The sequence below is a fragment of the Pezoporus occidentalis genome, unplaced genomic scaffold (assembly GCF_034315485.1).
Source record: "Pezoporus occidentalis ecotype Australia unplaced genomic scaffold, CSIRO_AGI_Poc_V1 ctg61, whole genome shotgun sequence".
In the NCBI taxonomy this organism is placed as follows: domain Eukaryota; kingdom Metazoa; phylum Chordata; class Aves; order Psittaciformes; family Psittacidae; genus Pezoporus; species Pezoporus occidentalis.
In genome coordinates, this window is record NW_026915955.1 from 518,769 (window position 1) to 654,562 (window position 135,794).

The following is a 135,794-nucleotide window of genomic DNA, read 5'->3' on the forward strand; positions in this document are numbered from 1 at the left end:
TAAAACCTCTTCTCTTGGTCTTACACAGTTGCATGCATAAATTAGCATTTGTTGATGCCAGTGTCAGGGTTAAGCATAAGGTTTCCTGGATATGTTACAGTATAAGGAAAAAACATGAACGGCTGTCTGCCTTTCTCCTTTCTGTGGAGAGAAAAAAGAAAAGGGGAAAAAAAAAGATCATTTCATGCCAGCAGATGGCTACAACTTATTACTGTGCAAATGTACAGCCTGGGAAGTGGAATGAGAAATTAATTAGCATTCACCAGGAATCTATAACAGAGACTGATACATGCTTATGCCATTTTATTCCATGTCATGTTAATAGAGTACTAGATAACTGACAAAATGCATTAAATCAACCATAGCTTTTGCAAGCAGTAGCAGTTTTCTCTCACGCAGAGATTTTTATTTCCCTACAGACACTGTGGCAGAGGAGGTAGCTGTGCACACACATGCACCTCTCACCATTACTTATTTACTTACCTTTCTATTCATTTCTCTGTGGATTATTCTCACCAATGGTTACATTACGCCTTAGCCCACTAAGTGTCTGATGGAACCATAGCTCAGCTGTGTTTAGCCAGCTGCCTGTCTCCCTGGCCTTTGGCTGCACAGAGAAGCCCTCTTCCTCTAAGGAGGCAGTCCGTGCTACAGGAGGGGTCAGGGTTCACCTTGCTGTGAGGAAATCTCACTGGGAAAACCAATGCAAAATGTCTGCCAGACCTTTAATGAATAACTTTAAAAGTCTTAGGGTACTGGCAACAGTGACACAGACACTTTTAATGTGGAGTTTTCTACAGCTCTGTGAAAACCTAGGCTTTTTTTCAAGTATGTCTAATACAGGCTTTGAGATACTGCAAAATCCTCAGCCATCCTGAAATGCAGCTGAGGCATCGTGGCTCAAGTCACTTTTATGGCACACAAGAAGGCACAAATAAGCTAACACACTGTAAAAAGCACTCTGATTTGGAAGATGCCTCAATGAAACACAGCTACACAAATGCATGCATTTAGCCACCAAACAGAATGCGGCTGAGGCATTAGTGCCACCCAGTGTAGCCTGTTCACAGGGGTTAAAAACTACCCATGGTGCTGGGCAGCCTTCCTTGTTATCCATGCCGTGGCTGTCTCAGCCAGCTGTCATTGTCACTGCAGCATCTCAGCCCCATGCAGGATTAGCCAGGGATGGGCTCAGGCTGCCCAAGGTGGGGCGCAGGAGACCCACAGGTATATCCAGTTGAGCTTCTTGAACTAGCAGGGCACAGCTGTAAATCTTGCCCCTATGGCCTGCTCTCTGCCCTCTTTTACTGCTGGGAAGTGAGAAAAGATACATTGCCCCACAGTTTTATGGTGACTCACAACTGTCTGATGTATGGTAGGGTGGCAACACTCAGATAGCAGCGATGTTGCAAAGTCGTATCAAGAAATATTAGCGAGCCAAGAGGCAATAAATGGCATAATTCATTTGAAATCAGGTCAGCTAAAAGAATCAGCTTACTTTTCACAATCTGATCACTTCTACGGACTTTACATGGCGATTTCATGATCAGCTGCAAATTGGGACACCAGATGAACATTGAATCTGTTCTGTTTTCTAAAAGCACATCTTGTTGCTTTGATTGTTGCTAGGTGAAAAATGACCTTCAGTGAGCAAACGCTAATACAGCAAACTGCCATCGTAGCTGGGGCCACGGGTTACAGGTAAGACAGACAGCACTGTGCTACACAACTATTCCCAGTGCCTTACTGGGATGTCAAAGCACCAGGTTTTTCCACCACTCACTTATCTACACTGTCTATATGTTACATTGATTTCCTCTTTACTAATCGAGGAGAAGAGCACTCTGGGAGGCAGCTGAGGCGTCCAAGAGGTGAGATGGAAATAGAATGGGTTTGTTTTGCAGCATTTATTTAAAAAGAAAAAGGTACCCCTTTTGGTTAATACACTACTCTTGAAATATCATGCAGAGAACATTCATCATATGGATTCTAAATATCTATGATATTCTAACAAAAACTGGATTCAGTGGTGGGGAGGAACCATGTAGGACTGGGTTATGCCATGTACAGGTGAAATAATCCTGGGGCTGGGGCTGGTGAAGGGCAGCTGTTTTCAGAGCAGTCATTGGGAACTATTTATGTTAGGGAACCATTTATATTAGGGATAGGCTGGAGAGTATGGAACTCTGTCTGGGGACAGGTGAGCAGTCCACAGAGAGTTTGTGGGTCAGGGTTAAAGGGAGAACAGCTATGGGAGACATTACTGTGGGGATCTGCTACAGACCGCCTGATCAAGGAGAACCTGCAGATGAAGCACTCCATAGACAGATAGGAAAAGCCTCACGCTCGCAGGCCCTTGTTCTCATGGGTGACTTCAACCACCCTGACATCTGTTGGAAGGACGGTACGGCCTGGCACAAGCAATCCAGGAGGTTCCTCGGTTATGTGGAAGACAACTTCCTTCTGCAAGTAACAGAGGAGCTGACAAGGAGAGGTGCCATGCTTGACCTCGTGCTCACCAACAGGGAAGGGCTCGTTGGAAATGTGATGCTCAAGGGCAGCCTTGGATGCAGCGATCATGAAATGCTCAAATTTGAGATCCTCAGGACAGTGAGAAGAGCGTGCAGCAAGCTCACTGCCCTGGACTGCAAGAGAGCAGACTTTGGCTTCTTCAGGAAGCTGGTTCGGAAGGTTCCATAGGATACAGCCCTAAAGGGCAGGGGGGCCCAAGGCTGTTGGTTGATATTGAAGGATCACCTGCTACAAGCTCAGGAGTTGCATCCCAACCAGAAGGAAGTGCAGCAGGAGGGCCAGGAGACCTCCTTGGATGGATAAGGAGCTCCTGAGGAAAATTCAACTGAAAAAAGAGGTTTATAATAAGTGGAAGCAAGGACAGGTGGCATGGGAAGAGTACAGGGATGTTGTCCGGGAAGCTAGGGACCAGGTTAGGAAAGCTAAGGCTCAGTTAGAATTAAACTTAGCTAGAGGTATTAAAGATAACAGGAAGGGATCCTACAGGTACATTGCAAATAAAAAACAGACTAGGGAGAACGTAGGCCCCCTCAGGAAGCTCTTGGGAGAACTGGCTACACAGGATTTGGAGAAGGCTGAGGTTCTGACTGATTTCTTTGCCTCAGTCTTCACTGGCAAATGCTCTGACCAAACCACCCAGGTCTTGGAAGGCAGATGCAGGGACTGTGAGAATGAAGACCTTGCACCCACTGTAGGAGAGGAACTGGTTCGAGACCATCTTAAAAATCTGAACGTGCACAAGTCCATGGGTCCTGATGAAATCCATCCACGGGTCCTGAAGGAGCTGGCAAATGAAGTTGCGAAGCCGCTGGCCATCATATTTGAGAAATCATGGAAGTCAGGTGAAGTTCCCAATGACTGGAAAAAGGGAAATATAACCCCCATTTTCAAGAAGGGGAAAATGGATGACCTGAGGAATTACAGACCAGTCAGTCTCACCTCTGTGCCTGGCAAAATCTTAGAGCAGATTCTCCTGGAAGGCATGCTAAGGCACATGAAAATCAACAAGGTGCTTGGTGACAGCCAGCATGGCTTCACTAAGGGGAAATCCTGCCTGATCAATTTGGTGGCCTTCTATGATGGGGCTACTGAACTGATAGACAGGGGTAGAGCAGCTGATGTCATCTACCTGGACTTGTGTAAAGCGTTCAACACTGTCCCACACGACATCCTTGTCTCTAAATTGGAGAGACATCAATTTGATGGATGGACCACTCGGTGGATAAAGAAATGGCTGGATGGCTGCATGCAAAGAGTCGTGGTCAATGGCTCAATGTCCAGCTGGAGACCAGTAACGAGTGCTGTCCCTCAGGGATCAGTGTTGGGACCGGTCTTGCTCAACATCTTCATCACTGACATGGACAGTGGGATTGAGTGCGCCCTCAGCAAGTTTGCCGATGACACCAAGCTGTGTGGTTCGGTTGATACGCTGGAGGGAAGGAATGCCATCCAGAGGGACCTTGACACACTTGTGAGGTGGGCTGATGCCAACCTCATGAAGTTTAACCATGCCAAGTGCAAGGTCCTGCACCTGGGTCGGAGCAATCCCAGGCACAGCTACAGGTTGGGCAAAGAAGAGATTCAGAGCAGCCCTGCGGAGAAGGACTTGGGGGTGTTGGTTGATGAAGAAATGAACATGAGCCGGCTTCAGTGTGTGCTTGCAGCCCAGAAAGCCAACCGTATCCTGGGCTGCATCAAAAGGAGCGTGACCAGCAGGTCAAAGGAGGTGATCCTGCCCCTCTACTCTGCTCTTGTGAGACCTCACCTGGAGTATTGTGTGCAGTTCTGGTGTCCTCAACATAAAAAGGTCATGGAACTGTTGGAACAAGTCCAGAGGAGGGCCACAAGGATGATCAGGGGACTGGAGCACCTCCTGTATGAAGACAGGCTGAGGAAGTTGGGGCTGTTCAGCCTGGAGAAGAGAAGGCTGCGTGGAGACCTCATAGCAGCCTTCCAGTATCTGAAGGGGGCCTATAGGGATGCTGGGGAGGGACTCTTCATTAGGAACTGTAGTGATAGGGCAAGTGGTAACGCGGTAAAACTTAAACAGGGGAAGTTTAGATTGGATATAAGGAAGAAGTTCTTTAGTGTAAGGGTGGTGAGGCACTGGAATGGGTTGCCCAGGGAGGTTGCGAATTCTTCATCCCTGGTGGTGTTCAAGGCCAGGTTGGACAGAGCCTTGGGTGAGATGGTTTAGTGTGTGGTGTCCCTGGCCATGGCAGGGGGGGTTGGAACTTGATGATCTTCAGGTCCTTTCCAACCCTAACTATTCTACGATTCTATGATTCTAAAACTAGTCTGATTATGTAGAGGTGAACTGTGAGCAACTCAACAAGAAACCGTGCATGCACACTAAAATGGGTATTAGAAATAAACCTACTTCCAAAATTTTTAGGAGAATTGCTTAATGGAAAATAAAAATATTTATTAACTTAATAAAACACCCAACATACTTAACAAATTTGCATTTAAGAGAAATAAAAGTAAGACCTCTTAGAGAAACATTTACTTACTCTCTGTAGCATCATATCTTCCAGCCAAGGAGAAAAATTAGTTTGAATAAAATTCCCTATTGGTTACATAGGAAAGGCAGTACCTAGAAATGATTTTTTCCCACAAGCAGCAGAAGTAGCAAACCTCATTTTCTCTGAGTTTGTACCCTTTGCTACTATACACCTTGTCACTGCAATAACTATACTGTTGGACCCATGATCCTGTGATACTGTCAGGATTTTATTTCACGTATGATAATTTTTCATAAATCTTAAGCATAATATTAATGAGGGAGACTAAAAACCCGTTATTTTCGTGCCAAGGCTCAAATGGTCTGGCGTAGTTATAGGTAAGAAAAATAAATAGAGGGCAGGAAGAATGCAAAGATTGTTCAAAAAGAGAATTGGAATATAAATAAGCTACTTAGCATGGTTTATGCAAAATAGCTGTTACTTTGTTAATGAGATTACAAGTTTGTTTGATAAAGGCAACAACAGCTTCAATACACTTAGATGTCCTAAGGCATTTGAATTAGTAGCGTGCACTGTGCTCATTAAAAAGTAATCACTCTTCTCTGTCAATAAAGCACACAAGTAACAAATTAGGAATTGCTGCAGGGATCTTAAAAATCACATCCACAGGGGAGTAGCTGCAGTGCTTCTGGTGTGGTGATACTTGAGCATTTGCAACAGAGCCATTTCCCTTTGCTGCCTCACTTTGGGGAAGGGGCTCTTTCCTAAACAGCTGCTCATCACCACCTCTGTACAACTTACATGCTATGCCAGCATCTCCCTGTGGGTGCCCACACATAAACTCAATCAGAAAACATATCCAGTTTAAAAGTAATCTAGTTATACCTTACCCTGAAAGCCCAGACACAGTTTATGAGGCTTTTCAACCAAGGCCATGTTGGATGGGGCTTTGAGCAGCCTGGTCTAGTGGGGAAGGTGTCCCTGGCCATGGCAGAAAGGTTGCAACTGGATGATCTTTAAGGTCCCTTCCAACCCAAATCATTCTATGATTCTATCTATGATCAGTAACTTGAACCACTTTACCATGTGAATACACAAGAGCTTGAACTAAAAAAGCAACAAGTAGAAAAAAAGCAAAGCAGGAGAGGGGAAAAAAACCCAACAGCTAAACAAAACCAAAAAAAAACCCACCAAAAAAAAACCAAACCCAAATAGTGTAGAAATTGATATAAAATCAGCATTCCTAAAAAGTGCAGGTGATCAAAGGCTTTATGCTAATTACTAAGGACTGAACACAGCATGTAGGCTGTGTGATCTGCATCATTTGTGAGAGGCTGAGTTTATTACAAGAAAAAGCATTCCAACATTTCCAAAGCAAGGCTTGCATCTAGAAACAAGATTAAGAGGCCATCCCTAGAGATTGTCCTGGGAAACCACAAGCCTAAAGAGGACTGAGACCCAGAGCAGGTGTGCAATGCAGCAATTGCCTCTGAATGACCCAGAAATCATGCCTAATCAGCCCTTCACGATGAGTGAACAGCAGAGCAGAAAGTGGGAATAAAGACATGGTTTTACTTTTAGGAGTGTCACAGGTGACACTGTTACGAGACTGCAGGCTTTGGTATGCCCATGTTTCAAAAGATAATGTTTAAAAATTAGAGAATACACAGAAAACCTTCAAGGATGTTTTAAAGATGGGTGAAAAATGAAATCTTACTGTAAGGAATTAAAAGACTGGTGTGTTAGTTTAATAGCAAAGAGATTCAGAAATGACACTGCATGACATCAGTACTTTCACAGGGGGAAAAAAATACCGGGTCCCCAAAGTCTCCTTGACCCACTGAGGAAGGAAAGGACAAGCAGAACAAGTGGCTAGAAGCAGAAACATGGCAAGCTGTAAACCAGACACAAGTTGGTTCACATCATGAACAGCCATGGAAAGGGACAGGTGATTCTCCATCTCCTTATGTTTTCAAACCAAGGTTAAATGCTTTGGGGGAAAACAAGACTTAATCAATATACTGGATTCTACAAAGGCATGGAAGGAAATTAAATTGCTTGTAATAATAAAGATACCAAACTACCTAATCTAATAACGTTTATCAAATTTAGGTTCAAACAGGAGAATAAAGGATGTTGGTGTTCTAGCAGAACATCCAGAAGAAAGATGAGATCTAAATGTTCATTTAGCATTTATATTTAATAACATTAAAACACTTTTTGGGAAGCTTTTTAGCCTGATAGCACAGGAAACTAAAGCCCTTTTTCCATTCAAAATGTACCTCCTGAGCAGCGGGCCCAGCTTACTGCCACCTCTCCAGGGCCAGGGGACTCTTGTGGGAATATCCAGCCAATTTCAGTGCTGGCACAGGGAAAAACAGGAGCCTGTGCCCAATCCACTCTCTGTGCTGGAAAGCTCTGTCCAGACCAACTGCCTCCCCTTTCCACCATAATTACATAAATACTGAGGTTTTATAACTGTTTCAGTCTCACAGAAACCTTTTAGTGTTTTCCCTGAGAAAGAGCAACCTTGGCACTGCCAGTTCAGCTGCCATGCACACTGGCAATTTGCCTTTACATGCATCTTGGTTATTGCTCAGAAGGCTCTCAAATATCTGCAAGAATGAGGGCTCTATTGTTTATGGTGGCTGAGTCTTCACAGGCAGATCTTACTCCTTCCCCTCAGCTCCAGTATTTCTTTGCCTTTTTATATCCCTTACTAAAGTAATCTAGAAATTTTAAGAGAAAGTTTTCATTTGGCAACTGTGATTGAATCAAAACATTCAACAAGAATGTGTTGCTTAACACACACACACACACACACACACACACACACACAAAGCTGAGCAGTTAAAAAGCAATTCCTTCTAACAAGGTAGGCGTGATGTGCACCATTTCTAATGCTAGCTGGCAGGTTTTGGAAACAGAACTCATTTAAAGTTTGAATGAATTCATGTGTGTTCATATTTTATGTAAATAATCAAAATGATAAAGCTGAAATAAGAGTTTTAGTGGCTCTAAAATTAATGTTCCTTAGATTCCATTTCATAGGAAATGAAGTTTCTGATTCAAGCCAAAAAGAAAACTTTGAAATTTCCCATGAGCCTGAAAGTGAACTTTTGGCAGGTCTGCCCTGTACTGCAGCAATAAGCAATCATGACATACTCACAGAGCTCATGAATCCATCTATTTTCCCAAATACACCCAAGGTTCACACATCATCCAAGAAAACATATGTTCCTGTGTTACTAACCCATGCCTGGCCCACATTTTCCAGTTTTCCTTTGACTGTGGTAGATGTTTCCACACCACAAGACCAGGTCTTGCTGGAATGTAGAAGCCCAGCTCTGCCCAAGGCTGCTGCTCCCCATGCGGCAGCAGAGCTCCTGTCGGCTTCACACACTGGCTGCCATCCCAACCAACTCAGGTAGAAAATGAGCTGCCTTCATGGTAAAAATATGCTTAACTTTCTTCACCTGCATTTGCCCTGCTTCAATACAGAAACTTGCTTTACATGTCTGTTGCACTGAACAGCCATGAGGTTTGCCCCTCACTGTGATCGGAGCAGACACCTGCCATTTCACAAGGAGGTTGTACAAACGTGGAGGGTTGAGAATTTTCTTACTCTTCCCAGGCAGAATCTAACCACTTCCAAGCTGCCTGCTCTGTGTCCATCAGCTGTCTGGCTCCATGACAGTCAGTTGTGACAAGCAAGGCAGATACGCACTTCATTGTCTCCCCTGACTTACATTTGACAGAAAGAACTAATATCTCAGGTGCACAAGGAAAACCAATTAAAAAATCCAAGTGACTGTTTTGCCTTTGTATGCGGGCATTTAGCCGCCATTAATATCACCGTGAGCCATGCACATGTATCAAAGAGAAATACCGCCCCCCCCCCCACACTCATTTCTTAATGCTAGAGCACTTGGAATTCAGTCACAACCTTCACTCTCAGACTGGGCTCTCTTATGGCTCAAGATATCTTTTTGAGAGCATCAGTTAGGAAGGAATTTTAAAAGGGATCCAGAAGAGGGTTCATCAAAATATTGCAACAGTTCTGCAGACCGGAATACTGACATTCATGATAGCCTAAAAAAAAAAACTCAATCAACTTTTCATGTGAAAAAAAAAAAAAAAGAAGTTAAAGGAATTTATTGATCACAGCTGACACGTATCTATGCAAGGAAGGAATTATCTGGCAACAGATGGCCCTATAATAATAATACCCTGACAACTTGGCTTTTAGTCCATGCTTTTCATGAGTAAATCATAAAGCACTTTATGAATGAGGTCAAACACCTAGTCAGAAAACGCAGAATAAGATGTAATGGTTAGAAGCCAAAGCCAAAGAAATATAAAGCAAGAAGTAAGTCACACTGCATTTGTCCTTTTATCAGTCACAACAGTGGATGATTAACAAATCCAGGAATTTCCCTGCAAACACAATATTCTACATTGCTTGTAGTGCTAAAGGAAGGATCTCAACTACGTTAGCAGTCAAAAAGAAAATTATAAAATTAAGAAAATTATTAGCTGAGGTTGTTTACCTCAGGTGAAGGAAATGAGGTGAACACAGAAATACCTTTTCCCACAAAAAATCTACAAATCTACTGCATTTCCCATTGGCTCCAGCCTGCCTACATACCCAGTTGTCCATGTTCTAACAGTGGTGAAGCCACAAACCCCACAATGCTTAATGTCACCTGGTGCCTTCATTAGGCATCAGATTTGATAAGCCAGAGACTGAATGTTCAGGTAGACTAACCTGATGTCCAACAACCTGAAGCACATCTCTGCTGGAATTCAAGCACAAAGGCAGGTCAAACAGCGAGATTCTGCATTGCTTCCAAGTGAAGTCAATGCAACCTGGGCACAACAGCACTTCCAAGACATCAGGTCTACATATTTTTACAAACCTGAAGGTGTAGGGAAGGGCTATAAAATGACTAATCATCTTTTAAACCCACCGGTGTATCTAGACACAGTTCTGCCATAGGCTGGTGACCAGATGGGAAAAACAGAATATACTGTACATCCCAAATCCAGTTACTTCAGTGTTTAAAAGTTTCCTGAACTCTTTGGCACACCTCAAACACACACAGACAGTCACATATTTTCCACTTTGCAAAGAAAGAAACCTTCCTGAGTTTCACTGTTCTGCAGATGCTCTTTGGAAAAATACTGTTGGTACAGCATCCACTCCATCATTTGATGGCCTCAATGGTCAGGTCTGAAAACCCTCCAGAGCAGAGAAACCTGTGTGGTGTTCATAACAAGGTCTTCACCCTGAGTGAGCATTTGAGATCTACTGTAAAATTAATAATACTTTTAGAAAGAGAGGGCTTATTGTTCAGTATGGCCTGTGCAAAGTTAGCAGATGACAGAACCCGTATTGCCCAAAAGGCAGCAGCCTTGCATATTGAGCTCTTCCCAGAAGAATCCCAAAGGTTTCAAAGACCCACATTACTACAACATGCACTTTTAAACGTTGTGGTTGAGCAATTTTGCAAGCAAACTCCGGTCCCACTGGGAATCACAGGCTTATACAAACAAGCCAAAGTCCAAAAAGAGATAATGGATTGAGCAAAGGGCAGAACGTGGATGCAGGGAGGAAAGGAAGAAAGCAGGATAAATAAGCTCCACACTTGAAGATCTGAAGGATCTTGCTCACTTCATCTGTTGCAGAGGAAAATGCACACGAGTTACTTACTTTCGGTGTTTGTGAAAGAGCTGCCTGGCTATATTCTCCTTGCTGGGGTCTTTATGCCCATGGCTTTACTCCTGCTGCTAATTGCCTTCTTCAGGCTCAAACTAACAGAAGGTGAGTCAGGACTTGGGGCACTGAATGGGTAGGCAGAGAGAACTTCTCAATTCAACAGGCTGTTAGGCTTGTACCATTAACTAAACTGAAGTATGATATTTTACAAAGTTGTACTGCATTTTAGATCATTTCCTCTTTGAAAAATGTTACAGGAATTTGCTCACAACTTGGACTGGAATCTCACTCAAAACTCTGTAGATTTAGGTACCATACTGTAAAAGATTTTACTATACTACACTATAGAAAAGACAACCAAAATGGAGAAAAATAATGGGGTAGTTAAAGTACAGGTAATTTTCCCCTGTGCTTTCACCATGCAAGTGTTCAGTGAGACAGGCAAGAGAAGCTACACCCTGTAAGTAGATGGTTATTGAGTACATATCTTTGTTCTCTCAAAGGTATGCATTTGCTTTTACTTTGTACCTGAATCCATGTTTGCCATGTTGCCTCTTCTATTTTAAAATCAGCTTCTACTCACTTCAAACTTATATCTTCAGAGAAAAAACACAACAAGAAACACCCCCCACCCAAGTAAATGCAGCTTGAGTGTAACACACCCGGGTACTGCAAACCAAGGCTGCTCGCAAAAAAGACACTGGGCTACCACCACAGCAGGAAGGGAGTTTCTTTTAGATGAAAACCCCTGTACATCAGACCATCCAGTTTTAATGGGACAACCCTCACGCCTTCCAGCTTTGGGTCCCAGCTGCAGCAGCAGATTCACACATGCTCCGCTCTTCTTTTAGGCTTCCAGCTGCCAAGGCCAGACCCAGTGCACATTCAGATCAAAGTCCTCATCCTTTCTTTCCTTCAGCTCTTCCAAAACATGCTGTTGCAGGCACTAGGCTAAGCTTGCTCCTCAAACTGGCTGCCTTTTGAACTTTTTCTCCATAGGGAGCACTAGGGAAGCTAAGATGACATCCTAGTTTTCTTCTGTGAACTTCATATGCTTCCTGGTACAGCTTAGCGAGAACCCTGCCCACGACAGTGGTCCACAATGCATGCACTGTAGGTTTCAGCTCTAGCAGCTCACCTGTGATCTCAAAAGCAGAGCCTTGTCTAGAGCAGGCAGGACAATCCTGGCCACAGAGCTCTGCAGACAAACCCTGAGCTGGCCCTAGGTGCATCAGCCCCACAGGAGAAGGCTAAGTGTACCCATCAGCACAAGGCTAGGGAAGAATCCTTATCTAGATGCCAGATCAAGCACTGCGATTTGCACATTCATTAAGTTTGTTCTATCCTGCAGCTTCTGAAATCCTAAAAATTGGGCAATTTAACACAGTACTAAAAGTAAAAAGGTCACATCTTGAAACACTGAATTAACTTATTTTGTGTAAGACCTCCAGGCATTTAGACCCTACCCTTTTACAAAGAGGAGGGAAAGGTGTTTGTTTGCATACAGGCATACACCACAAGTTACCTTCAGGCTGCTAAAACTCAAACATTTCCTGTTCAAGATGTGTTTTCAGATGCTGAATTGATCAGCTGGGGAAGTCTGTTCTGTATGCCTAACCCAGCTCTGGCTTTAGTTATGTATTGTCCTTACAGCGAGGTGCTGACAGTTTTTTTCCACACTAATAACAACCAAAAAGTAGTGTGGTGACAAGAACATCAAGCAATTCAGTATCTATGAGGGAATAGGAAGGCTAAATGTTGAGAGCTCTTTCATTAAAATGGCTGAAATGGAAACTAATTCAACTATTGCATTAGACTTTGGATAAAAGCGCAGATTCTCCCTTGCAGGAATTAAACATCTGTGTCTGTCTGCTATGGATATTAGTTATTACAAAATAATACTCAGACACTCATTCATCCCTGGTGATGCTCTTGCTTTTCTGTTCCAGCTGGGATCAAGCAAGACAGGAAAAGCAGGTGGGTTCCAGATCCCATCAGTCCAGGTATTTTGCTGAGGCTCAGACTATACTTTCATTAAGCCAAAAGAGCCCAACTGAAAAGACAAACATTCACATTCATGCTGTGCAAACAACTGTTGAAGCAAACTGGCCTGTCTCCTTTTCGCAGAGCCCACATCCTCCATAGCTGCACTTTCTGCAGGTCTGTAAATAATCAGCAGAACCAGGTGTTAAATCCTGCTTCTCTTCAAGCCCAGAATTTTTAGCTTTGCACTTGGAGCGAGTTTAAGCAAGAATTTCCTAAACTTTCTTAAAGCAATAAAGGCTTTAAGAGAGAAAGGTGAATGAAGTAGTTGACAGACTAATTCGACAAAGGAATATTGCTTCTGTGCTTCTCACCTGTCTGAATGCTTGAAGGGAATTACATCTGGCTGTTCAGCACCTCAGGGAAGGAGATTCTCAGCTTGCAGATCTCAGGTGTTCTGGCTGGGATTCTCAAAAGGATGCAGGATGAATTCATGTCTATTTAATAGTTTGAGCACCACAGTCCCAATTCTACCTCCAAGCCCTTCTTTTGCTTAACCTATAGGCAGAGTCCAACCTATCATGTAGTCCTCCAGCCAACTCACACAGCCCATCCCCAGCAGCATTCCCAATACAGGCAAAAAGAGCCAGCTTCACCTTAAGACTATCAGGTGAACAAATGCCTTATCACAGAGAAACCTGAGAACAGACTCCTATAAATACGAACGCTTCCTCTCTTTGACAAAACCTCAGAAATTCAGCAGGCTTTAGGTGCCTATTTCCTTAGATCTCAAAAAGAAACAAAGAAAAAAAATAATCAAATTTGCATTACTAAGAGCAAAGTTCATTTTCCTCTGTGCAGCAAGAGAGAGGCTTCATGTAAATAAACTCCACCTTAGCATCAAAACAGCACACAATTCTCCAAGCTAATGCATCCTGAAAAAGCGTTTTATGCTAACTGGATTTTTCTTATTATTTTCTTCATTTCGACTTTTTGACATCCCACTCCCCAAGCTCTCATGACAATCTCTAATGACACTGTCCCGTTGTGAAGATTCCAGGTTACAGGGGTAGTTAATTTTTCTGTTCTGTCTGTACCACAGGCAGCATCAGGAGGACCAGGACAGTTTGAGGCTCTCATGGCACTGCCCCAGTAAAGCAGAATGTGAATTGCCAGTACAAGCTAACTGCTCTCCTTGGTGTTGCTTAGAGGAGGGAAACGAGAATAGTGTATTTCTGCTGATGTCAATCTTCACTGGCCATAGAAGCACAGTCCTAGTCTCAAACTCAGACTTCCTTCTAGAATGGGCAAACTGTACAAACGTGCTACTTAGGTACCTTCCATTTCGTAACATTAGCTTCTACTAATATACACCAGCTCCTCTTCTTTATAAAAATTCACCATAGGAAATTAGCCTATCCTCACGGAATTTTGTGTTGTTGGTTTATTTTTCAGTGGATGAGGAACCGGCCATGGCAGAAGACCCCATAAATGTCCTCCTGAATTACCAGGGCCAGCGGCAGAAACCCAGGAGATCTGGACAAAACCAGAACAAATAGAAGAACCGAAGGACATTTCAGGGAGTCTCACATCTCAGGAAACAAACTTAAATCCAGTATGCAGCTCTGAAGGTTTAAAAATAACTAGCTGTAGATAAATACCATGGAGGAAAACAAATCAGTAAGGAAAAATAAAAAAAAAAAAAAAAAAAAATCAGTGCTGTGCTGTACAAATGAAACAGCTGCTGCCGTACAAAAAGTCTTGTTACAGGTTTTGCTTTCTCACATGAGGCCAAGCAAAGTACTTTATGGACCTCATCAGGCATCAGAGACCCCCTACAACATTCTGTATCAGTTAGGATCTGGGGAAAGCACCTTGCTTGCTAGCCCCTCCCTAGCCTACTAAGAAAGCTGTATAACAAGCTCCTGAGAGAGCTGAGCTGGCACATACAAGGAAGGCAGTCTTATTACACTGAAGATGCAGAAATAGCAAGTTCATTACAAGAACTGATGTCCAGGGAATTGAGAAGGGTAATGAAGGGGAGCTCACTTTTCATTAGTTTGAACACTTTGGGGAAGATCATAAGTTTTTGTAAAGTATGCAAAATATAATAGTGACGGGAAACAAAAGGACTTCTCTCTGCTGAATGCCCATGCCAGTTTTTGAAACCATGAAAAGATGCAGTCAGTATTCTGTAAACCAGCTAGTTATTATTCTAGTTTAAGGACAAATGGATGATTTTTAAAATAAACACCCTCATGGAGTTTTCTTTTTTTGCATTTCATATCTCACACGAAAAAAATCTGCCTCTCCCCCCTTTGCTGTAGATGTATAATTTTTAGTGCACCCTAGATTAGCTGTGGCTAATGGCCCACAAAAACATAACTCAGACTGTTTGAAAGCACTATTGCCTTTTAGTTTCTGTTTCTGATTCTCAAGTTTAACCCAAACTGATGAAGAATGAGAAGTGACTCTTCTGTCCATGACACTCAATATCCCTATCTGCTAGCAACTGCTGTCTGCAATTACCTTCCATTACAGCTGTTTGTCATTACCCACCCTGCAAAAACAAGTGGATAATGCCTTGCCTGAGATTATGTGTGGTTTTGCACAATTTTGGTTCTCACAGACTCAAGAACTCCTTTGAATTATTTGATTAAAAACACTAATGAGACCATGACCACAGATTTAAGAAACACTGTAATTTATCAAAGTCTGCAAGAAGAAAACAGGAGTCAAACAGCATGTACATTTACTACCCGTACCCGTCCTCTATCACATTCTATCTTATTTTCTAAAATATTTAAGTCATCACACTGGTTTACATCTGTGCAAGTAATACATTGCATTGAACAGGCGAAGATCCAACTCTTACTTGAAAAAAGGTACCTGTACATTTGTATAAAAGAGATAAAAGTTAGGATGTTTAAATGCAAGTACCTCTGATTAGATCCAGTAGTCTCTTTTTAGGTCCCCAAAAGAATTACCTGTTTGAAAGTGCAAAGTGCTTTGTGGTTCCATTTGAAATCAACAGAAGGTGCTGCGTGGAAAAAGCCTTTATTCAGAAGTCACAGCATTAACTTGAACATGAAAAGTTATAAACACAAGACAGATGTATGGAACTTGACTTCAAACGAAGCAACCCTGTAAGACAACCACAGCCAAACCTGGAAGAGCAAAGATCGTAAAAACAAGTTTATCTCAGTCAGCTGGCAAAGGAATCTCCAGTTCAGTGGCAGCGCTACTCACCTCCAGCTGGCAATTCACTTGGATGCACATTAAGAGGTTCTCCATGTGTTTCAGGATGCTCCACCTGTGATTATGCCAGAAGTCTTTACCCAATATTTTGCAATCAAAAGAATAAAGACACTTTTCTTCTCATTTTACTTTTCATATATACTTGTTCTTCCCACTAAGAGAAAACCATGCAGTCCTTTGGTTCTTAAACTTCACACCAATAATTTCACTTGACTAGCAACAAACACGATCTGTTTCAGACAGCAAAATGAAAAAAGCATTCCAAAGGCAGCTCTCAAATAGAAAAATCACAGTAGCTCCCTATCACTCAGCTGCTGAGTGGATGTTACATGCCTAGCTACTCAGGATATCAGGGAGCACCTCCTTCCTGAGCTCCTCTCTTACCCAGACTTTTACATTGCCTGGCAGGCCTAATACAACACAGCTCAAAGCAGCACACACTTTCTTTACACCTAGTACATCCAGACACAAATGTAAAGAGCAGAGGCCTGTTCTCCTGTTTCCACAGTTTCTTCAGCATCAATTTTCCTTCCCGTTCAGCTGTGATTTTGAAGATCAAATAGACCACAGATAGTAGAGAGCCAAAAGCTAAAACTAGGTATAACATGGTCTAAGGAGAGAGACCTGAAAGCGTGATTCTAGTGATCCACCTCTGCTTACAGCTGTCTCAGCTAGAAAACCCATGGTACAGAATCGATGAGTCTGACCTGCTGGCTTCCTGCCATGTCTGTGCTCTGTACCTCTCCAGAGGTATGTTATTTCATCATTTGCTATTTAAGAGTCCAACATATTCCTCAGAAGGAACATGTCCCCAGAAGGAACATGTTCCTCAGCTACTATAGGTCCTTGCAACACAGACATACTGCCAAATGATTTAATATCCTGTGCTGCGGAACAATTCATGTTTTCCTATATAATCCTTAGATAACAAATTTTTGTTTTAAGTAGACCCACAACTTTTAAAAGGAGTGAATTCTTCAGCCACAGCAGAGAAACTACTGCTTACCTGAGTACATAAACTTGAATGATATTGGTATCTTTAAATAAAACCTTTCAAAATGCTGTAATATATCATTTCCTCTGGTTTTATTAATTCCAGTCTACACAACCCTTTGCAGGTAATTTGAGATAGCTACTGTAAAGAACTGACATTTTACATTTAAGGAAGATGCTGCCAACAGAAAGATCAGTGATCTTGGACACCGATCAGGAAATATGAAAGGAAACGTTAAAGGAAATGTAACACCCCCACCCATCCCACCCTCCTATCCCACACACCCATTTGCCAAGCAAATACTGACCTGGACCACATGTAAAGATATAGAATTGAAGTTTAGCAAGCCTTATCACAACATAAAATTGATTTTGTTGATCAAAATGACTGCTAATAGAGAAATATAACATGTTGAAAAGTGATACCACTCTTCAATAGCACTTTACTGTAAAATAGTGGTATGGATACTGATTACTGTATAGATACGATGGATGCCTTTGATACAACTGCTTCCAGAGCAGTAATCGCTAACATGTAGAAGGATCTAACATTCAAGACTCAGTAACATGTCAGGAAAGCCCTCAGGCCTTGCTGTTTTCAGTTCCATTACTGAACAGTGTCAAGAAATATCTCACTTTTTACACTACTGGCATAAAAATTCATCATGGTACCTTAAATAATTTCTTCAAAAAAGAAAAATATATTTAAGTAACACCATAGAATTAAGTCTTTGTCTAGATAAATTATAAAAGCATTCTCTAAATCTATATGAAAACAGTGATTGTAAGAAAATAATCTGCCTTCAATTTTTGTTATCACTGAGAAGACCTCTGTCTTCTTGTCACTAGCAATAATGTAAAAATTTGATTCCACTCCACCTATAACATGTAAGCATGTTTGAAACCTTATTGTCTATCTGTGATTGCTTCCTCTCCAGTTCCCAGAACAGAATTTAAAGTCTCAACACTCAAGTAGGAAATGTACAGAAGAAGGTGCTAAGAACAATAAAGAATTGTGGAATAGCTTCTGGCTGGGGAATGCCTGAAGAGAATGAGTGCTAGGTATCTGCAGTTGTGCTACCAAATGAAGCCACCAGGGGCAGGTTCAAGAGAAATGAAAGGTGGTGGTTTGTTTTTTTTTTAATTAAGGCATATGGAATGGTGAAAATGCCTGATAGAGGATTTTTTTAAAAGCAATTACCCCAAAATCCAGAGAGGCAGGTAAGTATGAAAGACTGATAGACCAGTAAGTCCTTGACAGTTGCCGAAAGCTGGAAGAATATTTGGGAAAGCAGTACTTGCCAGTACAGTACTTAATTTTTACACATACCCCTGGGCAACTACCAATAAGAATTCCTATCTCTACCCTCAGAGATAGGAATCCGGGAGTGTTAAGACATTTAGCCTAGCCCAGTACAGCCATTCATATAATCTTTGTCTCCAAAACCTCTTGTATTATTTGCTACATGCCAAACAGAGTAACTTTAAGCTACAAGTATGAGCATCATTTGTAATGCTTGTAATTTGTACTAGTATCACTAATCCAAGTATCTTTTTTCAAGTGTAGTATACAAACCCCAAACAACTAAGCAGCCTAAAAAAATCAAAATGGTTTCCAGCCTTCCAGAGGTGTAGTCAGGTCAACAGTACAGGATAGCAGCTGTTCCAAATAGTCTACTTCAATGTCAAATACGCTTAAAAGCCGAGAAGCTCCCACTGCATCCAGGCCAAAAGTAGTTAGTTGTCATTCTGATCACTATCACATCTCAAACTATGACCTGTGTCAAAGTATTTCATTTATTTTATTCCATCTGTTTGATTTAAAATAAAAGTTGCCATTCAGCTTGAGTTGTCAAATAAAAGAATACTTTGAGACACTTTGTATTGCAGTTGCTCAGTGCTTTGAACAATAAAGCTTTTTTTTTTTCTACCAGTCTGTCACCAAAGTTGCTTACTTGTTCCTTATGAAATCTTAATCTAGAAAACAATCTGTAGAGCGATTCCAACATTAGGTCATCATGATTAAAAAGAAGATTAAGTATATCTGTGTAGGACCTACATGACTCACTATTCTAAGTATTTAAGCAGAATTACTGGAATATTCTCTCATTAAATTGGCCTGTAATTGTATTTGAAATTACCTATGTATTATAAAGTCAGCTTGTGAAATGCCTTGAAAACAATTTCAATTGTTGCCTATTGCAGTTTGCTATAGATATATAAAAAAAAATTAATGATGAAAACTCACAATAGCATAATGTTCCACAGCAATTGAATAACTACATACAACCAGAATCTATAAAACTGGACTATTTTTAGGTTAGATCACACTTGGGGCTTATGTCTTTCTGTGTGACAATGGCTGTTTAATTAGTGCATGTTTAATCAATGGAAGGGATAGCTATGTACAAGATATGCCAACCTGAAGGCCCTATTAATTTTTCTCTGACAAAAAGGTTCTGACTAGTTTTTGAAGAAATGCAGCTCTCAGTGAAAGTAATATTGCTTTCAAGAACATTGTATTTGCACTTTTAAGAATTAAATACAATTGCAATAAAACCCAATGCTGATCTAGGGTCTAAGAAACCAGAAAGATCCAAATCAGTAAGAATTTGAAGTAACAAGCTTTCCTACCATTCAAATGAGTTCTCCAACTAACATTACATTATGATGTATCAAAAATACCTGAAAAAATGTATAGAGCTTTTTCTTACATACTTTTGTATGAAAAATCCATTAAGACATCCCCTTAAATCCATGTATTTCCATTTTGACCTCCACTTACATATCCCAAACTTACAACTTCCTTGGTAACCAACATACTCATGTTCAGTGTATGAATTCTTCTGTTTTCACAGGTGTCAGTATTCTTATGTCATTAGGCTGGGGGGAGTTCTCTTCCCCTTTTTGAAGGCAGAATGTCTCTGTTTCTGAAGAAAGTCAAGTAAGATTGTTATCCGCTACTATTTTTCTGGGTAGTGTGGGATGTAACTGAGAACACCTATATGAATATAGAAATCAACATCTTGGTTACTGTTATCCAAATTATACAAAGCCAAAACTAATAGGAATTTCTGTTAAGCAAGCATGCTGGCACATTGCAGCAATCTAAACTGAAAACAGCACCAAAAAATGCATTGCTCAAAAGTGAAAAAGAACATAGTGAGAAGTATTATGATTTATTTTGTTACTTGAAGCTCATAGTACATCCTAATTCAATGAACTCAGTAGAACTATTTGCAGACTGAGAGGCATTTGAACTTGCACTGTGCTGTCCAAACCTCGTTTGTTTTGGCATGTGAATATTTTCTCTCTGAACCACAGAAACCAGGGTGCTTTTTGGAAGATGTTTAAAAAACACTGATACTTTAGTATCAGTATGAGGAGCCAGATAACAGTGCCACTCATCTAGGAACCCTGGAGACTACTCGTACTAATGCTTGCTTTTCAAGGTTTTGTGACCTCTAGAATTCCAGTTCTCGTAACTGACTTGCTCACTTTAAGCAAGTTCAAAGTTTATGTCCGAGTGCCAAATGTCATACAGAGAATAAACAACTTTATTTTATAACAGAATTACAGAAAGCAAAATATCACTTAATACAACTTCAAGCTGCTATAAATCTAATTTGGCATTTTAACTATATGCACAGTTGACAGAAAAAAAAATTTAAAAAAAACAACAACAAACAAACCCAAAACCAAACCAAACCAAACAACCCCCCTGCAAGAACAACATAAAAATAAAATCGAAAATAATTAACAGGTTTTCTCAATGGCAGTCTCAAATGATGGTACTGTCTTATTGTTTTATGGATGGAGCCCATTGTATGCCTTTACTCAGTACCCTAAAAACCTTCATTAACCATTAGATGAAGCATCTGAAGTGTATACCTTCTCTATAGCAGGAATGTCAGTTCTAATATGGAGACAGTGAGGTTTAATAGAAAGCGAGCATTCTACACATGTATTCAAATAATGGAAGTGCTGAAGCTGGGACACAGTAAGAAAAAAGCACTAAGGTTTTAAGCTGCCTAGATCATCTTTTGTTGGAAAAAGAAAAAGATTTTGTCTTCCTTCTTTCCTTATCTGGAATGCTGCAGACAGCAAAATGGCTGCAAAAAGTTGAGCGTTGGCACCAAAGTGCAAAAAGAACACAGTGCTCAGTCAGAAGCAATGTGTCTGCAACTCTTTCTCCTCTACAGATTGCCACACCATCTCTGCTCCACAGAGAGGACCTTAGAACAGAAAGAGTTACAGAGATATCAGTATAAAATTTATCCAAAGAAATATATTTTTTTCAAATTTTAGGAAATGTTGTATTTTTATAAAAATCTTTGTTATTTGATACCATATATTTACCTGAATAATCTGAAAGAAAAAAAAAATTGTAAATTACTCCAGTAAAGACTTCACTTGAAGTATTTGGAAAAAACTATATCTAAATTAGTAAAGATCCCTCTTCCTGCACAATTACCACCTGCTCCAGTGAACAATGCTTGCCAGACTTTTTTGTTCACTTTCATATAATTAAGAATCAGCTTCAAAAATGCAAGCATTTGTGCAAAAGAAGATCATACCCTATAAAATTTCATTAAAAAAAATAACCTAAGATTGTTAAGAAGTGGTTATAAAAATAAACAAGAAAGATTTTAAGGGAATATAGACCAAAGATGTTAAAATGGAGTTTGGTATTGGCATTTAAGTCTTGAGCATCTGGTCATCATTGCTAGGCTTGGTGAATTCAGTAGAGTAGTGGTGACTTGGAATGGTTACAGTTCTTCATGGTCATGATCATGGTCAGTATCATTTTTACTTCTGGAAGAAAAAGTTGGGGAAGATTACATAAGCATTTGTGACAGATACTATGTGAATGTCGCATTATCTGAATCAAAAAGTCATTGTTTCCACATAGGTTATTTGGGAAGAAGGTTATTTCATTTAAAAAAAAAAAAAAATGGTTGGGGGGGGGCTTCAGTTAATGCAGCATGAGATAAACAGTAATTCAGTTTCAGCGCATTTCTTGCTTTACTGTATTTTTTCCCCTCACCAGAATTGTCATGGTATTTTAATAGTTGCCTATCGCACAATTTACACAAAATTTTTATCCACAATCTAGTGCATAAATAAAAAATTACTTGTTCAACTAATAATCCCTCAGAATCAGGGGCAGCATCTTTCACTTTTATTAGAGAAAACAAGTCTACAAAAACAATACTGCTGTAGTCATGGGGGCAGAGCTTAGAAACAACTAATCAAAGTTGATAGTATGGCTCCATTGCCTAAACACAATTGTCCAGAGCTGTTTCTGCAATCCCACCTGCCCTTCAGTTGCTGCTACAGGAGGGCAATACGGGTCTTGCTGGTCTAAGACACAGAGACATTCAAGGCACTTCAGGTGCCTGTGTTTAGACAGGCTTTTTCTCCTTAGTAAGTGAAAGTCATCATCAGTCTAACCAGGTCTCAAATATAAGAGCATGGAGAAATGTCTTCACTAGGCCTCTTATACTCTCTCACAAGCATTTCAGACCAAGACCTGTGAAGCAACTGGCAAACTCAGACATGAGCATCTGACACTCTCAGATACACGGCAAACACCATTCTACAATACATATATTTCTCAAAAAAAAAAAAAGCCACAACCAAACCTCCCAAAACACCCTCAGCAGATGGAAGGAATCCTTTTAATTCTTCTTCCCCCCAAATACAAAATAGTTAAATATTTGATAAAGGCACAGAATCAACTTTGCAGCTGGTCGCTAATGTAAAAATGTGGAGCAAACCTGCCAAAATGGTTTCCTCCTCCCATGATTCAGTCCCTTCAAGAAAGGCGTTGTTATGGGATATATATGGGATAGATTATGTTGGACACCTATTTGAAAGACATTTTTCTGGACTAAGGTAGCATGAAGAAACTGGCACATTCTGCACAAATAAAAAAGAAGAGGCAATCCCTACTCCCAAGACCTTTAAATTCACACCAATTAATTATAAATTAAGAACATCATGATAGCACGTATTACAACTGCAAATGTTTGCAAATCCAAATGATCACTTCTGGTGTTTTAGTATATCTTTCTACCTTAGACTGCACTACGTAAATGCTGAAACTGTGAGAAGGATGGTTTAAGTGTGCACGTTTTAATGTTGCTGTGTATCAAGGGACCAGTGAAACAACCCAAACCACAGGCAAAAAAAAAAACCTCTCCCCAGTACCACACAACATACAAGTCTCTAACTGGTCATATACATGTCAACAGTTGGCAATGTGTATTAGCTCTCCTTTCCTCAGCCACATAGACCCTCCATTCATAGCCAGCTGCTAAAAAAAAACAACACACTTGTGGGTAGATGAAATAAACCTAGGCTTTAGCCTATGTCTTTCAGCTGAAAAAAAACCCCACATCTATGATCAATAACCAGAGTTCAAGAAGGCTCAGATTCCTTTTTAATGGTCACCTTTCACAGAGTAGGATTCACAAAGTGTGCTTTATATCCTCTCAACCTGATGCTTGCCTCTTTTCTTCTCTGGATTGCAGAACTGATACTCAACAGTGAAATCCATCAGCCCTTTGGTAACCTGGGCACAGGAATAAAACTGATCTTCTCAACATGAGAAATTACCAGGATAATGAATACATCCTCCTCTCTTTATAGTAGCTTACATAAAACTTGGAATCGAGTTAGTGTCTCTTTTTTCATATATTTGTGGCTTTTCATGAATAGCACTCATGATATCTAGAAGTCTCCTGAAGCTGCAGGTTGAAGTTTATGACAGGTAACACCCCTGCTCTTTTAGCTAAATACACAGACTCATCAGTAAAAACTGTCTCCCAATGAAGACTTAGAACACTGCTTTTTAAACTTTATTTATTTTTAAATCTCTCCCATTCTCATGTAATCCTTTCAAATGAACCCTTTTCCTTGAATCCAAGTCTACAATTAAAAAAACACCAAGTCTGAAAAATCTGTAACTGCAGTTTCTTAACATCAACCAGTGCAAGAAGCAAAGGAAATCTGATACCCTGTATTTTTCAGGCCTTTTATCACAGAACACAACAGAAAACTGATGCTGCATTTTAATATGCTCGTTACATAAATAAGCTTACCTGAAGTATTTGCTTTACTCTTCATCTTCCTCAGCAAGTTCAGTTTCTTTGTGCACCACCACTCTTGTGACAGACATGTCAGGGTGCTGTTCTTTGGCTTCTTTGATTGCCTGTGCCAGGGCCTGCAAATGTATTTGAAATATGTAACAGCAGCAGCAAAAGGTCATTCATGTGGGGACAGAGAATGGGAGAGTGGGAGAGTAACATAAGAAATTCTGGTTATAATAGTTGTAATTGTTCAGAATTCTAAATTCCTAACTTCAGAGGTCTCAGGGGTAAAAAAAAAGGAAACAAAACCAAAAAACCCAACAAAAAAAACAAGTGAAAAACAAAACCACAAAAAAACCCAAACGAACCAACCCGCAAAACACGAAACCCAACCAAAAAAAACCAAACTACTATGCTAAAAATTCACAAAAATTTCAAGGCAGTAACAAATAACTATAAACTATCCTGTAACTTTTCTAGCTTATCTATCATCTTAAGAGATGTACCAATACACAGAACTGGCAGTTGGATTAGATGATTGTTGGAGGTCCCTTTGAACTGATCTATGCTATGCTACATAAAGTTTTACAGCCAACCACATAACAGCACCCTCTGAAGCAGAACAGGCAAAAGAGCACTTGGGACCTTCTATTCTTTCCCCTGATCTAAAACCTATTTCAGTGAGCTGTTGGAACACAACACAAGACAAAAAAGAATAAACTGGAAGGCATTCCAGAGCAACAGTAAGCTCACTGTTCACCTTAGTATTGACCACAACTGGGAGAAAACCTGAATACACTAAAAGCAGCAAGAAAAAGATAATGTAACAAAAAGGTTTATCTTGAAGGTTTATCTTGTCACTTTAAGAAGTGACAATTTCCTGAGCCACAGGTGGTAAGTGGGAGAAGAAATTCCTAACTCTGAAAAGAGATTGGAAACACTAGAATTAGCCACCTTAACTATTATATGATAATGAATTTGAAGTCCTATTAAGGAAATATGTACAGAAGAACAGTGTCCATTTGGAACAATACTGATGTTTGCTGATGTATTCACCCTAACAGTTTTTTATTAGTTCACCTATGTCAAGTATAACCCCTGTAGTACAAATGAAGACTGAAAAGAAAGCAAGTATTGAGACTTAAGAATCAGTGTTTATAATCATAGAATCATAGAATGGTTAGGGTTGGAAAGGACCTTTAGATCATCTAGTTCCAACCCCCCTGCCATGGGCAGAGACACATCACACTAAACCATCTCACCCAAAACGATAAACAATGAAAAAGCCTTAAATCTCTAATTGTTAAATTAGAACAATGCAAGCATTCATATTCAGAAAATTCAAATTAAAATATTATTTTGCTATTGAAAATTGCTTTAATGATGTAGAGAACTAAAAGGCAAAGAATAAACATTCAGCATGTAATTTGTGCATTTAAAGAATTCCATATCTACTGAAGAAAAAGTGATAGATATTTCTTAAATCTGTTAAAAGCTACTCACAGCTGCTTTCAACTTCAGTGACTGTACTTTATACTTCTTTTCTTATTATTTTTTTACTTCATTACCCACTTACCTCAAAACAAAGAAGGGCTTAGAGAATTGTCTGGTATATTAAAGATATTGTGTGACCTTTCCAGACATCTGAAGAGCACGCGCAAGGCAAACAAGAGCTATGCCCAATGCTGAACAGCCCTGTCATTTAATTATGAGCTTCAAGAAAAGATTCAGCTTGTCAAGAGCCACTTTCTGGAGGCAAATCAAAATGTGAAATTAAATTCCCTGAGAGCTCTCAGTATATTACAATCAAGAATTTAAATTAAATCCTATTATGTTGATTTGTGTATCTTTCATGAAGTTAGATTTTATGTAGCTTTCATGAAGTTGGAATCGAATTCACTGCAACTTTAGGTACAACGTATTCACAAAACATGATCATTTCGACAACTTTGCCACAATTAACAGCCTCAAGGTCTTTATATGCCCTCTTATTCAGCTTCTGTACCTTGCCCAATTTTCAGGTTCTGAAATACTACGTAAATCTCACTGGGCTACATAAAGCACACTGTAAGTGATAACAGCTTACATACTTACCTCATCATGGTCAATATCTGCATCTCCAGTAATGACAATGCGCTTCTCAATTCTTGTTTCTGACACCCCACCTTTTACCATCTACAGATGGCACAAACACACACACACAAAAAAAAAAAAAAAGGAAGAAACCATCCCTGTATTTATTCCATATTGCCACAAAGCACTCATTTCCTACTGCACTGAAGCAAATATATTTCTGTGACTGAGTTACAATTAGTAGTATTATCGGTGTTAAAATATCCTTTCTTTTTTCAGTTGCACAGTAAGTCACATTCCACCTACTGCTAAACTTGTTAATGAAAAAGCAATAGAGAATTCCTTCTGTTACTGGAGACCAAGTCTGAACAGATCTAGATATGCAGACAATCTGGAATTCCAGCTTTTTCCACCATATAAATCTAGCAACCAGGAAATTCCACTAGTCTTTCATTTGATTTCAAAAATGGGCCATTTCTTAGTCTCTGAAGAAGCCCATGCCATTAAATACAAAGATGATCTGGTTTTCAGGTCTGCCACTCATGGATCTTAATGAGATATTTTCAACATATTTCACATTGATGGAAATAATATTGTGCTTTGTTTCTTACACTAAGGATCAAATTTTAGCTTACAGAAAAATTCTCACAGAAATAGCATTATATTCTGTTTTTTCTTTTATAAGCCTGTATTAGAGAAAAGAACTAGTATTTAAGATACACTGACCATATCAGAAAAGGTCTAAGATGACTTTAAGAACATCATTAGAATATTAAAACTATTTTGGCAGGTCCCTTTATCAATAATGAACAGTTTGGATGTAAAATACAAAGTCAGATTAGAAAATTCAGTCTATTGAATTGGTGATAAGTAGTCAGTAAGAAAAGATATGGAGCTGCTGCATTATGGCAATCCCAGTCATTTTTTAGTAGAAGACTAAACCAGAACCATTTTCTTTAATAGTTCCTTCCAAAAAGCAGCATTATTTGACATCTGAGCTTGACAAGTAAATGTAAGCTTCCCCGAAAAGGGAAGCAAGAGACTGTAAAGGACCTGTTGTCTCATCTGTATAAAAACCCAGACACTTTGAATTCTGAGCTTACTTTATTTCATGTGATTTTATCTGACAACTTTCCAACATCACCTTTCCACTGTCATTCTGTGAATACAATTTTCAATCTTAAAAATATTTAAAATTGAATACATACAGAGTAAGCCGTGAATTACTGTTCCGTTGTCTGACGATGTGAAAATTCTTGTCTTGAGGGGGGGCAAAAAAAGCCCACCTTACATTTCCCTCTTCCCTTTTGGTTTACCCTAACAATGCTTTCTGTAATTTTCTTGGAAAACTATGTTAAGAATTCAAAGACAAGAGTTCAAAACTGTGTTGTTGTTGGGGCATACCTAAAATCTGATAAATATTTACATAATAATTACAATAACCATCATCATCACTATCACACTCTGTTAGCTCTAACATACTCTGGCATAAACATTACACAAGACTGGAACAGATGTGATGTTCTATTAAGACCGAGTTTTTCTTTCCTTTTCAAGCATGGAATGCAGAGCATATAATTCAGCACCAAAATATGCTTGCAACTTAACCTAATGGTATGATCTGTTTTTAAATATGCTCTAAACCTAGCAGGACAAGGATCAACACAAAGGCTGAGAAAACATTGTTTCAGTTCATTCTAATAACTGATGCCATTAGCAGAACACCCCTGTGGGCCTCAGGCAAATTAGTTACATTAACAAACATTCTGTAAGATACCAGTGACTGATGAGAGGACTGGAACCATAAAAATTTCTGTGTCAAACACAGAAATAAGACCTATATTAAATACTAAAAAAACTAATCACATCTTTCTCCCTATCCCTGCCCTGTTCCCAGATACTGCTGCTTGTGTAGTAGGGCTCTTCTGTTAATAAGCTTTGTACAGTAAGATTAACTCAACACATGCCTGGAATGACTCCAATCCATTTCAATTCAACTTTCTTCAATAAATTAGCAGAGTGTGCTTGTTTTGGCTTACTTCATGTAAGACTTTATTTTGAGGGTTTGGTTGTTTGGTTTTTTTTTAGTTCAGAGAGACATATTTTACCTTTGTGATGTGTGTGGTTGTTGTAGTAGAAATTGACTCTGATGTAATTGTCTGTGCACTCAGCAGCACACCAGCATTGCCACCAGCACTGCCATCAAACTGAAAGGAGGAAAGATAAAAAAAAGAAAAAAAGGTATTTTTTTGTTTTCACAAAAAGAAGCAGCTGGTTTACTTATGAAACACATTCTTCAGTTCAGTCAGAACTCAAATCTAAATAGAACCCATCCAAGTTTACCAAGTCATATAATGCTGTTGATACCGTTCATTCTTGCAGAAAATTTAAGAGCAAAGTTACCGGTTCCCTTCAGGAACAAGAAGGTATTTTAACAAAGTTTCCATAAATTATACATTTACAGACAGCAATAAAATCCTTTTATTAAAATAATCCCCAAACCCAACAAAACAACTGCTTAGAACTTCAGAAGTAATACTGCGTCTACAAACATTTCACTTACCTAAATCATAGCCAAAGTACAATTTTAGCTGCTAGAAAAAAAATACAGGCTTTTGAAAAGCTTTTTTTGTACATTATCTATTCTGATCTGTAAGTAACTGGAATAAAAACCAGCCTGCAAGCAATGTAATAACCCAGCCACCATACCTGTGGAGATTCATATGTGATAGTTTTAGTTTCTGTCTGAACAATTGGAACTTCTTTAGTAGAGATTTCAGTTCTCTGTGTAGCATCTGAAATGGTTACCATCTCTGTTTTCACTACTGGAGGCTGTGGTGCAAGAAATAAACAATCAATTCAAAAGATAGAAGAAGGTTTGTAAAGTGGACCAAGAAAACACAACCACAAATTCAAAGAAATCTAACAGTAAGATAAATATTTGACTGTCTTCAGAACGAAAAAGATTGCAGTAAGTAAGCAAAGTGAAATGAAGACTAATAAACCAGCCCTGTTACTTCTACACAACATGGTAGTAAATTCAAATGTCCTAGCAACCTTTGCAATGTTCTGTTTTAGCCAATAGTACGTATCACAGAAGGCAACTGCTAAAACCAAGCTGCAACACGGGTATGGAAAAATGTTCAAAAGTGTATCACCAGCAAAAAAAAATAATTAAAAATCTCAGTTTGCATAAAGAAGCTGATAGCTAGCTCAGATGGGTAAGTTTCATACTAGACTTCATTTGAAAAAAATATCTATCATTACTCCTTCACCATAGATAAGGAGTAGGAATTCCAAGTTTAACTTTTAAACATGTACTACTTCTGACAATTGGATTTTAAGCAGTCTATATTCAACATAATAATTCTAACAATCCTAAAAAGCCATTTTAACCAGTGGTGTTCTCTGCAGTATCACAAAGAAAGCATTAACCTGAGGCCTACAAGCCAGTGAACTTGTGACTTATTGGAGCAGATTTTCAATATATTTAAGAACTTTTAAAAAATCTAGTAAAGTCTTTTGCTATTTATCTAGATGCATGGGTTGCTATCTCCCATTGATTTGGGATGCACAGGGGAGAAATTCCAGGGAAAAAAAAGTACTCCTTTTGTTCCCTCACACACATATGCACACACAGCAGCCCTTTCCCTTTTTTCTTCAAACTAGCTATGGTTTTAGGAAGCATGAACACCTGCAACTTCACAAGGTCTTATAAACCAATTCTTTCTCATCATTATCAAAACACCTTGTGTGCCAAAGACTGCAAAAGAAACAAGGTAAGTAGTTTGGAAATTAAGTGTAAAGAAAAAAAATACTTGCCACCATTACAACAACAAGCAAGTCGATAACCAGGGAAAAACCCACCCATCAGTTGAAGAACTCAGCAGAGTATCATGCCAACTTTAGAAAGAAATGCATCCCCGTGCTTCATTCCCCCCCCCCCCCCCTTCTGCTTCTTTATACAGTTTTCTCAGTAACAAACCCTTCAACCTTGTTTGGCTTAAAACAACTGACTCTGAGACTGGAACCCATGCATGCTTCCCTACGTATCTACTGCACCAGAACACTTCATCCTAAGATTGTGATATATGCCTTATCGCTTTACAACGTAGTGCTCTCACCTACGCAGTTTCTAACTGTACTTAGTCTATAAATCTGTGACATATTTTAAAAGGGAAAAAAAAAACAGGGGTGGGGGGTGGGGAACAGGGGGGTGGCAAGAAGAGCATTGAGTAATGAGGGGGAAAAAGTAATAAAAATTTTTGCTGGGTATTTTCTAATTTCAATTGTTTTCCAATCACAATTACATGTCACGGACGTGCCAAAACCAACTGACAAATAGACAAGACGAGACGTAAAACATTGGAAACACATAAGTAATACAGTATGTTTGTGCATATAGAATAAGGGGGAGGGGAGGGGGGGAAGGCATAAAAAAGGAGATATCAGTCTTCGGAAGGTTTGCCTTACTGGTGGTTCTCACTCAGTTTTAGCAAAAAGTCAGAAACCATAACAGAAGGAGACAGAATTTCACTGCTCAATGGTTTCCCCTTCCAAATGATCTGAATCTTGTTGGATGCCTGAAGAGCTGGAGGAGTAGGAGAAGTAGAAAGGCAGGTATATTTTCACCCCAAGAAATATCTCTGCTTAATCTAGTTGTCAAACTGTTCTACCATTTACCTCAGAACAACAAATTATTTGTGGTGCAACATCAATGTCAACATGAGACACATCTCCATTGAGTTTGAGCTGTTCTTCCTCTTTTTCTTCACCTATATCTTCCTTAATTTCCTCTGACAAAATCTTCTCCTCTGTAGCTACGGCAACTGCATTTTCCTGAACCAAATCTTCAGATGTAACTTGTGAATGCTCAACTGCTACATGTAGTTTACTGCTTTCTGGTGTGGCCTCCACGTGCTGTATTTTTTCTTCATGTTCCTTCCTCTTCATGTCTTCCTCTTCTTCCTGTTCTTCCCTGATGACTTTCTCAATTGCCCTGTGATGTGGCTGGTATTCTCCCACCTCTTCATCCTCACTCTCACTACTACTGCTGCTGCTGCTACTATCTGATGGCAATGAGGAAGAGTCCTTTTTTGACAGATGCTCCACCTTACATGTTTCCCCAGCATCAGTGGCAACTTGTATTTTCCCTTTGTTGGTTTCATCTATGAGTATTACTTCTTCTATCCCAACCTCTGCCTGCTTCTTCTCCTCCACTATGTCAAGAGTCTCATGTGAACTCTGCACAAAAAACATGGATGAGGAAAAACAAAAGTAGGGTATATGAATAAATTAAAATGGTGGAAAAAAAATTAGCTGATGGCTGTTTCGTGTCATGTAGGAGACAAAAGATGGTTGTGATGGTTAACTGAAAAAGGAAGGAAAGAAAGAATGAAGATGGATTGGAAGAATTAGAGCCAAATTTAACCATGGGAAAAAAAAAAAAAAAAATCAGTAGAACCTTATCAGCATCGCTGACTCCAGTACACGGCCCTTCTGCTCTGGAAGCATGCCTCTGTGAAACAAAAAGCAATCAGAGGATAAAAATCAATGCATAACCCTTTTCAACAGTGCCTCCAAGCAAGCTTTTAAGAATGTATATATGTGATACTAGACAAATAATGTGTATTCACTGCAAGTTTCACATAAAATTATGCTCATTTCCTTCTACTTTGTTGAAATACTCCACTCAAAAGTACGAATTACAGATATTACTAACTGGCATAAGAATTTAATTATGAAAGACTGAAAATAAAAGCATGAATGCACTGGCCAGTGATCCTACTGAGGCAGTTATTTCTCTCAGTTAAAACAGGAATTAAGAATAAATAATAAGTAAAAAAAAACCCAACCAACCAAACCATCAACCCAAGCACATTTAGTGTTCTACTATCCATTTATCATCACATAAAATACAAAAATACTTTACAATTTTATTAGCTGTTCATCTTTGGTCTGTTACTTTATGAAAGCTAATAGATAGCAAGGAGGAAACTATTTAGGCTTGTATGCTATCAGAACAGCCGTAGCTAATTACTGAGCTGATCTCATTAGGATTCAGTTTGGAGCCAAAATGATAAGAGATTAAAGCAGTTATATTAGTATTTGCTCTGTAACAGAATGCTATTTGATGGTTACTCCAGAAAGCCCATGATAAATTATGCATTAGGTAGTATTTTTGATGCAATGTATGTTTAGTGAACAGTTTGCAGCAAAAGTTGAGTTCAAATGAAAAATCAACACCATCTGTGACTTAATCCTAGTAAAGCACCTACCAAGTGTAAGGCAGCACTCTTGGTGATGATTAACCTAGCAGTAAGTGGTACTTCCCGAGTGCTGCAGATACAGAATTAAGATCTCTAGCCGGGTCTCTCTCCCCTCTAGCACCAGCCCAGTGTCTTGATAGACAAGTGAGATGCGGGCACCCTTTCCGGCATTTTAATGCTTTGGGTCTGAGAGTAGGACAGGGGGATGCACCTGGGGCGGCGGCGCGGCCGAGGCGGCAGTCTCTTCCCCCGCAGCGCCCTCTGCTGGCCCAACGCTGGCGGAGGCGAATGGCCCTCTGGTGCCAGCGCAAAAGCCCTCCTTACTAAACAAAATGGACGTAATCTCCTCTTCTAGGCTCTAGACGAGTCAGAGAAGGGAAAGGAAAGAATTAAACAGTGACAGACAGCGCGGCAGCGACCTACAAAGGAAAGGTTTGGCAAGAGAGAAATGTAACAGAGCAAAGGATTCGGCTGGGAGAACACTGAAGGAGCACTGCAGGGCGCAGAGTCCCGGGCAGTCGGAGAACAGACAGGACAAGAACAGTTATCACCACAGCACACAATTGTACTCTAATGCTGCATCTCTCCACCATGCAACTCACACCATAAACATTAAAAACATTAACACTTCCATGGACTTCCCAAACAGAACATTTAGCCAGTAATTCCATATTTACTAGTGGCATTTTGCTTTTTAAAAAATCCATTTTTAACAACCTTCTGATGCCCAGCTGGCTCAGAGCTTTAGGATATTCAGCTATACATACTCTGAATAATACACACCCACAACACTGAAACGAGGTTTTCTTTATATGTTATATATATGGGGTGGTTTGTTTTTTTCAAATGCTTACATCACATAAGCAAATTTGTTTCTGTCAAAGAATGTTTTCAAAAAGCCTTCCCCATTCTATTGGAAAAAGTGTTTAATAAAACACATGAAAAGGGTATGTTGCTCATGGTCTGGTCTATTTTCTGTAGTATTACAAATCCATGTAACGAAGCAAACTTTTAAAATTCATGTGGGTACAAGCCTCTGAAAAGGCTAAAATTCTTCCAGTTTTCCTTCCACAAGGTCTTCTATTAAGTTAGAAGTAAAACCAGTTAAAATTAAAAGCCAGTAATATAAACAATAGCCAACATGGTCATAACGTACATCTTGACAACATTCAAGAAGATAGATTTTTGTCTTAGAAAATGGTACTACAGAGAATCACGGTAGAAGCACATGCCAGAAGAAAGCCAAGGTGCCATGCAGACAACTGTGGTCCATGTGGACTCAGCGTGTGAGTAGCAATGTAGAGTCTGAACTGACATAAGTTACAACATGCTACTGTGCATATCCAATAACACATATGGCATGCAGAAGAACAGAGAAGGAAAAGAAAAAGAACCCCTGTATTTTTTTCCCTACAATAAAGCTTAAAGTGTATTTCAAAGGTGGCTAAGAAGAGTTAACTTGAATGCGATTTACTGAATTCTGCCCTCCTGCTGCATTCAAGATCCATCAGGGCAATGTGTTCCTCAGCCCCACTTTCTTTGCCTAGTTTAATGTGTCCAATGTTCATTTATTAACAGATTACACCAAAAGACAAAAATGTTCATGATACTCCTACTATACTCTAGTACCTCATGTTTTCTAGCCATTCAAAACAATGAAAAAAAGGGGTGGTATGGGGGGGAATTATCAAAGTGGTATGTGGTCAGACTGCATGCATTTCTTTCTGTCCCACACATATAAATACATATATAATTAAGAGAAGCACATACCACCCATCTTTTTGCATTTTAGTACATTCAAATTTTTAGGTCTTATAATCTTTTAAAAGGAAAACCCCAATCATGGAATTTGTTTGATAACGTAACCCCCATTCCCTGAGGAGGCATATACTAAAAATTATTAAAATGTATAGATAGAATTGTCACTTTTCATCAAATTACAGTAGTTGCAATACTGTACCAGTCTGTGAAGTTGTTTAAATTCCTGGCAAATTCCTTCTGGTACACAGTCATAAACACTAACATGAAATACTGTGTACAAGCAGTGGGCATGAGAGGATGGATTACAAGAAAGCAAAATATTGCGGGCACCCATGACATAACATTTCACACATTTGTGACATACATATCAATGTGTCACAAGTTCTCTTATAATTAAGTCACAGATGTTGTGCATTTGTGGGAGTACAGCAATACAGAAGTATAGTGGCACTAACAAGATGTACCCCAAATAACATTTCTCATATGCAAAAATATACTTATTTGCAAGTATTTTCACTGGAGCAAAAGAAGGAAAAAGAGAAAGAACACTAGCAGTGGTATGTATCCCTGTTTTATTCTGGTATATTGTCTAGCTATCCTAAAAGACAGGAAACACAGTCCAGCAATAGGACTGAACAATGTATTTTTGTCTACTAAAATGCCAGCAAGTTCATAAACCAGGGATAACAAAGCACTTGAACACAAACTTCTCTACATCCATCACAAATATTTCAGGCTGGAAATACTCTGTTTCACAAACCTCATATCTATGTATGTTACTGGAACAGCTTCACATTAATATACTTTTGTCCCAGTTCCTAATTGATAGAAAATAGTCCAAAGGTGATTTAAAAAAGCAACATCACAATTGCCACCCATCATCACTATACACTGGTAGTAGCCCCCTACTGGTTATCTAGTGTTTTTCACCACATGGATGTTAAACCAGCTTATGGTGAGGAACCCCCCCTCTTTTCCCGGATGAAAAGAGAGGTACAGAAGTGTGGAGATGATACTCACAACCAGGTTGCCTTTGAAATTAAGCTGCTTCTACAGCATTATTCATTTGAATAATGATTACATTGTGTACAAGTAAAACAAAAGCTCTTGTGTGAAGCTGTCAAATAACTCCAATTATTTCCATATAGAATGGAAATAACATGTTTTGCTGTCATCCTAACTCCATCAAATACAGTAATTTTCCAGTGAAAAATTGGTTTTCTTTTCAATAGTATCCATTCAGAACTTCATGGTGTTTAAGCAAAATGTTGCTGGCTTTCGTGTATGTGCTTATACACAGAGATCCTGCTTTACAACTCAACCTTCGCTTTCAGTACTAGCTTAAAAAAAAGTTGTCTCCATCAGGTGGAAAAGAAAAAGAAAGTGCCCAAGCTAGCCCAGAGCAGATACAGCAAAAAGGCAGGAGGTTTCAGGGCAGCCACCTTATCAGTTTCCTCTGGTTTTGCTCCAGCAATCCATGGCATTGCACTCCACTGCATCTCCTTCCCAGGCAGCGTTTTCACTTGGAAAATGTAGTCTCCTTTTTTCTATTTGGTTTTCATTTCATAAAACCAGTGTAAATCAACAAGCAATGAGACAAACATACACTATACATAAACATAAAACCAAACCATCTGAAACTGACAGAACATAGTAGATAAACAAAAATACTGAGATAAAGTAACTTGGAGGGGCTTCAACTTCAATACGAAGAAATCAACACGGAAAATACATACAACCATATAATAAAAATTAAGTTATGTTTTTATATAAATGGCTATAAATATATTTTTTGTTAAAATAGATAATAAATGAATCAATGTATCTTAGACAATTGAAAATTAGACCAACTTTTGTACCTATGTATATACCACTATATGAAGAACTATTTGGGAACTATTCAGAAATTTGAGGGGTAATTTCCTTGCAGTAACATAAATTAACAAAATACTCATTAAAGAAGTGATCCATACAGTCACTGACTGTTATCTGTAGGCATATATTCACAGTTCAGATTCCTTAAATCTCTTATTGAAATAATGCCTTGTTAACAAAAATAATTTGGTAACAGCAAGCAAGCTTAACTGAGGTGAAAGTTCACCTCTCTAGGAACTGAAGAGAATACCTAAGAATTTAATGGGATAGGACAACATTACATTCAGGAGGGAAGGGTAAGAACAGTGGTGAAAATAAAGGGTAACAACAGAAGATAAACTGATTATTTTTGAAATCCGATTTGCTCTTTTACTTTATGAAAGAAGCAACAAATAACTCCACATAAATCTAGAAGTTTCACAACAGCAAGAGAAATTTGGGTAATTTTCTTGCCACAGGTATTCAGGGTGATAGCTGTAGAAAACTGTTTTTCAAACTGATGTTTAAAGGTTCAGGAAGGAAGGAGGTATAGAGGAAAAGTAGATAAATTCATTTTACAGACTTTTGGAGATTAAATTTTAACAAGTACATTAAATACATCCCAAAGAAGTCAGTGTAAATTAACTGATCGTACAAGGTCCTTCTGAAATAACACACAGGCTGTGTGTCTGTTTGTGCACATGCTGTGTATGAAGAATCAAAGAGTGAGAAATAGAAGTTCTACTGTTACTGAAATATTATCTCCATCAATCTGTGTAAGTAAGAGTAAAATTTCAGCTGTCCTTAACATACAAAAAAATACTGCCATTGCCTCAATTTTTTTTCTAGTGATTCAAATTAAGTTGCTCTTGTAGAACAATAGAATTCCACACATTATTTAAAGTCAGGCCCAACGGTAAGTAAGTGCTAAAAAGTTAATGTATACTTAGTATATACAAATATCACATTAGCTAAACAAAGTGTTAATCCAAAGGACAAACTGCATTCACCATATTACATACAGGGTTGTATGAAACGCATGTGCGCAAGTGTCAGCAGTGACATACCCCTTGTGTCTGTAGGGACAGAGGTGTGATACGCCGCTTTTCCCACTCATTTGGGCGTGGTTCAGGTGTGGATTCCATGAAATTGCGCTTGAGCTCACTAATGCTAGCCTGGTGTTTCAGTAAGTCGTCCTGGGTCCTATCCAGGTCCTAGCAACCCGCAACGTAAAACAAAGTAGGACAAAACGTAACAACAAAAGCAAACTTAACTGGGGGAAAAAAAAAAGAAAAGGAAAAAAAGAAACCAAACCAAGGAAAGTGCCTTGTGTCTGAGGAGCTTCACTTCTCTGGAGTGCCTTGAAATAAAAAAGTTTAAGGCTATGAGGGAGCCAAGATTTATTTGGGTTTGTTTTTGTAATGAAGGGCCACTCGCACACTGTTTCTTCCATATTTTAGGGCAAAGGAAAAATAATGCTGTGCATGGTTATTTAACAGAGGGATATTTTCATACAAAACATGAAACTACCAACCCTCTGAATCAACCATAATTTCCAGTAGTTACTGGCTTTCACCTAAAATTTGTAAGTCCAGAAGCAAACACTTTGGGATATTGCACAACAAACATTACTGAAGGTAGCTGTAAGAAACAACAGTATAACCCAAGAAGCATTATAAAAATGCCTCTTTCTTGATACTACAAACTCCATGAAAAATACTACTGTGAAGATAATGCTACAGGGCCAAACATGTAAGTAACTAACATTTGCTCAACTTCAGAGGGACTACTCATTGTATCTGTCAAGTAGGCTTAAACTTACTGGAAGGATGAGATTTAGAGACTTAAAGCCTGGTATCTACCAATTTAAGAACCTGACAGCAGACACACCACTGAAGTAGGGATAGTTTTTGTGCATACTGATATCAAAGGGGTGTTCTCTCTAAACTGCACCTACATAGGCAAGTGCCAAAGGGGACACCACAGCATGAATACTGAATTATATTTTGTGATGATTGAGGCCAAGCTGCAGCACCTTGGATCAAATAACTACAAGCTAGTCTTTCACTTTGTACCAGATACAGGAGCAGATACAAGATCAGGAGCTATGCAGGAAAATAACTGTTCTGGTAGGCAGGCAAAAATCTGTCTGCTTAGCTTTCTTGGAAATTCATTATCCTTTAAATACAATGCTAGGCTCTGGTGGGAAGAGCAGATTTCACTCTGCTTTTATAATCTGTCCTCCTTCCAGCATGCCAGGTCTTGTGAAAAGCCAGTGTTGGTTACGCACACTCTAACACAAGAATATTTTTTTGGTATTCTGTGCTGAAATCCGCATTTAAGCCTCAGACCCATTTGTAGTCCAGAATGAAAAGACTGAAGATTAAAATGGAATACTATCAATGCAGATACAATTACTAATTTTTTTTTAACAAAAGAATGTAATCAGATACAATAATTTAGGTAAAGCAGCTGGGTTTTGTACAAAGATTTTACATACTTTGTAACTGCATATTTTGAAACTTTACTTCAACGTTTTGGTTGGAATTTTTGTAGTCAGTGCTCACAATGCAAAGACACTTTGTCTTAAGTCATGAAAAATCCAAACCCAATACAAATTGGTTAGTTTCTGATTTCTTTCCACTTACATGTTCAGCTCAAAAAACAATTTGGGGCTGCACATCTATTTCCTAACTCTACAAATATTCTTGCATGCACCTTGCACACTAAGAACCTCTCCCCCTCTGGCAACTTTGTAGGTTCATATTGTGACAGGATCAATGCTTCACTTTTAATCTAGGACTAACAAACGAGACAATAGATATGTGCCCCTAAATTACGTACTGACTGAAGTAAAGCCTTATGCCAAAGGCATTCTATTACAGAACTGAAGCTCGTAACAATCATGTCATTATTTTAAGACCTGACACAAGGCACATTTCTTGGACTTGATTAAAGCACAATTATGCAACACACACTAAGTGCTTTAGTATGTTATACACAAGCAAAGTTTCAATAGCGATCAGAAGCTGCAAAAAGCCAGAAAAACATATTAGTTGGGTTATTGCAATCCATACATCTTATTACAGAACAAACCCAATGATTTTTTTAAAAACCTAATTTTTGTGACAAAGGGAATTACTTATAGCCCCATCTGGATGAATAAAATAAATGAATGACATTTAGACAAAAGATTTTCCAAAATTTCTTCAGTTTCTAGCTTATGTTAATAACCACAAGTTAAATGATAATGATTATAACTACAGTCTTTGATAAAATAATTCAGACTAACAAACTATGTGGAAATTCAGTGACAAAGCACTACGCATTAACATACTGTTCAAAGCTCTTTTGTTGTTGCTCATCTTCAATGAAAACCAACCTTTAGGAAGCAGAAATTACTTCCATTTGAAAAGTGAAAAAAAATACAGATTTCAGAAGCATATCTAAACATTCTCTTTAAAAATCTGATGCTCACATACATTTCTCAAAACTCCTACAATCAATGAACATTAGAACCACGGTTAGTTTTTTCATACTTCTACTACTGCTTGTGCCTCACTAACTCCATTTATTCACATAATGTATGTGATAAAGGTTGATTAAACTGGCAAAAACTAGATACCCTGTTTACCAGAAGATGCCCACATTAAGAAGCAATGTATAAAAATCTCATTTAGGATTATGAATTGGACCCAAGTGTTTGCTTTATCTAAATAGGGCTATTATTCCCAGCTGCCACCTTGAAAACACCTAGCAAAAATACTAAAAATGTACACTGAACTTTCAAGCTGAAGTTTGTTTTGTTTGTTTGGATATTTTTGGTAGTTTTGTTCGTTTTGAATATAACCTCAGAAACTAGAATGGTGACATGCAACATTTCCAAGCTGGTTTTCCCCCATGCACTTCATGCACTGTGTCTGTACAGCCTGCAAGTGACCTCCCATCCCGTGCAGCCTGGCAGCCCGTGAGAAGGAAAAGTGTTGCTTAAATTATATACAAACCTCCAACATTAAATTGCTATGTCTGACATAAATATTTTCCCCGTCTACTCTCAAGGAACTGCTCTGTGAAATTAAGCCACAAAAAAAAAGGAAAAAAAAAAAAAGATAACATAAAATGTACCAGCAAATAAATAAAGAAGACCCTTAGACCCTTAGAATAAATCCACAAAAAGCTCAGGGTGCTATCAAGGCAGGCAGCTACAGCCAGATTTAACTGTAAAAAAACACAACCATGCACCTTCTGCTGTGCTTCTTCCTCTTCATATTCCACCTATGTGTGCACATGGCAAAATTAGCAGGATAAGGAACTATTAACACATGCTTCCAGACTAACACAGAGGCTTCATCTCTTTGTAAATGCTGCAAAGCGTGCTGTATTTACAGACCTTTACTGTTTTGGCCCCAGATGTTGAAATTATTAAGCGGCTTTGGTCTTCCTTCACCTATGTGTCGTAGAATGGCTGAAGCAATATTTGGCATAGGTGGCATGAAAAATGGAAGTTTCACACTGTGTCCCTTTCTTGCTGTACTTTGCAGTGTTTTCCCAGATGGAAAGTTAAGAATGAGTAAAGAAAAAAGAATAATGATATGGGTAATTTATGTGGGAAGCGCTTTCAACTCTGCAACAAGTTGATGTGAAAATGGAATCTAATGCAAGAGTTTGGTAAGAGAGTCTAGGATTCAAGTCAAACACCTAAATACCTAGATGTATATACAGGAAGTATTTACAAAGTGTCTTAATTTTTTTAAGGATGTTGCAGTCTTGGGATACAGATTTGCACACTCCCCATTTTTAGGTGAATATATTCTTCCTCAAACTGCAATGCACTCATCGGAAATGACAGCTGATCTTTGTATCTGACCTACAAGTATTCTGAAATGCCTGATGGAACACAACTGTTTAAAAAGCAAACAGCTTCACAGTTTTTCCACAGGTACCACTATCAACTGCTAGTCTTAGGAAAAGATGTATTTAAAATTCAAAACTGTTCAAGTTCATAAATTTGAAGAGGGGTTCACTTACTGCGTATCACGTTTTAATTTATTTCTTGCTTATCTGGGGTTCTATTTTCTGCAACTTTATATTACAGATGATGCAAAGCCTTTAAAGTAATTTTCCATTATTTTAAACTTAGATCAGTGGTTTTAATGGCATGTTGTGTTTAGTACGGCTTTAATGTGTATATTGTATTGATTTAATCAGTTTAACAAACTTTGTTAAATGTACCATTGAACACACCCTCCCCCTTTTTTGATTCTGTAATATTTGGATTCATATTTCCTTTGAAGATCAAAATAAAACACTTTTTTTCTAGTGGTATTGCTATAACATGCACAGTAGACATAAAGAAAGGAGGCATTTTTTTCAATCCCTCCAGATGATCAGAGCAACGTATTGGTGTGGCTGAGGCTTCCGTACAGCAATATTAACAGAGTATTTCAAACAATGTTCAGGCTCCAGTGATTAAAATTTGACAAAATCTGCAATCCCAGCTCATGAACATCAGTCTCCACCTTAACTGCTCCGAGAGATTAATCAAAGCACTTAAAACCAAAAAAAGTGCCCTGAATGGACTCAAATTTACACACACCCGCATAGACCAGAAACATCTGAAATCTAGATTAACAAAAGCATTTAAAGTGTTCAGAGTTTTCTGAATTTAGCTTTTAGGAATTTCCCTTTTTGGATCTAACTAGAATTTTGGAGATGTGAGTTCTGGTCAATGCACGCAGAAGACGTGCTTTAACACAAGCTGATAATGCAAGCAGCACAACTTGCAAATAGCATCAAGTAATAATGTATTTATTATTGCACAGGTATTCAGATTTATGTGCCTGTAAACATTTTGAACTACAAAGCAACTCTTTTTGTACCTGCAGCTCCAGTATCTGTAGAATTATGCATGCTGCAGGATTTCAGGCAGGAAGAAAAACCCCCACCAGCTATCTATTTACTAAATACCACAATGGCAATTTTTCACAAATGAGAAAAGTTAGAAAGATACAGATATACATGTGTATGTGTGCATATTTATGTGTGTGTGTATTTTTATACATATATATATATACATATATGTGTACAGACATCTACATAGACATATCCCTATATTAGGAAGTGTGCAAAACTGAGCAAGCTTCTGGGAGAATAAGCATAAAAGCTATGTACAAGTGTCAACATTTATGCAACAAAATTACACACCTCCTCTTCCTCTGCTTTGTCACTGAGGTCATTGTCATTAGAGCCACTAAAGGAAGTTGCCTTAGGCTCCAGGTAGCAGAGTGACAGAGCGAGAGGAAAGGAAAATGTGAGTGAAAAATAAATAGACTGGAAAGCAGACAGAAGCAGCAGGAAGATAAGGAGAAAAGAGGGGATGAAAGAAGGAGAGGTAATAGGAATATAGTGCTGAAGCCCGGGTGGGAGGAAAGAGACGCAAACAGCAGGAAGGCTAGGAAAAGTAATGTAACCATTCTCATCAAGCAGCGAATGGAAACTAAAAGAAAAGCATCTGATAAAGCTGAATGAGACACACAAGTCAGTGGGTTTGTAGTCCTTTGTATAGATTTTTCCCTCAACAGCTGGGGAGCCTTGACTAACTACAGGTCCCATAGGTTCAAAGGTATTATTCAGCAAAGCTATTTCATTTTTATTATGATCTGGTGTTTCCTTTATGGAATTGCACTCTGAGGCATCTGGGATGGTCAGGAGGGGCTCCCCAAAGGGATCTTCCTCGGAAATATCTGAAAGCATGTCCATCTCAGGGACAGGTGACAGGTTTCTGGATGACACAGAATGGATGGGTAGTGATGATGGGTGTACATGAGTGAGCTGAAGAAAATAATTCTGTGCACAGTGGAAAATGAAAGCACAATAAAATATGAGTTTGAAGGCACAAGAAAAGGGGGAAAAAAGAAATTATCAGTTAGTGAAAATTTTCACTTAGAAGCAGAGATAGCTCTACTAATGCAATAGAAATGCCAAACAAAAATAGAACTCCCCTTGCATTTTACAAGCAGCCAACTTGTTTACTTCCGTGGATTATAAAAGGAACCCATTATGAATGTTTTGTTCTCAGGCTATAGAGAATTGTGTACTTTTGAACTGTAATAGTCACTTACAACAGATGGAAGCAGACACACATCCAAAGGCAGAAAGGTCAGGGGACAGTGCAGTACACAAAAGACAAGCTAGCACTTTGATTCTTGGGTTTACAGCCATTTCCTTTAAGACTTAAAGAGAGCCAGAAACTTAAAGAAGTATCTGCACTAGAGGGAAAAGAAAGCTGTTCACAGAATTGGCATGTGTAGCAAAACCTTACTGAACAGCTTCCTGAAACAACTTCCCAAAATACTGCTTTTTTCTCTTCTTCTTTTGGCTAAAATATTGAAAGATACCGCCACTTCGAAAACAAGGGTGCACCATTATTTTAACAAGCCCATAGTCAAAACATAGCAAATTATTTTACCATTTTTCTCCCATAAAGAAACTCTGTGCTAATTCAAAATTATTTCAGCTTAGCAGCAAACAACCAAACAAAAACAACCAACCAAACCCCACAAAACCCCATAAAAAACAAAGCAAAACACCACAAAAACCAACCAACCAACCAACAAAAAAAAAAAAAAAAAGCAACTATTGGTACTTGTTCCCTGCCTACACTTGAATGCAGTGGGAACATGTGAACCGCACAGAGAAACTCAGCATTCCCCCTAGGAATCAAATGGGTGGCTCACTTGCAAAAAAGTGTGAAAACAAAACTACTTTAAAATATGACAAAGTTCTGGAGAACTGGCTGAAAAAGAAAGGCTCTCCAGGAGAGAGGAGCAGCAGATTTTAGCTGACACTCTGGAATCAAATCATACAAGATCTAAATTTATTTTTTTGACCTATTCCCCCAGTAGCTCAAACAAACAAGACAAGTAAATGGTTGTTTGTAACAGGCACAGACCAAAGTACTCAGCTTCTCCCAGCAATCTACTCCTCAGTCAACATAAAAGTTCTTGAAGGATGAAATAATTCTGCAATGGCTACTAAAACAGTATTGTTACCTACAGTAATTAAATACAGTTATATACCCAACTTTGTAGAATGTCCACAACTGTGGATATACTTTTAAGTCTACATGAACTAAGGAAATTAATAAAACATTATCTAACCTTTGAAACATTTTTTCAAGAACTCATGCAAGCTTACTGAGAAATCAAATTAAATTTCTAGCAATAAAAGAAACACCAAGTCAATGCAATTCAGAAGTCTGTATTCTCTTTTGCTTACATACATTTATAGTAAGTTAAATCTATAGAAAGCACTTGACAATTTTCCTTTAATATTTTAATATGGTGTTCTGTACGATGCCCAGAAGTGACAGGCCACAGACACATACCACTTGAACAAATAAGTTTGGTGTGAAAGTCAGCCATACCTTTCCATCCTGAGTCAGTTCTAATTGCGGAGTTTTGAGTGGGCTTCCATCTTCTCCGCCATCTTCATTTAACTTCGCCTGACCAGCAGCTTCACTGTCAATTCCTTTACCTCCAGCAGTCTGCACTCCAGTAGCATGGAAGTCTCTTAGCAGACTTAGGTCTGAGATACCCATGGGAGCTATTAGAGAGCAAAATAATTTTGGTTAATTTAGGCAAGATGGAACATTTTGGTTTTAAGACTTCTTAACAATAACCATTTTATGGTGATGTTAGGAATGAGCAATACAGGCTACTTACTGAATAACACACTTCTCCAGCTTCTTGCCTTTGCAGAAAGTCCATGGTTCTCATCATGAACAGTAATACACCCTTGTAATATAATGTGCACTTACCATGCAAGGGAGAAAAATCTCACAGTATCGGGTAGGTACTTGATAATCAACTTTTCGATTAGTCTTGGAAGAAAAATTGAAAGTACTGTTCTTGTGACAGTGTAAATCAGCATAACAAAAGAGAGAAATAGGCCACAGAGTTTTGTGGAAATTCACTATTTTGAGAGGACTGGTTTAATGTAATACAGAAATAGTATACATCTATGCATATAACTGTCACAGTATTTTCATTCTTAGCAAAACTCCAGAAACAACAGCTCAGTGAATGTTAGACTTTTCCTGCTGACATGCTTGCAAAAAAATTGGGAAATACTGCATATGTATACTTGAACAGAGTCAAAGCATAAGAGAGTGAAAAGCCTTAAATTATTTTTCTTTCTTGTTTGATTCGATACACTGTAATATACATATGAGTAGTGAACACAGATGCTACATGCCCGATACAGAATTCTCCATATATTCACAGCAGTGCCATAAAATTTAGGCAATGACTAAACTTACTGTTTAGGTTACCTAAAACTGACAAATAACCAAAGTGGCTACTCCTCAGATCACGCATCAGAAACTGAAATTCACATATTTGACAGTAGACATTCTGGCCATCTATAATGTGAACATTTTGAGTGCTGGTTAGATCAGAACCAGAACACATAACGTAATCATTACACTGAAGAAGTAAGACATACTTCATACCTCCATCAAGGCTTCTGGAAACACGCTTGCTTGAAGTGCGTTCAAAGTATGGAGCTGGTCTGTCTATGAGGTTGCTAGCCTGTCGTGTCTGTGCTTGTGTACGGCCACTGTATCGGAACTTGGAACCCAGGGTCAGAAACTTTGCTTTTGGAGGCTGCTCTGGTGATACAAGCCTAAAAAGGAATATGAAGGAAGTCAGTTAAAAAGACCTTATTTTATGTATTTAATAAGGTACTTTGAAGCTCATTAAACTTCAGGTCACCATGCATGATATGCACACTCCAAGAAAGGATTATGCAATAAGCTCTAAGAGTTTAATAAACCAATGCATGTTATTTATTAATTGAAGTTGAGTTGAAGTGATGCTGATAACCATCATATTTTCCACAGTATGACTAAGCATCTGGGACCCTTATCTTTTGGCACTAATATAAAGTTATATTTTTTTGTAGAAAGCTGAGGCCACTGTAAGTAAAATACCTCTCAAATCTCACTCCTTAGAATGTTACTTACAGTAGAATCTATACATCCCACCTCCACTGTGTCTTCTATATTCTGACATATCAATACAGCAGTTGCTATTCCTCAAGTTAGGCAATAGCACCTCAAAGCTGCATAGGAGGCTATATCAAATGAAGAAAAAAACAAAAGACGGACGGCTGGAGAGGTGTGACCCAACAATAAGAAGTTTAGCAAGCTAGATTCAGATTCCACCTTCTTTACAATGTCATTTATAGGTTTATGTAAGTTGATGTTTGCTGGATATAAGGACAAGAAAAAGGCATATTCTGGAAAGGGTGAAAAAAGAGATTCAGTTATGAGTACTATTAATGCTGGATTCTGTGTGTCTGTACCTAAGCATCAGAGTCAATGTCAGAAGTCTAAGCAGCAATGTGGCAGAATTTGCTATGATTAATTCTGGTTTGTTCCATCAGTTTTTTACATCATATGCGTGACGTGTGAATTCCCTTTAGTATGAGGACTTAAAGTTCTTATTCAGCTAACCCTCATTGCTTGTACTTTGTTTCTGAAATCTAAGCCATCAGCTTCAACACTGATGGAACTGTTTGATCCAGTGCTACCCCTGCTGATAGAACAGAACAGTTATCACTGCAGGAACTCTTCCCAGTCTCTGTTCCTCTAGAAAGGCCTCTCATGTTGCCTCCTGATCAGTGTAGTACTTCAAATACATGCTCATCCAGCCTGCCTGCCTCCATGGCCTATTCTCCTTCTGTATAAAACCATCAGAATAGATAAAGCTTTCTGATTTGAGATCTGCAAAGAATGGGAAGCTCACAGAACACCAGCGTCTTTCAAGCACAACCAGCAGCTACTGTGCCTTGAGTATTTAGGATAGCACAGATTGGCAAGTGAGACTTAAAAAGTATGCTGACTTTGTTCTCTTCTTTTGAAGCATTTGCACAGGGAATGTTTGTGTCAGTGGAATCCAATCCAAGATATGTTAAGACAGTATCCAATGGTGGGTTGTGAAAACTGATAGTCACTCTTAAAGATACTTCAGCAAGTTTCTGAAATTCTGAAGAATTTTCAGATACTTAGCAAACAATGTTGAGCGAGTGTGGTGGACTGACCTTGGCTGGATGCCAGGGTACCATCACAAAGCTGTTCTATCACTGCACTTCCTCAACTGGAAAAAATGTAATGAAAAGCTTGTGGGCTGAGATAAGGACAGGGAGAGATCATTCACCAGCTGCTGTCATGGGCAAAACAGACTTGACTGGGGAAAAAATTATTTATTACAAACCAAATCAGATTATGATAATGAGAAAAACCCAAATCTTAAAAAACCTTTTCTCCACCATTCCCTTCTTCCTGGGCTTAATTGTACTCCCAAACTCTCTACCTACTTCCCCCTCAGCAGTACAGGGGGATGGGAAATGGAGGTTGTGGTCAGTTTGTCACAGGTTATTTCTGCCACTCCTTCCTCCTCAAGGGGAGGACTCCTCACACTCTTCCCCTGCTCCAGCATGGGGCCCTTCACACAGGAGACATTTGTCTATGAACTGCTCTACTGTGAGTCTTTCCCACAGGATGCAGTTCCTGAACTACTCCAGTGTGGGTCCCTTCCACAGGGTCACATGTCCTGCCAGCAAACTTGCTTCAGCGTGGGCTCCTCTCTCCATGGGCCACAGGTCCTGCCAGGAGCCTGCTCTAGCATGGGCTTTCCACAGGGCCGCAGCCTTCTTCAGACATCCCACTGCTGTGAAATGGGGTCCACCATGGGCTGCAGCTAGGTAAGTGTAAAACCTCCATGGGCTGCAGGGGCACAGCCTGCCTCCCCCCAGTCTGCACCACAGGCTGCAGGGGAATCTCTGCTCTGGTGCCTGGAGCACCTCCGCCTCTCCTTCTGCACTGACCTTGGGGTCTGCAGAAGTGTTTCTCTCACATATGCTCAACTCTTCTCCTTGGCTGTGGTTCCACAGGTTTGGGTTTTTCCCCCCCTTTTTTCTTAAATGTGTTATGCCACAGGCACTGCCATCATTGCTGATAGCTCAGCCTTGGCCAGCAGCAGGTCTGTCTTGGAGCTGGCTGACACTGGCTGTATTGGACAGAGGCTTCTCACGAAAACCACCCCTCCCTATAAGCCTCTTGCTACCAAAACCTTGCCATGCAAACAAACCAAAGAACACTACATAGAAGGTTACCATCTTCTCTATGAAAGGATGTCATCTATGACCATTCTATGTTTATGGTTTTGTCAGAGTGCTAGCCAGGAAGATCTAATCCTGCATGCCTAAAATTCAGATACGCAAGCACCTGAATCCTAATGTGTTTCAACACATTTTTTAAAGAAAACAAAATTCAAGACAATCTAATCCAACCTTCTGCACAAAGGACACTAATGAAATAAAATCACTAGCATCTGCAGCTTCACTTTCACTGCTTCTATAAAACAACCTTATGCAATCTTTGAGACAATTTTTTTCTCTGCATGATTTTCAAGATAGCCTTCTTCCTCTTAATGCATAATGCACTCTAAAAGGGTTTTACCAAGGTTATTCCTCTTCTTTATTTTCTAGTCTTGGCAAGGCTACAGCATTAACTGCCAGTTTTTATCCTTCACCCTGCTGAGATAAACTTTTAATCTTTTAATGTGGAAAAAACAAGAGAACCTATTACTTCCTGATTAAGGGCATCTGAATGGATTTTTTTGTATTACAAGCATAATTACATAAAATAACTGAAGACTATCCTTTAACATTTTAATACATTCTGGGGAGACACTGAAACGATCACTAAAGTTTCAAATAAAACATGGTAAAGCAGAATTCTAAGCAGGTGTCTGCAGTTAGTGCTTAAATTGTAAGTTGCAGACTAAACTTAGCTCAAAAGATTATTGTAGCTACATAGTCCAACCGTATTTCTTAAAGTAGATTGTTGCTCTTTGAAAATGGTACCGGAATCCTGTAAGGTTGTATCACAAATGGATCCAATGCCTTCTGGTTGTCATTTCAATATAGTTCATTAGAAAATTTCATTAATAGCTTCATATGCTGGTTGAATTTCCCATCCATTAGAAGAAGATGAATCTTAATGCAATTATTTGAGAAAAAATGAAACATTGCAAAAGACAACACAAGGAGTCTCACAATGTTACACAGGGCATGTTGAGAGATCTGGAAGCTAAAAATGTACACCTAGATTCAATACCGTTTACTGTGGTATCATACACAAGCTTTACACATAGAATCATAGAATCATGGAAGAGTTAGGGTTGGAAAGGACCTTGAGATCATCTAGTTCCACCCCCCTGCCATGGGCAGGGACACCTGCCACTAAACACATGCTCTGAAAGAGCTATAATCTCTTGGACTGCAGTTGTATTCTGCTTTTTATCTTTAAAGAAAAACAGAGCTGCATTTATTTTACTGTTTTTAAATCACGATGACGGGTTATGAGGATTTTCTATCAGTAACATCACTGAAGTATATGGGTTTTACAGAATTATTCAAGTATTCGTTACATAAATTTCATTATAATGTCATTTCTAGGAAGTAAAAGCCACTTCTGATTGGAATATAATCCAATTACTTTTATTATGTCAGAGTTTCTGTAGCAAGATTATCAAATATGTGATAATGCTCCTAAAAACTTACATATTTTCAAATGGTAGTTGTCAGTTTAGGATATTTGACTTCCATAGGATTTGTTTTTTCCTATTCAGGTCCATTTTATTCCTATATAAATAGGAAATACAGTTTCCCACCAAAGTAAATCATGGCATGAATTATTTGAAGAATGTTGATAAACTTTCCACTGCAGACAGAACTGCATGCTATTTGTGGTAACACACATCACCAGTCAAAAAAAGATTTTAAACAATAGAATGTATCTTAATAAACTTAGTAATGAACTCTATCAAATATGAATAAAAAAAGTCTTTGATCAGGGTTTAAAAAAAGTACTTCCAAATTAAGCATTTTGAGACTGATTGCCAATCTTGGCACAAATTCTAACACTGCATTCAAGAATACATTTAATGAAAATCTGAATACTGAAAACCATCTGACAGTTCCAGTAATGAACTGCTTAGATCTCATGGCCCCAGGTTCTCTGTCTAGCAAGTATATGCAGCTTACACTAGTACTCAGCATCAGGATTGTATTTACCTTAATACACAATTGCTTTCTTAAAATAAAAAGACAGGCTACTGAATGGAAAGCTTACCTTTTAAATACCCTACTTACAGTGCTCATTTGAAGCAAGAAACTCAGATTCAGTGCCCATTCAATGCTTAAGAGGGTCAGCCTAAATCTGTGACTCCTAGGCTGCATGGAGCATGTGCACTCCCTCATGGAGTTTGGGCTATTATAAAAATGAAATTAGGATTTTTCAAATTCCTTTTCAATGGAGGAAGTAAAAAGAGAAACTACTCTGTGTCTTTTTGTTAAAGTGCTCATTTACAAATAGACCATAATTTTAATGACCAGTTCAGAATATTAAAAAGCTGTAAGCATTTATACTCAGCAGAATATTCTAAAAAGTGAAGTGAATAAAGATTACTGTCAAGCCCTGAAAACTTCTTTAGAAGGCATACAGTGGCTTTCTAGATGGTCACTGAAGAGTCAGTCTCTCAGGAAGTCTTAACATATGGTAACTAGTTTAGCCCCATCCTGTTAGCACTCAAAAGTTTAAATAAAGCAGTTAAATTCAGACTTTCAGAACTGTCAGTTTGGGGCAAGTGATCGTTGGAGTGTCTTCTAAGAGACGGGGAAATAAGGGGCAAAAAAGGGGGGAAATCTCTACTTTCCTCCTATCCTTTAAAAGGAAGATATGCTCATACCTGGTAAAGTGGAAGAAGCAGAGAATTATCATTTACCTGAAAAAAGTATGGTGCTCCACACAAACCTTCCATAACCTTTTAGCAGCCCGATGGTTTGGCAGTTTGAACCCAATAGTGCTCTCAAACTGTTCCGTCTGGAAAGAATCCACAAATAAATTAACCCATTTCCTTAAGCTGGCTTTTAACTAGCAGTGGAGTTCAGATAGTTCCATTACTGTAACAAGCTCTAACTCTCCTTTCATAAGACTTCATAAGATTTAGAAATAATAAAAAAATAATCAGAATTTCCAGCCTTTATTAAAATTAGACTTGGGGAATTAGCCCTGATGGGTAATCACATTACCACTTCCTAACTGAACTAATGACTCTGTTGAAAAACCCAATGCTTTACTGCTCCTTGCTCATTTTCTGACTAGCTGCTTGATATATTTATTTTTAAACTGCATGAAGTAATTGTACTGCAGGTTGTGTTGCACATTTCCCTTGGATGTAATAAATGCCTGAAATCCATACTGCAGTGTTAAGCTCACCTAAGCCGTTTCACTATGTAACGGTTTCTTAGCAAAACTATTGCATCTATGTACTACAGCAAGTGCAAGAACAATACATCTGTGTTTCAAAACTTGCAAAACTACAATGTTACTATTGTATTATTGGTATTTAGACTTCTCTTTTATTTATTCACACAGTTAAAGCTACTTTAAACATTTTACAATATAAAAAAGCATTTGGTTTTGACATTTTGTTAAATATCTAGTTACAATGTGTTCAAAACTTATCCCCCTGCCCTCCCTTCAGCAAGTCTCATAAACTTAGAAGGCTATCTGAAAAGAAAGTTGAATCCACTATTTCCATAGTAGCTAGCAGAAAAAGTTATAACCTCCTACAGGAAACTCAGGCCTTCGGTTACAGCCATAAACTAGATGCACTGACATTTAGCAAACAATTATACCCAAAGAGGAAGAGAAGCTGGCTCTCTCCCAGGACTGCAAGTTTGCATAAACACTCAGAACATGGCCAGCATAACTAGCTTTTGCTGTAAAAAAATTAAAATTACAAGATGGCATCTATTAACCAAAGAAAATTGATTTTCTTCTTGGTTTGCATTTAGTGATCCAGACAAGTGTTTAATACAATCAGTAGAATACAAAAAGGAAAATAAAATGCTCTTAAGCTATGCTCGAATGCAACAAAAGCCTCTGAGAACATCTGGGAAAAAAATTAGGATGTTTTCTTGTTACTAGAGAGAAATGATCTCACAAAGGAAACAGGACAGAAAGGTGCTACTTACTTCTGCTGGCCTGACTTTGATGTAGAAATTACTTCTTTTATAAGAAATCTTAAGAATTTTTGGCCAGGCAAAGCGGTTGATCCGGAGTCTATCTTTGTAGATGAGCAGGCCATTAGCACATACACCCAGCATGATATCCACACCTTCAGAATCCTACCACATATGAGACAATTTCATAAAAATCAGTTTAATAACATTCCAAACAAGTAATGATCGCTAGCATACCTTGAGGGAATAATGTAACTGGAATTTACTTCATATTTAAACCTGAAAGACTGCAACAATGAGATTCTTAAAGCAGAAATTGCCAAGTATATATATTTTATAGCAAAGGCTTTGGACTCTTAAGTAATGGCTCTCATATGCCATTGCGTATGCCACGTTTTTGGGAAATCCTTCAATATTCTGACAAAAGGGACTAAAAGTTAACAATTTAAAAGCAAGAAAATGTACGGTGGATGTGCTACCAGTAATTTCAACAAATATTAAAAGAAGACTTAAACCAACTTAAAACAGTGAGTGAAAGTCTGAAAAAGTTGATGATCATGGTGATAGTCACCTTCTATTCCAGTGAAGATATGGGGAAGTAGCAGGTAGGTGGCTGAAAATATCAACATAATAATTTCAAAATGCTGGTGGTACACAACACAGCAGAATCTCATGTCCTCTCCAATAACAAATCAACTACATCAAATGCCAGCACTGTCATTAAGAAGTTACTTCATTGGCATAACTAATGCTGCAAGTGGTTCCTGGAAAACAGCAGTTCTAATGCTTGTAGATAACTTCACTACAGCAAAAGAAAGCTCCAATAAGACTCTAAAAATCTAAGTTCCTTAAAACACTACGGACCAACTGAACTGCCCACTGCACTTATATTAAAAAAATGAATAAATGTTACATAGTTAATTGTACAGGAATAAAAATTTATGTGTATTTGCTTCAAGTGCTTCTAATGAGAACACAGGAAAAGTCTATGGAAAATTTGCAAAAAACAAGTGCACATTTTTTCCATATGAAACAGAATAAAAAAGTGTTCTGCAGTACTTAAAAGTCTTTTCTTCTCTTTTATTTCATTTTTTTTTTTAAATATAGGAATGTTATGCTTAGAACACATTGATTTTCCTAATGATTTGAGGCTCTGGATTTGTGCAAGAGAGTGAGAAGGGGTTGGTTAGTTGGGTTTCTAACAAAAAAAGAAAAAAAAATTCCCACTAGAAATGTAAATTTGATTTGACCTTCCCAGAAGAGTGGAAAACACCAAAAACCACACTCCTCCCCCCACCCTGATTTTAACTCTCATGGCATTACTAAAACAATTACATGTTCTTTCAGGCTTTATTTTACAGCCCTACATCCCTGGGCATCAAAAATCTGACATTTTAAATATATTTAGCCACTTCTATAAATAAAATATTATTTCTAAGCTGCACATACATCATGCATTAAGTGAGCTTAGATTTAAAATAAATTCTAAGTATGTTAAAACTGTAAACTGTGAATTATCATGACCAACAGATAAAAGGCTTATACTTAAAAACTGACAGTATGACATTTTTTAGAAAATACATATATATACTATGTTCTTTAATACTAAGCACGTCTATCAAAAAAACAGAACAAACCCAAACCAATCTCCAGTACCTTGGCATGATGTAAATCCACTCCATACATGGAGAGTCTCTTTGCATTTTCTAGGAACTGGGAATCCGCCTGTGATGGAGTTAAGCCCCTAAAACCATTGAATAAGCCTTGAGTTTATTGACAAAAGAACTGAGAATCAAAACTGAGTGGAATCCTGGAATTCAGGCACATCAGAAAACCTCATTTTGTAAGGTATCAATAGCATTTTTGCCCTAATGGGAAAGTGTTCTTTTAAAGGATATTAAATTTCTTGAAATGAGATATCCACCTTCACTCTTTCAAAATAGTCTAGGCTCTATGTTGCTTAAACTAATTCATATGCTCAGATAAAAATATTTTCTCTAAAAGTTCTCTTCAGAGATCTTACTGAAGCTACTACTTTAAAACCAAACTTTTTAAACGTGTGGAAGAGGCTCTAGTAACATAGAAAAAGATTTCCAAAGTAAGAGTAACTTCAACTTAGAAGTTTTACACATACTTTTAAAAGGATTGACATAAACATGACAAAGCATAATGATTCCATTTAATCCCACTGACACACCTGTGCGTTCTGTGTAACTCAGCTACTTTCTCTTCCATTTCTTGAGTCTGATTGGGTGCAAATTGGAATTCACTGATATAGTCACTGCGGTGCTCCTCTGGGTCATGATCACCCAGCTCAGCCTGCAGGGTATATGAACCAAGGAGGGTGTGAGTCACAAAAGAACACGGCAGTCGACCAGAAGCAATATCCTGACGAAGCTGTAGGCACAAGAAATACCTGCAAGATAAAAGAAAGGGGGGGGGGGGGGGAATAATCAAATAATCAAACAAAACCAAGAACAGACAAAGTATTACTAACGGCAGGCTTATGAGATATGACAGAATTTATTGAGATCCATGTAATCATATATTTTAAATTAAATCAATGTATTAATAATTCATTACACCTTACATTATTTGAGTACTACTACCACACAGTAAATTTCACTTCCATTTTTAACAGTTGATATTACTTTCATAAATAATGTGAAAAGCAGGAAAGATTCTGATTTTCAGTATAAATGAATGAAAAACTGTATCTAGCTTGTAACAAAAGCCAGCTTAGAACTCCTTCATTTCACATTGTAGCCTGCAGGTATCTAACATTTAAAAATAAAACCTATTTGACATTTCCCTTCAGCTTTACAATTTTAACTTTTATATCCCTTGCAGTTCATGAACTAATCAAGTCATGTAATACAGAAAAGAAATCTGGTTTAGCACTGAAATCAAAATTACCTGCCTTAAATGTATGTATTAGAATTTAATATTTCAGGTACTGCATACAGACTTTTACCAAATTTAACAAGTTAACAATCAGAAGATATCCTACCCAACACAGGGTTTGTAGTGATACAACAAAGAGGAATGGCTTCAAACTGAAAGAGGGCAGATTTAGGTTGGATATTAGGAAGAAATTCTTCACTGTGAGGATTGTGAGGCACTGGAACAGGTTACCCAGAGAAGTTGTGGATGCCCCATCCCTGACAGTGTTCAAAGACAGACTGGATGGGGCTTTGAGCAACCTGCTCTAGTGGAAGGTGTCCCTGCCTGTGGTGGGGGTTGGAACTAGATGACCTTTAAGGTCCTTCTAACCCAAACAATTTTATGATTCTAATGCTTCTATTTAATGCATATGTATAAAACTAGCTTTTCACTAGCCTAGTCTAGGTTATTGCTGAAGTACCTTGGATCCCTTGAGCTTTGTCCTTAATATCAATACCCCACACCCTTGTTTACTTTATAATAAAGCAGCAGCCAGACAATAAACCACTGGCTTCTTTCATAAAAGATCACTTGCATCTTATCTCCTGGCCAAATCATATTTCCATTTACCATTAAATTCATTCTTGGGTTTCTTTCTGAAGTTTTCACTTTGGCTTTTTTTCAACCTTGTTCAAAAGAAGTTGATGTAAAAAAATCTATAGCATTCTAAAGTAACAGCCAAACCTCTTATGGCATCCAGAAACTGAAGAAATTTTATATGGCCTTCAAAATAGACTAACAGGCATTTTTTAGTTTGAAATTAGGAACTATACACACCTAGTGATGTCTTCAATCAACTGTGAAGGATCAGGGGGATAAAACTTCACATTAAAGGTAAATATCCAAGGTAAACCTAAACATGGGAAATGCTGGATTGTTAATCTCAAACAAAATGAGCAAAGCAAAAAAACCTTACAAAAAATATTAGGCAGTCATATAAATCTTAAGATTACTGAATCCTGAGTAAAGTTTTTTCCTTTTTACAACATACTAGTAAGAAGCATAGAATATTTTCATTCTCAGGTAGTAACTCATATACAGAGACAGTGAACGATTAGCACATTAAAATAATTTTTAAATAAAGTTTTACAGTAAGTTATGTAAATATCAGAAGACATTTTTATTTTGAAAACTACCATAATATAATTAACACTTTAAAGATATTCTGTGTTCAGAGGCACTTGCACTGAATTTGTGTTTAGTTCCAACTCCTCAAAGGCCAAGTCTCCTCCTGTTTTGACTGTTAGTTTGAAAAACGGTACAATAACTACAAACTTGAGATGTCAAAATGAGGTCTGCATTGTATATACAAAGATAAATATTCATATTCATACAGTATGAATGCAGGACAAAAAAATATTAGCCATTCCTCCTTTAAAATATTTTTTGAGAAACTATACCTTTAGCAACTATAATAACTATTATATTCTTAGTTTAAACTGTCGTGGACTAGAATTGGTAAGACCACATGCAATTTTTAAGCAAAAGCATTCTTAAAACTAGATTAATAATTTGACAAATTATAAAACACTACCTCTAGTCAGAGCTCTAATTTTAAATAAATCTTTAAGATGTGAAAGCTGAAGTCACTCACCAATAATTAAAATACATTCTCAGAATGTTACTTTACCAGTACTGTAATATTATGTGCAAGAGGAATACATTCATTGGAAAGTACTAATAGCTTGACAAAATGTAGAATTTTGCTAATTCAAACAGATTTTAAGTACAATGCAGACACAGATGTAACAGAAAATCACAAACTAGGAGTCTAGAAGAATAGTTTGGTTTTGCACACTGCTTGAAAGCAAATGCAGTTGAGCTTTATTGCATCTTACCAAAGTTACACCAAAATGTAGGGGTGCTAAAAGCTGTAAAGAAATACTACGAAAAACAAACCAGAGAAAGGACACAAAGATGATCAAAGGGCTGGAGCACCTCTTCTGTGAAGACAGGCTGAGAGAGCTGGGGTTATTCAGGCTGAAGAAGAGAAAGCTCAGGGAAGACCTTAGAGCAGCCTTCCAGTAACTAAAGGGGGCCTACAAGAAAGCTGGAGATGGACTTTTTACACAGGCTTGTAATGACAGGACAAGGGGAATGGCTATAAACCAAAAAAGGGAAGATTTAGGTTAGATATTAGGAGGAAGGACTTTATGCACTATGGAAGTTTTGAGGCAGTGGCACAGGTTGCCCAGAGAAGCTGTGGCTGCTTCATTCCTGGCAGTATTCAAGGCCAGGATGGATGGCACTTTGAGAAACCGGATCTAGTGGAAGGTGTCCCTGCCAATGGCAGGATAGTTGGAACTGGATGACTTTTAAGGTCCCTTCCAGACCAAATCATTCCATAATTCTATGAAAATATAATCAAAACAATTCAGTAGCCATTTTTGTCTTTCTTTCGCCCCTTTTCTCCTAAATGCAATTAGTATTTTGGTGAAAGGTCTTGCAAAAATAATCTCTGGTACAAAGTTAATAATTCTATAAAGCTTGTTAATGATGAATTCTGGACAGTAAACCATTTTAAATATCTGTGCTACACAGATAAACCATGCTTTGAAAAACATGTATTTTAACGACAACAGAAAAACCCCACTGAAATGCCATTTCTGGCATAATTCTAGTAAAGAGTGCTGATATTTTGGCTTCAGGTTTTTTCCTTTTCAAAAAATCCCCTTTTAAAATTTCACATCCGTTAAAGATGAGGAGGTGCTTTCTGTCAGTATTTCTAATTACGTCTTTCAACATTTAAAAAATTATTTCAGATTTTCAAACATGTCTCTTCATTGGAGCACTTTGATTTCTGCTTAAATGTGAACCTCTTTCTCCACCTAGCCCCTAAATCACTACTTCCTGTAGAGAATTTAGGGTTTTAGCGCATCTTAATGAACCCAGTTATCAATTATTTGTTAGAATATTGATTACTTTGCTTACGAAACAAGCCAGGACTCCTTAAATGGAAAAGCCTAATTTATTGGATGAACATATAGTGCTGAATTAGGTAAAATATGCCTCGTTGCATCATCTACTGCAATGCAGTGTAAGACAGACCTGGGACAAAGATACCTTTAAAAAAAAGGCTAACACTAGTTAATACATCCAGCATCACAAACTGAATTAAATCTGGAATAGATTAGTCTACTTCAATCATTTATCTCCCATGGAATTTTCATCATTTAATGAAAAGCTGCTGATAAGGAACAAGCCAAACTGACAAAGATATGCAATTGGGCCAAAACATCTAAGCAAAATAGTTCAGGAAGTGTTGTCATCTTAACAGGACAGTGGGATGGAGACAAATGGATGAAGAATGTGTCCTTCTATACAGATACTAAACCAGTCATCAAGTTTTCCTGGAATGAAACAGTATTTCCTGTTTGGAAGCAATTTTTCCTGGTCAAAAACTTGCAATTAAACTAGCCACAGACAAATTCCTGATTAACATGTTCCTCTATCTTGTCAGCCTTTCTACAGTTACCTTTCAGAAAGCACTGTAGCCAGGAGTTCTAGAAACCATTTGAAGGAGAGAAAGAAATAAAGCTGTATTCTCTACAAATAGCTAAAAAGAGTGTAAATACTCAATGTATAGGCTGTGTGAGAAATTTCAGATGTCTTCAAATACTAATTCCATAGCTAATCTGTTGAAAAAATGTTGTAGTTGGCTTTGTACTAAATATTTTCTGGACAGTTGGTGACCTTATATTTTGCCTGATTACTGAAAGCCCATCTATCCCCTGAATACACACTAGCAAGTATACTACAATGGGAGCAGTCTATACTTACACTTCTCACTACAGCGTACTGTTTATAGCCGCATAACTGAGGCATACAAATGGAATTGTCTTCATACAATGATGCACGCTATTACTGGCTCTTTGAATTGGTGGCCAAGACAAAAAAAGTAAATAAATCTGATATTTAAAATGGTACGTAGCATTCTGTCCATGATAAGGCTCTCTGTTTTGATGGTTAATAATATGGGCTACAGAAACGTCAAGAATTTTTCTAACCAGCTTGTTACCTCAAAAATGCTTCTGTGGCAACTTTAGGCACATTCTGAGAGAAAAAGAATGCAGTACAACCAACCAGCAAGCAGCATACAAATAACATGATTCATCCCATTTAAACTGGAAAATCAGTGAGGTCTTTTTTCCAGTAAAGGCTTTTTTGGCTTTTACTCATGATGTCTCTTTTGGCCAAGTTAAGATTTTTAGGGTACTGTGAGACCAGGACAGATACATTACTCACAGGCAGATGCAAAAAATGTCCCATAAATTAAAGAAATTTTTTTCTATCATTTTTCTTAAAATTATCGTTAAGAGAACTAAAGAAATAAGGAAGATAGGAGCGCAGCCCACATTTTAAAAAATGCATGAAAAACAGCATACAGACAGTCCTGGTTGCACTGACAAGATTCAACTCTCAAATTCAGACATTTCCAAACTGCAAAATCATTCTTTATAATTAGCAGGCATACAGAAGTACCTCTGCAGGAAAATTCTTCCCTTGGCACAGGTAGTTCGGTCTCTTTGGAAACTGTGAGCTAGACTCTAGTGTAATTAGCTTAGATCAAAATTAGCTACAACTTTTACAGATACATAGTTATTTACATAAAAGATATGGATCTAAAAATAAAGTGACCCTGCATACAGTGACCCCCATATTTTGGTGCCTGAGCTTGATCATACATTTTGTTAGCATTAAAGTCAGGCAGTCACAGATGTACATTTAAAATGCAAGCACTTCTGTTAATTCTAACTTACCTTAGCACTTTAAACACAAACTTTAGACTTCTTAAATATTTTAGAACACTGTGCTGCAGAATTCTAAACTCATGTTTGCATTATTCTCATGGAATTTTAGTTATGAATTTATCACCATTTGGTCCACTGCATAATTTGAAAATATACCTACTTAACCATATAATTTTTTTTCTGTATCATCCTCTTTCCTCAGCAGTTGTTTAGGCTGTGTTGCAGAATACATTATAGAACCACAAATGTAAAAAAAGGAAAAAAAAAAATCCATTTCAACTCCATGACAAGCCCCTGAAATACATAGGTTGTTTGCTAAGTATGTCTAGAATAGGCCAGTATTGCATTTTGCTGTTTTCAAGTTCCCTAATCAGAATGACTGGTTTCCCATTAACAAAAGGATGTTGAGAACATGAGCACTGACCATGAGCTAAGAGAACATGAATACCGAGCATGAGCTACAACACAGGTTTAAACTTGTAACCCAAGATTTGTCACAAGCTGCCTATACTGTTTCATCTCTTCTAATTCACTTCCATAGAACTATACGGACTATTTCCCTTACTCCCCTCAATAATTTAACTGAATCAAGTAACAAGCAAAGTCAGTTTTCTGTCTTCAGCCCTTCAGTTAATCACTCCTTTTTCTAAAAAGAAAATGTCTTTGCTATCACTGTAGTTATTATCTCTTTTGATGTTAGTGGACACAGCTTCTTTTGACCCTAGACTGCTGAGATGTAATTATGTACGTACTGACTCCCTTCATAACCAATGGAAGAAAAGAGGCATTTAGTTTTGTTCCCCTCTCAGACATGTATTTCAGAATGAACTCAGTCACCTCCTAGAAGTGCCTGTTCCTTAGAAAACACAAGTACATTTACCTTAGGTGGACACAGTCAACCTATATTTGATCCCATAAGTCATACCCCAGGTACAGTGACCAGTTCTAGAATTGCTCAAGCTAAATAAGTGTTCTCTTGACAGAAGACATTAAGACAATTTTACAGTTAACTTCAAGAGCAAAAAGGTTAAATATATCCTTTATTGGGAGAAAATGCACAAAAACCTCCCTATACCAGTCTTTTCTGACCTCAGAATATCCAAATCCTCTCCAATTGTTGTAAGATACACAACACCAGATAAGCAATATGGAAGTATTTTTTGTAATAAAACCACTAATTGTGCTGTAGACTAGAAACAGATTTACCTGACATAACATTACCTTGGATTTAAACCATTTTACACAGCATACGAATCTAATTTCCATTTGGAAGAGAATTAAATACATCCACACTAAAACCAGGATATATCTAAAAAAATAGCTCCAAAATTTGCGTGAAGAGAAACATGAAGAGAAGCATGAAGAGGTCTGTAACCCAGTTCCATTTACTTCAATTATACAAACAATAAAAGCAAATAATCAGACCTCCCAAAACAGATGCTTTATAACATTCACATCTCTAATCTTAATCCATACCTGTTGAACACCTAAATTGCAGACAGAAGATTGATCTTCAACTGCAATAAACACTATGATATCAGGTTTATGTAGTTTACTCATCCAGTTCTGTTACACTGAAGAATGAGTTATGAAAATACCTATAGAAAACAAATGAGTGTAACAGCATGTGTTCTACACTAACAGCATGCACATCTCACAGAGATAAATTCTCAAATTACCTTTACATAAGGGTGAACCACCACATACCTGTGAAGTCTGAGATTTGGCTAGTCCAAAGTCAGTTGCTACTGCTTGTACCATCACAATATTCAAGCTGAACTTGGCAGTTTTGCAAAAGCCTCAATCCACTTTAGATGTAGCAAATTTCAAGAAGATAGTGACAGAAGTGTAATTACCCTACCTATCCCTAATTGAATTTAATAGGGGTTTTAACACATGCTGGTGGATATCCAATTACATGAGTCAAAAAAAGTCAAGAATTAATTTTCCTGAAGGGATCAGACTCGCTGAAAGAAAACAAGCTTATTGCCACCTTTGCAGCCCTGAGAACAGAGCCAGTAATTTGCATATCACGTTCATTAGCCAAAGTAACATCAGTAATTGCTGAGATCCAATATCACTGCCTAGCCAAAAGCCAGCCTGAATAAATAACAGATCACATAGAAAGCCTGAGGTCACCGACTTAGGAAGAGGCAGCCAGATGACTTGGGGGAGACTAAAAGATTGTATTTTGCCTTCTCCAGCAACAGGTGATACACGTATGGCCAATGTGCAGAGTATTGGTATTGCTCACATATAAGAGAGAGCAGAGATTATTATAAAGTTGCAGACTGACATGCTGAACTCCACTTCTGAATTTATCACCTTTGTGTGTTCAGATCAATGTACTTTTCTAGATGGTTATACAGCACACTACTGCTTCAGTTTGTGATGTACAAGACAGAAAGAAATTAGGTTTTTCATTTCAAATGTTCAAATTGACCAGTATATTTTTTATGGATGAGTATTTTTGTATGTAAGACTTCCATTATTGATTCAAAGACAAATATTTAGAACAAAACCTAAAATAAAGGAAAGCCTCACTACTTGATAAGTAGCTGGAGGATAAAATTTATCTGCAATACATTCCAATATCTGGAAATGCTAATGCACTGATTATGAGGAACACAAGTGACAGTATGCTGATTACCTGCAAATTAGTGTAAGGAAGTTTCTTTTTAAAATCCCTAAAAAGGTGTCCTCTACTTGCATATTAGTATATTCACCATTTTAACAGGTCTAGCTTTCTTACACAAGAGCATGTTGGATCAAAAAAATAGGTTCCAAGGAAGCTTCTGTAACTTTAATTTCTTTTCTGAAAATACAAACCACATCTGCCTAGTAAGGAATTTCATCAACTGGGAAAGGCCTGAAGAAAACTGAATTAACAGCACTATGATTTCACATGGATCCAGACTGAAAAATGAGACATTCCAAGATTATGCCCTACTTCATTTCCATTCCAGAAATGATGGAAACATCAAAAAGGGCTATGCTGGACTGAGCAGTACTAAGGAATATACATTTTCTGTAAGACATATTGATTCTCTTTTTATAATTTCATATTCTGGCGAGTCTTTTAAGTAAGAAAGTTCATCGCAACAACCATGACCATCGTTGCAAGATGATATTCTCCATCCCATAACACAAATATCAATGAAAGTTGAACAAAAAAAAAATTACTGTTTCAGGATGCAAAAAGACCAACTATTAGTCGCACATAAGAGGAAAATTTTGAGGCAGCAGCCAGTATAACGATTAACTTCTGCAACACAAGGCTGAGTGGACAGTGGATAGAAATAGCTTCTATTCTTCGCTTTCTGTTTTAACACTGAGTATGTCATTATCAGATACACATTATTTTAATGTTGCAAGTATACAATGTAGTCAGCATCGAGGCTACTAAGTTTATGAAGACTATTTCTGTGAGGAAATAAAAGGAGCATAATATCTGAATACAGAAGTACTTACTTCTAATTTGTCTCTTAATTTCCTTTGAAGAATCTAGCCAGTTCTGGAAAAAAAAACCAACATAAACAGCATTTAAAATCACTACAGATTGAAGATGGTGAAGTAATTTCATTCAGTGTAAGTAAAGTTCGCATTGTTCAGACATCTGTTCTATTTTAAAATAACCCGGAGAACTCTAAAATTGAACTTGAAATTTGCTAGCAAGTCTCCCCATCCATGCACATAAATAAAACTGTGCAATGACACTCCCGTCATGGTTGTCTTACTGCTTTAGAATATTTATGCCCTATTAAAAACTGGAGAGTCCAGTGGAGGTGGTCTAGCAAGTGACATTTGGCAAACACAATTTTCTCTCACAGTCCTTTTATGAACATAAGCAGACTTCCCAGGAATTGCTACGTAATCTCTACATGCCTGTGCTTATAACACCCAAATAAGAGTTACCTGAGATAACATTTCTCTTGAACTCCAGAGACTTACTATTTGTATCATTTGTCTCAAGGCATATATGTTTCAGTTCTGGCAACATTCAATCAAAGGTGCTTGATTGAACCTAATCAAATTTCATGCATTTTTCTATCCTCCCCCAAAGCTAAGTTCTTTATGAACATGTATTATGTATGTTAACAGTGATAGACCGGCAAGGTTCAAATCTGGGTACTCAGCTCTATTTTAGGAAACGCAAATAAAGTCAGATTTTCATATTTTAGATGACTTTTTTAAATGTGCTTTATCCTCAATACGAAAAATATTTTCCCATCATCTGTGTATTAAACAGCTCATAGTATTTCAGTTACTGTTGATATTTACAAAGACACCTTTTTGTGACTGATCATCCAAAAATGTAACTTTGGGAAGTAAAACTAATAAATCAGTAACGTATATTCATCATTAACTCAGGCAATCCTGTTTACTAATTTTACCTATTGATGTTAAAAAATAGATTGAATGAGAGATTAGAAATATAAGCCTTTTAACTGCAGTTACTGAGAATTTACTTTATACAGTGTTTGAATCTTTATTTCACATGGCCAGACACACATACACATGCATATACGTGGAAGAAACAAGCATGCACACAGTCAGCTTGCTAGCAGGACTTGGCGCACATCACAGGGTTGGGCAAAGTAGGGAAGAAAACTTGTAAGGTCAAAGACAATGTGCATTTCCACAAACCACTACACGTACTAGCAGCTTTAAAGTCAGAAGGGACCTCAATGCCAGCACAAATGTTGCTAAACCTTTATCTCTACCAATGTTTCTCACCTAACCTAGCCAGCGACAGACACTGGGTATAATTTGACTCAACTTTCAGTCCATGGTACCAAATTTCTGATGCAACAACTGTATTCCAGTACCATATCCCTCAGGCGTTATTACAGGCTTTTCCACCGAAAGTCAGATTTATTTCAAGAAGACAAAACATGAGGCTACAGTTTTAGGAGTCTGCATGGATTAAAAGAATGTGGGACTGTGTGGCTTTGCACTCCTGCACATCTTTCATGCTGATAAAGGATGTGGCGTCTATAAATATGACCTAAAATACTAAGTTCCCTGCTGTAAATGACCTTGGTCAAAGTTGATTTAATCACAAATGCAGCATGTATATATTAGATAACTACTCTTCAAATTAAATGCAAAACCTCCTTTCTATAATTTGACATATGTAATTAAAAAAAGAAAAAAAAATAATTTCACTCTACTTGCTTTAAGAAGTTTGTGACATCCACATTTCACAGCTACTATAACTCATCCAGAGATTCACAGTCCATCATTACAAAGGAAGAAATACAAAACACCCTTCTAAAAAATCTGGATACTCTTTATTCTGCTTAAGTCAGAAAAACCACTATCTGGTGGAAAAGCCTTGACATGGAAAGGCCTTGGAAGCCAACAGAAGTCTTCAAATGCTTTTAGCTGAAACTCACTTCAGCTACAGTTACCCTAGGTTTTCAGTTTTGGCATGAGTTTTATTCCAAAATGAGACACAGCCATATTCTTCCAATTGCAAAGATAACTACAAGTATCTTAAAGATAACGGCAAGTAGATTAAACTCTTAAATTATAGTACAAGTATAAAATAAAGTTAGTAAATATAGAATATAGCATGGCATAAATACAGCAGAAAACTAGGATTTCTGAGCATGCTGCTTTCAATGCTTTATCACTATCAAGTAGAACATACATAATACAGAATATGTTGCAAGATAAGAAGAATAACCTTTTCTTTCCACAAGTTACACAGTTCATTTTCTGATTTTCCAAACCTTAGAGTGAGCTTATTGTAGAGTAGCAGACTTTTTCACCAACTTCCATTACTACTAGGTCAAATAAAGTCAGATGCTTATCCTCCATTTATATACATAATTACAGAGGTGGGCTTTTTGCAGCTGTGCCCTTTGTTATGGACAAAACAAACTACTGAAAGAGTCTACCCTGAAACAGACCTCTTGATGCAGAACAGACAGGTCTGTCTTTCAAATCAAAAGACAGTGTATATACACAACTTTCCTCCAGTAGGCAATAATTATTTGTTTAATCTGTGATTCGTACGGTTATAGAGCAGAAAGTAATGAATTGTCAAAGAAGAACAAAATGTTCTCTACCAGTACAAAAGTATTTTGTACAAATCTAGAAACACAGTATTTCCAGCTGCTGCCCAGAACATAAGAGCACAAGCTTTCTAATGCTTCTGCAGACGGGTCAGTGTGAATGGCTCATCTGTGAACTTCTGAGTGTGTAATACAGTGAAATCACTACCTAAAATTTAGGCCAGTAAATGTAACATTTGCAAAACAATGAAGGAAATCATTAATGAGTAATTTGACCTAAAAAGTTTTAAAATGTGTATTGAAGCTAACAAAAATCTGCCTGATTTGAAGACATGACATCTCTGTCAGCTGCACAGAACACCATAGAGAAAAGTTAATGGGACTGCTCCTCCAATGGTACCCTAATAGCGCATTAGGGAGCAGCTCTAATTCAAAAGAGAGCCAGGCATTCAGTTTCCACACCCCACAGCTGCTGTTGAGTTCAACAGCTGGCTTATAAATGGGTGGCTGTGATGTGTGCACAAGAATGAGAAAAACACATCATTCAGCATTTAGCACTGACCGGCCTAGAGGTCAGAGATTTGTGGCATTTTAATCTGAAGAGGCAGTCATAACAGGAGAAAAAAAGGATCAGAAAGAACTGGTACTGAGATTAAAAAATTGTCAAAAACTTAGAGGTGAACAAAATAGAAGGCCCTAAAACCAGTAAAAGTTCCAAGTCCCTAAGCTTTCTTAAGACACCACAGTAGCTACCCTTCACATTATCAGGATATGTTTATACCATAAGAAATTACAAACACAGTGTTGTACAAAAAACAGTAGCTTGAATTACATCATTTGAGTGACAGCAGCAGTAAAAGCAAGCCTGTATCAATGTGTACGTTACAGTACACCGTGCAACCTGTAAAGAATGTAAGCACTTAGCCAAGTGACTAGTTCATGCCAAAACCCACATTTTCAAACTCTTCTTTGAAAACCTGGATATTCCCACTTACCTGATAATCACAACGTAGAGCTGCACCAGGGGTATAGTACCATCCACATAATGGTACTTTGGGTAAAACCTAGAGCATATGGGCTATACAGCCAGGAAATACCCAAAATAAACCCCTCCTTCTCTGCTGCTCACAGGCATTCAAAATCTTGTAGTTCCTGCAGTTCACCATAAATTAAGCTTAGTCTTGCAACAGAAAGTAGGAGGTGGGAAATGCAAATCTGCTAGAAGACTCCTTTTTAAGTTTCTTCAAATAATACTTGTATGAAGAAGACAAAATCCAACAACTGTGTTTTAAGTCTTCATAAAAAAATCAGACCAGCTTTCTCCAGAAGTTCTTAAACAAAAGCCTGCTGCTGTCCATAATTATGGTGATGAGTGGTCTACTCCTTGAACAGTGCTAGAATTAGCCTGGGTATATGAATAACGGAACCACAGGGACCTCATTACCAGGATACTTTTCACTGAATTTATGTAAGTACCTCATTTGTGAGTGTTGCTACAATAGAACCTCCTAGTGAATGGATAGGGAGCTCAGGGGCTCACTCAGGCTGAAAGGGACCTCTGAAGATAACTGATCTAACTGTGACTCAAGGCAGAGCCAGCTTTGGAACAGACAAGACTGCCCAGGCTCATATACAGTCAAGTATAAAAAAATCAGAAGGAATCTTTTTAAGGTGTGATGCGCTGTTCCCCCATTGACATGACTGAGGAACAGCAAGAAATAATCAGTCCAACCAGAAGCACATTAAAAATAAAATAAAATTTAAAAAAAACCTACACCAATCCAGACTTTCCTGCTGCACTTTCAAAAGCCAAAGGCTCCCTATTCCACCTTGTAGGATCTGCTCAAGTGGGCTATGTCCTGGTTCAGCTCAAGGATCCCAGGTCTGCTATTAGACTTTTCCTTTCTTGTCAGAGATCAGACTGCTCTTTTATGTTATTTTGCTGTGTGTATACAGTATAGATTTTCAATAATGAGCAGCACTACTAAAGGGACAACATGTGATAATAACAAATAATAATTATGATATTTAAACCACAATAATTATTTTGAAGATCAACTGACATGCTTTTCATTGTTACATCAAAGAATTTCAGATTTCTATAAATGGCTTACAAATCAAGACAAAAAATAAAATACCCAGGTGAAAAAATACATCAAGCCCATTTTATATATGGGTATCTTTAACAGAGAGGAATTGAGTATTTTGCTTAATGCTTGCAGCAAAGCAAGTCTGGAAAACTACTATATTTGAATGGAAGTGGGTCAGAGATTAAGATCTATTCAGACCACTAAATTAGACTGCATTTCAAACACAACAGTGAGTTGAGAAAGATGGCAGAAAAAAAAGCAAAACCTTCCAGACCAAGCATAGTACTCATGTAACGATGTTTCCTGCTACAATATGGAGACTAAAAAGAAATACAATTTTTCCACTTCAACGTGTAATTACTAGTCCGTTTACTTTATGAGGGAAAATATAACCTCTGGTATATCTTTACTTCACGGACAAAGTGGCAGCCAGCCCATAGCTAACTGGAAATGTCCAGATGCTGAGAAAATCTAAATTAGCTTTTGGTAATTAATGGAATGCATGCCACTGACTGATTTAAGATTTTTCTCAGCTCAACAATCTATGTGTACTCGACCATTCAACATGTAAGCAAGTGCAAAAGAAAACTGAAAATAAGTTGCCAAATGATATTTAAGAGATCCTTTTGAATGAAGTCATATCAAAACAATATTCATTTGTAAAATTAGCAGACTAGCACTAGCATTTTACAATCGTTTACTCCAATGTTTGTAATTTAATATCTCACTAAACTACTGAACTTAGAAAAACAAAAAAACAAGCAAACCCCTTATACAGGCTTACCTTCTGCTCTGAATTCTCATAAAACAGCAGCCCAAAATAGTCCTTTTCCAGTAAATTGAGATGTTCACATACTTTGTCAAACAGCACTTGGCCTTTTGCTCTTTTCTGAAAGAATAAAGGAAAAAGTTACTATCAGTAAATCAGTAAAATTCTTAATTACAGGTACTGTTATTTGATGGTATTAGGAAAACTCAAAATATCAATAAAATAGATTACACAGCCACAGCTTTCTTATGATACTTTTTTCACTATATTTTGAAAGGTGTATATATATCACTGACAAATATAAAGGCATTTCAAATTTTTTAAATTAATAAAAAATAAATTAAAAAACAACAACAACAAAAAAAAAACCAGCTTGAATGCACAAGGAAAATTCAGTACCTACATTGATTCAAATATTTTGCACCATAAAGTGTGCACCATAAATAGCTTTCAGTTTTTCTGGATCTCTTTTAAATAATGTAAGATTCCTTCACGTGAGCCAACTTTTTCTATACTGTTATTTTCTAAAAATTAATGTACTTCCTATGGTGCTAATTTCTGTTACATTTTGCATTTATAGCATTTTGGCATTCATCTTGATGACTTTTATGAATCACATGATATGAGCTCCCAAGGAAAATAAAGCATGCTATCACCTTCAAGAGGCAAAAAGAACAATCAAACCACTAAAAAAGTCAGTGATCAGACCTGCCAAAGAAGCATACAAGTGTCAGCAGAACATAAGCAACATGTTCTGCACCTTAAAACCTCTGCAATATAGACAGCTAGACATGAGGGTTGCCTTCTACCTGCAGATTTATGAACTCTCTCAGTACCCAATTAATTCAGTAGGTACTCAAAAATAAAACTAGCCTTCAGGAAGTTTATTCTTCCTAAAAATATTTGTGGTAGTCAATAACAAAAGAATAAAAAAAAAATCTTTTTGTTTGAGGTTAGCTTCAATATTGTAGTCTGCCACTTTATAAGAGTAACTGAAAAGTAATCATCATTTTAACACACTCTTAAAAGGCTACTTGCTGTAGCTTAGTATTAATACAGCTTAAGCAAATGGCAATTAGTCCTGAAGCTTTACCTGTTCTTCTTGTCCTTGGAAATGAGAATGTAATTAAGGGCATCCCATAACTCCCTAGTGCTGCTAATGAAAAACAGGCTCAAGCCCGAGTTCTGTGGGCCAGGCATGAGGGAAAAAGATTTGTTGTACTGGAAACGGAAGGTGGCAGGAGATGGAAGTTTTAGAGCAGATGGCCCACAGCACACGCTGATGGGGTAGATGAGAATTTCTTTCCACAGTTAAAATTTGAACATGAATGGCATGCAGTCTCCCAGTTTGAACCAACTCCTTCATGACTGTTCTGCTGTTCGGGGCATTTATCAATGAGGCCTCAACGTGGCATTTTCAGAGGCCTGGCAACTTAAAGGAATTTTTGCATTTGCTCATCCTACAGATTTCAGTAAATGCCAAGCACCATTGCAATTCCACAGAAACGCCATCAAGTACCCCTGTGTAGGCCCTTGTGACACTGCAGCCATTGTCCCCCACAGACAGTGGCAGCACGCTCACAATATGCCCCAGCTCTGCCCCACTGGCCTGCAGCTCAGCTCCACTGCACAAAGCAGTAAGGCCAGGAGGGGAGGAAGGGAGAGAAAAGGAGGCATGCACTGAGCAAATACTGAAAGCATTGTTGCCTTATTCCCCAAGAAACTAAGCCTTTATTTATTCAAGATCGCATTGTTCAGCAAACATTACAGTCCTGGAGATCAGAAAGTTTTCAAAGACAAACTGTCGTGGTTTAAACCCAGCCAGACAGCTCATTCACTCACTCCCCCCCTTTTTGCCCTCCCCCTACTCCCAGAGGGATGGGAAGGAGAATCAAAAGAATGCAACTCCCACGGCATGAGGTAAGAACAGTTTAGTAACTAAGGTATAACACAAAATCACTACTGCTACCACCAATAATAATAATGATAAGGGAAATAACAAGGGAAGAGAATACAACACCTCAGCACCAGCTGACCGATAACTTGCCCCCCCCCTCCCCCCCCAACCCAACTGATACCTCCTCCAACCCTGCAGTTCCAGCCCTTCCGGCTAACTCCCAGTTACATCCTGGCCATGACGTGCTGTGGTATGGAATACCTCTTTGGTCAGTTTGGGTCACGTGTCCTGTCTCTGCTTCCTCCCGGCCTCCCTCCTCCCTGGCAGAGCATGAGGCTCACAAAGTCCTTGGTCAAACTAAAACATCATTGTTATCAGCTCTGTTCCCAGGTGGAAAGTCAAAACACTGCACTGCACCAGCTACTAAGAAGGAGAAAAACTGACTGCTACTGCTTAACCTAGGTCACAAACTCATAAAATGAACACATTTAGTAGCACAAGCATCGAAGTATAGCAGTAGAAGTTAGAAGTCAGAGTCACTTTTGAAATGGGGAGCTAGGAATCTTAGCTCTGTTTGGTACTCTCAAGAATTTTACTCTTCAAAGAGACATGGCTATTTCCCACAAGAGTCTGAAGTAACCACTTTGTTTTCTTGAGAGCCTTACCTTCAGCTTAATAAAAAAAAAATCAGAAATATAAGGAACTGATTTGAAAGCAGGAAAAGTTTGAGAGGGATTAAAGAATCTTAGCCTGCTCAGATGCATGTATCGTTTTTCCTCCTAAATCACTGTGCACATCAGTCATCACACATTGCAAAGGCAAGTTCCAGGTATATATATTTCAGTAAAGGAAATGTAGAGATTAGTGCAGAAATAATGTATGCTATCATTAAGTCCATATATGGAGCGAGTTGCTAATTATGTAGCTTTATATAATTCATAAACTAAAACCCATAGCTAATATGAAATCTTTTGGCATACAGAAACAAACTGGCCAAATTTACAGGAAATACATTTCAAATTTAACAGCAAAATATTGCAGTTTCTTATGTAGTTATAGTCAACAGAACTCTGATACACTGGCAATAAACACTGTATCTTTAAAGGTTTTTATAGCTTCTAAGTCCATGTAAGAAAAAACATCACCATGTCATGAAGGCCAAGTTATGTTAGTCTACATTCTAAATAATGGTATGATACAAAGATGTTACAGCATCAGAAAATGACATTTATAGAACTGTTGTGATTTCAAAAGCATAAGAAGCCTATCAGTATCAGCAACAGTTCTCATTATAAAATCCTTCTTATAAAATTAAAAGACTCCTAGTTTGTTTTTTATATATAGTTATATAGTTTTAAAAATCTGTAGGGGTATTTAATTTGAAAAAACAATCTTTTCAAGTGAAATTTCTTTGCAATCCCTTTGGGAAACAGGCATTGCTACATAGTTTAAAATTGATGGTAACATATAATTTTTCTGGAAAAAAACATGCTCCTAGGAGAGTGTCTCTAAAGAAGAACTGATAGTAGAGAAGACAACCGCTGTGATCCAGTCATTTCAGAAGTTAGAAACTTTTTCATAGAAGAGCAGGGGACTTTAAGAAAGTCAACATCATGGTTTGCACAGCTTTTCAGCGGGATTCTCTTTCTGTTTCTACTAGCTCTTCGATATGTCAAGTGGGAGTTACAACATGTAAAATGATAATTGCTAACCTTATATATATGTATAGATAAGCCTTTATGCATAGGTATACTCACACATATATGCTTGTGGATACAGCACAGCAGACATAAGCACTGAAAATAAGGAAATCTCCTTAGTCCTGATTCTAACATAAAATGGCAGTAAAAGCATACGTCCATTCCCAGGTCCTGCAAGAACGTGAGCATATTCAGCCTAGCTATACAAACAGTCCAAGCAGTGAGGACAGGCTTGCAGAGCCAGTAGTTTAAAAGATGACAAAGTTATTCCAGTACACATTCCAAAAGTCTATTTAGACATCGCAGTTGCCACCACTTCATAAAACTAGGAGTAACAAAGTTTGTTGTTTACTTCCTTCTCACAAGAGCGGCAAACAAGAGCAAAGCAGTCGCAGCAGACATACAGAATCCAAATTGTTACCCAGTTGGGAACTGGAATAAGGTATCATGGATCTGTTTGGCTATAAAAGAGTTGCCAGCTACAAATACAAAATAAACACAGCTACCAGTCCTGTTCAATGCATTTATCAATGATCTGTACATGCAGGAGCTGAATGCACCATTAGCAAGTTTGCTGTTAATACCAAACTGGGTGGTGCTGCTGACTCTCTCAAAGGACAAGAGGTATCTAGATACATTGGAGCACTGGGCTATGATTTAACGGGATGAAATTTAACAAGAACAAGCGCTGAATTCGGCACCTTTCACAGAGTAACGCCAGAAGTATATGTAAGAACACAAGTGTAAACTGGGAGAGCAGTGCCTGCAGTCCTGGAGGTCACAGGCCTCAATGGCTGAGCGCAGCCTACCCTGGGACCCCCACCCTAAGGGCCCAGAAGACAAGTCTCAGTCCATGCCTGAGCAATGTTGTAGGTATGCCTGTCTCTGACCCTGTCTCCTGGAAGTCTTGGGACCTGCACTGTAGAGCTGCTTTCCTGGATAGACCTGACTCCTCATCCCACTGGCTGGTCATGCTTCTCAGGAGATGCCCAGTCCCAATTCTTCTTCAACCTGGAGTCTCTCAGAGATGTTTCCAAGAGCAGCAAAATTCCCCCAGCCCGATCTAACTTGAGGGCAAGAAACCTTCCCTTGCCTGGCAGGACACCAGTGGGTGTTCCAAAGCACTGCAATCCCCTAAGCAACATTTGTGCATCCCATTTCTTACAGCTGTTGCTCCTGGCTCTGCAGGGGATGACAAGCAAACTCTTCAACGTTCCTCAAAAAGGCATTCCATTGGTCTTTCCACTGCTATACAGCCTAAAAAGGCCTTTTAGCTTCTGACACTTCTAGGTGTTGGTGCCTTTTCTCATCTGAGGAGATGGCATCTGTTCCCCAACAGCTGAGGTAGGATTTCAGTCCATCAAATGAGCTTTAAATACGCCCCAAGTAGGAGCTGTCCTTGCAGTGGAAAGCTTCTTGTGCCATTCAGCTTCCAAGGACAAACTTAGTGCTGCTACTCTTCTCTCAGGCCACTGCAGAAACCAACCCTGCATTTCATTCGCACTTTCCTTAATTCAGGGTTAAACACTGATCACTGTACACTAAGGAAGCATATTTTTACTTTGTATTAGCAAACTGCAAGTAACCACAGAAACTATGTCAACTCCAATTCATTTCACTTGTTCATACGTGCATAAATGCGGTCAATGCTGGCAACCTTTAAATGCCTTTTGTTATAAATATTTAATTAGACCACTGACTGAATGCAGTAAACAAACCCAACATGATCTTCATTTGCTTCTAACTAAGAATCATTATGCAGTTAGCACTCTTTTGTTTGCTTAAATTGTGTTATCTATTAAACCCCAGACTACGCTTAAAGCAGAAAATCTGAACAAATGTTTACCTCAGATTCCAAATAAGACAAAATTTCCTCTCAACTACCTAAGAAACCACAGAAAAAGAAAAAGCAAGCTGATTCCGCTATCATGAAAGCAAGAGGCACATGTGGATCACTCTGAAACAACTTACATGTGCTCCCACAGATGTCAGTTACCAGGACAGCAGTAGGTCAAAATTATGTCACTTGCACTGTGCACTGTCTTTCATACAGAAGTTAAAAACTGCTTCTAGAAATCTCAAACATTCCAACAGGCTACTCACTCAAACTATTAAAACTCAACTGCCATTACACCTCACAAATACTACACTACTGAATCATGAAGTTATTTTATCCTTTAATATAAAGGTTCTTACAGAATCTTTAATATAAAGGTTCTGTAATTTCACAAAGATTCAGTCTTTCACTATTTTTGGCAAATACCACTGTCTTTCATACTCACGTACTTTGACAAATCTGATACAGGAATAATAAAATACGAGTGTAAGTGAACTGAACTCTCTTTAAAGAAAGTAGTAAAATATAACTGAAATTTCTTAACAGTTAACAGCCTGTGAAAGTTGTTTCAAGTCATGCTCCTCCAGAACTATTCAAACAATAGTTTTGTCCTCCTTCTTCCTCTCCCAGCATTCACACATTACTCTGAAGAGTATGATCTCTAAGACTTACAATTATAGTGCTGAAATAATTTAATTAATTGCTTATGTTCTATGTATGCATATGTTGTGTACCTGTAACTCATCTACTTTAACAGAATACTTCAATACTATTTTTGTGATGTACTTCAGAAGTTTTCTAAAGAAAAAGAACTTTGGACATCTTTAAAGCTACAGAACACAGAAAATAAAACTATTATGTTAATATGGAACCTGTGGACTTAAGGAACTTTATATATTTTAGAGTAAAAGCTACAGAGCTTAAATATAACAATCCAATTGAGGTTATTTTGCTTCCTTACAAAACTTTCAGGTTCCTAACCCCCAAAATAAAGCATGTTTGAAGAGTGGCTGGCATGTAAGTACATAACACAACTTCCACTTAAATTTTTTAATTCTTCAGAGCAAGCAGCCAAGATAGAAGTAAAAGGTTTTTTTCCTGTGGAAAAAAAAACCCGAACTATGGACTTAAAATTCAAACTAGCAAGTTGATACCAGTCAGAAAACCTAATAAGGCAAAATAAAGAGTTCTAAGGAGAAGAGAACAAACAGATTACTCTCAGAAGTAATAAATTAATTTACAAAGTAACCCTCAAAATGGAGAAATACCTGGGATGCACTTTATGTTGGAAGCCAAACATCAACCATGTTAGGCATGCCCTGGGCAACACAAAAGACACGCAAAAACAAGCCAGAAGAAATAATACTATTTTCAAACAAGACTAGGTGGCTGCAAAAAAGAACTCGGTAATTATCAATATACAAAACATACACAAATTTTCTCTCGTACTCCTTCAGTTAAAAACAAAGCCACTGCCACACATGGTATCACACAGCTCTCACCTGCCAACACTAAAAAGATTCTTGAGCAATATCAGAACTATTACAAAAACCAATCTGTGGTAGCCACGGCAGAAAACAAGTAACTCCACATACACAAACTGACTTCAGTCATATCACAACCACAGGACTTCACCTATTCACTTATATTAATCCCTTTACTTATCTCAGCTTCGTAATACAGAATTCAAGTGATAAGGACTATAGCTGAACTCAGTTTTCAACAAATTAGTATTCTATGATATCAGGTTGTCTCTTGATAAATACTAAATTTCTAAAAACATCTAGTGAGGCATAGAGAACCTGGTTCAGACCAACCTCTATACAGCTTTTGCTGCTAAGTCTAAATCTCAGGGATAACACACTTTTAAAAAGTAATCCCAGGTAAACTTCTTCTGTTAAACAGAACCTTAACTAAAACCTGTAACTTCTTTTCCAATACAATCATTTAATGCATTCTATAGAAGCTCACTAGCATTTTGTTGAACTTTTTTTTTAAGTTTGAATAATATACTTTCTATAACCAGTTAACTTTGAAAAATTAGCCCAATTCAATTTGTATCAAACATGCCACTTTGCAAAATAAAGAACAAAACCAGCTTCAACTGGGAGGAATGGGGAGGCTGTTTTTTGTACAAGATGCTGTATGAAAAAAGGTCCAACTATTTCCATATCCAAAATTCAAAACTCATGTTATCAAAAAATTAATTATGTTGAAGTGTTTTAAAGCACTGGAGCTAAAGAAATGCAGCCACAAATATGTCTAGAACTATATGAAGCTCAAAAAGCAAAAGAGAAGATAAGCAGGATAGAAATCTAACTATCACATGGGTAGAAGCTTAGAGAGCAATTTCTGGTCTACTGAAATTGCAGTTTTTTCCTAAGCACATACCCTATTGTCAGAGATTATTTTGCTCTTTCAAGAAAAATGAAAAACAAGATAGACAGGAAAAAGAATGGAAATTAAAGTTTAGGAAAAACAAAAAAAAAAGCCAGAACTGAGACACACAAAGAGAGCTACTACTTGAACCTATACTAAACTTACTTTTTTAAATGAAGGAAAACAGAGGGAAATATAAAGATAGGTGTCAGACCAAAGAACTGGCCTAGATCACGAAATTCAATGAGCAGTTACAGAAGAGAGCTGCCATTTTAGAAACTGTTTAACAGGGACTGTTAGGGTTAATATGCCTGAATTAATCTGTAGTACCAAAAAGTATAAAATATCAAACTGCAGTCTTTGAATTGGACAAGCGTGACAAGCCTAAGGAAGTTTTTCATTATTTAGAAATTTATTGTCTTACTCAAAAAAGCTAAAGAAAAATCGTCATTTGGACAATAGTGATAAACAGATGAGACTTTATGGAATTGCTTTTTCCTGCAAGCAAAAAAAAGTCAGAATTTGTCACCTTGCTAGAAGGACCGCATATAATACTATCAATTTTGAGAACCTAAGACATACAAAAAAAGTTTCCCTCAAAAATATGACAAATATTTTATACTGAATTATGTTGTTTCTCCATTTGCACTTTTTCAGTTTTCCTTAATAATAATTTAATGTTAATACCATGGGCACTGCCATCAGTTTTTATTTGACAGAGTATGCATGCAATGTGCGTTATATAACTGTTAATAATTTAGACTAACGTGCTTAGAATTCCTGAATTATATTTCTACAATGGCAAAATACAGCTATAATTACCTACATTATCTGAGGTTTGAAGGGACCTCTCAAGGTCATCTAGTCTAACAACCCTGCGCACAACAGGTTAGTGAAGGTCTTGTCTAGTCACCCTAGACAACCTATCTAGTCACTGTTCTAGGTGCTTTATCACCCTCAATATACCTTCACATTCACGTTTTAATGCATTCAGCTTAATGAATTCCCTGTATTTCATGTTGGTGCTCATTTCTTCTCACTCTATCATTGGTCACCACTGAGAAAAGCCTGGCTTCATCTTCTTTACTCATTCTCCTGCCAAATAATTATACACACTGCCAGCCTCCTCCTCTCCAGGCTGAACTCCTGTCAGTCCCTCATATGCCAGATGCTTAAGGCCTTTAAACAATGCTGCAGTCTTTGTTGGACTCCCTCCAGTACGTTAAGTCTCTCTTGTACTGGGCAGCTAAGAATTCGAGCAAGCATTCCAGGTACTGAGCAGAGAGGAAGGACCATCTTCCTTGACCTGCTGCCAACATTCTTCCTTCTGCAGTTCAGAAAGCTGTTGTCCCTCTTTTCTGCAAGGGCCCACTGCTGGCCCATGGTCACCTTGTCCTTTAGGACACCCCTCAGTTCTTTCTGTGGAAAACCATTTTCCAGCCAATCAGTCCAACCTGTACAGGGTCGTTCCTCTCCAGGTGCAGGACTTTGTATTTCTCTTTGTGGAACTTCACAAGATTGACCATTTCTCCAGCCTGCTGAAGTCCCTCTGATTTATATCAGCCACTCTTTCCAGTTTTATCATCAACATACAGGCTGAGGACACACTTCGTGACATCATCCAGGTCATTAATCACCTTTCGAATCAATGCCTTTAATATAGCATTACTGATCAGCCTTCAGCTGCTGACTGCAACCTTCTGAACCCAACAGTTGAGCCAGATTCCAGTCCTCCTCATTTTCCACTTACCTATCCCGTAAGTCATTTGTCTAGAACAATTATGGGAAAGCGTCAAAAGCCTTGCTAAAGCTGAGACTTCCCAATTGTTTCCAACCTAGTTGATTCTATGATTCTAAGCTGGAAAAAGTAAAGTTTTTCCTAGTAAATCAGCTTGTGGACTAAGAGTAGTATATCAGTATTCTTTTCTTTATTTATTTAAAAAACAAAGAAGACATTACTATCCACTTTAAGATTATCTATTAAGGTCCACCGGAATCTAAGGTAATAATACCTGAATTCAAATATCAAGTCCTCTTACATTACAATTACACCACTGCCACAAATTAATTGTATAGTATTGTATCTACTAATTGACCACAAAAGTTTCAGTATTTAGTTACTGCTGACAATTCTATCAGCTTGTACTAACTACAGCATTAATCTATATGCTGATACTGAAGCTACTCTATCATGGCTTTATCTCCTTTTATGCCCTTTCCCTGTCTTATCTATGCAATAAGAATGAAAAATGACAAAATATAACAAATTGTTTTCTTTCACACTCCTTATAGGTTAAGTAGAAACTGATGGGGTTCTCTACAAGAAAAAAAAATGAAAACTATAGTAACTCAAACAGAAAAGACTCCTAGAAATAGTGTATTATCTCAGATTTTATTATTTGATTTATCATGAAAGTTTAAGATGGCAGTTAGAAAAATACAGGGTTCTAGCAAAAACAGTCTGTAAAATAACAGCAATGTAAACAATGTATTTTTCAGTTTTACTTCCTTATTAACAAGTATATTTAAAGAATTGCCTCTAACATAAATAAAATATAATGAAGTTCATCTACAGTGTACAGAAAAGACTGGAAGAGGCATCAGGAATGTCTCAGCCATGGAAATTGCTCCAAACTAAAAACTGTATTACTAGAAAGTCAACTGAGGTAAACTGGACTTCCAGCTTTGTGCTTAGACTGCAGAGGTTTTGTTTATTTTCTTTTTAAATCTTGTATAATTTATGTTACTTTGTAAAGGCAGAACTAAAATATTTACCCAAACAGTAAATATTACTAAAGGGAGACTAAAGAAAAGATCAGCATCAGAAAGTGATCTACTAGGATCCACTGAAGAGATCATGGACTGATATTTCAATTACCAGTTGAAGCAGCTTTCTGAGACTTTATTATTTTGGTAAAGTAACAGAGTATAAAGAGTTCTCCATGTATTTAAGAACATGAATTCATCTATAAAATTGCAGTCAGCACTGCTTATGTCCCATAAATTATTCCAATGAACATATAAAATAAGCTGTTTCTATTCCACTTGCTCCCTCTCCTTAGTTAATTTTGCTTCTGTTCTTACAGAAAATTCTCATTTATTACAAATAATCAAACTTATTTCTTGCCAACCAACTTAACTGAATCATGATAGATTTAAAATATCAAAAAAAAGAGCTCTTCTTATAGAAACTTGATCTCTTACCTCTAGGTCACAGCTGTACTCCATGCCATCCAGAAGCATCACTTTACACTCCACAGTTTTAATTTTCTTGGGAGACTTCTGAGGAATGTTTTCTGGTTTAGTTTCAGCTGTCTGCACTTCTTTTGTCTCCTTTTTTTCTTTCCCTTCCGGTTTTTCTTCCTTTTCCTCTGCAACTTGCTCTACTTTTGTTTCTTTACCATCTTCTTTGGCAGGCTATACAAAAACCAATTAAAAAAATAAACTCAGGAAGCTGGGTATTTTTAATTTGTTCATAAAGCTTTTATTAAAGTTATGCACATACGGGAAGCACAATAACCAGTGTAAGCATTAAGGTCTTCCTTTGGGGACCAGATATTCCTGCTCTCAAACCACAGAAGGTCCTTTCCTGGTTTGAGGGTTTGGTTTTATTTTATTTAAAATGAGATAATATTTCTAATGTTTTACTGGCTTTTTTTTCCCCTAACAGAAAAAAATCTAAGCTCCAGGACATATACAAAACTAAAAACCAAGCAATTATGAAAGTCAGGTTACACCAAATGACAGGATGTTTGAGGTTGGAAGGAATATCTTGAGATGATCTAGTCTTATAGCCCTAGGACCTCTTGAGGTCCACCTACAGCAGTCTGCCCAGGACCATACCCAGTTGGGTTTTGAGTATCTTCACAGATGGAGACTCTGGGCAACCTGTTTCAGTGTTTGCCTCATCATCAGGGTAAACGAGACTTTTCTGTGATTTGAGATGGAATTTCACGGTTTTTGTTTATATCCCTTGCCTTTTGTCACTGAACTGCATACCACTGAGAAAAGCCTGGCTCCTTTTCATTCCTTCACTTCAGGTATTTTATATACATTGATAAGATTCTCTTTGACCCTTCTATTCTCCAGGCTGAACAGTATCAGTTCTTTCAGCCTTTCCTCATGTGAAAGATTCTTTATGCCCTTAATCACCTTAACCTCCATAGAATGTGAGATTTGAGTGTTAAGAACTGGCATGCAACTTCTCAAAAAGCAAGACTCTGGAGCACTGCAGTAGGTGGCATTAGGCTTGGCACTCATCACCAACCTCTTAGAATGAATCAGTAAGGACAGTGACTACAAGCACGGTTTCTAGGTAAAGGATAACAAAAATTGAGATTATAAGGACTCAGAGATAATCTGTTTGCTATTTGTTGTGGTTAAGTCACTAAGGAAGTATTTATGTGATCCAACAGCTGCAGAGGCAAAGCTGACTTTAAGAAGCTTCTACTCTGATCCCTGCTCGTTTCTACCACAATGATGCAGGTTAAAAGTTCCTTTGCCAAAGCGTGAAGTTTGTTTTTTTTTTTTTTATTAACTGGAGTGAAAAAGATCTGCCACAGAGTGGGAACCTTTAAAACCAGGTATGCTTCTCATACCAACCCAACTACATTAAAGAAGGCAGATAGTAGCTGTCATTTTTTCCCCAATATGATCTAACAAAACTTTACATGAATTACAGAAATCTTGAATCAGGTTTCAGTAAAATTGCTCCAAATCATCTCTTAGCCTTTCCACACGTACCTGTGTTTCAGCACTACTAACAGAGTGATTTTCTTCTTTGTCATCTGCTTTAGCATTTTGCTGATTTTCAGCCACTAATACTTCTAAGCTCTTTTTTGGCTGAGACACCCCCTCTGGTGTTTGGCATTCACTTCCTTCAGCTATTTGTTCCCCTGTCCTCTTCTTGGTCTCATCTTTGGGCTCTGCCAAGGTGTAAGATTTTTGTTTCTTAAGCCAGGGGGGAAGGAAACGAGAAATACCCTTGCTTTCAGGTGAAGTTTTTTCCTTCTTCTGGCTACTTGGACTACTTTGGCTAGTTGGTGCTGGGACAGAGGAAGAATCTTTAGCTTCTTCAGAGAATGTTTCCTTGGACTTTTGATTTTCTAGAGTCTCTGATGCTTCTTCAGGCTTGTCCTTGGCTTTCTCTGGTCCCAGCTGATCAGAATCCTTCTTTACTTCAGTCTCTGAGCCAACTTCAGTTGTCATTGTCACAACTAACACTAAAAGAAGCAACAATAATTCTGTTATGTAACATCACTACTTTTACTGACTTAAATTATTTGCAGTAACTTGTAGTAATAGTGCACAAGAGTTTCTAAAGTAAAATTACTTGGTTAAAGAAACACTCCTTTTTAAATTCTCTACTCAAGTAAAAGCAATAAGCTAAAACTTAGTGCTCTGCACATATTGTCAAAAGTACTGCTCTAGACAGACCTGCCAATAGTTTCCTTCCCCTTTAATCTTAACATTACTAGTATTTCTTGGAAAAAAAAAAAAAATCACTAGAATAAACAAATTTTGTTAGCTGTGCGGCACTGTATTTTGCTGCATTACTTTGAAAACTCAGTAATTATTTTTTCCAATTTACTGCAGTTGAGCCAACAAAAATAAGCATACCAGGATCCAACGAACAAAGCTTAAAGTGGTTAGATTCCATTAGCTGTTTTAAGAAGGTTGTAAATAAACACCAGTGACAATTAGATTTTAAACTGATGGTCTCTCTGGCCTGAAGGATAGCATGTTAGTAGTTACAATCACATAACTAAAACATCGGATGCTCTCTATTATAATCAATTGTCATCAATGCCTGCCATTAGAATCAGGAGGCTACCAGTTCAGGACTCCTGCTGAGAACGCAAAAGCTGCTGCCCTTACCCCTGCCAAAAAAAGTCAATGAGAGAGTAGCCTAATTCAGGCTTGATGCAGTTAACTTGCACAACACTTTAAACTGCACTTCATGCCAACTGGAAACTAGTTCAGATCACGAGGTGGCAGCAACACGTTGCCTCCAGGTTTCCAAAGCATATTCATAAGTAGTCAGACAAAGTTAGACTAAGCCATTAGGAAGCTAATAGATGCCTAAATATACAAGAGATATGCCCTTCTGGCAAAAGGGATGAACAATACTAAGCCAAAGGAAATAAACTTGACAGTTACCTTAGTAAGAAGCTTAGACATGGGAACTTTGAACCATCTGCAGGCAAACTCACATTAAGCAAACATCTTGAGACCAAAAGTAACTACAAGTTGTGGGTATTTATTTGTTTTTTACTTTAAAATTCACTGTCTAAAGCAAAACATTTGCCAATTGGGGAAACTGAAGGAAAAGTTAGTATCTTTACTGCTACACTAGACTTCTGAATACATGTCAAACTTAAGTATTAGTTATGCAGCCATTTCTTTCACTTTTTAAAAAACCCTTCAAGTTTTAATACTATTAATAAAGCTAGTTGTGATAAAGTATTAATATTTAAGTATTATTTATCTCACATGTAATAGACCTCTGAAAAGCAGGTTTCTGTTGAATTTGCTATTTAAAGCCACATATTAGTATGTTAGTTTTAAAGCTGCTACCAATCAAATTCCATTTTGCTGTCACTTTCATAGACACATAACTGTTGCTGTCCTTTCCTAATGGTAGGTATCAATCTTAATAATGTAAAAAATTATTATCAAAATAATATATAGAGAGCTATAATCTACTTTCCCTAAGAAAAAAATCCAAACTTCTGCTGATCAGAGATTAGCAATCCACTCCACTTAATAAAATCAAATGGAGATTTCATTATTAACAGACATGGTGGTGATTTTTTTCTCATGCACCTCTAAGAATGAGCCAATTTCTTCCCCAAAAGTAGCTTGAAAACTTTTAGAAAAAGTGATAAATCTTAAAAGAAGCTACAGGAAAGAAAAATTACTGCATTCCCTGCATGGTTTTTTTACTTTCCAAAATATGCACAAATACATTTACACACTAATAAAAAGTCATTATACCCCACTCTCAAAATTAAGATCATATTTTGTTTATACAGTCAAATAGGAGGCATCTCCAGAGAATTCCTTAGAACTAAGCAAACTAAATCACCCTGTAAGCATGTCCCTATGGTATTGTTTTAACAATAAAAGAAACTGAGGATACCAAGTTACACCTCTTAACTGATTAAATCTAGACAGGATAGCAGTGGGTGATACAAACTTGCTCAGTATAATAAAAGAAAGGTTCTGCATCTCCAAGTGTCCAGGCTTCATAATCGAAGGTATAGTTAAAAGGAGAACTTGGCATTATACTACAGAAGCAAGGGAAACTTGCTACAGCTCCTGTATGACCAGGTCTGTCCATGTTCATTTAACGCCTTTATTTGATGCTAACAGCAGGAGGTGATTTCTTTTAAGAGCTCTATTTCCTGTAAGCTTGCAACTTCAGTGCTTTTCCAGGGGAAAAAAAGGTTAGAAATAGGGAGGGAAAACGTACAAAGCACACCTCTTTGCTAAGCCTGTAAATTTCTTTATACTCCCTGTAGTCTACGAATGAACTTTTAAGTGATGGATGAATTTACTGAACAAGGGCAATGACCAGGAGTGTAAGAGATAGTCTTCCCAAACTTCCCAAAATATGTATCTTCTTTATCACGAGCTTGGCATTATTTTTTTTTTTTCCTAGAGTTTCATTTTGGCACACGAACTATGCACCCCTTGAGAAATGGAGTATCAGGTCTACGTGCCCTTCCCTGCACTGAACAGACTGCAGACTCGGCTTTTTTTGCGAGTCTCAGTAGTAGCCACAGGGCAGAAGCCTGTCAGAGCCCACCCGTTTCCCATGCTGTGACAATACTACCGGAGCTGGGGCCTGAACTGATCTCATGCCATCACAGCTCTTCTCTGGAGGCTTAGAAGGTAATGCATTGACCAAGAGACTACCACGAACAATCCTATGCCACATATTGTCAAAGACACCCAAAAATTATTTCTTATAAAGCTTCACAGTTCACAGAGGAGCCTCATGCAATAATGCAGCTGATTAGAGAACTAAAGGCTCTTATTATAATTCAAACTGTTGGCGCTGTAACAGTATTTCCTGCTAAAAATATTTTTCCCAAACACAAAGACAAGTAAAAAAAAAAAAAAAAAAAAAAAAAATCACCCTTTCTCCTTATGATTCTGGTCCAACTGCCTCCTAAACTGGAAGCTTATTTGCAAGGAGGCACCCAGGCGAGCAAGCTGCCATTGCCAGTCTGTACACTGGTCAGCAGATGGTGCCATAACAGTTCTAAAAATCAGTACCACATTTCAAAGGTCGAACTTTCAACAGCACCAATACTCCAATTTCAACTGTAATTCCCAAATTATGACAAGTAATCGAATGCTTTCACAGGAGTATTAACGCAACATGTTGTAATAAATATAACTTCAGAGCCAACAGTGAATTACTACTCCATGACAAAAAAAAAAATTAGTTACATGTGTACATGAACATGTGTGTGCCAAAGTATATGCACATATTCACACAGCATCTAAGCTTATCTCCAAGAGCAGAAATGGCACAAAATGGTGTCTCCCCTAAGGGTGCTATGTCTATCAAATACAGTTTCCAGAGAATTCCAGGTGCATCACAGTGGCAAGCAGCCTCAGAGTTAATGGCAACTACACTGATTATCATCCTTTTACCTAGATAGTGAAGTCACTATTCAAAACAACAGGTATTCTGTTAGCCCTCACGTTTACATTCATAACAACCATTACACAGTTGGATGTTTGCAAGCACACTTTTCCCTCCCAAATACAGCAGCCTACCTGAGTGACTAGGAAAACATTTTTACTCTTATATAAATACTGAAATATCATTAAGTCTCTAAAACTAATTTTTGTAGTGCTAGAAAATTACTGCAGATGTCTCATCATTCCTTGCAATACACAGAATACGCAGGGACTCTCCAGAAAAACTCTGATAAATCCCTACATAGGGTGGTGTGAACTTAAAAGATATTTCTGAAACAGCAATATAAGATAAGTAGTAGAGTAATTCTGAAGATCACTGTGAAAACAAAACAAACTAAAATCAAGGCTACAGACAGCAAATGAAAGAAGACAAAGCTATTTTTCTCTAAAATTGCCAAGTATCAGCAATCTAGATAGCTTTATTGTGAAAATGTTCAATTAAGGTGTCAAATTCTTATAAAGCCATCTCTAGGGAAGTGACCTCAACTCTTTGCAAAGTGAAAGCAGAATCCAGGAACACTGCTATTTCTCAGAATCTTTTTCCTGCTAAAGCAGCAGGACAACACCATGTATCTACATCCTATCACTGAAGTGCTCTGAACTTTTCAGAAAACACCTGCTGCAGGGCATCTTTATTTTGTTTGGTGAATAACATAGTTATCACAATCCATATACAACTTAAAAGGATTTGTTTTAAAGGAAAATTCAGTGGAAGAGATACAACTCTCCAGAAAGCAAAGACAACACTACGAGACACAAAACCAAGTGAGAATTCTTTAAAAAGAGAAAGTTAAACAGTTCTGTAAACAGCTTTACTACACTTGGTAGCAGCCTAAAAACATGTAAAAAAACCACAGATTAATATTAGAAAGTCCTGTGTCCCAAACTAAATGAAATGCATTGAGAAACTGCATCATCTGTGTAATAGCACTCATGCAACATGAAAAGCTCATTGTAAAAATAAACCACAAAACCAACCCCAAAACTTTCAGTAAAACCAGAACATAAATACCATTCAAGTTCTATATGCAGCCAAGTTGTGATGCCCACATCAACATTTCTTTGAGATTACATTTAAGCAAATATACATCCGGCAGCTCTCTCATTGCTAGCTGTATCATACCCAGAGGTAACAGGAAACTGTTCCTTCTGTATTTTCAATCTACAAATACTCTGATAGGAAAAAAAGGGAAAAAAAAAAAAAAAAGAGAAACAATCTCAAACAGCAACTTCAAGTTGAGAAATCTCTCTCTGCCAGAGTACACATGCACATATACAATCTGTTGTTTATCAAACTGGTTTTGTGCTGTTCCCCAGAACTGAAAAAAATGTTGTAAACTGATGAGAATCCCAACAGCCTTTTTGAAAAAGGCTCTATTGAACAAGAGTGAGTGACCCCACCCAGGCCCTGACACTGCTAAAGGACATGCTCAGTGGAAAACTGGGATTAAGTTCCAAATTCATTCCAGCAGCCAGAAAATGAACATGGGTCAAGAGACAGCTCTGTTTTCCTGTTATCTGTCCAACAAACAAAGAACAACAGAGTCTGGGAAAAATCTCTGCCCTATCTTTAAAATCAACATTGCAAGTTTACAGTGGGTTTTCACTGTTCACATTAAACCCTCACAATAGCCACAATTTTAGAGATTAAAACCAGCACTGAACATTTGGTTTTAGCAATTTTGCCCCTCCAAACTCCATTCCTATCCTTTCATCCCATCTCACCTCTCCAAATGGCTGTTTCTATAACAGTGCTACTATTCCACTGAAGCACAGGCAAACATGTAATTTTTTCCAATTCCTTCTAAAGGGGAGTGGGGAAGGAATCTCTGTTCTGTAAATTACTTAGCTTGTTCTGATTTAGAGGTAATTGATTTCTAGATGCCACAGTAAATTTCTCATTTCCAACTTTTATTCTTTCTGTTTATAATCTCTTGGAAAGATTAAAACCAGTTTCTTTTCATACTTACAACATTAAGTTTACTCTTGCATAAGGTATGCTTCCAAGGCACTTACAATAACATGGGTAATCAAAGCACTTTCCAACTCAGGCTGAAAAATCATGTACTATTACCTGAGAATTTTTTTTTAACAGCAAACTGAGAGGCCCCAGTGAAATAAATCTCTGGATGCTGGAATCCCAGACGCATATCACTGTTTTGACAAGTATCCATTTCCTCTTCAGTGGGAGTCATACAGAAAATTATTACCATCTCGCATGTCTAGGAAATGTACAACAGCATGCAAAAGAGGGAAATAATCACAACACCAGGACTGAAGGTCAGGAAGAGAAATGAGAAACAACTAATCTGTGCTTTTGGTAGAACACTGGTGACAGTACTGACAATCCCCTACAAGCAGAACACATTTGTAAGTAATTTTCATAGGCAGATATAACCATTAGCTTTATTTCACCAATATGCCGTGGCTGAATGTCATACAGACACTATCAAGATCACATTCAAAATTCCTGTTAGCTTTTTATTTCAGCCAATCCAACATAGGAAAAATGGCCAGAAACCAACTGAAAAATGCATTAAGACAGTTTGCTCTGTCATGCACAAGAATAGAGTTCAATAGACAAACATTGTTTACAAAGCTTCAGGGTGTAAACAGACACAGAAGTGCCTTTTCTGGCAGCAACATCAGTTTTGTATTTCAACTTCAAAGTGCACTTCATCTTTGCTCGAGTCAAAGATAAGCACTATAGAGAGAACAGCTCTCTTTGGCAACCCAGTTTAACAATACTGGCTGATGTTTGCACATTACCAAGGGAAACAAAAACTTGGATGAAAGTGACATTAAAATAATAAATTATTTTATACAGGTGACAGATGTAGGATCTTCTCATGCTACTATTTCTTAATACCAATTTTCCTGTATTAGGATGCCAGCTGAAATACAAAAATTGATAAGACACCACTTCCTACCAATAACGAGGTCTGTTTTCAAATACTTGATTAAATGGCATCCCTGGCAATTAATCTTAAACAAGCTTAATCCAAATTCCAAGTAAGTGCAAATTTTCAAGCTATACAGTGAAGTATTTCAGGATTTTTGCAGCTAACTTGCAGCTCTCTCTTTACTGGGTATGTCAGTTATCAGTATGTGAATCAACTGCTGAAGAACCTGCAAAGATCATGACACACATGCAAGTAAGCAAGCCCAGGCTGCTAACAGTACAGCATTATTTTATAGAAAATAAACAAAACCAAAAAACAATAGTTAAAAGCATGGTAATTTACAACTGCTGCTACAAAGAATAAATGGTATTTCATATTCCTTGACAGCCATCCTACATTCCACAAACCTCAGAGGTTAGCCATCTGAGATGTCTTGTGTCGGCGCTTTCATTTTTATGTTTGCAGCTAGCACAAACTAGCCGAGTCTTTCATGTGGTACTGGAACAGAAGTATTCCACTGAAACAGAAGAACCAATTTGCCCAGTGTCATGCCCGCCCCCCATCCCCCCCAGTAATTATAATGCACGTAAAGTGATTTACGTAAAGCAGAACAATGCAAACATCTCCCTACATATTCATGTTTACTGGAATATATAATGAAGTATTGAAACTACAGCTAATACTGCTCTTCAGGAATGCATGCATCTGGTATTCCTATGGGAGCATAACATTGCCAATCCCAAGCAACAGAAAGCAGTGACGGGGAGATGACTCTTAGCTGAGCGAATAAAATTGGCAGTCAAAAGTTCATCAATCCCATAGGCTCTTCGAATGCTGGTATCTGATTAGAAGAATGAAAATATCAGCAACTTTCTAAAAGCTTCCCACTTTTCATGGCAATGGTTTCGCAACTAACAACATTTAAGCCATGGCAACATCTTCAGGCTAGACAAAGTGAAATGATTCCACAGAGGTCAGAAACAAGTCTAATAATACAAAGAGAGGGGGGAAAAGCAAAATAATTTTATGCTAATAATGCTGGGTTTGTGCCTCGACTGCAGCACTTAACATGTTTGTTAGTCATCTAAGTGCTTTAGCTGTTTTGTGCTTTCTGGAAGGACATTCCCAGCATGAAAGACTGTAATATAAAACAGATAACAGGATATGCATGAAAGTCCCAAGGGAGTAACTATTTAAACAAAGTTTTCTTTGGAGAGTTAGGGAAAGACAACAGATAAGAGAGACTTAGAATAATTCATTTGTGAACACCAAGAACAAGGTGGGGAGGAGTATTTAGAAGTGGACTGTAGACAAAGAAAAAAAGATGGTGACTTGCCAAACCACAACTGCAATGACATTCCCGTGTAAATACACATCAAAACTGCAGTTTACTGAAGCGGCCTCACCCATTGCAGGAAAGCCTTTCAATGACCACATACAAATGGGGATGCTGTATTATTACAGTAAGCTTTCAGGCCAATTTAAGTAGAGGCTTTATTCTGCCTTCTTGGGCTATATTTTCAGTTTTCATTCTATATATCCCGAAAAATTTCAAAGCTTTGAAACAGTCCAAGGCAAACACAAATCCAAGCTGACAGCAATTCATCATCTACCTGTTTTATTACACAAACCACACAACACAGCATTATGAACACCATATCAAAAATACTTCTTTCTTTGAATGAAACTCCCCATCTGCATTGGTGTGGGGCTTTATTTGCCTTATTTTGGGCTCATCAGTTTCGGGCTGACCGACCAAATGTTTGAAAGCATATTTACCACACTGCTCTCTATGGGTACGCTTCTCTCACATTTAATCTTAGATCCAACACCACGATAGAGCTCATAGAATCATAGAATAGTTAGGGTTGGAAAGGACCTTAAGATCATCAAGTTCCAACCCCCCTGCCATCGGCAGGGACACCTCACATTAAACCATCTCACCCAAGGCACTGTCCAACCTGGCCTTCAACACTGCCAGGGATGGAGCATTCAGAACTTCCCTGGGCAACCCATTCCAATGCCTCACCACCCTTACAATAAAGAACTTTGTCCTTATAGCCAACCTATAGTTATGCATTTCCTCCATCCTAAATATCTAATTTTTCCTTAACTCTTAAGTACTTCAGAATATAAAGCAACAAGAAAGCGAAAAATGGTAATTCATTTAAAATTCTTCTTGACCATAGTACACTGGTGAACAAATTTTTTTGAAGGAACATATTCTTGTGTGGAAGCAATGGAAAGTATAAATTGACAAAAAGAACACCTGACTCAGGCTTTTGTTTAAAATTGCATCACATTCTCTCAGAAATCAAGATCACTTGAACAACAGTTCCCAAAGCGAGATGTCAAGAGACCAACTGGAGCTCTCATCCAGATGAAGTCTGGGATGTGCTAGTCTAAGACGTAGAAGCTCATATGTTTAGGCAGACAAGTAAGACTGAAAAATTCTAGCCCTTGGAAAATGTGTACATCTGTGTATCTGTGTTAAGATGGAAGAAATACATACATATAATATACGTGAGTTTTGGGTAACAGGAGGAACACCATGTGAATTAATGTTCAATAAATTCAGTAACAAGTGTCAATACAGAAACACAGCAAAAAGGAAGAGTGATGTTATAGCTCTCAATTTTCTATGCATTTTATTATGAAAAAAAAAAAAACCTTGGGAAAAAGAAGCTAACAAACAAGCTAAAGAACGTAAAGACACCAGTGGAGAGAAAGTCAGAAGTAAAATATGGGACGGGGGAGGGAAGGAGAAAACAGGAAACAGACACTGAAGACAAAACAGGAAAAAAAAGGTCATGATTTGTGTAATAGCCAAAAAACTGCAGTGAGGCCCAAAAGGGGAGTGGGGTGGGAAGACACCAGAATCCCGCTATGGGCTAAGTTATATTGCAGAGAGCACCGGACAGACCACAAAGTCTCCAAGTGCTGCTGTATCTTCAAGCGCTTGGCTGGAGGAGATCCAGCAACTGTCATTTCACCCTCACATATAAAATCCTACCCAGCAAAGACATTTAACCACAAAAGAATTTATGCAAGAAAGGGCAAATACCCACCTACAGGACTGGGAAAAAGCAAAACCCTTAAATCTGCTGCCTTTATGCCATACTGTTTCCACAGAAGAATTTATTTTAAGAACCTAAAGAATTCTTTTCTATGTAATCAAGTGCCTCACAAAGGGCAATACTTTCAACCCTTTTCCAGTAGCCTCTTCATTTTTGAATGTTAATTTCATGACAAGTTTCAGGACCTGTTCTTCTCTTGTCAGATTTAAACAGAATGTTCCTTCCTTTGCACTTCTAATTATTTATGTATTTATTTTTAAGCAGCAAATGCTTGTTTTGGATTGCCTGGATTAAGCAAAAAGTCGTACTTCCTGGAAAAATTTGGTTAATGTATCCCCAAATCCCTAAATGACAGGATTTTCATTAGTTCACTTCATTTCTCAGGCACATCCACACGTTCATAAGTGTTTTGGTTACATTCAATAGGAAGATTTGAGGCATAATGATTCAACAATTGAACTACATCTTTGGCTTACCAGTTCCTACACAGTAAGCCTCTTCTTGGTTTTAAAACACATCATGAATTATACCCCATTTACTTTTGTTGGGGAACTCAAAGATCAACCACCTGTCTAAAATAACTATCTGAAAACATAAGCCCGAGTGCTTTGTGGTAGTTATAAAGTTGTCTCTCTAAAAGTACTTCTGATTTTAGCAAAAAGTTAATTTTACAGATAAAGAAATTCGGGGCACTACACAGAGGAAGTGACATACAAGACATGTTCACTGGGACAGCAGTAGAACCAAAACACAAACAGGTCTCAAGGCCTCCTCTCATGACATCAAATACTCCTAGGTGTTCCACGTAAGAAGACAACGTCATAGTTTTTCATTTGTTTTCACTCAAAACCTAGAGGCCACTTCTCTCCAAAACAAAAGGGTGCTGGACCACAGGAAGAGTTTAATACTGCTTAGACAACAGCAATACTTCAACGGCAATACAGAAAAGAGAAAGTTGCGGTAAGTCTTTTTGATCTGTTTTCATTATTAGATCCCCTAGACATGCACAAAAATTGTATTACATTACAGAGTGTCAGTAGGGTTATGTGGGCGTTACAAAACCTACAGAAAATTCTGAAATGAGCTTTTTTGCTTTTAAAACTATAACCCCGAAACACATGTATTCCCAGCTCAATTTCCATTGAAATAACTATCAAAGAAGCTAAAAGTTTGCTCTTGTCAAGTGATGTAACATTTTCTTGTTGAACAACCCAAGCTGATTAATGCTTGTATGATATCACTAAAATTCTGAGGTCAAATTCAAGTCTGGAGGAGACAGACACCACTAACTATACATTCCAATTCAACTGAATTAGAATTCACCACAGTTATGCACAAACAAACCAAATTCTCAGCCACATCAGGTGAAGACTTTTAAGTTGGCAGATTCCTCTTATGAGGCAAATGAGGCAATGCTGTCATCAAATTACTCCCTGCAACTTCATTAATTTCCATGAGCACATTTACAGAGAAACGACTCAAAGCAAAACTAATATGCTGTCCTTTTTCTGCAAAGAAAAGTTGAAGCATTTCTCATGCATTTCTTATGCCAATCAAAACAATGTTTCATTGTCTTCTCTAACAAAGGAGAATGGATTTTAGGCAGCACATGTATAAAACACACTGCAACACTTGAAATAAAAGTTGCAAACATTATAGCAAACTTAATGGAAAAGGGAAAGAAATGAAACTGAAGGCATTCCTTTCAAGATATACAGATAAGTAATACAGCATGCTCAGGGTGGCTTCCACAGAAGAGTTTCAAATTGTTGAAAAGACAAAATAACTTTTCATCCCATAACGTTATATGAACCAAGATATTACACCATATTTCACATAAAATGTCAATATGGTAAGCTATCAAAAGACTTCCATAAAGCTGGGAAGTTACATCAATAATTCTTATTCTGAAAATGCATTACCAGCTAGTGTTATACCCCATACTCAGATGCACAGATAAGCCTTTTAAATATATATAGCCATACAATAAAGACATTTAGATGGAAATGGTGAAAAAACATTATGTTGGAGTATAACGTTCCATAATGGGACACAGCTTCCCTAAAATTCCCAGGAACATTGCAACAAGGCTGTTTTAAGCTGTGATGTGTGGGCTTCACCATCTGCAATACACACACTCTTCAGTTTGATGTATATAAGCCCCTCTTTCATTCTCTTTTCTTCTCCCTTCCCTCTTGTACTTTTGCTTAATCTTATTTGCCTTTTTTTAGAACCTTCTTGATTATTGATTAAGTCCTATACTTTCCACTCAACTCCATAACCATTGTTAGAAATCCAAGGTGCCAAACTTTGTCAAAAGCCTGACTTACATCCAGACAGTTTAGGATCTCACCTGAAGAAAAACAACATAAGCCATTCAGAAAGCAAGCTGGAATTTTCTTTCAATCATATCCACAGGAAAACAAGGAAAATAAGCTGTTTGTGAAATTATGTGAATGCTTTTATCTGTCAACTGATCATAAAAAAAAACAAAAAAAAACATAGTACTTAAAAGTTGTTCAACTAATCAAATTATGCCACAGGCAAAATATATAATATGAAACAGCTTCAGAAATAGAGAATGCATTTCTGCAGCTAATTTTTTAAATGACAACTATACTACCTAAGATTGGGGATTTATTTCTGCCCAAAGCAACTGAAAACCACTATAGCCAATATATCAAAAGGATGTGCTGAGAGGCTGAAACAAAGGCAATTCAGTTCTTTCTTTTCTGTAGAGCACACCATATGTTCCAGTTAGTGCTTTCAACATCCCAAATAATTGTGAAAGTGGGAGAAATCCTCTTAAAACAAAGAAATAATAAAATCTGAGAACCAGATTTTTCTGCTCTTATCTCCCAAAATATCTTGTTCTGAAAAACACAGACTGATTATGTTCTTGATCCACAGCCTATGAAGACCTCTGCATTCTCTAACTGAAGAGATCACAGGCGTCGAAAAGCAACACTAGATCTCCTTTCACAGGGAATGTCTTCCAGAACAACCCCTTATTAATGGAGATGAAAGCAGAAGGCCAAAATACTTTTGCAAGAATCTGCCTGACAAAAAAAACCCAAGGCAAAGCCTATCTAGAAGAAAAGGATTGTATGCTCTGTTGACTTTGTCAGTGACCTCCTTTTAACTGTCATGGCTGGGATGAATAGCCTAAGTCACCAATCCATTTTATGACTGCTCAATCTGAGCCAGGGTTTAAGCAGCATGCTGTGCTGCACAAGGCCACGTTAATCTGTCTACAAGTTAAGATACTTGGAGAGCTGCAATCTGCCCATGCCCAGCAGACAAATAATATTCCTTATCTCTGTTCTAGTCAAGCACTGTATTTATTTAAGGAGTAAATTTTCCATTTCAATGTATATACAAATTTCAGGAAAAATATATACTCTGCTGTCGTGGTTTAAACCCAGTCAGACAGCTTGTTCACTCACTTCCCCCCTTCTTGCCTTCCCCCTACTCCCAAGAGGGACAGAGAGGAGAATCGAAAAGAATGCAACTCCCACAGGTTGAGATAAGAACAGTTTAGTAACTAAGGCATAACACAAATCACTACTGCTACCACCAATAATAACAATGATAAAGGAAATAACAAGGGAAGAGAATACAAAATCTCACCACCAGCTGACTGATAACTTGCCCCCCCCCCAAGCTCTGACCGATACCTCCTCCAACCGCACAGTCTCCCAGCCCTTCCGGCTCACTCCCAGTTACATCCTGGGCATGACGTGCTGTGGTATGGAATACCCCTTTGGCTAGCTTGGGTCAGGTGTCCTGTCTCTGCTCCCTCCCGGCTTCCCCTCCTCCCTGGCAGAGCATGAGGCTCACAAAGTCCTTGACCAAACCAAAACATCCTTGTTATCAGCTCTGCTCCCGAGCTGAAAGTCAAAACACTGCACTGCACCAGCTACCAAGGAGGAGAAAAATGACTGCTACTGCTGAACCCAGGGCATCTGCATTACTCAGAGTAGGTTTTAGTATTTGCAGAAGTCATGGAGAGGTGGTAGAAATACCACCTTTTTCTTCTCAATTTTGACCATGCCACTATCTTAGGAACTGGCTCTAACTAATCCTTAGTATATCCTTTAGTAAATGAAAATAAACCCAACAGGAAAAAAAAAAAAAAAAAATCAATTCTCAAAAGAAAAACTGTTAGAGGGAGAGATGCCATTTGTCTTTTCAGTGATTCCTAGCATTATGGGGCTTTGGAAAAAGAAAGAATACTGAAGTCATTTGGAAATTGTGCAATATTTCTTCTACTCAGTCTTTAATCCCTTCAGGAAACACAGCAAGAGTAAGAGGAATGCAAATAAATTTTAAGAAGTGGAGTTGGAGCAAGTTTTTCTTCTGAGCACTTTGCTGAGAGTGATCCAAGAAAAGCCCTTAATATTTAAAAAATAAGCTGATGGAAAAAAGCTAATATTTATAAATGCTGCTTAGAAAAAAAATAGGTAATTTGGTTAAGAAATGGCTCTGTTAATATTGCTGTGTTCTTAAAATTCTTTTAGGTTGCTTTAGTCACAGGTGCTCAAACAGTTCTGAAGGCTAGTTTTAAAGCGTTAAAATCTCCAAATTCGTTAATGAAGTGACCATAAGACTCTGTAAAGCCACTTTCTAAAAATGTTCAGTGTTGTCATTGTGAAGTCCTTTACAGTATTCTGTCTAACCTTCAGGAATAAAGAATAGATCCCCTGATTTCAATTGGCTGACAGTAATGCTCTATTAAACTGTGTACATATTCCTGCACATATATGTTTTTTCTCAAGAAACTTTCATATTAAATCATTCCACCCCAATCTCTTTGGTAAACTAGTTTTGATAAACTCAACAGGTCAAAAATAAAAACTATTATGCAAGAGCTTTAAAATGAAGTTTTCTCCTTTTTGCTTTCCAGCATGCTTTTAAAAATAGTCTACACTGAAAGTGCCAACAGTATTTTAATACATGATCACTTACAGTTAACAAACCATCAAGGTCTTTTCTCCACTCCTACTCCCTAGTTTCTAGCACAAGTATCAGGTAATTCCAGTGGTTCTTTACAGCTCTGGCACTGCACTAACAGTCTGTCACCCTACTGTGAAGGGAAAGCAGATGTATTATGGACTCTACCAGGCTTTGCAGGAGCTTGACATGGGTTAGTTTATTAGTACAGATGTATCCAACAGAACTTTGAGCTATCGCCATTCTGAATATCTATATTCATGTCATACTCAGCAGACAGGATTTGGTTCCCAAACAAAACCACATACAGCTTAAAACAGAATATGCTATATCACAATTTACAGTGCTATTCTGAACACCTACATCAGCACATGAACTTGTATTTGTATTGGTACCTAGTGAACAGCATGAATAGTTGACATGCTTTTTTGCTGATCTACCCATATTAAAAAAAAATAATAAAAAATGCTACTGCTGAAAATAAGTTAAAGCCATGGATTTCTTATTTAAAATTTCCCTTTCTAAATTCACATAGCTCTAGAACATGTATGTTCCTATAGCAGTTCTAGTGCTCTGTGCAGTGGAGAAAACCATGCAGATTAGTCCTTACTAGCAATATGCAACACAAATTTAGCATTTCCCAACAGTTACATCAAAATATAACCACCAGAGCTCTCAATAATATTACACATTCCAGGCAAAAAAGTTGGTTGTTTCTTTCTCCTTAGTGCACTCCCTTCCTCCATTCATGTCACCTCAGTACCTTGAGGTACTGACTCCAGCACAACTCTCCACAAGGCTGACAGCGCCTCTCCACACAGCAGAGCTTGGCTCCAGCACTTCACCAAATGGCACACATGCTATGGCTCACAAAAGTGAGAAAGGAGAAAGGCAAGGTGCTGGACAGCACAGTCCACCTCTTGCTTCATCATTTCTGCTGCAGGAACTGAAAGGTGAAGTCTCAGGATGGGATGGAGACTGACACACACAGCAAAGCAGCCTGTGGAGTGCTGTGCTAGGCCTAGCAGGCTCACCCCAAGCAGCAACCATGACTCACGTTCTGACCCACATCATTTGGTTAAGTCTGAACTGAATTTATACCCATAAACTGGAAAAGTCATTTTAGGAAGGACATCTTTTGTCAGTCTGCTCAAGATCTAGAACATGAAAAAAGTAATATACAAAGTTCACTGAAGACATCAAGCCTGACACTTCTACAGCATCTACAAAATAGCAAGCAAGTTAGGCAGAGAAATGTACATAACACATGCTAAGTCATTATGACAGGAAATACACTGGAAAAGTAATTCCCCATGAAAAGAGTGCTTTTCATGCTTTACTCTATACTTGCAACATTTTTACCTAGAAATGCATGCAAGCTCTGCTCTATTTCTTCCCATTGTCTAGGTTAAATTAAAAAAAAATTTAAAAAAAATAGACATGGCAGCAGAAGAAAATGATTTACAAATGCTTACTAAGACAAATTAAGTCACATCTGTGACAGTAATATTACTCTAGGTATACCACATCAACCAACTTAGATATCTATTCCCTAGCTCATGTAATACTCTCTACTAACAGACTACAGTATTTTCCCACTTTGTGCAGAACTCCATTTGCCCTGCTTCTGTAAGTTTCAAGGGAAAAGAAAATACAAAACCACATAAAAGTTCATAAAGGATGAATACTAACGGTCATGGTATTTTTCCACTAGTGACCACAACAACAATCAGTTTTACTCAGCAAATCATATACTGTAGTATCCAAAATAAAATAAAATTGTATTTGTGCGAAGAAGATAAAATACTGAAACAGCTCAAGAAATTTAAGATGATTAATGTTAATTCTCAAGTCTCTAAATATGTTTGACTTGCAGAATATTCTTTATCACATTACTTCTGAATAAAAATGATAAAATTAGTCACTAAAGTGTTTTTTCATACACATGAATGAGATTTTGGGGCCACTTTCCCAAAAACATAGGCAAGATAAACAAACCAAAGCAATCCCTCAATGGCACTTGCAAAGGTCTTGGAACAGGTGATGTTTACTTTGGTCTTGATGACCCAAGGAATCTATGCCAAGTCTTTAACAGCTAATAATTCAAATATCTTAACACTCATCAAAACTCAAACTAGGATTTTGTCGACACACTGCTGTCACAGTGCTCAGCGTCTCCTTTATGCACTACATTACTCTGTCAGAATAAGAACACAGAAACGCAATGTACTTTCTCTACTGCTTTGAGCAGACAGCTCTTTGTAGCCACCCAAAGAATGTGTTCTGCAATCTCTCATAATTTAATCACTGTCAGTCATAACAGCCTATTGTAAAAAATAATCCACTCATTTATTTTACCATCAGTGCACTCAAGCATGGTCAATTTACAAGCAGCATAGTCACATGCATCAGCCACAGGAGATTCATTACAGAGCTGCTGGAAAGTCTGCGAACAAACAAGTTGCTCTCCTCTGATTATCCACAGGCTACATCTAGAAGTCTTACAGCCTTTCATACTACTTTTACAGCAGAAACAAATGAAAGCCTTCAAGCAATAGCTCTAGTGCTTCAAAGCATGCTCACACAGATCGTGTGAGGCATGGCTAATTACAACTTCAAATTTTAATACTAAATTACAGAAATAGTATCATCTCATTCAAGTCAGGTGTTCATGGACGAAAATGGCATCTTAATGTCATCACAGTAGCTCACAAAACATACAAGATAAGCAGCACAGCTGTTTGTGCCAAAAGACCAGAACCACAGCTTACATTGTAAGTGTAGGAGTTGTGGCTGCAGGAGGTACACTAAGGCTTAGGAGCTATCACACAGTAAAACATTCAGGAAGTGCAAAATAGCAATTCAGATCAGTACACCTGCATGCATTTAACAAGCCCTATTCACAGTGAGGTTAATGAAGTCATGCAAGTAATATCTGTAATAGCTGCAAGCACCCAGAAATGCAGGCATTGCCAGTCCAGTAGTCACTAACAGACAGGAGTTCCACAGAAGCTACACACAAAAAACGACATGCATACACACTTTTTTTTAATGTTTGCACACACACACGTATGTATACGATAGTCTTGTCTCTCTTGACCAGCCAAGGATTCCTCAGGAAATATCCTCCTACATGAGAACTTATACAAATATACCTTATAATAAAGACTGGTCAGAAAAATCATTCACATTATTATAAATACTAAAGCTTTGTAACAGTTTTCAACTGGTAACTGTTGAAATTGTATGGTTGACAAAAAAAAAAACAAACAAAAAAACACATCATTTTACATAGAGTAATTCATTGAATCTTGCCTTCTTGTGTGCCATATGCAGAACACCTGCACAAGTCCTTGCTCCTTAAAGTCCTGTCATCTCTTCCACTTTAAAAAGAGTATAAATAAAAACAGAGTGGTGAAATAAAGCCCAGATTTACAGAGTTAATATTTTCAATCAGGATGCATAGATAAAACTAGAAGTGGTCTACCACTAGATTTAAAAAAGAAAGCCAACTAAAGCAGCATCATTGTGAACACTCAGCCATTAAAGACCCTTGGCAAACTAGAGAAGCCGCACCCACCAGTAGGATCATGCTATGAGCTAAACTACACAGAACACATAACAGACATCACTGGACATCCTGCCAAAGCCCCACATATTTATCTTAAGAAAAATTGCAGTAGTACTGCAGATGCTGACAATTTGTTTTACCCTGTGTTCTGCAATGTACCTGACCAAACCAAAAATGCAACTGTCACAATGTAGAGATATTAGGTATTTCTTGAACTTTGCCAGCAAAGATTCCCAGACAAACCTGCAGAAGTTTCTTGTTTATTGCAATAAGAGTGTAATTTATCATCCACACAGACACTCAATCACTTAATACAATGCACTCCAGTTAATTAACAGAACCAATGTACTAGGCAGCTGCTTCGATATTTCTTGCCTTCAAGTAAATTTTTGGCTGCTATTGAAACAAACCTGCTTTGAATGCAACTGCTTTCACAATGAAAGTTAGTAAGTGACTTACGTAAGAAATCCACAGCATATCAGAGATATCTAAGCACATATACATCTATATCAAAATTGATATCAAGAGCATCATGCCTATTTCCTTATTAAAAGATACTTAATTTTACCTCTAGAAGTGTTTGGTATCATGAAATATGACTTTTCCCAGTGAACTGAAAATTATAAACTTAAGTTCTCTCTTTATAAGCAAAAAAAAGGCAAATGGCCACAATACCATTCACCTTCTGGGTGTCAAAACTGCAAAGCAATAGAGTACAACTGCCTAAAGGAACTGAAGTAATTTTAATTGAAGCCAATACTTTAGGGGAAACTTTTTAAGGCTCCAAAGGTTATTACTGTTGAATTTTCCAAAGGAGTCAATGAGAAGTAAATTTTCATGCAGTCTTTAGTTTAAAAGTCTGCCAAATACTCAGAAAAAGGCTAAGAACCAAATCTGGAATTTTCAACCCAACTAGGTCAGGCACACTACCACCTCAAGCAGCAAAAACTAGCAAATACACCAAGTCTTTGCCATGGTTAGCATCTCTAACTCAGAAATGCTCATGTTTGGAACTCATGCACTGAAAATGTAATCCTGCCACTTGTCAATAGATGTAAATTCTGAACAAGACAAAGCAACACAAAAATCCACCCCAGCAACCTCATCCACAAAATCAGGCTACCAGGCTTCTCTACAAAAAAAGGTGGGGTTTGTTTGTTTGCTTACCTTTAACTTTGTACTCCCGCTACTTCACTGACTTGCAAGTTTGTCATGAGAAAACAGTGATGGCAACAGGCTGTGTACCTCACTATACATACACCTTACAGAGATATTTAATAAGATTATCTACAAACTCCCAGAAACATCAAGTCTTGAGTTTCAAAATGAAATCTGAAATGTAATGTTGTTTTCCAGATATGTCTCTATGGACTTAAGTATAAGACAAACATATTTATATAAGACTTATAAAAAGTATAATTAACTCCACTTTACCCCTTGAGCAACAATGTGGTCCTAGCCAGTCCACAACTACAGCAAATGTAGCTTCTCGCAGCTTAGAAATGGCTCCCCTTCCAAGTCAATTATCAATGCTGGGCTATCACAGGGGCAAACATGGTCATCTGAATCCCCACTAGTCACAGGGACATTACAGCATCATCCTGAGACTCCGCAATGGCACAGTGGGCCCATGTGGATCCACTGTACTCAGCACTCCCATTCATTAACTACTGCTGATGCTTCCCTCTCCTTCTGTTAAATCAGATCTGCTTCAGTACTGATCAATGTCTATTTAAAATGATGGGTGTTTCTGAAATTTTCAAAATAAAGGAATACTTAACTAAAAGGAAGAAGAAAAAAAAAAAAAGGTGACTATACCTGCACTGAAGAGAGATTCCTAATCTACTTTTCAAAATTTTAACAGACTGACACAATGCAACTGTTTGCATCAGACTCCATAGGACAATAACAAATTATTCCACAGAAATAAAATTTTCAAGGAAAACTTATTTTATCCAAGAACACACAGCACCTTACTTTGCAATGACTTGACTTTTCAGTATCTCTAAGCCAAGGCTGCCTTTGGAATATAGTGTAAGTCGATAATCAGTTCGTTTGAGGTACACTGTATTGCTGAATCTGAGAAATATCCTCCTACGGCACTACAGGCATTGAAAATTAGTGGATGCACCATTTCAGAACTCATTGTCAGGGCAGCCTTAAGGCTGACTTCCAAGTAGTATGTCAGGCATAACAAATATTAATTCTCTTCAAACAGCTGTACTACAGAACAAGTAGAAAACTTTTTTAAAGGTGAACATCTAGTACCTCCAGAGATATAAGGAAGTAAATGACAAGTGAAAATTTCTAGTGGTAAATTTTTTATTGTTATGACAAAACCACCTTTATCCCATTATTAAACTACTTATTCTGCATTGACTTTTTTCAAGAAACGAAAGACTTCCATGCTAGTTAACATATTTGATTTATTTGTTGAAGGAGGCCTTTTTTCAGACTACTGTTTTCTACACAGTGGATTTACTGGTTTGGCTAGTTCATTTGATTCCAACAGCAAGCTGCAGCAGTATCACAGGTCAAGCACCACATTTCTCAAATTACCTTAGCTTTAAGTTTTGTACATGTTGTTGAAACACTAAAGCTTTTCAAGTTTCCTTCAACATTTTATCCTATGTCTAGCATTTCGATAAGCCAAAGAATTAAAAGGAAACTTATTTTAATGAAAAGCAAAGCTATCAGAGGAGATATATGATATCACTTATTATGAATGCATTTTCAAAAGCAAACTGCACAGACACTTAAACATAGCTGATATTCAGTTTTTCTACGATCTGTCTATTCTGTTAAAAGTCACCAGTCATGTGAGTGAACAAGAATACTAACCATTTAATTAATTTGAAAGTTTAGGGACAGAGCAGTGCAAATTCAAGGCTTCTCAGCAGCACTGACAGGACTAACTTTTTCCAGTCCAATTTCATTTTTTCTTCAACAACAGTACCACTTCCATCCCTCCTCCCATAGTTTAGGAACCCCAACGCCTAGCCTCACTGCACAGTGACTCCAGTCCTACTGCTGTCACACCGTGTTACTGCCTCCTCTCTGTCCGCATTTCTGACCTTTGACATCTTCCCAGAAATCTGTCCAGTTTACATCAGGAGAACACAAACAGAACCAAGGATACTACAAGAATCAAGCTTCCCACTCACTTGCCTCTGCCTCTCACAACCAAGAGCTGTTGCAAAGACATACTGTTATCTTAACCCCTGTTACCATAATTAATGCCAGTACAGGATGGAGCAAGATGCAGAGGAGTGGGCTGCATGCTTCGATTAATGTCAGCTCCCTGAGAAATTCAAGCAGCCCTTGTGCCAAAGCAGGCCAAAACACAGAGCCTCTACCCAGAGAATCTCATCTTTTGGTTTTATGCTGAGGTTTTGCTGCCCTTATCAGCCCCCCATGCAACATATCAGTTCTGTGACAAAAGACAGTTAAGCAAAGCACGTAACAAAGGCAATCTTGGCCTATACTTTCTCCTTCCAAAAACATTAAAACTATTTCTTTGTCCCCAACATTAACTTTTGGTTCAAAGCAAGCAGCTGTTTGGCAAACCTGTATAATCATTCCTATCATCTCTTACAGGGGTTTACTTTAAGCATTTCAGTTGAACATTTTTCAGGTGGTGAGAGTGGGTAGACAAGGCAACCAGGTTAATAGTACTACTGAAACAAAAAGAAATTAGTATGTTTCCAGCTATAGCTAAATTCACTGGGAATTATTTCACTTGAACCTCCTGAAGTGCCTCAGGAGAAATTCTTCTGTGTTAAGCTTGCAATTACTCTACAAAGCTACGCTGTAAGTTCTTCATCCCATAACAGCTGTCCCTCAGTTTACAGTTCCAGTTAACTGAACTGCTGCCATCAGCTACCTGCATTTTACACAGACTCGGGCTATATATGTACTTTAAAAACTATTGCCTGACATCTGCATTTCCCCTTCAATACTGCCCTTGATACCCGCACTATCTGCAACTTGCCAGCACTTCTCAACCATAGACTCATTCTTAAGTGTTATTTTTGTGTCTTATTAAAGAAGGAAGCATTACTACTTTCATTCAAGAATACCAAACAGGTATACAAGTGCACTGGTACATACGATAGCACCATTTTTTTAACTATGATGTTCATGCAGTTAAATCTTGCACCACCTGCAACCTTGAAAAAACAAGTAAATTTACAATACTCTTTCATTCAACTTTTCATTGCAATGCATATCAAGTGTGCCCATTCCTAACCAAGCTGGATTATAACAAATTGAATAAAAAGCAGTTCCATAACTGGAAGAAGCATGCTAAGTACCATCTGGTAAGGCTACAGGTATAATTTTGGTTTAAGATGCATCTCCCCAGCTGATGCCAGAAATCAAATATTTCACATCCTTGGTTTAGGGAGAAGCTACCTAAACAGCTAGCTAAATAAACAAGGGACAATAACTCTGTCTTTGTAGGATGAATAGGAAAAGTTGAAGCAGCAGTCTCTTCTGTGGTAATGGGGGGGATACCAGGAAACTGTACAATGGCAGAAGTTTCCTAAATAAGAACTGCTGCCAAAGCAATTATAGCAAGTAATCAAACCTTTCTGTTTGTTTTTACTCTACAAAGACAACAGAGACTTTGCTGCAATCTGAAAAATAAACAATAACCCTTTTCTGCTAATTAATACCAACCTAACAAATGAACTATAGGATATGATCAAAGCTAGCAGTAATAGCAATGTAGTTTTTGTTTTGCCTATGGCTTGTGAAATACAAAGTCCTCAAAAAAGAAATTCAGGATCCTTGACTCAAAATAAATACCTAGACGTTAAGATCAAGCTTTACAAGCTGTGGTACCGGCTTTGGGAATCCACTTTTTGTATCTCTGTACAGAAAAATCTAGTCTTGTGACTATCTTCAGGAAGCAGCACAGACATTACAGAAGTTATGAACTCAATTTTCAGATTTCAGGCTAGATAAAAAAAACAACCCTCCTTTATCTTCATGACTATGTCACATTCAATACCTTGATCCTAGTAAGATACTAAACACTTTGCATGTGGCAATATAAATGAAACTGTGGAAGACTATGCAGCTATTTCAACATTTCTTTTATTGGCAGGACTTCAGTGCTCCCTTGAACAAATACGTTGTTGTGTTAATCCAATTCCTTTGGATTATGGAGAGTAGCTGCTATATGCACAGCAACAAAAGTTTTCAGTCTTCGTAGCTTCAGCTTTCCTTGTTGCAGTCTTAAAAAGCTGCATTTGAGATCAAACCACAGCCTAACAGATAAGTGATAAAATTGAGCTGAGCACTGAGAATTTGTTATAAACATAGAATCATAGAACGGTTTGGGTTGGAAAGGACCTTAAGATCATCTAGTTCCAAACCCCTGCCATGAGCAGGGACACCTCACACTAGACCATGTCAGCCAAGGCTCTTTCCAACCTGTCCTTGAATACTGCCAGGGATGGAGCATTATAAGACATTTCACACAACCAAATACATAGATAGGGAATTCACATGCCACTAAGATATAGCACCATCCATATCGTATATGAAGTTAAAAAGAATGTCAGTAGTTGAGGTTATATTTTATGCGAAGATGCTATTCAGAACCTAAATACCTCCTTAGTATTTGAGAAAACTGACTGGCTTTAAAAACCTTTCTTAAAAAAAGAAAGCAAAACAAAACAAAACAAAAAACATCACTACATTTTGACCAAAAGCAGAGTATGCATTTAACTGCTCCATAAAAGCAGTTTACAGTCAAGTAAGTTATTCAAAATATTCCTTACACATCTGTCTCCAGTCCCCAGAAGAATTAACTTTAATATTACAGGGACCATCCTAGATGTTAAGATGTAAGCTTTTTAAATTACAAAAAAAAAAAGTTTTTAATACAATAACATTTGCTTGAAGACGTCAGTTATAAAGACATACATGATTACATAGAATCATAGAATAGTTAGGGTTGGAAAGGACCTTAAGATCATCTAGTTCCAACCCCCCTGCCATGGGCAGGGACACCTCACGCTAAATCATATCACCCAAGGCCTCGTCCAACCTGGTCTTGAACACTGCCAGCAATGGAGCATTCACAACCTCTCTTGGTTCCCTTCATATTCATTCCACAGAATGAAGATAAACATATTTGTAGATGGAATGTTCACATAAACTGGACATCCAGTCTTCCCCTCAGATTCTCTCCCATACAAGTGCATCTACTCTCTTCATTTGCCTCTCCTTACACTTCAGAAAGTGAAGGTAGTGCAAGAATTTTTTACTTCATTTAAAATACCCAAGATACTTTAACAGAATTGCCATCACTATCACATGAAGTCTTAACAGAAAACGTAACTGTTGCTGGCCCCAGAGGAACTTTACAAAAGATTCAGCCATATATTTATGAATTTGAAATAACAATCAACTTTGTATTTGATAACCAAGAAAAGACTGCATACAAAATTTCTGGAATGCCTGTGTGGGCAATGCCCTTTGTAATTCTGGCGGTTGGTGCACTCAAACAATGGTTTATAGAAGATCTTTCAGATACAATTAGATTGCAGATCATTGGTTCCATCACAACAAGCCTGGAACATCATCAAGTTTAGGCAATATTCACGGGATATTTAACAAAGATGCAGAGGGGTTACTATCAGCATGACCATCTTCTTGCCCTCATCTGATATCCCTTACCCTCTCTTTCTCCAAGTGCACGAAGGAAGGAAAAGGAGACAAGGAGACCAAATAGTACCCATCCCCATGGAGCTTTCTGCCCCACTGCAGGGACTGGGATTTATAATCAAAACTGCCTGGGACACAGACTCCTGCTAGTGTTGCCTGCAATGCTGGCAGGCTGTTGAAGTTACAAAGAGAGAAGCATGAGCCAAAATAAGTACTCTTGCTTGCCAAGCATATAATCCTGGTGCATACTTCCTGATAGGAAAAGGATTTAATAAATATGAGACAATTTCCCTTTCCCTTTGCTTAGAAACTGTCTTCTTTCCCACGTGCTTAAGGTCAGAGAAAAAGAAACAACAGTTTCCACATTTAAAAGAAGCCTAGTTAATTCTCTGCCTGGAATACGCAGCTTCATTTGATTAAGAATATTCCGTATTTTCTTAGCAACTCAGGACAACAACCAGGACAAGTTTTGTAATTTAACACAGAGACTCTGTCTCCTGTTACTCATGAAACACTTCAAAAACACCTTGGGGGGTTAGATTCTTCGGATATGGCCCCAGCTGTTGCTGGGTCTGCTCTACTGAGTGGTCTACTAATAGGTTGTCTTCTGGTCTGAAATAGTAAAGGAATAAACGCGAAGGATTTGCACTTGAATCATGACATGCCCTTGGTTAAAATTAGAAGGGAAGCTTGCTACAAACTTTTCACTGCCAGATGTTTTAATTAAATAACAGGATACATATAAATTAATGGATAACTTCTGATGCTTAAAAGGCAACAGAAGATAGTAAGTAGAAAAGAAAAATACAAAGGTCAGGGAATCAGCTAACAGACAGTATTACAGCACTGAGGCAATTGTTCTGGTAATTAGTTTAGTGTAATGCCAAACAAATGATACTAGCAAAATACAAGACAAACCCACCCTACGATTTCAAAAGACTCCTCATTAAAGAAAAATTAAGAGCAGCTAACAGTAAATTCAAAAGATCTTGTTGGAGAATAAATGTGAAAGAGGTATTAATAACTACTCTAAACCCCGCGCCAAAGATAATCTTGAGGCACTTAAGAAAATTCTTACTTTCATAATAAGGTTTCCAAAGAAGAATCAGGTGAGATTTAGGTCTAACAGACAAGAGTTTTCCACATACTAAAAGGTGCCCAGCAAATGACTTAAGTGCTGCTATGGTAACAATAATGACTGTATTTCCCCTAACTTGCAACATCCTTCTGCTACTTAACATCTTTTCCTATTTGTAGGAGAGGAGGAATTAAGACGTTTTACTCATTACAAGCTGTCAGAAATTTCAGTTGCTAAATATGATATATTTAGATGAATGAACTTAAAAGCTTAGAAAGGATATAGCAAAAAAGTTGACAGTTTTTGGAACAAAGGCTGTAGTGACCAGGCGTCAGTCTCTTCTCCCAAGTAACAGGACAAGAGGAAAGGGCCTCAAGTTGCACCAGGGGAGGTTTTGATTGGGTTTTAGGAAATATTTCTTCATCTGAAGGGTTGTCAGGCACTGGAACAGGCTGCCCAGGGAAGCGGCTGAGTCACCATCCCTGGAGGTATTTAAAAGACATGTAGATGTGGCACTTAGGGAATGGTTTAGTTGTGGACTGGGCAGTGCTGGGCTAATGCTTGGACTTGATCTTAAAAGTCTTTTCCAACCTAAGTGATTCTATGATTCCAAGAACTCACAGATTAAGTTTGTATAGCAGCAAAATTTGCCTGACAGCAAAAGGCACTCTAATTACTCATTTTTACCAGAAGTATTCACTATTCTTTAAGAAAAAATCCTGCGGAAGTAAATTGGAATTCTCAAATGAAATTGGAAACATTAACTTCTGTCTCCCAGTCATAAAATTTCCATAATTGCTCTCAATCTAACTACTGATCCTCACATACAGAGTTCAAATCCCGCTTGACATCTCCTGAAGATATTCCTGTACAGGTAATGATCAAAATAAAACAAAACAGAAGCTAAATCATGTAACTTTTTATTTTTAACCATTACAAATCACAAGGCAAACTTCTTATGTATACATACACACATACTTAAAAGTAAACCCCATTCTCTGTATTGACTGTCTTTTCACTAATCCTATCACTACCATACCTTATACGAGCCTAGAAGCTGGTCTTGAGAACCAAATACGAACCATATGTTCTTATAAGGAGTGCCAAGGTTATCACAGGCAAAAGGTACACAGACCATACATGATACAGCATTACAAGACAAACCAGTGCGACCCTCCCCCATATCTAACTGATCCCTATAGATTCACAGCAGACTTATCTGCCACAATGCCCCCACTGCAAATTACAGTTTGCAGGTCCATCCAGTTTTAGGTTCTCCCATACAAGAGAGCTGAGGATATACTGGAACAAGCCCAGCTAAGATGATTCAAGGCTTGCAGCACCTGCCATATGATGAGAGGCTGAGAACGCAGAGATTGTTTGGGAAAGAGAAGGCCTGGGATCAGGTGATCTTATCACAGTGTATAAATTTAATTACTTCAGAAAAGTTACCCATACACCTTAACTGCTGCAGCTCACAAATCTAAGAAAGCAAAACTTTAGACAGTCATTCTGGAATTTTGGCAGCAGCAATTCAGACTACAAATAAATTATGGCATCATTTCTTTACCCCCCCATTACAAAGGCACAGAATTTGCTGCAGTTTAGTTTATTGGGCATGGTGACCTCTTAGACTGGAAACAGAGAGCACCGTGCATGGAAACAAGTGTCATGGCCTGAATCAGAAGGTTACCTTTACTCACAGCTGGGTAGTCCAACTACCTCTGATCTGAGCACCAATGGACAGTTTCAAAACTGCAGTGATAGTTCACAGACTCATCTTCACATACAGACAATTCATAGAGCACTTCAGTCTCATCCAGGGAACCGACTATACCAACTTCCATATATTTTTCTTTTGAAGAAAATACAAAGTCCAGTAGGCTATGTTAGAGGTAAAATACATAAGAGAAGTCCACTTGCAGCCTGTGTAGAGCTTAAGCTGCTTAAATAAATTTCTTGACTTGGAAGAAAACAATATAAATCAAGTTACAATACTCTTGAGACTCTGGGGAAGAGAAAAAAATGACGGATCTTTGGCATCTTATTACAAAAACTCAGCACATCTGATTTACAACTCTCATAATGGCATCTCAACCTTTCCTGAAAGGTCAGGAGATACCTCATATTTAGTAACACTCAGGTCTCCTAATGCTTATGTAAGCTGCAGAATGACATAGATACAATACTCATAAGACCACCAAAAATAAAATCATTCAAAAGCATTCAGAAGTATCTTAATACATAAGTCTTTACATTTTTGTGGTAAAAGAAGCATGATTTTCACCACAACAAATCCTTCCCAAAAATGTATTTTCTGTCTGCCTATCAGCTCCTATAACACCTTCTTTTGTGTGAACTTACAGATTCATATATATGAGTGATAGATTATAAAATCACTCTATAAATGTCACGCTAAATAACAATTTTCATGCAAGAACTTTTTTAACTGAGAAGTCACATTTATCACCCCCAAAGTAACACCCTCTTTAGCACTGCAATCAGGAATCGAAAGCTAGTGGAAGTCAAAGTCCAGGACTGGTACCTATTCACTCCACACGCACTAGTGACTTTTCTCTTGCCATCACTTCTTGTCCTGCAGCATGCTAAGAATTTAAACAAGAGTTCCTCAAAACTTCTACACTAAAATTGCAAGTGTGTTTTGAAGAACAGCAGCAAAAACATAAAGCATACAAATGATTCAAAAAAGTAATTACAACCAAATCACTAGGTGTCTGATGACAGATTTCCAGATCAAATTGGAAAACTGAATATAGTACACAAATTCTCTTGGCTGAAAAGCACTGAACTTCTGGCAAAACTCCTGCAGAATATTTTAGCCCTCTGCAGAATTACCAGCCCTTCAGGGTATCAGCATCAAAAGACAGCTTTGTCATGTGAATGACTGCATATTGTTGAATTGTAAGTATGCCTATGGCAGTGGTTCTCAAGCATAGAGACAAGTCAGTAAACTGAAAGGTTCTTCATGCAAAGGAAGATATACCTGAGAAGATAATGAGGCATCTCCCTTAGTCTAGCCAGGTGAAAGGCACAACAACTCTTTTCAAAACAAAAGTTTACAAGTCCTGCATGGGAGGATATTCAACTTAACCGGGTTTTGCAGGAGAAGAATATATTCTAATTATGTTGATGTAAGGGTCTGTATTAGGTTCTCATTTGCAGCAATAGTTATGTTGCCTATGTTTAAACAAAGAATTCTGAGGCATCTGTTTCAATTTCAGCTAAAACCCTGAATGTGACTACCTTCATATAAAGCAACAGGAAACCTTCCATATTAGTGTACCATTTAAAAACGCAGCTGTAGATCAGGTAACATTTTACTGCTCACAGTAGAGACAAAGTTTTGCAACCTTTGCATCATATTATCAGACCACTCTCAACTCATGCCAAATGTTTCTTTAGCAATGACTAGCGGAGGAAAAGCCATCTTCAATTCTTCAGTAGTACACAACTTTGTAAACAACAGTAGTGTTTACTTCAGAGTTAATTCAAGGGGAGACCAAAAGAGACAAGAGAACAGAAGAAAATGAAGTGGGGAGGAAAGGTTACAAAGTGCTTGCTTGGAGCAGAAAGGATGAAGGAAACCATGCCTTTAAAGAATGAACTGAAGTGGAAGGGAGGGAAATCACTCAGAACAGTACATCTATTGCTGAAAATGGAAGCCCAACTTCAGTTGCGTAACATAACCTCCACACGGACTACAGATATACTCAGCCTCCTATTTTAAAGGCAACTCCAAGCACATTCTTGTTTTAAAGGTCCCATGATAGGAACAATAGTTCAAACGTACTGTCCTTGAAGGATCCATGGACACAGAGCTTCCCACCGATACCACAACTTCAATATGCTCAAGTTAAGTATTGAAGAAAAAAAGTTACAACCTAATTAGTGGCCACATTTGTTGTTCTACTGTTTGTACCTACCAGATACATATGACCAAAGGTACAAAAAAATCACAGTCTTTGCTATAAACCAGGCAAACAAATAGTGTCATAGTCAGAAATGTCTCTAGTATCTCCAGTTCCAATTCACTCCTACACAGTGGCACATTTTCCCTCCATGCTGTCATAGTTTACATACCATTTGAGACTAATAATGCTCTGCAAAAATATGTTGAAAGAAAACAAATCTCTGTAATTTTACTTTATGATACTGTAGAAATAATTTGAAGCTTGCAAAAATCTACTGGCAAAACATGGTTTGTCATCTATAAAAAGATTTGTTAATACCCTAACAACAGCAAACAAGCAACTTGAAAAACGGTACAAGTGTAATTCCCATGGTAGCAGAATCTTGCTGTTCTAATAAGAATATTTAGTAGTCGTAAAACTTTATTTTAACAGATGTAAAAGTTGCTATTTTACAATTGTTATTCTTTCATTTTATAACAGAAGTATATACTGTAAAACTTTCCAAGTTGGTTTCTGCACAGAAAATTGTTCTGTCATGTGAGAAAGTTAAAGGAACTTCGCTAAGAGAACTTCCACATTCAAGTATCAGAATCATCAGAAACTATCAGAGATTACTACTACATATGAAATCATCTAGGGAAAAAAAAAAAGAAGATTTAACTGTACAAAATCAGACATTTTTAGTCTGATTTTGTTATGCAGATGCAATTTGAGTCACAGGTGTCATGAAACACTGTTGCTTTCCATAAGCATATAGAAACCCTCTTCCTCAAATCAGGAAGAGATTATTTCAAGAATTGGTGCTGACAACAGACAAATGCGTTATGACACAGTGCTGTCCTGCAGATTCCCCACACATACATGTAGCAGCAATAGACTAGAAGATAAGTGACCAGCTCCAGTACACTGGTTGGAGGCAGAACCTGAAGCAGAAGCTGTTCTTCTCTGAAAGAAATTACAAACTCCATACCCCTGCAAAACAAACAAACAAGCAAACTACTTTGTTTCACCCCCCCCCAAAAAAAAAAAGGGGTTCATCTTTAATCCGCTTTATACTAAAAAGAAGAGGTTGGTGGAAGATCAAGATCTGACAAACTGCCACAGAAACCGTGGGTAACACACAAGAACTACCTAAGACAGTACAATTCAAAAATTTGATAAAGCTGGACATAATTCCAGAAGCACTAAGTGCCCACTGCACCGCTAAGCTTCAGCTCAAATATATATATATTAAGTCACCTAACTTGACTAAAATTTAAAAAAAAAAAACAAACACCAAAAAACCCCACATACTTAACAAACTACCTTTTCTACTAAAAAATTACTTCAAAGAGGGAAACTGCAAAATTTAATTAAAAATGGATTCAAGTTTAACAGAGAACAGCATCCAATAACAAACAGACCAAAAGAAACCAGCACTCAAGAAAACTACAATTAACTCCTAGTAAAAAAGTCGTAAGCCGCTACTAAGGTTGGAAGAGACCAAAAAAAAAAATCCCATGGCAATGTCAATGCATTTTATAATATCATCTTGTGCTAGCTCCTGATGCTTAAAACTTCAAGCAAGGACTAGGATAACTTCCTCATACACCATGTAATACAAATTCTAACGCATTAAAAAAAAACCCAACCACCAACCTAAAAACAACAACAAAAAAACTTCACCAGGCAAATTAATCTTCCCACATCATTCAACAGTTTATGTAGACAAGATGTTTCTAGAAAATTAGGGCTCATGACAGTGACTGAACAGTTCATCCAATAAAAACTGTTTTCATGTGGTCCCATTTCAAAGGTTTAATGCTGCTATATATGGCATATGTCTCATCCTTTATCTAAAGCATATGGTATACTCTAAACCAGTACCAACAGCTGGGGAATTTTATGGTAAACCAACCACCTTCCTCATAGGTGCTCCACTGTGATGAAAGTTAAGAGAATGAAGAAAAAAACAAAAAAAAAAACAAAACTAAAAAAAAAACAAAACAGGGAAACTGAACAAAAGTCTGAAAAAAAAAAAAAAAAGCAAAGAAGCTGCATTTCTATAAAAGCAAAAAAATAACTGAATCAAATCTGCTCCCAATATACGGGAAGCATGTTTTGGTTTTTCACATAGGCTTTTAAAAATCCATTTGCAGGCGACAAATAAAACATTCCTAGCCCAGTACTTCCAAGTCCCATGATTCCTCAAGATGAAGAGTTAAATTATTTCAACTTTTGAATAAGTCAGCATAGTAAAATACACTTCAGCTAACATATGGGTATTTTTATAGGGCTTCATTAGGCTTTCTTGAAACACAAAAACCAGGAGTTATGATAGGTAACAGACAAGTAATGAAGCTGCCAGCATCATGCTTTTCTATCAAAGCCAAAATCGTACAAACTTTTCCTCCATAAAGAACTGTCTCACCTTTGATACTTGATCTCTAGTTGTCACGGTTTAAGCCCAGCCAGTAACTCAGTTAAGACTGCAAATACCCTATCAGAATTATTGATCTTGGAATGATTGACAGATAAAAGTAAAATGTAGGGTTCTATGTTTTACTAAATTTACCAAAACAAGTCCGCACAGGTGTGGGGGGAGATGGATGGGGGTGTGCCATGGTAAAAAGGTCTCTATCTTCAGCCCCTTCAGGTCTTCAAAAAGCAGGAATATCCAGTTAAATTTGTTATATGTGGTTTCTTAAAACTATTCTATTTGAATCAATCATGCTGGCACTCTCCCCAAGTCAGAACGCTGTCATTCACTACCATGCTCTGTAGTAAGATTTCATTTTAGTTTTGGATGAGGTTTTTAAACATAAACCTCTAGTGATGCAAGTCATTTTATAGAACACTTTTATGGAGAAGGCACCTTTTTCCCCCCAGCATTTTCTCACCTGAAATGCAGGACTGTAGTACTCCCAAATTCACTTACATACAGCATCCTTACTTTCTGAAATTACATTCTGACTAAATTCAACTGAGAAAAAAAAAAAATAAATAGTTTTAATATGCTATGTGTTTCACCTTTTCTATTGAATGGAATTACGAGAAAGTCTGAGAATATGGATCTCAGTCTTCAGAAATGTGTCTTACCCTTCTAAATGAAAATATTACAATCTACTCAGAAAAAGTTACAGTGGTCTCACTGTAAGCAAATGTCATACTCAAGGATAGGAGGAGAAAGAAAAACTGTAAGTGCACAGATCTCATTAAACATTAATTGCTTTCTATAAGACACATCCTTAAGTACACAAACAGCAGAGAAAGCACACTGAAACTGAGTTCAAATATCCAACAGCTGAAGTTAATTTACATGAGATAACTACAGGTCAAAACAGGTTTAATACTACATCACTTGCAATTGGGGTTTGTACAGAAGCAGTAGCATTGATATGTAGCAATCTCAGCCTTGATCCAAGCAGCTGCCTCTTACCATTAGGTAGATAGCTTCTTGTCAAAGATCACTGCAACACAAAACCGTTCGCTACAGAGGGGACAAAGCAGCCATAAGACCAAACATGCACTTAAGTATGAAGCTTATGCTGTGACATTCTTTGGGTTTTGATGGTGGCTTCTGCCCCACTTCCCCACCTCATTTCCTCCAGACATTTGCTTCAGATTCATGGTCCAATAATGTAATATCCTAAAAGGAAAAGTACCCAGAAAGCTATTCAAGGAAAAGGATCCAGTGCCCTAAGACAGTATCAGTGATGTACTGGCTTGCTCTTTCACCAAAAACCAATTGATGATGGAACAACAGCAGTTACTGTATTATTTAAGTACAGCATTTAAGTACAACTTCATAAAGGAGTAAGCCAAACAGGGGATAAAGCAGCTTCTTCCAGCTTAGGAAACAGCAAGCAGTTCATTTATATATACTGACTACAAAGTACAAAACTTGTTCAATTTGGAGATTGAACAAGAACTTGCAGTTCCAAAGTCAAAATGTTCAAACTCAAAGGAGCTTGACTCAGTGTACTCTAAAATATTTTATTAATGAATTCTTGCTTTCCACAAACATGAAACCTAACTATGTATTTTTATCATCATATTCTAATTTTGGTTTGATTTTCAGAAGAAGTAGGATACATGCTGAGTCAATCAGAATTTAAAAGTTTGCCTAGTCCACATTCAAAAGCCTGCAACAAGAATATACATTTTAATCCCACATACAGGACAATTGAATGTTTCAAATTAGAAAAAGCTGTTTTAATTTTCCATTGTGGTAAGACAGCACATCATGCATTTTAAATATGTACTGAAGAATGTTATTAAAAATATAAAAAACTATCTTCTTAAAACACTGTAGTCAAATTCTTATTCAGGCCACTAAAAAGAATACCACAGTTAAAGTCTATACTTCTCAAGCCACAGTAATGGGATAGCAGTAATTTACAGTAAAATCTGGTGTTACATTTAGCTGTACAACACTACTAATTATAGAGTAATTTCAACAATAAATATTTGGTTAAACTCTGCTTTGTCATCAGTGTAAGCAATTTAAGATGAAACTGATCTTTCAAAGAGCCCACACTTTTTTAGTCTATTTTTATTTTCTGGTAACTGAACATCTTCTACAGAACTTTTCTCCAGAACTACCACTTTGCAAACAGAAAACCATACAGACAATGTAGAAGCAAAAGGAAAATTCAAATCTGGAGCACCAAGGCAATACACAGTTCCCTTTAAACTGCCCTTGGCCAACACTATTTTACTATTCAGTATCAGAGTCTTCTAACAATGACCTCATAGAGCACACAGGCTACATCACTTAACAGCAAGGTAAGTTAGAAGACAGGTCAGAAAGAATGCTGGGAAGAGAAACCGACACAAATGAATATGCACACCATGGTAGATGCAGTATCAAGTAAAACATCCAGTTAACCCCCTAGACGCTAACAAAGAAGTCTCCAGTTTTACAGGGAGTATCTTCCTGCAATGCTCCTTCTCAATAAGGTCTCTGAAGAGCCAAGGTACTATTAATAAAAGCACTACACAGATGAATGGCAGTAGGACCTTATCTCCATTAGAGAGACAAAAAAAAAAAACCAAACCAAAAATCAATAAAATATAACTACCTGCTTCTGAGAGTATTCAGAGCCAGAAAATCAGTTTTTATACAAGAGGCCAACCTAGCTGGTCAGGCCTTCAGAGAATCTTATAAGTCCAGTCATGAAACATGTGATGTGCAGAGCAAAAGGTAGGCATCTGAAATTCTTCTTTATGAGACCTCATAAACATTACCTACAACTGAGTAAAGAATTAAAGGAGATGCAGCCCAGTTTTCCCCTAGAACTAGGAAGATAACACAGAATGCAGGAATGTAGAAGGCAAGAAGGTGAAAAGAATTACTGGAAAAAGGATTTGTGTTTTGTTTGGGTTTCAAGTTTTACATATCCATAGATTTCTCCTGACTGCTTCTATTTTCAAGGTAGTATGTCAGATATAAGGAGCTACATGAATAATATAAAATGGAGAAACAAAGCCAGAAGCTGGAAACTGAAATCAGACAGTGCCATTCAGCATTACTGTCAGCAATGCCTACACAGCTTGCTGGGCAGACAACAGCACTTGCATAGTTGCTGTAATGTAGTGTTTGCACAGTGCCACCAACCTATCAGTCACTACTGCAATGGAAACAAACATTTTTTTTCCTCCATGCCAATTAAAATAAACAAGCCTGTATTCCCATTGAGCTGCCCCACTTGCATGACATGCAAGCCTGTAATCTCATACCATACACAGAACATTCTTTTCTTATTTGACTAGCCAAAGAGAATGGCTATTTTTGGATTACCCAATATTAATTAATCAATGATCTGCTGATGTGGCCTTCACTTAAGAGTGTAAATCTTCACAAAGCACTCAAAGTGAAGTCTATGTAGGAAATAAGTTACCAGTAAAATTACCTTCACGGAAGAGTTTATATCACAAACATTTTAATTAATAAGTAAGATTTGCTAAAAATCTAAATATTTACTGTATCGCTAGTATGTTCTTTCCTCTATAAGATTACAAAACTGACAATTTAAACCATGTAAATTTATTACAACAGCGGAAATACTGGACAAGTTGAAACAGAACACAGAACTTCACCTATTTAGTAAATTCCTACAGTGAATTTTCTGACATTAAAAAAAAAAGTTAATCACAAGTTACCTTTCACTCCAGTAGAAGTCTTGAAAATTAGTAGAATCCAGTCAACTGTGACAACTGGGTAACAGCACAATATCTTCTTTGCCTGTCAGAAAGAGTTAAATTTGGAGTCAAATTACATTGAAAACTATCCCACCCACTGAGTGAATTAGAAAACCAAAGTGAAACTGAACTGTGCTAAAATGAGAAATACCTTTTGTAAATGTGAACGACCTTTCTCATAGGAAGAAAAAAAAAAAAACAACAAAAACAAACCACCAACACACTCATTTAACTTGCCCTTTGATTTTATCTCCTTCTAAAAAAACGGAAGTGTGGCAGTTAATTGTAAAGTCTAACACTCTTAAGTCGAGTCTTTCAGTTTAGAAAACTGAAAATAACCCCTTACAATGTAGTTTGACTTCTTGTATAACCTAGGCTATAACACAATCAGACACTTCTACATCCCCTTTTCTTGCTCCCATCCTCCTTTCTTGTGTCCCGCCACTGTTCAAGTATACAACAAATCGTTTTCCAGCACTACTTTTCTTGGGTTAATTTTGCGTGCAGTGAGGAGAAAGCCCACCTTCCCTCCTCCTGATCCCCCCAACTTATGATCAGTTCCAGAATGAAAACACCACTAGAATTAGTACATCTTTCTCAGGAAAGCATTTAATCTTGCTTTAAAGATATCTAATGGCAAATATGCTATACACAACAACCTTCGGTAAAACCATTTTGACCCTACTGAAATTTACACACAGTAAAACAAAATGTAGAAAACCTGTCCTCTTTCAACAATTAGAGTACTGCACTAGAGACATAACTATTACTAATGTAAACCATTTAGACCCTTTTCCTGTCACTAAATCTTTTCATAGCCATGATTAATGGTTGTCACTCACATTACAGGCACAACTATCACCATCCCTTTTTAATCCTTAAATAGATGAATCTTTGTACTGAAACATGCTTTCCAATCCTTCATGTAACTTCTGCAATTCTTTCAGGTTATTACTCTCAACTTTCTAAAGTTTAATGCCAAAAGTGAACACAGAATTCCAAAACAAATCACAAAAGCACCAACTACAGACAGGTTTTATTACCTTGTCATGTATTTTATAAATTGTTTATATGCCTAGTTTAATTTTAACAACAACTTACAGAGAACTTATGTGCAAATTATTATTATTCACAACCCACAATATGTCTTTCAAATGTATTTACTTCCCAGAACACTTTCTCATTCTCTATGACCCGTGTTGTTCATCCTTAAATGTATGCTTAGGAGATGGCCACATGAAAAAAGCATATTTTGACTATATCTGACCTCACTAAATTAGTCAGATTATATTGAATACAATAAGAAATGCAATTATTCTTCAGGTTACCCTCTCTAAATGAGATATATTCAGTGTTGCTGCTGAAACTCCATTAATTCACATCAACAAGTCAGAAGGGCTTCAGAGCACTGCATTTGCTCCTACTTTTTAAGTCGTATCAAAAAGTGATAATAAAATCTGTTATGAATTGACTGCAATTGCTGGAGATTTATCAAACTGGAAGGGGAACAACAGCTATATTTTCAAAGAACTGAAGCCTGGAAGTCCATTCCACATGGCCCTGACTGTTCAGTTTGAACTCTCCCTCTTCTTTACTGCAAGATGTGTGCGCACAGAATATGTACAACTTTTGAAAGCCTTGTCTGGACCATTCTAAATGATATTGCTACAATACAAGCCCATCTGCCATGGGTACAGACTGTTGATACAAACTTTGAGATCCATAACCTCTGAGAACATGAAAGGGAAGGTCACAGCACAAGCACAAAGCGAATCAAACTCATTAGAACTTTAAGCAAGAGAAAGCAGTTTAACTTCCCACCGTAGAGGTTAAGACCAGATAGAAAACAGCATGGCAAGCAGAAATGGAAACTTGTTGGGAAGGAGTAGAGTAGGCTGAAGCAGGATGCTTCAGCTGAACACCCTTTCAGGACTGCTTCTGTGTAACCCAGGATGGCACAAAACTGGTTCTGAACTAGGTCTGTTCTATAACCGGACGGCTCTGCAGCTTAGGAGCTGAATTTATCTGATGTTTGAAACTTAAAAATATCACACTGCTTTTTATTTCAAACACTCCAGGTCTGGAAATATGTGTTTTTGTGAGAACTTGCTGAAGGCTAAGTTTTGCACAACTATGTGCTTGCTGCATTTCACTAACACTCTGGAAGCACCCATGCTAGCAGACTGGAAAATGAGGCAGCAAAGCCAAATAAAGCACTACCTGTCAATGAAAAGGCTATAAATTAGACTGTTTTAATTAAAAATCGGTCTTAGACAGCTTTACATGAAGAAAAAACAAAGCAACAACAAAAAAAAAACAACTAACTGATCTGCTTGCTAGTCGTTACTGGTATCAAAGCACCTTAACCTAAGTTTACTCCCTAGCTGGCTATTACCTGTTCCCAGTCAGTGATTTATTTCAGAAGCTGTTTCTGGAAATCCTAATCATTAAGATGACAAGCCCGCAAACCAACTCCCTTTCTGTCAATCGGCGATCATTCATACAGTAACCTCCCTTAAGCCCATTCCAGCCATACACATGCATGCACAGTACTATTAACATCAGAAGGCATTATCTTCAACTCAGCGGTATCCTCATCTGTGGAAAAATGATGCACTAAAAATGTTACCACAGAGTTAATAGCTCTTTTGAGAGTATTCAGACTTTACTGCCCTGTAATCAAAGCCTCCCAAAAGAACAATAATAGGAGATGAACTTTGGACCTAAATTTATAAATAACACCTCAGTTTTTTAAAGCTGTCAGTGCTTAATGTTCACACAGAGGCCAGGTCATCACATGTTGAAAGGTAAACTTTTTATAACAATAGATAAAGAACACACACAATAGGATTCCAAGCTGACTTTCAGTCTCTTAAGAAAATTAGGAATGCACAGTCTTCCTCAACTTCATCCCCTACCTAATTACCGATAAACAGCTCTAGTGCAGAATCCTATTTAGCACATTTTTCTGCAGTTGCTCACTTAGAGCTGAAAGAAACTGCCCAAGATGCAAACAGATGAAGTTATGAGAATGAGGAGTGGTGTTCTAGCAGGAAAAGGAAAAAAATTAAACACTCTTCTCGCACCGACGGGTGCGGGAGAGTAACCAGCAGAAAACAGGACGTATTTTCAGGGAAAAATCCTCCTCTCCTCCTTGACTCTGACGAGGAAGTGGCGGACGCGACAGGGCAGCAGATGCGAGTCCGGGCGGGACCGCGGGAGCACGCCCAGCGCTGACGGGCCCTGCCCCGGCAGGCTCATAGGGCAGAGCGGCGGGCGGGCAGTGCCCGCCGGGGCAGCCCCGCGAGGGAGATTTGAACCTGAGCGGCGAGGAGCTGCTGCCCGCGGTGCAACTCGCTGGAAGTAGCGCCCAAACCCGTGGCGGAGACGCGGGAGGGAGAAGCCGGCCCCTTCAGAAACTCCTGTCCGCCCAGGAGAGGTAAAAGGCCCCAGGGCGAGGAGGGGCTGCGGCACCGAGATGATCTCCCCCACCCAGGCCACCGCTCCGGACACGGTTCCTCAGGGCCGCTGCCGCCCCCTGCCGTCCCCGGCTCTGACAGCCCTCACCGACCGACCTCCCACCCGCCCAGCAGCCGCTCGGAGCCGGGAGAAAGGGGGCAACTCGGCCCACAGGACGATCACCCGGCCCGGCCCCGCCCGCAGCCCCCGCATCCCGCATCGGACGGCGGAAAGCGCTGACGGATGCAGGGCAAAGCGGCCCCTCGGCTCATAGACGCCCCCTTCTCCGCCGCAGCGCTGCGGCTGCCCAGCGCCCTCTTGCCGCCTCCCCCGCCAGCGGGAGGCAGGGCTGCGGGCCGCAGCGCTCGAGGACCCACTCCTCGCCAGTACCTGCTGCCCGAACGCCTACCACCGACCAGCCTCACACACGATACCGAAGTTGCAACTGCAGCCGTCAGCGCAGTACGGGAGAACCCCCCGCCGGCACCGCCCCACGGCCAATCCGCGCCATGCCCGCCCCCGCGCCCCGATGCCATTGGTTGGAGCTCCAGTCAATCGTCACCGTGGGAGCTCTGGCCCCGCCCCCTCTTGCTGGGCCGTTTCCAGCAGCCGCTGCTCGTGAGGCGTGCGGTGGGGTTGGGCTCTTTGGTGGGGGAGTTGCGTGGTGAGGTGGGCGTCGGGGGTGGCACCGGGGCAGCCTGGACGCTTGCACGAGAGGGACGGCTGCCTGGGAGCGCTGCACCCGGCAGGCTGTCCGGTGTGCAGCAGGCGCCGCCTTCCCCTTACCCTCTTCGGCTCGCCGGGCGCGGCTGCGGGCGGCGGGATGCCGCTGTCCTGCAGTCCCGTGGCTGTGTCTCCACGCAGACTCGTAATCCGCTGGTATTAGGCGGAACGAGCTCTTGGCGGGCTGCGAAGGAGGCCAGTGGCACGGCGGGTTGGGCGGGCGGGAGTACTGAAGGAAGGAGGCGGTTACCCTTCCTAGCTGGGCCTCGCGCCGGGTGGACACGGGCACACCGGAGGGAGCTCAGCGGGGTCCCAAGGTGGCCGGGCTAGAGCACCCCTCCCGTGCTGGGAGGCTGAGGGTCGGGACTGATTTAGCCTGGGGAAGAAGTCACGCTGGAGGGCTCACAGCAGCCCCCAGCACCCATGGGAAGGTGGTTGAGAAGACACAGACAATGCTGCGTGGTGGGAGGCTGAGGAGAAACAGTCGAGAGTTGAAATGAGAGGTTCAGGCCGGGTGAAAATAAGCTTTCGTTGCGCCTGAGAGCAGCCGGGCAGTGGAGTGAGCTCCTCGGGGTTTTTACACTCCAAAACGGGGACAGCCCTGAGCAACACCTCCTCTGACCACGCAGCTGGCTCTGATGTGAGCAGAAGATTGGAATATAGATCTCCTTTCAACCTGTATTTTCTAATGTTCTACAGACTTGATAGGGATTGTCTTTCACTTAGCTAAAGATGGTTCAGATGACTTTGTGGATGGTGACTGCTGAGAGACCAGATCTGAAAAACCTGATTTGTGTAATGGCAGCTGGTGGGCCGCACAGGCTGCAGGCCCCAGGGGTGCTGTGGGCAGTCTGCCCTTGACACCACCTCCGCCTAAAGGCAGGTCTTTAAGCCTTTGGGCTCTCCTTTAAACCATGTATTAGCCTTTTCATTCCCTTTGTAACTTCTAGCATACAAAAGGTGTGTCAAATCGTGGACTGAGAGGTGATATTTTGGCCTGCAATTTGTGCATGTATGTACAAGAAAAAGAAAACGCTGGGAGAGAAATGTAGTACTAACAGGTGTAAAAAAAAAACCACAAACCCCAAACAACCAAAAACCAAAACAACTAAACAACTAGCTGGTTAAGGAAATGAGGCCTCTCTTAGCTTTGATCTTTTTTTCTCATTACATGCAGTCATACTGAATTTACATAATCCAGCACACAGTATATGTTACCTGTGCAACTTTATCCCTTTCATGAATTAAAACCTAAAGTTAACCACAGACTTCCCACCTCACCCTCATATGCACACCAAGCCATGACTATTTTTTTTTTTCAGTGCACAGAAGAAATTTTTCTCCTTTAGAGCAGAGCCGTGCAGTGAAATAAATTAATTTATATGTAATTCCGGTGTCATTTCTAGAAAAATTAGGGCAAGCAGGGGGAGGAGCAGGATCATGACAGGCTGCTGAGAGTTCTTTAAGAATTCTGTAAAAATTGTAAGATGCCAGGTTTCCTTTATCAAAAATCTCTGTGATGCCATGTGCCACACTTGAATCTGATTTTGTGAAGGGGTTGAGGGATGTGTTTTCACAATGCCAATCTTAAGATGCTGGGGTCTAATTTAGAGTAGCTTACTACTGAAAATGAAGTCAACAGGCATTATACCATAAATATTCTGGGTATTTCGTAAGATCGAGAAATCAAGTCCTATTAGAAACGGATTAATACTTTTTCTTTAATCTTGATGCTTCAGAGGTAAAAACATCCCTGCAGCTCATGGGAGTGCTGTTAAAGGAAATTAATGTAAGCACACAGAGAGGCAATGAGTTGGTAGTGAATAGAGTGAAAGCAGTTTTAGATACCTGCGCTTAATTCCACATTGTTAAGTGAAAGAGATGAAGAATCAATAATTAAAGAAGCAATTATAATGCATGTGCGCAAGCAGTTTTAATTCTTACTAGCTATATTGCTTTACTTTGTAATCTTCATGTTTTATTTATTATAGTGTATAAATTAAGCTAATGAAATACTGTCGTATCTGTTGCTCTACGTTCAAAAATGGCATTAAAAAAAGCCTTTGACTCTTTGAAAGAGGAGATGGAGTATCATTTGTATAATTTTTCTTTTTCAGGAAAACCAGTCACTGTGCTTTTTTTATTTTCTTCGATATAGCAGATGCTAAAATTACCACAGCACCAATTGGTTAGGATCTTACTTCTAGGTGCTTCTTATATGCAGAATGGACTCTAAAACTCTGTATGGGATCTTCCCTGGTTCATTCCTCAGATGCTTTGACATAAGGAATGACAGACTATGCTCCAGTTTCTCAAGAAATAATACAGCAGCTTCACATGCCTGCCTAGAAGCAATAGCTGCTACTATAAAAGGCTTAATTTACAGGCTCAGCTGTTGGTCTCTGCAGCTTTCTGAGGCTACCTGAGTCTGCACCATCCAAACTGCTCTTTCTTAATGCTAGCACTTGTGTGACTGCCAGTATTTAATACCATTGGCCTGACAAAGTTTAATCGGCACAGTACTACAGACAGCTGCACCTGCAACAATATGGTCTTCAGTAATGTTGCCAATGTTTATAAAACCAGTGGAAATGCCTGTAATGAAATTTCCCGAGTTGCAAAAAGTCAGGAAGAGTCTGAAAGAAATTGCTTCAGACTCTTTCTCCTTCATCCCTCAGAGGGACTTGGACACCTCTGCTGAGAATCCCAGTTAGCTGTGCCTCCCCGAGAGCTTTAATTATGCCGATGTTTCTTCTCACACTCGTTTTGGGCCTTTTTTTTTCCTGAAAAGATCTGCTGCCTTATGACAAACTTTCCTTCATCTCTGATGTTCAATTCTGAAAAAGTAAATAAACCGTTTCACTCAATTTAAAAGTTATACTGCTTTTCTTTAAACAGTATAAGATATAACACAATTTTTGGTGTATGCTTTTCCTTAACTCTTTTACTGTTTGATGTACGTGGCCTAAAGTGTAGACAGATATGGACAATTTCGTAAGCAGAATAATGAAACATCTGAGTAGCCAGATGAAGTCTGTGTCATTCTCCCTACAGCATGTCAGGTGGCAATTTTCATAAGCTGCTGTTTTCTGTGGAGATACACTGCTGCTGCACTACTACTAGAGAAATGCCATTAATGCAGCTTCAAATATTATCCTCCATGCCCTTTTCACTCTTGTGAGTTTACATCTGATTTTGTGTAGGTGCCACAGTGATAAGAATGTTACTGATATGTTGCTGCACTCAGTATGCAAAATCTCTTGAAAGTCCTGATACAACCAACCCTTATTTAACAGATATAAAGACTGCAGCAATACAACTGAATGTAAACACTGTCAATTTTGAACCTCATATTGGAACTGTTGTTTCTATAGATTATAAATCTGTAGTCAAAGTGGCTGCTTGCTCAGCTCTTGCACCAGTTGGCTTCTTGGCTATACCTAAATAACACTTGGGTAACTCCTCCTGTATAGTGTTAAGCCTGCAGTCTATGCATTAACCTCATGGCACAGCCATCCGCACTGTCCGTTATAAAAGAAAATGAGGAAAAAAAAATCCATTTCTAATTTAAAACTTTTATTTTAAAAGAAAACACAACATAAGGAAAAATGATGCCTTCTTGTTTATAAAAATACCTCCATTTCATAAATTTAGGAAAAAAAAAAACTTTCCAAGAAATGGACAAAGTAAACACAATAAAACAGGACTACTGTTAATTTTAGCTACTTCAGCTATTCGGCATCATCACTGTGGTTTTTAATGAGTAAAATACAGAGTGGTCTAGAAATGGGTCCTGAAAGAGTGTCTCTCCTCCTGTAAAGTTATTTATAAATGGGAATAAGCTTCTAAAAGACGGCTTTCTGGAAAGGAAATGTATTTCCTTTTTTGTCCAAAGGTCTGCCTGCTGACATGCAGGAAGGTTAAAAGGCATTGGAAAAGTAGGTGAAAATATCTTCCACAATGAATAGAAAATGTGCTACAGCATAAAAATATACTCTAGGAAAAGAAGTTCATGTACCTGAAATTCTGCTGTGATAAAACAGCATTACTGATCATGATGCTCATCATGGGCAGTATTTTTAATGTACTGGCACATGAGGCTTCATGTGACCTGTAATATAATTTGTATGCAGCATTTCAGGGTTACATGACTTAGGTACATGCATGTAGTCATGTGAAAGGTACCCTGTGGCATCACAGGAGTGGATGTTGCTGCCTTTGATTGCTCGTCAAGGAATGTGTGATTCTGCTTTGCGTTTTTTGCAGTAGAACAGCACTGTGGATTCCCTCTGGCCTCAGATTTTGACATGTCAGATACAGCCCGAAACAAGAGACAAGTTATATTGCTGTAGTGTGAAGGCATGAGTTTTCTCACACCCCGGCTGTGGTGTTGACAGAGGGGACAAATGTAGCAATCCCACTCTGATAGCTCTTATATGGTGATTATAAGATGATAAATGTAATTGTGAGGTTTTGGAATTACTGAGATTCCAATCTTGCAGACACTACTGGTTAAAAGACTCCTTCCTGTGAATGCACCTTCTGAATTTCGAAGTTGTTTCTTGGCTACTGCTATACTGTTTTGATGGTTGTCCTCCAGTTAGGACATGTGGCCTCTGTTGATTGTCAGACCATACCATTAAAGAAAAGAAGCTTGCTTTTATCTCTGGAAGAAAAGGCACACCTTAAAGGGGGCATTTCCACCTTTTATAGCAATAGAAGTTGTAGAGTTAGGAGTGTTAATGGCAAAACACAAAATAACAACAAAACCCCACAGAATATGAGCAGTATGAGGTGTAAGGTAAACGCAATGAATTTAAACTCTATTCAGCTGGAGATGGGAGGGAGAGAATTGCATGGAAAGTACACCGTGTTGGTCATAAAATTGGGTGGTATTTGTCTTTTATCTTTAGATTTGTTTGATTCTGTAGTGTTGTTAAGTATCAAAATCAATGCCATAACATAAATTCCCCTGAACAGCAAAAAACAACCAGTAGTTCAAAGTGACTGCTGAAGTGAAAAGCCTGTATTCTCTTGATGTTGCTGCTTGGCATTGCTACCGACTGGGTAGTGAAGCGGATAACAAATATTGGCATGGGTAAGTGGGAAGTGTTGCTGAAGACCTAGATTTTGTTTGTAGAGCAAACATCCACAACAGACGGAAAGATCCAACCTGGCAGACCAGCCAGGGCTTGAAGTCAGTTAAGGCAAAAGAAATGTAGTTGAAACATTATTGTGTGGTAATAAATTAGAGAATGAAAGTCATTATGAAAGAAAATAATTTGCATACTTCACAGCTGCACCATACCAACCAGGAGAGACTCCAAGGAAAAAATAATCTTAAGAAAAGCAAAGGATGCGTTTTTTTAGTAACTTAGTGAAAACATGATTGATGGGTCTCTGATATTTCAATTGCAAAGCTGATAATTCTCAATTCATATACAATCTGTTAACAACTCTAAAATGTTTCTGATTCTAATTTATTTAAGTACTGATGAAAGCTTCAAGACTCTGGTAGGAGAGAGTTTGTCTTCATCAAATCAAAAGCTGTGATGGATAAATTTGGCACATATACACTAGCTACGTCTTTTAGGTGTAAGGTCATAAAGTAAAAAGCATTTGGGATGAGAGAATGAACACCTAGTAAAGAGGCCAAAGCAGCTGTCTCAGTCGTACAGTGTAAAAGAAAGAAGCTGAATATAAAAGAGAGAACTGGAAGAAAATGCTGTCTCTCTAAGATAGTGTGGAAAGGATTAGATAAAGTGGATACATGTGCATTAATAATAATAGTAGTGTCATCCTCTAACTTGCAGAGGCACATCTTATTGCTGTCCCATTAAGATAATTAAAGGACAGAACCCACATGTTCTTAGTGCAGGGATGTGCATAGGTGCTGTTGCAGGAACACAAGGTTTCTGTGTGCCTATATAATCTCTAATCTCTACTCCTTGAAGAATTGTTGTTACCAAAAGCCTGTGGACTGCACTGATCACACTGATCTGTTTTCCTCCTGGGGTTAAAGATTTTCTTGTTTTGACTTTCAGTTTGCAATTTCAGAGTGAGCAGATGGGGTTGTGTGAGAGAGGGCTATGGAGGACTATCACATTTGAAAGGCATTTTCATGCAGCTGATAAATAGAATCTTGGAAAAAATGTAGGCTGGGAGGGATGTTTCTTACTTATTTTGGAGTCCCATGAAAGCTGTGCCAGATAGGCTAAGGTCCCACTTTGGTCGCATTACCCTTGATGGCAAAATGGGTGTTTATGTCACCAGCATGGTATCTATCATACATATTGCTAGAATCATCCAGCTAAAAAACTTGAAACCAAGCTGTGGGTAACCTTACCACTTAGCAAAGTTCAAAGAAGCTGAGTCTGATTATAACTCAGTATAAATCACTTAACACCTCATAGGAACAGACTCACCATTATTCTTTAAAGAAGGTCTTGTATCACAGTGGCCTATGGTAGGAAGCCAAACCATTCACCAAGAATGCTTTGGAAAGAACGTACTGCAATGTGACAGAACACACAATGAGGAAAGATGATATTGGTTAATTATTGGTTATTAATTGGTTAGTTATTAACCTCACGACTCCGCATGGGAGTCTTGGCCTCACTGCTCTGACAAAGACAAACCAGAATATGTACCAGAATACTTGTAAAGGGATGAAGTTAAATTCCTTCAGGATCTTTGAACAGAATATTTCTATACTTCCCCTATTGCTTTATAAAATGTTTCAAATTTCTACCACTTGCTGACTTTATTTTCCTGCTAAGCTTTGAAACTTTCCAATGGCAAAAAGTTAATAACAGGAGTTCACAACATAGGCGCAAAATCAAATCAGCAACACCCCTCAAAAACAACCACCAAAACCAACCACCACCCATGGTAGTTACACATTTCTTCTCCTCACAGTTCCAGTAAAGAGAAAAAACCCATAGATTTGATACCATATCCAACCGTATTCCTGAAAGCTAAAACTTTTTCAAAATAAAAAACATATCCAGCATCCACTGCTTCTCTTTGGGATATGTGCTGAGGATCCTCTAAAGCAAGTTTTCTGAGGCCATCGTGAGGGGCACAGGTGTGTGTGGTGTGTGTCACCTCCTGTTTCATTTGTGGAACAGGGATAACCACAGCAAATGCTCCAATGGAAAAATAATGTTAAGAAAATATTTAGGTTCCAGCCTTCACTTTCTTTGTGAGGACACTGCATATAAGGATACAAAAGGTAGTTAAGATACTTATATCTGTGCCATTCCAAGTTCTTAAATAAGATCCCTGACTTTTTTTTTTTTCCTGGCTACTCCTCTGAGTATCTGGAAAGAAGCAAGCAGCACTATGTACCATATCATCTACAGACCATTAGAAAATTGCCTGCTGATCCCATCTTGGAGATTGCTGCTATGGAAAACACAAAAGTTGTGTGCCTGTAACTGTAATAATAAATCCATTTCACTTGATTGTGACATAAAACTTCTGTAATAGTTCAAGCTTATCAATAGCTTGGTCCACTGCTACAAAGAACCAGGTATTTACAGAATATCTTTCTCTCATACCAGTACTTGTGTGACAACCCAGCTCCTCCTAATGATGTGACTGTGTTCCCACAACTGCGTAAGCCTTTCACAGAGCAAAGAAAATATAATTAATAGGGAACGTATTTGCAGCAGCTGAAGCAGAACAGAATATTCAGGTTGGTGTTAGTATGTGAAAATAAAGTTTCCTGATTAGCAAGGGGTTTATTCATAAAAATATGTCACTGGACATGCAGCATGTCATGTGTATTTTGTGACACTTCATCACAACTAAGAGAGATTTTTTTCTTCCAAGTAGCTGAGTTTTTTTCTCAGTGCAGTCCCAGTATTCCTCTCTTAGTTTATCCACATACTTTTCTACAATTAGTGTGTTTTGTAAGCACACATTTCCAGTATCTCTGGACTTGCTTCCCAGGGTATGACCCAGTCATTAAGGCTGAACTAAGTCAAGTGATTTAACATACAAGGATTTCAGGTAGGGTGTAACCGGAGAAGGGAATGCAGCCCACCCAAGTCTGAGCCTGTGAACGCCAAGTTTAAGTAAATTTACTAGCAGGCTTCTTCCATTTAACCCCCCTTCTCCCCCAACAAAACATAATCAAAAGGTGAAAAGTTCAGTTACGGAACAAACAGGACCTCTTTAAAAATATGTAGTTTGCTGTAGCCAGAGACAAACTATGATGTCATTGGGTGGGAACTTCCCCTCACTGTATGCGAGCAGCATTGGTGTGATGTGATGCAAGATGAGAATAAAATCACACGGGTGATTTTAATACATTCTGGGGTTTAGTTGTTACAAGTAATCTGCAATATCAGTGATTTTCTGTTTGATACCTTTGACCGTTGTTCATCTGCCATAAATTGGGGCCCATGCAATTTTCCGTTCCTGGCCACACTACTATCATACACAGACTGAAAGCTAATCTGATTTGCAGAGTTGTCAATCACAGCATCGATTAGGTGGTAGATAATGCTGTTAATGCAATCATTAAATGGCAAGCAGCTTTTGCAATGTTTTCTTTGAATAGCTTGTGGAGCCCCATCTATATTGCAACCATGGCTGATTCAGGGGACGTGGCTATTGACAAGTTACCCTATAACTGGGTTTTTATGTTTGTATTGATTGTCCCAAGGTTGCTAAGACCTCAGTCCTGCAGACCTTTAGGTACATAGTTCATACCTTTTGTCTGTTTGCAGAGGTAGAAACTAGGTTTGCCCACAGGAGATTTCCCATGCAGCCTGTTAGGCTGATACCTTCATAGCAAATTCCTTGAGAAAAGACCATGTGCACCGTTGTTAGAAAATGTGTCAGAAAAATGTATTTTAAAGCAAAATTGTTACTTATGTTGATGTTTCTAATTCTCACTATTCAAGTAGAAAGTCCACTGACTTCAGTGGTGGTAGGAGAAACAAAGGGCAAATCCTGGCTTCACTGCATCACTAAAAACCAACCTCTCTTGACAGTAATGGGACCTGAAATTTATCCTGTATGTTTTACGTTGAAATATGGCCAGTAGTGTGAAACAACTCTTCAGAGCTTAGACAAAAATAAGATGAAGAAGCAAATGAACTTGGTGGTTTGTTCTTACACAGTGTTTTCTCATGGAAAGGTCAGGATTGACTTTTGCAAGTTTTTATGGTCTGTGATGAACTATATTAATATATATATCTGAGAGAGATCCAGATAAAACATCCACCTCTTCTACATTTTGCTTCTCCCAGGAAGAATGGAATGAGTATTTCATTTTTAATCAATTACAGTTTACAATTTCAATTATGTGATGTTTTATTATTAATCACACTCAAGAACAAATAGTGGGTAACAAGCAGCTTCACAACTGGCATTGATTTTCAAAGAAATCTCTTACCAGTATTCAAGTACTGTATTCCAAAAGGTCAATAAACTCAAAATGCACAGACTTACAGTTTAGACCTACAGAGTGCTGAGGGGAAAATGTGCATCACAAAGAGCTAATTTCTTCAAAATCATCTATCTCAAATGTTTGCCTCATGTCATTTCTTAGCATAAAAAAAAAAGCATACCATGTATAGCCATGACATTCCCAAGACATCTGTGATGTCTTGTATCAAAAATAATTAATATCCTGATTTTCAGGTAATTTAAAATTTGCCTGACCCAGAGCCAAAAGCTTCACACTCTTCTTTTTTTCAATATGTATTATTCATTTTGCTTCTTGAAAGGAAGAAATTACAATGAATATAGGGCCTAGTTATTCAATTTCCAATTTTTTATTATTGCATGTATCCATAAAATCTTTAATCAAAATGGTTACTGATATTTGTCATGATACTAACTTTGATTGTTATTCATATGATATCTAGTAGTATTTCAGTTTCATACAAATAAAAACATCCCCCACTATTACAAATTTATGTGGCTAACTGTATCATTAGTGAGAAACATGGTTATCCTGTCTGCAGTTTTAGATTAATGTGAATTAGCAGTTATGTTGTCCTCTGGGTGAGTGGAAATAGCTATTTTATATATATATATATATATACATATATATATAAAATCAGAGACTAGCAGTAACACAGTGTATTTGTTTGCATCACTAGTGTTTTGCCCAGAAACTCTGGGTAACTAACTTTTGCATTCAAGATCTGACTTGCACACACACAGTAACACATACTCATGGGAGTTGTGCCCAGAGCAGGTTAGAGTTCGTTGCCAATTCCATATGCACAAAGTAAGTTCACTTTAAATTGATTTACTGTGTCTGCACAGCAGGTGTGTGCCAAGTGTGTGATTCAGGGGAGACTAGGAGTGCATTTCTCTGGAGTTGGCCTCTGACGGCTTTTGAAAAAGAAATGACAGCAACATCAGTGTTGCTTGTTATGTCCTTTGGAGGTGAGCAGAACAGTGGTGCCCTTTACAGCCCCTTCCACTGACTCACTGCACTACTGAGAGGGAAGAGGAGCCTGGAGTAAGGCATGGCTGACTTCTCCTCAAATGCCCTCACAGTCCGTAATCCACAAACCCCGCTAATCTGCACTGGGGCTTCCCTGCATTATTGTGGATTAGTGATGTTCTGCTGTATCATATAGTGTTTGCAGACCCTATGCAATTTAACTCATGGCAAGCATTGGTCTGTAATTTCATATACCTTCAACCTTGTTTACTACAAGTATAAATAAAAAAAAAGTATATAAAAAAATAGGTATAAATAATGTTATGCTTATTTTACAATAGAGTTCTATACTGCATGTATACTTTATAGCCAGTTTTTCACAGCCTTGCAAAGGGAGGTTAAATATCTCTCCGCACCTTCAGCTTTTCCTTCGCACAATGGCAGCCTCTCACAAATCTGTCATTTGGAGGTGGTGGTGATCAGGGACTTCGCCTGGATTCCCCCTTTACTCCACAACTCTTTTCTAGTGGCTCGGCTTCCAGCCTAGCAGCATTATTCATTCTCCCTCTCTCAAATAAAATCAGTAAGCTTCTATCCTACAGGAAGCCTGAAGGTCTTAGCCTCTCTGCTCCTGCAGGCATCAGTCACCCTGGTTTTGTGAGGTCTATTTGTAGTTTTCTGCCAAGCATGGCTCTGTTGAAAAGTGGCCCTGACTAATTCAAAAGGAGCAGCAATTTACAGGACCCACTGAGTTCCTTTAATCATAGTATTTGTTGGCTCTCTTCCCTACCCATCACCATCATTGTCTCTTTTCCTCCACTTTTCATGGTGAGCCAGAGGGCAAGTTGCTGTAGGTGAGATCAGGAGGACCAGGAGAGACCTCTGCCAAGCTCCCCATGCTTCTTCTGGTCTAACGTGAAAGGCGCCTGGCACCCAGGATGGTGTTGGCCCCTTTCCTCCCCCTTCCACTACTTTGGTCCACAGTCTCACTGTGCATAGCTGCCATGGGAAGCCACCATCGCAAATGGAAATATATCCCCACAGGCACTACAGAAGGATAACAGCACTGAACCATTTTCTCTTGGTCGATACAAAGGGCTGGAGCCAAGCAGCGTGGTGCAAAGTGCAAGACCCAGAGAGGAGATTTGGGGTTCTGTGGAAGGACAGGGGGGTGACTGTGCAGGGAGAAAAGGTAACCAAATGCCTCCTAAGAGTCTGCTAACAGCACATGGAGAAACACACAAACAGTTCTGCATGCCTCGCTAATGCTTGCATTGCAAATCCTCTTAAGTTCTCTTTCTTTAAGAAGAGAAAATATTATAGCTGGAGTTGCTGGGGATAGTCATGTCCATCCATTCCCTCAGGGCTCAGCCAGGGCACCCAATATGAAACACCTCTCCTTTTAAAACTTGCACCTCGCTCAACATCACCTATCTCATCTGCAGCCTTTTCCCTCTCTTCCTTTCCCTGTTTGACTTGTTGCAAGGCCCTGTATTAAATCCCTGCTTTCTGTTAAAGCTTCAGCTGAGTGACAAAATGTGACAGGCACAAGGGGTAGGAAATAGGCATCACAGAAACATGGTGGGGTGGCTCCTATGACTGGAGTGTTGGAATGGAAGGTTACAGGCTCTTTAGGAAAGACAGACCTGGCAGGTGGGGAGAGAAAGTTGCCCTTTATGTTAGGGATAGGCTGGAGAGTATGGAACTCTGTCTGGGGACAGGTGAGCAGTCAACAGAGAGTTTGTGGGTCAGGGTTAAAGGGAATATAGCTATGGGAGACATTACTGTGGGGATCTGTTACAGACCGTCTGATCAAGGAGAACCTGCGGATGAAGCACTCCATAGACAGGTAGGAAAAGCCTCACGCTCGCAGGCCCTTGTTCTCATGGCTGACTTCAACCACCCTGACATCTGTTGGAAGGACGGTACGGCCCGGCACAAGCAATCCAGGAGGTTCCTCGATTGTGTGGAAGACAACTTCCTTCTGCAAGTAACAGAGGAGCCGACAAGGAGAGGTGCCATGCTTGACCTCGTGCTCACCAACAGGGAAGGGCTCGTTGGAAATGTGACTCTCCAGGGCAGCCTTGGATGCAGCGATCATGAGATGCTCAAATTTGAGATCCTCAGAACAGTGAGAAGAGCGTGCAGCAAGATCACTGCCCTGCACTTCAAAAGAGCAGACTTTGGCCTCTTCAGGAACCCACTTCGGAAGGTTCCATGGGATACAGCCCTAGAGGGCAGGGGGGCCCAAGACTGTTGGTTGATATTGAAGGATCACCTGCTGCAAGCTCAGGAGTGTTGCATCCCAACCAGAAGGAAGTGCAGCAGGAGGGCCAGGAGACCTCCTTGGATGGATAAGGAGCTCCTGAGGAAAATTCAGTTGAAAAAAGAGGCTTATAATAAGTGGAAGCAAGGACAGGTGGCATGGGAAGAGTACAGGGATGTTGTCTGGGAAGCTAGGGACCAGGTTAGGAAAGCTAAGGCTCAGTTAGAATTAAACTTAGCTAGAGGTATTAAAGATAACAGGAAGGGATTCTGCAGATACATAGCAAATAAAAAACAGACTAGGGACAATGTAGGCCCCTCAGGAAGCTCTCGGGAGAATTGGCTACACAGGATTTGGAGAAGGCTGAGGTTCTGAATGACTTCTTTGCCTCAGTCATCACTGGCAAATGCTCTGACCAAACCACCCAGGTCTTGGAAGGCAGATGCAGGGACTGTGAGAATGAAGACCTTGCACCCACTGTAGGAGAGGAACTGGTTCGAGACCATCTTAAAAATCTGAACGTGCACAAGTCCATGGGACCTGATGAAATCCATCCACGTGTCCTGAAGGAGCTGGCAAATGAAGTTGCGAAGCCGCTGGCCATCATATTTGAAAAATCATGGAAGTCAGGTGAAGTTCCCAATGACTGGAAAAAGGGAAATATAACCCCCATTTTCAAGAAGGGGAAAATGGATGACCTGGGGAATTACAGACCAGTCAGTCTCACCTCTGTGCCTGCCAAAATCTTGGAGCAGATTCTCCTGGATGGCATGCTAAGGCACATGAAAAACAACAAGGTGCTTGGTGACAGCCAGCATGGCTTCACTAAGGGGAAATCCTGCCTGACCAATCTGGTGGCCTTCTATGATGGGGCTACTGAACTGATAGACAGGGGTAGAGCAGTTGATGTCATCTACCTGGACTTGTGTAAAGCGTTCGACACTGTCCCACACGACATCCTTGTCTCTAAATTGGAGAGACATCAATTTGATAGGGGGAGCACTCAGGACAAAGAACTGGCTGGATGGCCGCACACAAAGAGTTGTGGTCAATGGCTCAATGTCCAGCTGGAGACCAGTAACGAGTGCTGTCCCTCAGGGATCGGTGTTGGGACCGGTCTTGTTTAACATCTTCATCGCTGACATGGACAGTGGGATTGAGTACGCTCTCAGCAAGTTTGCCGATGACACCAAGCTGTGTGGTTCGGTTGATACGCTGGAGGGAAGGAATGTCATCCAGAGGGACCTTGACACACTTGTGAGGTGGGCTGATGCCAACCTCATGAAGTTTAACCATGACAAGTGCAAGGTCCTACACCTGGGGCGGAGCCATCCCAGCCACAGCTACAGGTTGG

The 135,794-nt window shown here is 38.5% G+C and overlaps 2 protein-coding genes across 17 annotated transcripts; one reads left to right on the forward strand and one right to left on the reverse strand.

Moving 5' to 3' along the window:
• Positions 1 to 10,568: 10,568 nt before the first annotated feature.
• On the forward strand, positions 10,569 to 14,549 carry SMLR1 (small leucine rich protein 1). The gene is made up of 2 exons (XM_062639718.1): positions 10,569 to 10,821; positions 14,155 to 14,549. Exons 1-2 carry the CDS (start codon positions 10,692 to 10,694, stop codon positions 14,256 to 14,258), a joined length of 234 nt encoding a protein of 77 aa, XP_062495702.1. The 5' UTR covers positions 10,569 to 10,691; the 3' UTR covers positions 14,259 to 14,549.
• Positions 14,550 to 20,486: 5,937 nt separating this feature from the next.
• On the reverse strand, positions 20,487 to 121,555 carry EPB41L2 (erythrocyte membrane protein band 4.1 like 2). Of its 16 annotated transcripts, XM_062639688.1 has the most exons (25): positions 121,428 to 121,554; positions 117,540 to 117,621; positions 87,473 to 87,554; positions 81,229 to 81,707; positions 79,690 to 79,902; positions 68,688 to 68,792; positions 63,262 to 63,304; positions 55,817 to 55,892; positions 54,294 to 54,512; positions 53,753 to 53,840; positions 52,109 to 52,261; positions 50,854 to 50,951; positions 45,513 to 45,685; positions 44,427 to 44,605; positions 40,006 to 40,068; positions 37,069 to 37,215; positions 35,590 to 35,694; positions 32,598 to 32,744; positions 31,582 to 31,635; positions 30,801 to 31,361; positions 28,827 to 28,949; positions 28,226 to 28,324; positions 26,139 to 26,219; positions 24,057 to 24,178; positions 20,487 to 21,765 (listed from the first exon to the last, which is right to left on the reverse strand). In XM_062639688.1, the coding sequence occupies exons 4-24, from the start codon at positions 81,691 to 81,693 to the stop codon at positions 24,071 to 24,073; spliced, it is 3,300 nt and encodes a 1,099-aa protein (XP_062495672.1). In that variant the 5' UTR covers positions 81,694 to 81,707; positions 87,473 to 87,554; positions 117,540 to 117,621; positions 121,428 to 121,554; the 3' UTR covers positions 20,487 to 21,765; positions 24,057 to 24,070. The 16 variants fall into 16 exon arrangements, with proteins under 16 accessions (XP_062495672.1, XP_062495671.1, XP_062495685.1 ...); XM_062639687.1 differs by lacking the exon at positions 87,473 to 87,554; XM_062639701.1 differs by lacking the exons at positions 30,801 to 31,361; positions 87,473 to 87,554 and having other exon boundaries at positions 121,428 to 121,555.
• Between the last annotated feature and the right edge of the window lie 14,239 nt (positions 121,556 to 135,794).

Excerpts from the sequence above, each read along its gene's own strand:
- EPB41L2 (XM_062639687.1), bottom strand. The coding sequence starts at position 81,693 with ATGACAACTGAAGTTGGCTCAGAGACTGAAGTAAAGAAGGATTCTGAT. Across the intron at positions 52,262-53,752 it reads TGGATTTACATCATGCCAAG|GATTCTGAAGGTGTGGATAT; the intron begins GTACTGGAGATT and ends CATATGTGGTAG. Across the intron at positions 24,179-26,138 it reads CAGATATTGACCATGATGAG|GCCCTGGCACAGGCAATCAA; the intron begins GTAAGTATGTAA and ends ATACATTTGCAG.
- SMLR1 (XM_062639718.1), top strand. The coding sequence starts at position 10,692 with ATGCACACGAGTTACTTACTTTCGGTGTTTGTGAAAGAGCTGCCTGGC. Across the intron at positions 10,822-14,154 it reads CAGGCTCAAACTAACAGAAG|TGGATGAGGAACCGGCCATG; the intron begins GTGAGTCAGGAC and ends TTTATTTTTCAG.